At 39.2% G+C, this 144,179-nt stretch overlaps 8 protein-coding genes and 1 long non-coding RNA gene across 17 annotated transcripts; 2 read left to right on the top strand and 7 right to left on the bottom strand.

Annotated features, from left to right (window-relative positions):
• Positions 1 to 5,673: 5,673 nt before the first annotated feature.
• LOC104424392 (BAG family molecular chaperone regulator 1) lies at positions 5,674 to 8,878 on the top strand. 3 transcript variants are annotated; one of them, XM_010036795.3, is made up of 6 exons: positions 5,674 to 5,900; positions 6,586 to 6,664; positions 6,885 to 7,288; positions 7,452 to 7,708; positions 7,821 to 7,967; positions 8,104 to 8,878. In XM_010036795.3, the coding sequence occupies exons 3-6, from the start codon at positions 7,045 to 7,047 to the stop codon at positions 8,545 to 8,547; spliced, it is 1,092 nt and encodes a 363-aa protein (XP_010035097.1). In that variant the 5' UTR covers positions 5,674 to 5,900; positions 6,586 to 6,664; positions 6,885 to 7,044; the 3' UTR covers positions 8,548 to 8,878. The 3 variants fall into 3 exon arrangements, with proteins under 3 accessions (XP_010035097.1, XP_010035095.1, XP_010035096.1); XM_010036793.3 differs by lacking the exon at positions 6,586 to 6,664; XM_010036794.3 differs by lacking the exon at positions 5,674 to 5,900 and having other exon boundaries at positions 6,092 to 6,664.
• A 30,451-nt stretch (positions 8,879 to 39,329) lies between these two features.
• LOC104424390 (protein DETOXIFICATION 49) lies at positions 39,330 to 41,202 on the bottom strand. Its single transcript, XM_010036791.3, has one exon. The coding sequence runs from the start codon at positions 41,158 to 41,160 to the stop codon at positions 39,514 to 39,516; it is 1,647 nt and encodes a 548-aa protein (XP_010035093.2). The 5' UTR covers positions 41,161 to 41,202; the 3' UTR covers positions 39,330 to 39,513.
• Positions 41,203 to 45,671: 4,469 nt separating this feature from the next.
• LOC104424389 (serine/arginine-rich splicing factor RS40) lies at positions 45,672 to 49,847 on the bottom strand. Of its 4 annotated transcripts, none has more exons than XM_010036790.3 (6): positions 49,692 to 49,847; positions 48,600 to 48,745; positions 47,169 to 47,281; positions 46,803 to 47,038; positions 46,054 to 46,653; positions 45,672 to 45,966 (listed from the first exon to the last, which is right to left on the bottom strand). In XM_010036790.3, exons 2-6 carry the CDS (start codon positions 48,703 to 48,705, stop codon positions 45,942 to 45,944), a joined length of 1,080 nt encoding a protein of 359 aa, XP_010035092.1. In that variant the 5' UTR covers positions 48,706 to 48,745; positions 49,692 to 49,847; the 3' UTR covers positions 45,672 to 45,941. The 4 variants fall into 4 exon arrangements, with proteins under 4 accessions (XP_010035092.1, XP_018721046.1, XP_018721043.1 ...); XM_018865501.1 differs by having other exon boundaries at positions 47,169 to 47,812; positions 49,692 to 49,828; XM_018865498.2 differs by lacking the exon at positions 49,692 to 49,847 and adding an exon at positions 49,218 to 49,388.
• A 25,903-nt stretch (positions 49,848 to 75,750) lies between these two features.
• On the bottom strand, positions 75,751 to 81,450 carry LOC104426961 (putative two-component response regulator ARR13). The gene is made up of 9 exons (XM_018864744.2): positions 81,366 to 81,450; positions 80,233 to 80,385; positions 79,685 to 80,101; positions 79,502 to 79,578; positions 76,726 to 77,796; positions 76,444 to 76,596; positions 76,103 to 76,180; positions 75,909 to 76,001; positions 75,751 to 75,804 (listed from the first exon to the last, which is right to left on the bottom strand). Exons 1-9 carry the CDS (start codon positions 81,448 to 81,450, stop codon positions 75,751 to 75,753), a joined length of 2,181 nt encoding a protein of 726 aa, XP_018720289.2.
• Positions 81,451 to 96,754: 15,304 nt separating this feature from the next.
• LOC120289548 lies at positions 96,755 to 97,778 on the bottom strand. Its single transcript, XM_039304597.1, has 4 exons — positions 97,698 to 97,778; positions 97,426 to 97,558; positions 97,093 to 97,356; positions 96,755 to 97,011 (listed from the first exon to the last, which is right to left on the bottom strand). The coding sequence occupies exons 1-4, from the start codon at positions 97,776 to 97,778 to the stop codon at positions 96,755 to 96,757; spliced, it is 735 nt and encodes a 244-aa protein (XP_039160531.1).
• Positions 97,779 to 97,958: 180 nt separating this feature from the next.
• On the bottom strand, positions 97,959 to 98,546 carry LOC120289547. The gene has a single exon (XM_039304596.1). It carries the CDS (start codon positions 98,544 to 98,546, stop codon positions 97,959 to 97,961), a length of 588 nt encoding a protein of 195 aa, XP_039160530.1.
• Positions 98,547 to 104,250: 5,704 nt separating this feature from the next.
• On the bottom strand, positions 104,251 to 107,642 carry LOC104424388 (traB domain-containing protein). 3 transcript variants are annotated; one of them, XM_010036788.3, is made up of 7 exons: positions 107,151 to 107,642; positions 106,223 to 106,338; positions 106,044 to 106,132; positions 105,881 to 105,955; positions 105,617 to 105,724; positions 105,066 to 105,161; positions 104,251 to 104,757 (listed from the first exon to the last, which is right to left on the bottom strand). In XM_010036788.3, the coding sequence occupies exons 1-7, from the start codon at positions 107,633 to 107,635 to the stop codon at positions 104,491 to 104,493; spliced, it is 1,236 nt and encodes a 411-aa protein (XP_010035090.3). In that variant the 5' UTR covers positions 107,636 to 107,642; the 3' UTR covers positions 104,251 to 104,490. The 3 variants fall into 3 exon arrangements, with proteins under 3 accessions (XP_010035090.3, XP_039160279.1, XP_039160280.1); XM_039304345.1 differs by having other exon boundaries at positions 104,276 to 104,757; positions 106,223 to 106,351; positions 107,151 to 107,285; XM_039304346.1 differs by having other exon boundaries at positions 104,276 to 104,757; positions 106,223 to 106,360; positions 107,151 to 107,283.
• A 651-nt stretch (positions 107,643 to 108,293) lies between these two features.
• Positions 108,294 to 110,410, bottom strand: LOC104424387. 2 transcript variants are annotated; one of them, XR_721463.3, is made up of 3 exons: positions 110,161 to 110,410; positions 109,946 to 110,093; positions 108,294 to 108,508 (listed from the first exon to the last, which is right to left on the bottom strand). It is a non-coding gene; the product is annotated as an uncharacterized LOC104424387 (long non-coding RNA). The 2 variants fall into 2 exon arrangements; XR_005547937.1 differs by having other exon boundaries at positions 109,946 to 110,410.
• A 6,635-nt stretch (positions 110,411 to 117,045) lies between these two features.
• Positions 117,046 to 117,845, top strand: LOC104426958 (ethylene-responsive transcription factor ERF027). The gene has a single exon (XM_010040123.3). It carries the CDS (start codon positions 117,141 to 117,143, stop codon positions 117,663 to 117,665), a length of 525 nt encoding a protein of 174 aa, XP_010038425.1. The 5' UTR covers positions 117,046 to 117,140; the 3' UTR covers positions 117,666 to 117,845.
• Positions 117,846 to 144,179: the final 26,334 nt, after the last annotated feature.

Raw genomic sequence — 144,179 nt, 5'->3', positions numbered from 1 at the left:
ATCGATTTTGAGGTTGGTTTGGACATGTTCTTTCATGTAAGAAAATGATTTCTCCTCAATTTCCGTCATAATCGTAACTTTTTTTCTATGCTTCACAAATTAATGTATTGCACTGAAATTGAAAATGGTCAGTATCTTGCGCAGATGGTGATGATACGCAAGGAGTTTGTGATCCCTTTTGATGTGGTTAATTGCAAAAGCATGGCGAAGATCTATTAGAGGATGATCTCTTCGTGTGGAAATTTCATGTTCTGATATTTGGATAGTGTGGATCTAAGACTTCTGATTTTCAGTCAAATATAATCGATTTTCAATTTGTTGCCAAATGATTGTGGCTTTGTTTTAGACCAGACTGATAATCTGATCAATAAAAAAAAAGGGTGCTTACATAAAAGATGTATATTCTGTAAAATAGAGGAGGAAATCGACAAATAAAAAGGAAGAAATTTGCTGGGAAACTATTTAGAGGCTTGATGGGACTCTACACCATCCCCCAAGAATCTTTGAGTAGATGGCCTCAAGTCGAGGCCCTCTACAAAGGGTTGTAGGGACGGTTGAGCCGTCATTAATCCATGCTTTCATCGATGCTAGTAATCGATTGAGACTGCTTCTGTTTACTCATCACCTGTTCTGTGATATAGGTAAAAGTGCATATGTAAAACAGAGGGAGAGATTATAGTTTCATTTTTCTCCGCCGGCTATTCTTGTCGGGATCTATTTCATGATATCTCAATTTCTCAATGAAAAAAGGAAGAAGGATGGAACCCTGCCGTGACTATTTCAAGTCAATTGGATTTGTCATGTCAATTTTAGGTTTCTCGGCATAATTCTTGCATGAGCTTGATATCCTAATTTTCTGTTTGTGATGAGGGACAAGACGTCTTGATTGGATGTGGCTTTTGTGTGAGTAATTTACGCAGTCACTACATAAAGTTATCCGGATCATTTAGATGACCCGGTATCACTTTGTTGCTTGGCATTGGAACTGAAAGTTCTTAGTCTTATTAGTGCGGTCTCCTTCTCTACCTGTATTTTAATTATACAGGAGAAGGAAAGCCTCAAGTTGATGCCTGTGACCCCCTTCTGTCTGACATCATGTTCCAATGATGTGAAATGACTTGGAGAAGGTACGAGAGCGAGGGACAGGTGCAGTCGGAAGATGGGTAGGATCCGAGCATCGGCAAGGTTCGACTCGCGGTTGAACATCATTCTTTGTGTTGATTAGGTGCGGTATTAATGCCATGTACAAGCAGTCGACATGGTCCCTAGTCCAGGGACGGACCATTCATGACAGGTTTCTTTCCAATGTCGTCCGGGATGAGCTGTGCGAGAGTGCTGGGTCTTTGATTGGGAGAGATTTTAAAAGAGGGGAGAGCAGGATTTGACCTTTGAGAGAGAAAGGGAGAAGCCTGAGTTGGCAGGCAAATGCATCATCTTTTGTTCCTGTCCTAGAGGCCGGTGCTACTATCCAAAGGAGTGATCATTATGGAGAGACAACAGCTGTTGCCGTTGGCTACATGGGAATGAAAAGGACCATTTCTTTTCCCTGCAATTTCCAAAGTCCCTTCAATTGTGGACGACGATGAATTCTCAATGTGAAATTGTAGCTGGGGTCACATGAAGAACCTTTGTCGTGCCAAACAAACCGAGTCTTATCCTATCAATTTCCAATAAAAATCAAGCTACTCATGCAGGATCAGATAAATCGCGAATGATTTCTACCTTAAGAAAAACCCTTATCTAAGTCTTTTAGGAACAAATAGATAATCCTAACCACCAATCCCGTTCTTCACGTGAGCCCACTACTTTTTGCCCTACGCACGACATTGCGTGATAGAACCCGAAATGCCAAGAACGAAAGAAAGGACATTTACTCCTAGAGGCTGGAGGAAAACCCATTACATCTCTTATTCCTCAAAGGCCTAAGTAGAGAAATCTTAACTCAGAAACTTCTGGTGTTCCCCAAATAAGTCCTCATTGTCCATCAACTTCAGAGAAGTTCATCAGCTTGTGAAATAAGGGAAGGAAAAGGAAGAAGCTTGATGATGAAAAGCTGAGGAACGGGCAAGTGTAGCAGCAAAGGGACATGGATTTTCGGCAGAAGAAAGCATTGTCAGAGAGAGAGAGAGAGAGAGCAGGAGCAGTGAAGTGAAGAAGCTTCATAGAGGTTGGGGAGCGACCATCGCCCATTGGGTGGTCCATCCACGTCGCGAGCGAAGCAAAAACGCCCTCAGCTTTACTCCTGTTCAGTCTTACTGACTACGTCTGCAGCGTGCGGGACTTGAATGGTGTCGGTTCCGCTTCCTCCGTCGTCGGTTCCTTTGATGGACTCCCCCGTTCCTAACCAAAAAGTTCACGTTTCATCATGGCTCTCGCGGATTCCCCTCGCTTGAATAAATCACGTCAGTTCGCTGCTTGATCAATTCGCAAGGGAAGGGTCGTGAACACGCTGGTCTCCTCGCATCTTCATGATGAATCGTTAAGACTTTGATTTGGATGTACCACCGTCGGTCTTGAAGAAAAATTACTAAAAAAATTATTATCATGTCTTATGATTGCTAATTCAATTATAAACGTTTTAATACGACTAATTTAATTATTAGCCCTTTTGACAAGTTATTAATATAGTCATTTTGATCAATTTTGTTTGGAAATTATTGACATGGATGTGTTACCAAAAATTGCTTGTTGGCCACAATGACAAAAGTAGAGAAAAATTGTTAAAAAAAAAATAGATTTTTTCAATTGAAAAAATTATCCTCGTCAATCATATTACGTAGAATAGCTAATCAATATTTATGTCAACAGATTCCAGTCAAAATTGGCGAGAAAGACTACTAGCAAAGTATCAAAACGTGTGGGACTAAATTATTTGGATTGAAATGTTTAGGACTTTATTACCGTTCATATAATAAGTTAAAAGACTTTGTTTAAAGTAATTATCCCTCTGTCCAGGATGTTATTTTGTTTGATGATATCGCTATCAATCACTGTTGAGTGGAGGTCCCTTGTGGGATTTCTCGGTTTTGAATTAGCAAGTCTGCTTTTTGCATCGATGTCATTATTCGGGCCACATGACCGAAAATATACATTTATTTAATCGTCACTCGATCTAACTTTTTGGTCACAAAATTTGAACGCGAACGAGCATTCAAAAGAGGAAGCTGCAAAATCACAAAGTTTACTTGATGGTGGCCAGAATATTAGAGATTTCACTCACATCATAATTTAGGTAATGATGTCCATTTATTTTTGCTCGAAGTTCAAAATAGTCATTCCACGTTTCTCCTTTCTAAATTTGGTGTTTGTACTTTAAAAAAAAAAAAGTGCTACCGATCAATCCTTACAAAAAATTATTGATGGGTCCTTGACGTCGATTAAAAAATTGCTGAAATGGACTTATTTTTATAAAAGGGGCAGCATGGAGCATGTGGGTTTCTTCTTTTTTTTTCGCATTTCCAAATTGCTGTCTCTATCTCTATCAATACATCTAGAAACTCAAAATCTTCTCTTTTATTCTCAAAAATATCTTCGGACTTCAAAACCTCTAAGCTTAATTTCTTATATTCACGATCTCAATCTCATGGCCATGGTCGCCCAAGTTTCAAGCAAGCCACCATAATACGAGCGTCATTCTCTAAGATCATGTTCGCACTACTAGAAAAACACACCGGAAAAAATCCTAGAACTATTGCTACAATCTCGGCACATCAGCACAATCTTTGGCACAATAGCATGAATCAATTTCTTAGAAGTCGAGAGCGTCGGATGAAAGCACATAATACACTTAAAAATCTTCTTTTTAATTACATTAATCAATACGGACATCGAATTGGACAAAGAGGGGGCCGAATTCGATATCTGTTGTCCCCATAATTTTGACCATAAATACACGCACCTTTTCTTCCATATCTTTTGCGATGTCCACTGACTGGTCGGTCGGTTGTCCCTTCACGAAAATATGCCCTCCAATTTTTCCCATGTCTTTTTGCTTAAAATATAACGTATCCCAATGGAAAATAAAAGAAATAATTGATGATTCTTTTTTTTCTTCTTTTGAAAAAAAAGAGGTTCCAGAGAAGACATCGACGCTTTCGATTACTTTATTGCTTTTTCCCGGGTGGGTTGCACCGTCCCCATCGAGCTTACGTCCGCACGGGATCGCGCCCGCCACCCCCCGGGTTCCCACGTGCGACGACCCGCTGTACGGCGGAGAAGGCGCCACGTCGAGCGTTCCGGTCGCACGTACGAGGGAGTGTCGGTGGGCAATTGCTGTAATAATGGGTCTAAAGTTTGAAAAGGGTAGGAGGGGACGTCGGGGAAAGATCCGAAGGCCGATGTTCGCCACGTGGAAAATGCAAGCGTGACGTCATCGTGTCGTTAATTTTTTTTTTATTCACTGGGCTTCCGAAGGTCGTCTGATCGTGGTCCTCCGCCGTATTCATTGCTTCTCGTTTATTTATTTATTTATTTATTTTGAACTGCCAAACTCGGCCCTCATTAATTTGGCTTTCGGCAAAATTCGAGGTAGATTTTTAGCAAATTGGTAGCGTTCCTTTTGGGGCAAAAAAGAAGTCATTTTCCATTTAAAAATCTTTATTCTTCCTTGTGATAATCCTGGCCGCTTGATTTCCTCTTGAAATTGTATATATGACGCGGTCAAGGGAAATATATCTTCTTTTGTCGCGACCCAATTTTACAAAATTCATTATTTTGCCAGAAAGATGGACGACAAAAAGGTCTCATCACTCTTGACTAATTTACTTTTGTTTATCCGAGAAAAAGAAAATAGAAAAAACCATCGACCAGTCAAAAAACTTGCAACCAAACAAAATAACACCAATTGAAGCTCGATTTTCGGGCGGCAAAAGACCCAAGAGAGCAATGAAAAAAAGAAAGCCCCCAAAAGGGAGAGTGAACCGAGAATCGTTTTTCAGCAATTAAAGAAAGGAAGTGGGGGTAGCCGGTGACCGTTTTGTAATTTTGTTTAGATATGGAGGGTGCAGATGATTAATTTTCGCTTTGAAGCTAATGTCCAATTTGGGTAATTTTTGCCCGATTGATACCGAACATTTTCAATGGCGCTCCCTAGTCCAAAGTGGCTTTTCCCATTCCGTCCCCACTCGAGATTTGCTATTCCCGTCCACCCCCTCAATCATCCCCCATACGGGTCTTTCCGTACTTGGCGCCACCATTCCCCTCGGAAAGAAAAAAACACCAGTTCCACCCAATTCCCCCCTTGTTCAGCGTCCAAAAAATCGAACATAAATAACCTATCTCTGTAATTGAAAGAGAAGGAATGTCCGATTCGGGCTGCCTACCTTGTAAATTGTAGATCCACGTCAGACCCTTTTGACATTTTGTCTGTAGGGGTGGATGAGTCGAGCCGAAGCTCGAGTAAGACGATCCGGGATCGATCTTCCAAAAGACTAGAGAAGGGCATGATTGCATTTTAAGGTTGTTCGTTTCTTGGGCGGCTTGGTGGAGTGAGAGAGAGAGAGAGACAGAGAGAGGGAGGTTAGTGAAGGACAAAGAACCGTCACCGGCTAGAAAGGCTGGCTTACAAGCTTCCAAAGCTGATTTGGTGAGTGATGCCCGCCTCTCCAACTAACTGGCCACAAAAAAAAAAACAAGAAGAAGAAGAAATAAAAAGACATCACCATCTTTAATTCCTCCTATGAAATCAAACCCCGCGAGGAAACCTCCGCAAGACCGAAGGAGGAGGAGAAGACCCCCCCCCTCGAGCAGCCGACACCGGTTCGGTTCGGTCCGGTCCGGTCCGGCAGGCCGCCGCCCCCTCCTCCGAGCGTGCCCGCACGTGTCGGCCATCGAGCAGCCGAGCCCCGGTAGATCCCGAACCACCCGAACGCGATCTTTGCAAAGCTGCGCGCTTTGCTGAGGTAATGCAGAGATACCCCACACCAGCAAGTGGTTTCTACTTTCGTCCCGTTTCTACTTTTTTTTTTTAAATATTTTTTTCAAGTTTTCGTTTTTGGGGACCCTTTTTCGTTTTTTTTTTTTTTTACATTGGAAGACAGCAAAAGGAAGGAGGGTGGTGGTGGTGGTGGTGGAGGAGTTGTGGGGGGAAAAAGAATTGGGAGTAATCGAAGACTAAACAGAGGGTTTTGGCGGCTTCTGTGGCTGTTGCTTAATTTATTATTTTCGTCCTTCCTTGCTCTCTCTTTCTTTCCTTCTTTATATGCCTTTATGCGAACGAAGGTAATTAGTACATAATTACCGGACAGGTTGGTTTATATAAGATAAACCATGCGACCCGATTTAGCTGTCCACTCGTTTTTTCTTTGGCCCCCTTAAATTTTCCATTTTGCTGCTGCTCTCTCTATCTCTATCTCTACCTCTGTCTCTCTGTCTTTCTCTCTCTTCTTCCTCGAGTTTTCCAGACCAGAGAGAGACAGGGTGGGGAATATTATGGAGGGAGATTCTGTTGCTCCATCATTCGGGTTCCGCATCGGCTTTCCCGAATAGTTTCTCCGGCCGAGGAGCGTGGTGAAGGGTCGCCACTTGGGTTGCTTCTCCGCGCTGTAGTGTTTGTGTTTTCTTATTTTTTCCACGGAAAATTTTCAGCCTACTCTGTTCCGCTGTCTCCCTGTTGACTTGCGCTGAGATCCGGAGTTTCTCAGCTCCACAGGAGGTCAAGCTTGTGGTAAGCGCTCGGTCTCTTTTCGGCCTCTCCTCCGTAGTGTTCTTGAGGGAGGACAGACTTTCTTGGCGCCGATTCTTTTCTGGGGGGAACGCCATTGGTTCTGCAAAGAGAAAAGGAAAAAGTTTGAAGCTTTGTCTCAGAAAGGAATCTTTTTTTCTCTCTCTCTCTCTCTCTCTCTCTCTCTTCCCTCACCAATTCTTTTTTCTCCACGCGATGTTAGGCTTGCTTGATGCTGGAGTTTGGTAAAGCAGAGTGTGGCGACAAATGGGTCTGTGCAAATTTTGACTCGGGTCGTCGAATATCAGAGCTTGAGATCTGAGGCCCCCGTCCAATCCAACGTCTTTTCTTGGAGGTTTTTTCGAGTCTGGGAGCGAAGAAAGATGATGAGAACAAGGGCCAAAACGACGGGGCTGACGACCATGAACGGGAGCGCCGCCGGCGGTAATGCGAGCAGAGCTGGGGAGGCAGGGGAGGAGTGGGAGATGAGGCCCGGAGGAATGCTGGTCCAGAAGCGGAACGCGGGCTCGGATCACGGCTTGGCGCCGCCGCCACCGACGATCCGTGTTAGGGTTAAGCACGGGTCAACGTATCACGAGATGAGCATTAACTCGCAGGCCACATTCGGTAAGTGTTGAATTAAACTTTCCCACATTCTTGATTTCCTTCTACGTGTAGCTGGTAACGATTCCTTTGTTGGAGTCCCGCTTAGATGACTTTATAATTTGGATTCATTGAATTTGATGGTTGAATTGAAGAAGGGATTCAGTGTATGCGTTTTAAATTTCAGGGGAGTTGAAGAAAATGTTGACCGGGCCGACAGGGCTGCACCATCAAGATCAGAAACTGATATTCAAAGACAAAGAGAGGGACTCCAACGCGTTCCTCGACATCGTCGGCGTCAAGGACCGGTCCAAGATCGTGCTTGTCGAGGACCCGATCAGTCAGGAGAAGCGGATTCTCGAGATGCGACGGAATGCGAAGTTGGAGAAGGCGTCCAAGTCCATATCTGAGATCAGCTTGCAAGTCGATAGGCTCGCGGGCCGGGTAATGAACTGAAACAGTACAATTACTATTGCTATATGAATTAGTGCAGAAGAAAAGAGAAGGAAAGAAAATAAACAGTGGATTGATGTGGTTTGGGTTGAATTTGGTTTAGGTTTCGGCCATGGAATCGGTGATTTCTAGGGGAGGAAAGATGCCTGAAACGGAGTTGTTGACTTTAATTGAGCTGTTAATGAATCAGCTGCTCAAGTTGGATGGCATTATTGCTGATGGAGATGTGAAATTGCAGAGGAAAATGCAGGTAAATTGAATGCAATTAAATTGGAAAATAACTCAGCCAGCATACATATTGCAGTTTTGTCTGAATAGTGATTCATGACCTTCTCCAGTTTCTCCTTTTCTTTTTTAACTGTTGTAAATAACTGACTGAACTGTAGGTGAGGAGAGTTCAGAAATATGTGGAAACCCTAGACATGTTGAAGATCAAGAACTCCATGCAGACCAGCAATGGAGGGCAAGGCCAAGACCCCGAGGAGAACCGGCATGCCCACCCGAACGGGGCAAAAACGACCGTGTTTCAGCAGCAGCAGCAGCAGCATCATAACGGGCATTCCCATTCTCATTCCCAGCCTCAAGTGAACCGTCATCAACATCACAGCAACCACCATCAGAGCCAGAACAAGAAGCAAGGCGAAGAAGAAGAGGAGCAAGATCCGAGAAGAAGATCGACATCAGGGACAGTCGTGACCACGAAATGGGAGACGTTTGACGCCACCCCGCCATTGGTGCCAGCCCTCGCTTCGTCCACATCCACCGCCTCTCCGGTCGCCATTAATAACAACCCAGTCCAGCCAAGATTCAACTGGGAATTGTTCGAGTAAATTACTGAAGCATTTCAAAGAGAAAGAAGGAAGAAGATATTTTCTCTTTTTTTCTCTCTTTTCGAGTGTGGATCGCCATTCGTGGGTTTGTCTCGTCATTTGGTTTTTACATTCTTTCTTGTACTTAGATTTATTTCGACACCCCCTCCGAAAAGAAAAATTTCCTGAGGATTCCACTCACAAAGAAGTGTCAGCAAGAAAATAAATGGGAGGAGGGGGTGCTGTTATATACGACAGGGGCAGTGACCATGATCACCAATGTGTCATAAAGATTTCATCTCGTTTGTGTCATTGAATTCGATTACCCTTACATCTTGTATGGTTCTCTTGATCTTTTGGTAGCAAAGTAGCCAAACCGATCTTGTTCGTGGTGTTGGGGATGCTGTTTGCTTCAATGCTACCCTACCTCTCATTCATAGCCATAAATGTAGCCAAAAAATAAGCAAATTCTTCAGGTTCCTGAAGCTCCTGATGGAAGAAAGGTGTATAAAGTTCATGAACTCCCTCTCTCTCTCCCCTCTTGCTGGCAGCTCCTAATTTTCACCAATTTTAATTGAATCGCAAGTTAACTTAGGTGCTGGAGGAAAGACATGTTCTTGAGACGACAGAATAATTTTATTTTCTCTAGTGATGTGAATCACGCAATGATTGTATATATATAAAATCTTTTTCTACCCTCCAATCTCTCTCTCTCTCTCCCTCTCTCTCTCTACATTGGGTTCAGGCGAATCAATCATTAGGTGCGGACGTATGGATATGGAACTGGTGGGTGTTTATTGAAGTGGGAAAAATTAAAAATGAATATGTCGGTTATACCTTGCTTGCCGGTTGGGGTACAAACTGACAAAAGGAAGGCGGGGATAGTGATGAGCAAGATTTTCATCTTTTTTTTCTTTTGTCCCATGATCAAAGTTAACTAACCTACCCATCCAATCATAGAAAGGCAAGTATAATTAGATTGGAATAGGCGAATGTGCTATAAGGCTGACTTAGGCTGAGATTGGATTAAAGCTCAAACCCTATTTTCCTTTTTTACTTCCTTTTGGGACAAGATGCCGTGCTTGTGAATTTAATCCTACGCTCGCTCGACTTTTTTCCAATCAGATTAAAATTCAACCTTACTTACCCTTCCACCTGATTTGAAAAATGGGCATTCGCATATGCACAAGCTTTAACTATAACTTTATCAAGATATCATTTGGGTAATGGTGATGATACTTTAGCTTATAATAATTAATAGCAAACCTTCCATCCTCACCTTTAATGATCAAACCACACGTTTCGGCTAGAGATTGGACTAGAAAGCCAGGGAAAGGATCCTTTTTTCTTGCGTCTTTGCTTGATGGAGTGTTACCAAGCCACGCTCGTGATATCGATCGATGCTTCCTTTGTACCTTTTCCAATTAGGGAAGGTTTCAACCCTTTCCCTAAGCGTAAGTCATGATGAAATTGAATATAGGGTCGACACATGGAAGCTCCTCTCCTCGGCCCTCATCATTAGCCTCTGTAATGATGAAGACTGGAATGGGAAAAGACCGAACGCCATGGTGTTTTCTGTTTTTTAGCTTTTGCTTACCGAAGTGGCAAGAGTTATAGTCCTCTCGGAGAGATTCTTTTATCTGCTGTCCGAGGGCACTATACGGATCTCGATTCCTCTCATCTCATCTCCCATCGTCAAAAGTTAAGGTGTTAAAATTTGACGACACGTGAGATGCTAGAATTCCCAATAAATGTTTGAATTGGGGTGAACTCCGAATACTGGGAATGACCTCCGAACGATTGGAGTCGAGATCTTCATGGGGCAGTTGTCGATGCTCGTGAACCCGAACCTGGATGATGCATTCATGACCGAGATGAAGTTTAGGTGAAAGTGAAACTGAGCGGCGATGATTAACGAAATTTGAACATTTGGGTTGCCGTTGTGGGTGCAAAAGAAATTAAAACAGATAGCTGTGCTCCAATGGGTAAAGAGATTGGGTCCATGGATCAGACCTTCAGGATTTCGAATCAAATTTGGTGGATCAGTCAGCCCACGTATCGTCATCCTTCAGCCCTCGTTTCCACCTGAGCGTCGTACATGTAAAAATCCGCTTTCAGCGTTGGCTGGGAAATATGTCACGCACGCAGTATTTTGATGGGCGGGCCTGGATAACAAGTTAGCCTCGAGCCATGGGTCTGACTCGCCCATTCGGCCTGAGTATTGTTCGTGGCCTAGTGTAAGCTTGCAAGGCTTGTCTCACGTGCATGAGGACAGTGTTAAGACATGTTAGACAAGCGTTGCGTTTTTTTTTTTTTCTTTCTCAAAACTTAAACTTTTAGACGTGCGTTGTGGGCTTATTTCCTTAATGCTTAAACAATTAGGAGAAAAGATTAATGTGAAGAGAAGCGAGTTGGTGATGTTGAGCCATTGGAAAATGTTGCATAAAGTAAGCGATTGAATAATAAAATAGACATACAAAAAAATCAATCGGACATCAGATTTACATGATTTGATCATAGTGATCTACGTCCATAGGAAAGCAACGATGAATTCCATTATACATTAAGGGATACAACAAAAATTACACACTAGAGTAACTCAAACGCTCTCGGTATTTTCTAAATCACAATTACACTCAATAGCTCATGCAGTGTCTAGCCTCACAATTTATCGCAAAATAATCTCTCAATCTCACGAAAGAATTATACACAAATTCTTACCATAAGAATTTCTTGACTAGAACACAAAAATAATTGATTTAATTCAACGAAGAAAACCCACACCAAACACTACTCGCGAAACAACGCTTCTCTAACTTCAGGTCGACAATGGTGTTACAAGCCATATATAATGCTCCTATGTCCGTTGCATGAAGTAATGCATGATGCGGTCAAGGATTGCCACACATACTACACAAGGAAATCGAATCATAGTAGAGTTTGGTCAACAAAGTTCGAGATTGGACTTTTCAAATTTAACCTTTTATCTCCAGCATGTAGTAGATTTTCAAATATTTCCTTTATTGACCCATGTTTACCAAGTTCAAGAAATCCAACTCGAAGTCCACGTTGGACTTCCGGATTTAGCGGTTCTATTTCTAACTTCAAATCGTCAAAGGAATACCGTATTTGCTTGATTTCGAACATCCGCAAATATATTCAAATTTTGAATATTTACACTTTTACTTCAAGCTCAAACTGGAGGTATATTTTAACAATTTCCACCTTGGCTCAATATTTGAGCCAAGTCACAAATCACTTTCCTAAAATTTTGAACTATATTGTTGTTCTTCTATAGTCTCCAATGGGCTCAATTGCGATAGATACATTTTAAGTCCAAGCCGCGCTTGAACTTCCCATAATCGAGGACACCTCATTAGAACACCAACTCTACATGCACATTTAACTACTTTGTAAGAATTTTCCGACACAATCTTCTTTACCACAGATAAAGCAAAACCATGGTTGCATCCATATTTATCACAAGATCGAACACGTATAAGTTCTGTAGGTTTCACCTCGCTTCAAGCACCATTTGTGTTGATTACCACACTAGCACCCGCTACCTTCAAAGTTTCTGGTTGCAACTTCTCACTTCAAGCTAAACACTGGTAAAATCACTTCTAGAGTACTAGAGACTTGTCAAATATGACTTTTCTGCCGATAATATGTGAATTTAATTTCGAGCACTACAATTAATAACCCTACTCACCTTGCACATAACCTAGGAATATGAACTTTCTTATCAATTCATCAAGCTTACCATCACTAATTCGAACATAACATGGGCAACAAAATATTCTAAGAATAATAAAATAATTAGCAACATTACTTGACCACAATTTTTCTAAAGTCTGACATCCAATTGCAGTTGATGGGAGTATTCATTAGATAGCTAGCCGTATTAAGTGCATACGCTAGTTTCTCCTAGCCATACTAGCATTGGAGACCATTTTATGGACCATCTTAAGTAATGTTCTACTTATCAATTCTGCAAGATGTTGTGATTCATTGGTAGTAGTATAGTGTTTCACTATGCCTTCAAGTAGAATTCATTTAATAGCTTTGAGTAAAACTCCTTGTTATTGTCTATTCACACATGCTAGGTTATCTTACTAGTCTCCTTTTTTTTTTTTTTAATCAAAGTTTCAAATTGCCTGATTCTGACAGTAGTATCAAACTTGTACCTAAGCACAAACGCCCATGTTTTCATCAAATAATCATCAACAACTATTATCATATATTTAGCACTTTTTCTCGAAAGAAACCACGACAACTGACGAATATTCAAGTGAATTAACTTTGCAACTTTTGTAATTTCTTTGACAGTTGTACTAAGCTATACTTTCTCCCGTTGATTTAAATCATATCATCTGCATATATTCAATTCATTAGAAAAATAACCACATAATAGATTTATTTCACTTAAAACCTTCAAGTTTCTATCGCTAACGTGTCTCAAACACATATGCCATAATTCAAACTCTCGAATAGATATATGCGACGTCTTCGCAGTGAAATCTATCATTATCTGACCTTGAAGTTCATACAAGCCACCTTGATTATTTCCTTTCATTATCACCTAAGCACATCGAACAACTTTCAAAAGTCCACATTTTGAAAAATACCGACACTCAATTGAATCCAAAGCATTTAAGGAAATCAAGTTCTTCTTCAACTTTGGAATATGCCTCACTCCAATCAATGTCCTCACGATACCATCATACATTCTAATGCTAACATCACCATCACCTATAACATCACATTCAACATTGTTCTTCAAATTGCTACTATTCATACACTGATAAGTAATAAACCCATTTTTATTTGGTGTAGCATGACAAGAATAATTGAAATCCATGATCCATCCATCAAACATTGAATCATTAGTGACAGACAAGGCAAAATCAATGCTATCCAAATTACCAAAAGCTATAGTTGTGATATCTTCTACAGAATCAATTATAATTTATCTACCTTGCTCGTTCTTCAACTTAAGACAATTCATTTTAAAATGCCCCCTCTTACTATAGCTCCAATACATAGCATCATTAGTCCTAGACTGACTATTCATATTAATACTACTATTGCTAACATGTGTATTAGTTCTTCCTCTATTTTCACCTACTAAAGCAGTAGATACAAGTTTGCTGGTTCTTCATCTATTTTAACCTATTAAAGCAGTAAATACAAGTTCGTGAGATTTTCTTCTACAAATGTCTTCACTTAGAATTAAATCTCGAACTCTATCAAACATTAAACTTGTTGACTTAGAGGAATTACTAACGGCAACAATAGTAGTATTCCAACTATGAAGCAATGATGATAACATAATTAAAGCACGTACATCATATTCAAAGTCAATCTCAACTGAATTAAGTAACAATCATATTGAATTCATTGATATGATATGCAATCGATGCACTTTTGCTCATATTTAAGTTAAACAGATGTTGCATCAGATAGACCTTGTTGATCACAAAGGATTTTTTCGTACATATCTGACAGGGCTTTCATCAAATCAGTAGTGGTTTTCTCCTTCACGATGTTAAACGCAACGTTATGAGCCAGCATCAACCAAATAACACCTATAACTTGTCTATCCATCAATTTTTTGTCAACTTGCTTTATCGTCTTTAACTTCTCCCTAGATAGGGACAAGTGCAATTTCATCTGATAGAGATAATCTTCAATTTGTATCTTCCAGAAACCAAAATACTTTCCATCAAAACTATCAATTCTCACTTTTCCTTCTTTTGTCGCCATCAATTCACTTCAATTCAGCCAACTTTGGCTTTGATACCAATATTTGCATAAAGTGAGCAATCATACAATAAAATAGATATAATAAGAAAATAAATCAAATACTAGATTTACGTGGTTCGGTCATATTGACTAATATTCATGGGAAGAGTAACAACGAATTCAATTATAGATCAAGCGATACAATGGGGGATTACACACTCGACTCACTTTTCTTAATATTTTTCAAGTCCTAATTACATCCAATAACTCACATAGTGTTTAGCCTCACAATTTCTCGCAAAATGATTTCTCAATCTCATGAAAGAATTATACACAAATTCTTACCAAAAGGATTTCTCAACTAGAACACAAAAATAATTGATGTAGTTCAACGAAGAAAACCCATGCCAAGTACTTGCTTGAGAAACAACGCTTCAAGAACTTCACGTCAACAATGGGGCTCCTTAAAACAACACACAAGCCATATATTACGCTTCTATGTCCATTGCATGAAGGAATGCATGATGCAATCAAGGATAGCCACACGTACTGCACAAGGAAACTGAATCACAGTAGGATTCGATCAACAATGTCCAAGATTGGACTTTTCAAAATTAACCTTCATCTCTAGCATGCAGTAGATTTCGAAGTATTTCCTTTATTGATCCATGTTGACTAGAGTTGGTAAAATGTGTCATAAACCCATATTATAACCCATTTTTAGTTAAATGGGTCATATATGGGTCAAGTGAAAGTTAAATATAAGTTAGAAATGAGTTTGAGAAAGTAAAGCACAAAAAGAAATGAGTCTAAATGGGTTATTAGGAAATCCACTTTGAACTCATGGCATTCTTTAACTTTATAAAATGTTTTTTAATAAAAAATCGAAATTATAATTATTTTTCATATTTCAATTTTTTTTTTCTTTTTCCTTTTTCTTTCATTTTCTTCCTTCCTTAGATGACGGTCGACAACAAGCTAGGTGAGGCTCGAGCTCGCTGGCAGGTTGCTGACGACTGGCGAGGCTCAAGCCTCGCCGGATCTGGTGAGACTTGAGCTTAATGGCGTGGGGCAGGGCTCAATCTCGCCCAGATCTGGTGAGGCTCGGCCTCGCTGACGACCGGCGAGACTTGAGCTTGCCAGCGTCAAGCGGGGCCTTGACTGATTTGAGATCGAGCCTCACCCGATGCCGGCAAGCTCGATCTCGCCGTGGCCGATTGCCGGCCATTGTCATGGCCGGCGGCCGGCATAAGAAGAAGAAAAAAAAAAGAAAAATAATTTTTAAAAATAAAAATTATATTTTAAAAAATAAAAATAATTAAAAATTATATTTAAAAAAAAAAAATAAAAATAATTAAAAATTATATTTAAAAAAAATAAAAATTCGATTTAAAAAAATATATTTTATAAATAATTATAAAAAATTTTCATTAAATTTGTATTGAATAAAAATTGTTAAAAAATTTGTTTTGCATAAAAATGTTTTAACAATACTTTTTTTTTTAATAAAAAAATCATAAAAGTGAGCTTTTTAGGTTTAGTTAAAACTTTTTCATGTTATAGTTTTTAGTTATTCAATAGTATGTTTACTTCAAATAAGAGAAGCATGTGCATAGTCTACTTCTTTATAAATATTTCAATTTATAGGTTTTTTTTTTTTAACTTTCATTTTATTTTATTTACTATTTTTAATTTAATTTGAAGTTTTAATCCAATTAGTATATAGTAGAAGTGAGTTTTCCTAGAATATTAATAGGTTTTAGCAATATGGGTCGGGTCGGGTCGGGTTTGGGTTGGGTTGGGTTGGGTATGGATCACTTGATTTACATTACATGAATATGAGTCAAAATGAGTTAAATGAATCAAATATGGGTCGACCCATTTTTGACCCGATCCAAACCCGACCCAACCCACCCATTTGACGGATCAAATGTTGACTGAGTTCAAGAAATCCAACTCAAAGTCCACGTTGGACTTTCTAGATTTTGCGTTTTTATTCCGACTTCAAGTCATCAAAGGAAGTTATTGTATTTGCTTGATTTCGGATGTCCGCAAATATATTCAAATTCGAAATATTAAGACTTTCTCTTTCGGCTCAAACTCAATATATTTTTTTTAACAGGAAATGCCATTACGATCCGGTTTGAAGCTAGTTAATGGCCCACACTAACATTTTCCTCTACCCCTCCCCCTCACCCTCCCATTGGACCCGTTCAATGGGCGGGCTGCAGGTAGTCTCCTGGGTCTAAAAACCTTTACCCAAACCCGTTCGCGATTGAAAAGGAAACATCAATTGGCGGGTTGGTCGAAGCCGAAGAACAATAGAGCTTCCCTAGGTCCGTTCATTTCGTGCTTCGGACCTTGTTGGCTCAAGCAAAGCTCAGGTGGCCCCAACGGATGGCCGGGGTTCATGGTCGGGGCCTACCCCCGCCTTGAAAAAGAAAAAAAAAAAAGAAAAAAAAGAAAAAGAGAAACTCATGGTTCGTTTTGGTACAAAAGAGTATGCATTTTCCTTAAGGAGACCCGCTTACGGAAAACCCTTCAATTCATTCGGACAGTCACAACCTTCGGAGCCCAAAAAGCCCGACACGAACAAAGCCAAATGGGCCACGGTCATATCCCACCCCAAAAAGGAAAAGCAAGCTCCTGAAATTTTCCATGCATTCACCAAAGTCAAAAAGCCAAGAGAATTTCAGGCTAAGCACACGAATTCCTACTGCCCAAAATGTCTTCTTTCCTTCACTATTATATCGACTAAAGTCTGGGTTTTGAAGATCGCGAATCGTCCTCGCGAACGATGCAATTCGTTACTCACTTTCTTTGGGCATCCACGGATGGACCACCAGAGCACATTCCCGTTAAAATCGCGAAGTGCGAATCAGGTGGAGGTGCTCTTTGTAGACCGGTCAATCCAAGCAATTTGACGACGTACTCCTCGGTTTGGACCACCGAACTTGTCACTACAAAATCGCGCGCACGCGAGAAATAGCAGCAGTAGTTAAAACAAAGCGCTGGGGAAAGTGGCTTTCCGGACTGGCCCTTTTGGACCTTTTGGGGCACTTCGATCTTGGCGTTCGGTCAAATTCTAATTCAATGAAGCAGGTGTGTGTGGATTTCCACGACCGCATTTCGCACGCCGTGCAAAGTATGACCAGTTCCTCGTGCGAAGGGCTGGTCAATCCGGATGACCATGATCATCCCAAATTACAGTTTTGGTGAAGCTAGTTTGGGGAGTTCTATGTCATTCAATGTCGATTGTAGAGGCGAGGTCGGAAGGAAAATGATGGTACGCCCACCATCGTTATATGGTGGTGTCGGTATGGTGGCGGTGAGTCGGCGGCCGACTATGATTACGGCGTGTAGAAAGTTATGATCATCCCAAATTACAGTGTTGGTGAAGCTAATTTGGGGCTTGCTATGTCACTCAACAGCCAATTAATTATAGAGGCGACATTGAAAGGAAAATGGTGGTACCCCCACCAATGTTATGGTGGTGCCGTTGACATTGATCGATTGCGATGGTAGAGTCGTTATGGTGGTGGCGAGTCAGCCGTCAGTTATGACTACGGCATGTAGAAAGTTATATAGATCGACGTCATTTTCCAATGTAATTTATTTATTTATTTTTATATTAGGATATGATCATTCAATGTTCTCGCTAAATGAGAACCACACAAAGAGCTATATTAGATTTAATGTAGATGAAAAGATCTTCTATTAGGAAAATTATCCAAAAAGTCCTAGACTTATTACATGATGATCAACTTAATCCTGAACCTTTCAATTGTGTCAATTTTCCAAAATCTTTTTATAATTCACCAATTTAGTCAACTAGGTTAGTTTCAGTCGGAATTCACTAATGTGGCAGCCTAGTTTGCACTAGCTATTCTGCATGACACGATTAGTGCTGATGTAGACTATTTTCTGAAGTTTTTATTCTTTTTCTTTTTTTCCTATTACCCACGGTGAGCCTCAAGCGACGGCGACCCTCGTTGACTTCGAGTGAGAGTTGTTGTTGCCTAGATTGTGCTTGTTGTGTCACTAAGATGGCCGACGCTAATTAGATCGTCACGTCACGATTTCTGATTAAAATAAAGACTAAATTGGAAAACCATCAAAATGTTTAGGGCAAAATTTCCCCAATAAAAAGGTCCGAAACCGAATTGATTACCATACGCTAACTCGATCTTTTGCATGTGCCATTTTAGTGACGAATGGAAGCTAACGGGATCTCAGTCAAATGGATACAGTGTTGACTAAGATTGACTTGGGGAAGAACGACAGGGGATTTAAATCAAGTAGGCAAGTTGGCATGGAATGACGGTCCAGAGAGACCGCCCCAGATCTTCTCCCGTTCCGTGGGGTCTCCCGAAGAGGACACGATCCCCGCCAAGCCTCAGTCTCCCTCTCCCGCGGTTGCCCGGTCCGGGCCGAGCGGGGGGGGTTCGATCCGGTCCAGGTCTTTGTCGGCCTCGGGGGTGGCCGCCTCCTCCCTTGCTGCTACCTTTCCCGAAACCAACATCCCTCTTCTCGTTCTCCCTTGCCCCTGCTTTTTCCTTCCTCCTCCTCCTCCTTTTTTAATCTGTCCTTTGGGTTCTCGAGTGGTCCACCCACTGAGAACAGACCCCGATTACGCTCTCCCTCTTTTGTTGTTTTCGGGCTCGAATCTTTTTTTTTTTTTTTAAATCGGTAGTGACATTATGCTCTTCCCCTTGAGTATTCAGTTCCCATTTTATGATCTCCGGTCGTTGGCGTGCTCCTTACACTACACTTTCAGTGGCCTCGTCTCTTCCAGTTTGCGGAAGGACCAAACTCATTCCATTACATCGTGCTCGGCTTTGACAAATTATTCCTCATAACGCAGCGCCCGATGACTTTGCTAGTTGACTGTTCAATGCATTCCTTACCTATAAAGTTAAGGATAAAGTATTTCGATACATGACTAGTGTGGTGTGTCCAACCAATTGTATTGCTACATCTCTTTGTATGTGACATTTTTGTAGCGTCATGTGATACTGCCATGTGATTGACTGTGGCACGAAATGCATTCTTTTTTTTTTTTTTTTTTTTTTTTTTAAGGGTGCAAATCCACGCAAGCGGTATTCATTGTCCTGTAGAAAATTTTTCTTTTCTCTAAGCTTGCTGGACGATGGAGAGGGATTAATGATTTCAAATTGAGCTGGGAGCAAGATCATAAAATTTGTGTAAGTCATGTCTATACAATCATGAAAGGAGCGATCATTTGTCCACTTTGGAACTCCTCGACTGTTATAAGAAATGTTTGTATTACCTTATTCTCGTCTCATACCATAGTGTGGTCCATCTATAATTGATCTTGATTCATCAAACGAAGGAAGTAAGCTTTAGAGATAAATAATGTGTGTTTTAATAGATAATGTGGCATCGTCCGAAGGAGAGTGAAAGAGCCGCTGGACTCTCGCAGAGCACGCTCGATTGCAGTAATGATTATTTCATTATAGGCCTGTTATAGGTTGATTGCCTATTATAGTGTTTGCGATATAATTTTCATTACAGTTGTAGGAACTATTCCCCATATACGATATAGTGTTTATTCTCTCTCACTCACTCTATCAATTTTTGATTGTTAACTACATCCATAATGTATGTAAATTATTATTAAATATATTTATCGTATCTTGAAATATGTATGGGGCATCACACTCATTATTGGTTACATAAGTGATAATAATTATACTATGATTTTTTCTTAAATTTCTCCCTTATGTCATTCCTGAAACCAAACAAAATAATAAGTATTGCATTATTTAAACTAACAGCGAAATCGTTATTACAGCTCTATTGCGTTGCAACCTTGTTCCTTTATTGTAACTAAATGTCTTGTTGGTGTCATCGAAAAAGCGACTTTACATACACTTGAAAACACTTGATTCTTGCAATTGTAAATATATCGACTTCCACATAGGATCTATCGCGATACAAGATTAAATGCATCTATATATCTCTGAATTTCCCATGATGCGAGTTTGCTTGATGTACAGAGAATTTCATTGATTATTATTGGTCACACCTTTGCTTCTTGACAAAACAGCTATCTCATCTGAATGTCATTACTGTAACCATCTCAAATCCGTTATGAAATATTTGGTCGAGTCATAAACTTACGAGCCCATAAGAATTTATTAAGTCTCTTCATATGAGGTTGCAAATGCCTAAGGTGCAAGTTTGTCGGAGGTCTCTTGTTCTTTTCTTTTTCTTTTTCTTTGGTTTTTCGATGTGACCCGAAAATGTAAGCTCGTGAAAGGCCGATACGACTCATTTATCTGTCGATCGCCGCGCTTGGTGGGAATGTCGGTCATATCTTGGAGAGGCGTTGAACGTGGACTGAGAGATGGAGAGCACAAAGCAAATTGGAGACAACGACGGCGCCTGACAATGGAACATTCTGCTGCGGCGGGGGAGGTGGGTAGTGGTCGTTGTCGATGTGGAGGTTAATCTATATGCCTCAAAGTCTTAGTCAAAGTTGTGGTTGTTGACCAACACCCCCCCCCTACTCTCTTTCCACCTCCTCCTATATCATTTCTTTTACCTTTTCCTGTTCATTTTTCCAAGATAAAGTAAACGAATTTCGACCTCATGAATGATGTAATTCATCACATCCACTATTCAAATATTCAATAAATTATGCATTTATCTAATAACTTAAGGGTGCGTTAGGTTTAGCTTTCTCGAAGGGCTTTTAGTCAAATGCTGGCCTTAGGAAAGCTGAAAGTTCAATATTAATAAAAAAAGATTTGCTAAACACTCTTTACGCTAAAATAACTTTGCAAAGAATTTTTTACCAAATGCAACTTGCATTTCCCCAAAGTCCTTTAAGCTAAAGATATTTGCATTTCCCCAAGGCCCATTTCCAAAGCTAAACCAAAAGCAACCTAAGTTTTTAGAATAGTTGACGGTAGTCCTATCAAATTCTCACATATTATCGGAACTCAAGATCTTGAGTTCAAATTTTATTAAGGCCCATTTACCTTCTCAATTAAATTTTCATGCTTAATATTAGGCAAAAGACCAAACTAAGTATGAGGGGTAGTATTAGAATAATTAATAAATTACGTCTTCATCTAATAGTTTAAGCTTTTAGAACAATTAGCAATGGTCCCACAAAATCTTACATCCACTTTCATGCTCTTGGAAGGATATTTAAATTACCAAAAATAATCTTACACTAATGATATATTGTAGAATTACTTGATTATAATATAATGCACGGAAGTATAAAAATCACATCACGCCTCTTTCATATTGAATTTTTCCATCTACTAACGATACTATTCTCGAGCGAGTTTTACTTTAACCATTAGTTTCTTTCGAATTGTGCATTTCTATTAAACTTTTACTTATTTTTTACATGGAATGATCAAACTCCAACACATAAATCGATATGTCATCTAAATGGTATTCTGATTTTTTTTTTTAATAAATCAAGCATTGACTTTCATGAATCTTCCTCCATTTATGCCAGTGGCTAATCGCCAGCCATAGGCAATGGTTGGCCTTGTTTGGGTGAGAGTGAGTGTCAGCAAGTGCCCCTCTTGCCAAATTTGGCAAGGCCAATCCTAAAAAAGGCAAGGCTAGCCCTTGCCGCCCACTAGAAAAAAAAATAAAATAAAAGAAATGGAAAGAAAGACAATAAAGAAAGTAAAAAGACAAAGAAAAGAAGAAAATTTTATAAAAATTTTATAAAAATTTTAATTTTAATTTTTCAAAAATTATCCATGTCGGTGCCGATTATATTAATAGGACAGTTGATGTCCACATTAATGATTTCCTATCAAACTTAGCTGGATGAACTCTATTGAAAAATCATCAAAAGATTTAAGAAAAAAATTTGAAAGGTTTAGGATTGAATTTGCACAAATACAATAGGTTTAGAATTTTCTTGGTATTTTTTCCCTTAAAATGGCATATAGTAGTGTTTTTTTTTTTTAATTAATATCATAAAAACCCTAAATTGGTATACTTGCGATAAATTTACTTCTAAATAATTTTTGGGTTACCATAAACTTCAAGTTCATATACCCGTAATAAATTTATCCTAAATTAATATGAAATTTCACGTGAACTTACCATGTTAATTGAATTATTTTTAGGTGCTATTTGCTCCGTAATTTCATGATAAAATTTGATGGAATTTAGTAGTGGATAAATATGTCACGAGTGTATTAATTTGGAGTTTTTTGTGACCTAAAAATTAATTTATGATAAAATTATCACAAATATATAAATTTGAGACTTTTCGTAATATTAATTTTTTTTCTATTTGATATATATTTTGTCCGTGTGAACGGAATAATAGGGACGGCGCCTGATGTCTGTCCCATCTACCCCATTTACTAATAAAGTAAACCTCATTTCAGTCCTCAAAATCATATCAAAACCCATTACCGCCAAAATGTGCTGCGTCCTGCATGCACGCATGCACTGCTTAGCGCACGCAGAGTCCACAAAATCGGCTCTGCCCGGACGACAAAGAAGGCCAATCCGCTCTCGAGCTTCCTAGGGAGACAAAAGTAAGGATAAGATCACACATATCACGCGGCCTTTCTTCCGAGGGAGACAAAAGTAAAGATAAGATCGCACACATCACGCGACCTTTCCGAACTATTTTACCTCCAAGGTCGGCAGCACTCCCCCAGGTAGTGATATGTCTCCTTCGGAGGGTACTCTGTTTGCCTCGTCGGTGCGCTTGGTTCGTAGTTTTCCAACTCTTCTTCAACGTTTGACCCCGCGTGATTTGGCTTTTTGGGTCCTTAATGGGTTGATCTACATTCGTACACACAGATTTGAGTTAGCTTGCACCGATGGCAAAAAAGGGCGGTCAAACTTTTACTTTATTAATCCTTTCATTTAAATATTTGAGGTTATTACCTATCTTGAAACTAATGAGTTTTACTTCATATAATCAAGTGTTTCATGAGATTTGAGAGATTTACACATGGTTGGGGGTTATCTTGGATAGGTGGTCACTTGCCTTAAGCAACCTTGATAGGAGGTCGCCCAAAGTCGGGCAAACCTCCAAGTCGTGGCTGGCGCGGCTCGGGTAGTTGTTACTACCGTGCCAATCTGTTAGGATTCGGTGTACAAATACAACAGAATGAAGAGTAAATAAGAGAAAGAGAAGTCAAGACACAAGGTTTATTCTGGTTCACCCTAAAACTAGGGTTACATCCAATACAAGAGTCAACTATAATTAACACACCCTACCTTTTTGTTACATTTCTCAAATACAATATAAAGAGATTATATGTAGGCAGTAATAGCTATTCATGGCGCAAGTCCAAACGATCAATAAAGTACAAGCTTGAATTATAAAAGCTCTATGGCGACTAGGGGTGCTGTCCTTTAAACACTTGCTGCCGTGGTTCCTTTAGACTGCTGCCTACTCATTGGAAAGTGGGACCTCAGTGCTTTCCTATCGAAGGGTTAGTGTGAATCACACCCCAATACTATCAGTTACCTAAGGTTTAGTAGGTGAACGTGTGATTTCCCCAAGAGTATAGGGACATTACACAAGGGGATATAAGTGAATCTTGACCACTTAAGGCGTGCATGTTTTCACTTCTTTTTTCTATTTAAGAACAGATTTTTTGTTTTTGTTCAAAATCTGTTTTTTTTTTTTTGTTCCTTGAACAAAAAAAGAACAGAAATGAGAAACAAAAAAGAGTTGTTTTTTGTTGCAAAAACACTTTCGAATAAACACTTCTCTCTCTTCTATTTTCTTTTCTTTTCTTCTTCTTTTTTCTTTGGCCGGCGACGCTGTCAAGGGTTGGCGACCTTGCCGGAGCGTCGCCGGATCTGGGTGAGGCCAAGCTCGCCCAGCCAAGGTGTCACGCCCCGAACCTCGAGCGCGCCAACATCCCACCATGGTCATGCAAATGCGACATTCCCAGGTAGTGTCGCCGACCCCATTCATTTATTAATGCGCAAGCGGAACGTATTATAAAATCCCTGACAATAAAATATGGGATAGAAAAGCAGGAAGCAAAACCACAACATAACACTTCCATAATTCAACAGAATTACAAACAGAGGTCTACGGCCAAAAGTCTACAAAAGACCGGCTCTAAAAAAAAGAATTGTCCTACGACCTACAAGTCGGACACGTTCTCCAATCTTATGACTTCACCTCTGCAACTCCTCAAGGCCAACCAAAGCTATTTGGTTGCTCTGTCCACCAGGGACCTGAAATTTTAATCCCACAACCGGGATGAGATGATGTCTTAGCAAGTTCAACCCCCTAAACCCCTATTAGAAAGAAAATACGCCCAAGGGTGGCCTAGCCACATCACACGAGAACTTACCTCGCCTCAATTCCTTCCCCGCAGGTTAGCACAATTTGTATCACATAATCTCAGGTAGTAATAATAATTCAAACAATTGGAACGCCATCACTTTCATATAAATCACGATCGCATTTAGCACGCATTCCAATTATTATTCACTGCCACACAAGGGCATAGCCTACTCGCGGGTCGGCTATCTACTAACAATACGGCATTTCTAGAAGAATAAAGGTCCAGTCGGTCCCGCCACTACTGTGACTAAGCCACGTCATTCTATCGACGGCATTTCTAGAAGAATAAAGGTCCGGTCGGTCCCGCCACTCTTTGCGACCAAGCCACGTCATTCTATCGACAGCATTTCTAGAAGAATAAAGGTCCAGTTGGTCCCGCCACTACTGCGACCAAGCCACGTCATTCTATCGACGGCATTTCTAGAAGAATAAAGGTCCAGTCGGCCTAGCCACTACTGCGACCCGAGCCACGTCACTCTCTTGACGGCATTTCTAGCAGAATAAGGATCCAGTCGGCCTAGCCACTACTGCGACCCGAGCCTTTCAACTAGCACACGACAATTCGATACTGATCCCTGGATACTTTACATTTCACTCACATAATCCAATTTCAATGCCAAACTTGACACTTGGAATTTTCTAAATAAAATCCATACTTTTCACAATCCACACTCAATTTATAATATCCAATCATCAATTTCAAAATCTGACTACACAGCAGCGACCGGCACGAAATTCTGAGAATTTAGGGTCCTAACAAAATTTTCGGAATTTAATAATTAATTAAATTTATTCCGAAAATAATTAAATAATAATATTTTAATAATTTCGAATAATATAATATTATTAAATTATTAAAAAATTTCGAAATATTTAAATAAATCAAAAGTAAATTCATTTATGTCACATCACAGTTTATATTAATGTAACCACTCACTTAACCTTAAATTAAACACAATTTAAGTTAATCAAACACCTTAATATAATCTACACTTAATTAAATTAAACTAACCACCTAATAACACTTAACATAAACTAAGCACCCATAAAGCATCATTAACCCTCTAATCAAAGTTTAGTGAGTTAAACTCACCGGATTAGCGAGCCGAGCGGACCAAACGCGCCCTTAATCGATTGATGATTATTGATGTGAAATTACATCTAAAAAGAATTCCTGAAAATATGGTAGATAGGAGCACAATTCTTGTATCCCATGACTGTTATAAGAGATGAGTGGGGGGATTTAGGTGCGGTTGCAAAATCAAGCGACTGTCCAATCAGAGCGATATGGAGGTGGCTGCGTCATGCGTCCTTGACTTCAAATTAAAGACACTCTTTCCTTCTTTTTCATTTGTTATCCCTTTTTTGACTTTTGATCCAAACGTTACCATGGCTTATGGACTTTAACAATCTCTTTCACTTTAGAAAGCAGCGAAAAACAGAAGCGAAATACGACCTGGGTAAAAAGTGGCTCCTCTCGAAAGGAGAGAGGACTTAAAACCCTAGTTTGAATTGATCTCTCGTTGAATTGGTTAGGCAATTTCATTTTTAACTTGTTCTAAGAAGAACTACAATTCTCGTAACTATTAGTTCCTGATTATAATGGATGATTCCGATGGGTGTAGTGAGGATGGAGGCGTGAAATAGAAAGATTTTTTTTCCTTTTTGGCCCAAAAAAACGAAAGATTCAATTGTAGAGAGTGATGCCCTCATGCTAATTTACGTGAAAAACTCAAATCTGCGCCGGGATCAAACTTGAGAACTATAGATCTTACATCCCTATCCTTTTTAACATTGTTCCTATGTATTCATAGGATAAAATGTATATAGAGACGTATGTACCTATGTGTTGGGGGGTGAAGCCAAACTTTTTTATTAAGGTTTTCTTTTTTTGTTGGTCTTTTCCCTTCATTTTACTTTTAGGTTAAAAGCAACACCTCATATATCAGTTATTGATAGGGACTAGGTGCGAATTGTGGAGAAGAAAATAGAGAGAAGAAAAAAAGAGGTGATGACCAAAAGGAAGACAAACGTGAGTGTGTGCAGCAAAGTGAGAAGAAAAAGTGGGTTTTTCTTGATGAGTATTCTCCATTTCTTTGTGTCATAATCTTGAGAGAATATCATATTATATTATTACTTTCCTCGAATTTTAGTGGATTTAGATGGTGTCTTTATGCAGAGGCGAAGCCAAGTTTGGATGAACTTCGATAATAAATTCTTTTGGGTGTTCTTTCGATTATGTTCCTTTATTGTTATATTTTGTTTGCATGGATTGTTTGCTTGTATTATTTTCTGAAATTGTGGGCATTTTGACTTTAGTTAAGGCAAGGTGGATGTAACAAGTACTGTATAGCTTTTTCTTTTTAAAAAAGAAAAGGCAATCAATTAAAAGGCAGTGTTGCAAACTATGGGCGCGCATGATAACGCTTCTTGGCTGGGGAATAGTTACTTTTTTTTTTTTTCAAAAATAGTTCTTTTCTTTCCATTCCGAGGAACAATTTTTGAGTAAAAGAACGCGTTTGATAACTACACAAAATTTCTACTATTGGAATAGAAAAATAATAGAAATGCATTTGGTAACGCAACGGTTTCTTTTTTGTATTTATTCGTTTTTTATTCTTGCTCACAGATCACCGGCCCGGCGGGCGGCGGGCGGCGGCAGACGGTGGCCAACGACGGGCGGCAGTGGCTCTGGGTGATTGGAGGTGGCCGTGGCAAGAGAGGAATAAAAGAAAAAAAAATTGGCTTATTTCTAGAAATTATTCCCGGGAACAAGAAGCAATTTTTTTTGTTTCTCGTTTCTCGTTTCTACTCCAAATCTATTTCTGGGCTAACTTTCTATTCTGGGGAATAGAAAAACAACTTAGCGTTACCAAATGGATTTCTGTTCTTTTTGTTCCGGGGAACAAAAGAACAGAAATCCGGAGGAATAGAAACGTTCTCATGCGAAGCCTATAATGCCAGATAATATGTTGGCCGTAGTAATCTTTAGAAATCCTATTAACAAAGATTAGTCCGACAATTCCACGCATAGTTCTCCCTTAGATGGTCCCTTCACTTAGGGCCCGTTTGGTTTGGTTTTGGGGAAATACCCTTGAGAGAATGCAAATACCTTTGAAGTAAATGAGTTTTCCGAAATGTTACACCGTTTGGTAAAATTGTAATCTCAAATAACATTGAAATGTAACTTTAGCATAAGTACCATTTGGCAAAACTCACATTTGTAATGGGCTTTTGCTCTTTTTTTTTAGTTCTTTTTTTTATTAATTTGAAAATCAAATTCGGTAGCCGACGGCCAGCTAACCATCGGCCAACTGCCAGACGGCCAGATCTGGCCGCCTGAGGTCGCGACCTTAGGCAATGCCGTTGTTTGTCACAGAGGCCAAATCTGGCCTCCGAACCGCTAGATCTGGTGACCTGAGGTCGCAGAGGCCAAATTTGGCCACCGGTCGACCAGGTCTAGGGCGACTTGAGGTCACACGGACCTAGGCGATGTCACCTGGTTCACGTGTGCCAGGCAACGCCGCCTGAGGTCACGTATGCCTAGGCGACGTCGCTGGTTCGTGCGCCAAGTGACGCCGCTTGGGTCGGGGGTCACACCACCCTAGGTGGTGGTCACCGGGGACGCGTGATCCCTTGGTGGCGGTGACGGCTGCCGAAGAAGCCCAACTCTCAAGCGGGGAGGAAGAAAATGAACAGTAACTTGGTGAACAGAGAAATTGCATCTCCAAAATGCCAATGCTTAAAGCAGCTTCTCTCTAGCATTGGGCTTTCAACAATGGGAATGTTGATATTTGGCAAATAAGCTTTCAAAAATACTTGTCAAACGCAAAATATTTTCCCCAAGGGGCTTTGAGCCCCAAAGCCCATTGGGAAATCCAAACCAAACGGGGCCTTAGAAGTCGTTGAAGGTTTATTCTTCATTTGACTTTCTTGTTATGTTTTCGAATTGCCCAACTTGTTGAAGGAAATCAAAGTATCTCCACGAGTCAATTAAGAATAAGAGATGACCTAATAATCTGTAGCACGCCTAAAAGTTTCGCTATTAAAACTATAGTTTTGCTCCATCTGCATGACACCTTAAGATGTGTAGGAATTTAGTTTTGTTATTTAATGCGTTGACATTAGGATTTGGGGAATGCTTCTATATAATGATAAATTCAGCCTTTTTTTTTTCCCTGGTCGGAAGTTTCGGCTATATGTTAAGTTGCCGACTTTGATCGCTTCACTAGGCGACGTCTCGATCACCTTGAGTTAAATTATATATCAAGTTTAAAACCTAGATATCAAATAGGACTCGATGAAAGTCTTGCCCATATTTTGAATGTCTTTTGCCTGAGACTTTATCTCCGAGCAATTTATTCAAATCCATATTATGTAGGGTTTATCTTGGATTAAAGAAGAAAATCAAGGTTTCTAAGTTTGGGTTGGCAAGTCGTATCAGGACATATAGAAACGGCTTTAAACTCGGTTATTACACGCTAGAGCAAATAGTAGGATTGTCAAGGTTTTCTCTCTATAAGGTCTTTTGAGTAAGTGAGGCCTCTTGATCATGTGCAAATAATCTTGGTGAAGTCACCTTACCTCTTGGTTCATGGCATATATATACTTTGACTGAGCCATACCCCGACAGATTTCACTTAGTGATTTGTGCAACCCATCCATTTGAGATCGTCTTATTGATGGCGTGCGGCAACATGCCGTGGTTTTGGTGTAATTTAAGACTGGGAAACCTTGAATAGTTGAGCATTTATAACTTCTTAACTGCATGATTGATTAAGTTGATTATCTACCATTGACTCTTTTCATGGAAGAATGATTGATACTTGAACTGAATCACAAAAATCTCTTGTAAATTTTTTATTTTTATCGTTCCTAGTTGATTTCTTGGGGAATCGCTTCTTCTTTTGTGAGACTTAAATTGTAAGATTCGTTAGCTCCTCCATTTTCACATCTAGAATGTCAACCCCTAAATGGTTGAAGCTTTGGACCAATTATAGAAGAACACGAGAAGAGTTTATAGAATATCAAATTTGGCTACAAACGAAAGTCAAAATCATTCCGTTTCTCCAGATACTGTATATTCTTGATCTCACGTACTTGAATAGTTGATTGTTTCCCAGTCAGAAAGTATGGATTAAATAATGAAAGTAAATCGTGTACATATTCCTCAATCTGCACCTTAAAGAAAGACAAAAAACCAACCATTGGCGCCGAAACAAAAACGGCACTCATCTGTAATGGATGTTACGTGTCTAATATTCAAGTGTCGAGTGTCAACCCCAAAAAAGTCAACATTATAAAAACCGGTTTGACATTAGAAACTTATTTTTATGGGAAGACTTTTAATTTGTCAAACCCTTGGAGTGCATCATCAATCATGCTGATCTTATGCTGTTATATGTCCCTCTTCAACGTGGACTTTCGTATGATAAAATTAAGATTATATCTGCCAGCAAAACAGGCAACAAGAGAGAGAGAGAGAGAGAAATCTTTCTTTTCCCATCCTCGTATTCGTACGTGTACGTGGGTACTCGTATCGTTGTACACGTAAAGTCAACTGATACCGCAGCCAATCACTCTGACGAGACACCTCTCTCTATACCCAGGAAACAAGACCAAAACTCCCACCTGCTTTGCCCAGCGTTTACATGTTCTGGTGTTTACCTTTTCCTGCTCTAGAGGGTGCTCAACTGGTTATGAACACTGCCCGAAAGTGAGAGTCAATGCTCTTTTACAGTGCAAATGGTGTCGATTCCAAAATGATATGATTGTCCTTTTTAACCACTTTGGATCCCTATTATTGGAATATAATACGTGGAAACGACAGGATCTTGCAACTTACGTTAACGCGAAATCACCAGAGAAATAAACGAGAAAAATCAGGACACTAGAAATTTACATGGTTCAGTCCGAGTATCGGTACCTACGTCCACGGAGAGAGCCAACAGCAAATAATTCACTAAAATCGAAGAATCAGAGTTTACAATCGCTCAATCGCTCAAGTGTTTCCCGCACCTAAATTTAACCTAAAACCCAAAGTGTATAAATAACAACTCGCTTGGGTATAAACTCACGGCACAAAATTACCGCGCATTCAAAGCTCAAACGAAACGCTCTACGTACATCAAACAAGAACAGGTCTTCATGTACGTATCCTCTTCGTAGGGCTTCAGCATACGGCGCGGACGTGCGGCTCCTTGCTTCGTACATCTTCGGCGTGCGTCTTTTCTTGTAGGGTTCTTCAGCCGCGCATCTCACAAAAATACGTCTTCTGTTATATATATATGTGTGTGCCCAGGTCAAAAGTTTGACCTGGGCCCACCTACTTCAATTTCACGCGCAAGGACTTCTCGCCATAAGGAATTCTTCACGCGTCTTTCCTTTTTAAGATTCCACAAGCAGAAGACTTCGTCCGAATGAAGAAAGCCCATGACGTGGGCCCCACCGTGACCAACAAACGCAGGTAAAGAAAATTTCGTATCTTCCTTTATTTTGTAATCCTTCGGAGACCGACGAAATTTCTTCTTGGCTTGGGAAATCTTTATCGATAAATTCAATTTATCCAAAATCAAAATCGAGACATAATTTAACACCTATAACACAGTGGAAAATGACCAGACCAGTTAAAAATCTATAGTAAGATTGTTTAACGATAAACTTTTTAATTTTAATAATTTAATCATAAAACTTCAAGTAAAATTTCAATTCAGTTATTTTGGTCAATTTTTACTTGAAATCACTGCTGTAGCGGTGCAACCATCATTAACATAAAAGACCATGCCCAATCACTAATAAAGAAACATATATAGATATATGTATCTCGTGAACCTAACTAGGGCTGCTACTCACTGATTGCTTAGTGGGTAATACTCGATTGGATACCGAACAACAACTGATAAATCCTTGAAACTTTTGGTTCAGTGCAGCCCATGGAATTACTGTCTGTATCTTATCAAAAAGGAAAAAAGAAAAAAGAAAAAATGAATACACGGCGATTTGAAGTGTAATATTCTTATCTATGTGATGCGCATGATCACGAGAAATTGATAATACCCCCTGGAAAGTGAAAGGTTATACTTTCGATGCTTTGTAGAGCCGGATTATCCATCAAAACGTGCTCCATTCGTCCCCCACCGTGTTCTCCTTCGCCTTCCACTTTTTTGATGCAGAACGTTTGTGAAGCAAGTCGCATGCACATGGTATTACGTATGATTATATTAACCGACGGAAATCTTGCACTTGATTTGGAGTTTAATGGATATTAATCATTAAGTTGAGCGGGGACCGGACAATCTCTGTGATGATCAGCTCATCCTAAAGATGAGTGACAGGTGAATATTCTTCTCATTTTCGGGGTTAGGGAGAAAAAAGAAGGTCGGCCCCCCTTTTCTCTTCTTTTGATCAGGAGAGTTGCTCATGTGGCGGATGGGATTCATATGCTTTCTCTCGCTTCAATAGGCTCGCAACTTGTGACGACATCGGATAGTAGAAAGTGTTCTTTCTTTTGGGCAAGATCTTAAGATAAGGGCAAAGGATTTTCTACTTCTTAGGGTTGCACTAAATGGATTTTGTAATAGCAAAAGAAAGAAGTATGCATGTCAAATCTCACATGGTGTATGTTCAACCTTTATGATTCCTTGTCCTTTCGCTATGAGATTTATTGGACAAGGCCATCATACTCATCCTATGAGATCGACTCATTTTATATCGATTGAGTTAAATAATTACTTCGAACTGAGTAAAATAGTAAATCCATGATGACCATACTAGGAGAGTCGAGGATCAGCTCTGAAAAACTGGATGAAAATATCCAGTAATAGGGCTGTACAAACGAAGCCCACAAAGGATTGTTGTACGAGCCCCGGAATTTAGGGTTTTGTAGGAGTATGTATGTGGTAGCATCAATAACTAAATGTAATAATCGCTTGGCCTTTGTCTTTCAACAAATGCTACATTATCATGCTCCGGATCCAGGAATCTTTGATGCAGCATTCTTAATATCAATGCATCTTACATTAGCTTATTATCTTAAAAGTAGATCTGTAGATTCACTGTATATCTATCAACCTCGCTATTGTTATACTCTTTGAGAGCAATCAAGTTTTAGTGTTGATTTTGCTAATACTAACATAACTTCATCTTGTTAATAGATTGGAGTTTCTATGGTAGGAGAATCCGCTTATATTACAATCTTTAAAGGTTAAGACATGCAAATTAACTTTAGATGCTATTTGTGTGAAGTTTGGTTTATGCCGGTTATCCATATAGTAAGCAATAATATGTATTAAATGAGAGTCATTAAAAAAAAAACTCAACTATTTTGAGCTCCAATACTTAGAAGACACGTTTTATATCTGGCATAAGCATTAATTTTCATTAAGTTGGGTATGCGGGGAATATTCCACCTGAAGAATGTCAACGTGAACAGCGTCCAATTGTGGGCCAAAGCGTTGATAGAATCAAAGTGCACATCTTTCTGCCAAGTCATAGTATTGACTTTTTCATGGTCGGCGGTTGACTTTGGGTATAAAAATGGCCTGTCGAAAACTATCAACTCCTCTTGCCTATTTGGTAGCCATCTAAACAGTATATGATTTTGATTTTTCGTTCTCAGAGCAGTTTGGGAACAGTAATCATGTTTGGTAAAAGTTTTGTTCCCGGAACAAATTTTTTTTTTTTGTTTTTTTGTTTTTGTTTTCAAAAGTAGATTTGAAATATAATCAAGAATAATAATAAAAAAGTTGATTCTTATTCTCAAGAACAAATCTAAGAATCAAGCCCATATTCTCTTCTTCTTCATCTACTGCCATCGTCGTGTCCGCCATTCGACGCCCACTGCCACCTATTGCCAACAACTCGTTCGGCAAGCTTGCCAGAGGCAAGCCCAGCCATCGGCGAGACTTGGCCTCACCGGTGGCCAGGCGGGCCTCACGCTCGCCCAGCCCTAGCGAGAGCTGCCTGGCCACTAGCGAGGCTTGGCCGATGAAGGCTAGCCTCGCCGAGGGCCAACGACACTTTGGTGAGGTTGCCGGCCCTCGTTTGACCGATTGCCGGATCGGCGATTGGCCACTGAAGAATATGAGACAAAAATGAAAAAAAGAAAATAAAAAAAATAAAAAAGTAAAAAAAAATATTTAAAAATTAAAAGAAAATGATTTGGAGTAGAAATTTTGATCACAGTATCAAATGCAATTTTATTACAGAATCATAAATTTTGAACAGTTACCAAGCGGTTTAAAATGCTTATAAATTGTTCTCGGGAACAAAATAAAAAATAATAATTTATGATAGGAATATAATCGTTATCAAACGTGTCCTCAGCCATTGCTCTGACGAGTTTGAGGTGTCACATGTTGTGGTTCTCTATTTCTTCTCCATTTCTCTATTGCAGCTAAATGCATGCTCAGGGCACGAACTTCCTCTGTTCCTGTATTTTTGTAATCCTAATGCGGTGTACGTAGTACGGATACAGAACATGTGTACAGGAAAAGGATACAGGGCCACAAAGGAAGATGCAACGTGAAGAAAAGTGGCGTGGGGACCAAGCTCTGACTTTCTTTCTTTATTGATATCCTAATGTTCTGTCAAAAGGAAGGGCGCAAAGGAAAATAAAGGGGGGAAAAGTAAAAAAGGGTATTGGAGAACACGATGCGTAGAGATCATTCGACAGAGACCCGGTCCAGATGCCGGCTTCGAGATTGCGAAGAGGAACCATAGTTTTTATGGTTTATGAAGCCCAACCGACCGACACTAACCTCTTCCCTACTTTACGACACGACGTACGCTAAAGTTAATCCGGTTTCCACCGCGAAAGAGCAATGGACGATGGGGAGTTCACTTGTTTATCGTTTGTGGGGCGGGCTTTGTTTCTTTCCCAGGGTAAATCAGCTGATGCAGCAGCCGGGAATTCATTGTAAAAACAACAGAATCATCCGCACGACCACGTCTGTTGAACGTTGTTTCATACATGGCACGTCTCTTTCGTTCCACATGTTCCTTTTTGACTCGGCATATGCCCTATTTTTTCAGTGTCTCGCTAGCAAAATTTCCATTCCCTTCATCCCTTTTTCTCACCGTAACTACCCTAACTAGGATTTGGAGGTCAAATGATAGCTTTGAGATTAACCTTTCTTCGGTCAATCAATGTCGAATATTTTCTGGGGGGCATGCATCTAGGCATTTTTCTCAAAACACCAACTAAATCAAAAAGTCTAGTTCGATTTGTTGACAAGACATATATTCTTCGGCTTTTATATTGTGAAGCTCACTTGTTTTGAAAGTCTAAAAGGTGTCTCCATTAAGCTATATAAATCCTTCGTTAAATGCTTGTGCGTCACACACGGAATTATTCACACGTACACACAGCTTTTGCTTTTTATTTTTTATTTTTTTCGGTGCATTGCTCTCCCGTAAAGAATCCTAGTACAATTTTGCTGTTTCATCTAGCTATGTGTAGACAAAATACCAGGTGATATTACTCATGACTAGGTGTACGGAAGAAAAAGAATCTCCGTCTGCTAGCCTCGATTTTGGCGAAGGATCATTTCAGGAGGAGTGGTTCTTATCCGACACTTGATACTGGAGTGTCACGGGTAAGTTCAAATGATATGCACTTGGATAGTTTATGTCTAATTTCTGGGGCATCCCAAATGAAAATCTTTTAGTATGTCTATGTCTTTGCTAAGACATGTATATATTTTTTTTCCAATTTCTAGAATCTTGTTGAGTTAATATTCAATGCTGGTATTCATATTTTGTCTAGGTAATGCTAGTATTTGTCCATAGGAATAAAAGACTAATACTTCATTTATGTTCCTGAAAATAAATAATTTGAAAATATTTTCTTACAAATGATCGGTTGTATTACTTATAAAAATGAATAAACGAAAAAATATTTTCATCATTCATGAAAATATTTAGATATAAATTATTACCAATAATATATTTTTTTTATTGGCTAATTATTTCGACTTATACAAGTGATCATTTTTAGATTTTTTTTTTTTTAAATCATTCAGTTTCCATAAAACAAATGGGGCCTAAGTGTCTTTATATTTACCCATGTTTGGAGATTTGTTTGAAGTTACGTCTAAATAAATCCCCTATGAGGTCTCTTTTAGGTTAGTTCTAAAAAAAATTTTTTAGGTTTGATCTTATGCATTTGTAAAGAGTACAAAATGTGATTAATTTGTATCTTCAAGTGATGAGTTTTCGAAGTTATATTCATATAAATTTGTTAGAGTTTTAGTGTCTTCACTTGAGAAAATTAACAAGAGGGAGCCTAAGTCTAAATTCATTAGCATATTCCACTAGACTATTTTCACTCAAAAATTTAAACCAATGATATGAGCTAACTAGGATAATATGAAATATTTTCTTTTACCTCAGACTCTTACATGTAGACCTTAACAAATCTCCCCTCACATTTAAGTCACTAGCGTTAGGCCCTCACTCCCTTAATCAAGGTATCTTTGTAACGACTCGAGCTTCACTGTGTAATATTATCAGCTTTGGACACTAAATCCTCACTCCCTTAACCAAGGTATATTTGTAACGATCCAGGCTCCATTGTGTAATATTGTCCGTTTTAAATACTAAGTCCTCACTCCCTTAATCAAGGTATTTTTGTAATGACCCGGACTCCACTGTGTAATATTGTTCGCTTTAAACACTAAGTCCTCACGAACTTAAAACGTGTTACACAGATTTAGAGGGACGTGCCTTATAAACTAGCCCAGCCCAGGATTCTCCCCTAAGCAATATGGGACTAGAGAGGACTCCTTCCCCTTTCCTATCCGCGCACTGTCACTTGGACTGTCAAGCTCTCCACCCCTTAGGAGCACAACGTCCTCGCCGTGGCCCCACCTGTTTGCGCACCGTCACTTGGACTGTCAAGCTCTCCACCCCTTAGGAGCACAGCGTCCTCGCTGTGGCCTCACATGCGGTCGGGAGTCGGCTTTGATACTATTTGTAACGACCTAAGCCCTACTATGTAATATTGTCCGCTTTGGACACTAAATTCTTATAGCTTTAAAATGCGTTACACAGATTTAGAGAGACTGAAGCCTTATAAACTAGCCTAGGACTCTCCCCAAGCGATGTGGGACTAGAGAGGACCCCTTCCCCTTCCCCGCGCACGTCCGGGGACCGAGGCGCGGACGCACCGCCATCCCTCCTCTCCGCGCACGGTCGCTTGGGCTGTCACACTTACCTCACCGACATTATCTTAAATTAAGAATCTCCACCTTCACCTTGCCAAATTTGGCAAGTGTTGGGGAGGACAATACCTACTATTCAGCTTCCAACTCAATTGCCTTGGCCCGGCCAAGATTAACGGGAAGTTGGGAGACACCATTTGCCACGTTGATTAGGAAGGCACTTCCAAGATTTTCCTTTCATGAGATATTCACCAAACATGGATACAGATTGGGAGTAGCCCATTAATCAACCATATTGGCTTTGATATCACTTATTGGGCAAAAGAACGCTTCAAGTGTCATAACTTTGGCCAAAGGGACATTTAAGTGCCATAACTTACGAAAAGTACACTTAAGTGCCACATTCGAAGAAAAACGGATCACTTGAGTGCCACTTCGGCCAAAACACCAACGTGGCATTTTTCCGGCGAAGCATGCCCAAAATGACGCCGTTTTGCACGCTGACATGGCGAAATAATGCAAAAACGGCGTCGTTTTGGGCTGACGTAAAAAAAAAAAAAATTTAATTAATTAAATTTAGTTAAATATTAAAAAATAATAATTTTAAAATTAAATTTAGTTAAAATATTTTTAAAAAAATTTAAAACTTTAAAAAAAAAATTTAAAAAAAAAAAGTAAGAAAAAGGGAACGGGGGAGGCGGCCGAGAGCCCTCGGCCGCCATCGCCGCCGCCCCGATTTGGGGCGAGCGTCATAGCCCTTGCCCGGATCCCGAGGTCGGCGGCCCTCGTGAGGGCTCACGGCCCGAGCCCCCGGATCCGGTGGCGAGGGCTCACGAGCCCCCTCGCCCAAATCGGTGGCGCGGGCTCGCGAGCCCTCGACCCCGGGGTCGGCGACCCCGGCCGTGGGCTCGGTGACCTCCGACCCTCCCCCCCGCTGTTGCCGGCCCTTCCGGCGGTGGCGGGGCAGCGGCGTGGCGGCTAAGGGCTAATCCCCGGCCGCCTCCCCCGGTTGCCTTTTTTTATTATTATTATTATTATTATTATTATTATTATTATTATTATTATTATTATTATTTAAAATATTTTAACTAAATTTAATTTTAAAATTATTATTTTTTAATATTTTAACTAAATTTAATTTTAAATTAATTATTTATTTATTTCGTTAGCCCAAAACAACGCCGTTTTGGCCACGTCAGCATGCAAAACGGCGTCATTTTGGGCGCACTTCGCCGGAAAAATGCCACATCGGCATTTTGGCCGGATTGGCACTCAAGTGATCCATTTTACTCCGATTTTGGCACTTAAGTGTACCTTTCGTAAGTTATGGCACTGGCCAAAGTTGTGGCACTTAAGTGTCCCTTTGGCCAAAGTTGCACTTAAGTGCACTTGCCAAAGGGGTGAGGGGGCACGTCCCACTTATTGATTGGTTGTCGAAACCAAATACTTTTCAGATGAGGAAATTACTAAGATGGAGAAAAAATTCAAACCCATCAATGTGTCTATTTGAATTATCTTTATTCAAAAGTTTAGATTAATGAGTTATGAGACAACTAAAATATATTAACCACTTTACATTACTCGACATCTCCAATGCGGAACTTATTTCACCTAACACCCTTACACATTTACGTTAACATCTTCAACCATCACTAATCTTCTTGATCAAAATAGATTGGGCTTAAACTTATGTAAATTCTCTATAAAATATCTTTCCATTATTTCAATAATTGTGTACATGATTTTTTCATTAACATTGGCTATATTCTTGATAAAATGCATAATATTAGCAATTGAGTGATAGAAATATGGAAACTTTAACTAAATAGATTCCTTTTCTTTTGCCTTTTCCAAATCTTCGACAACATACACTCTGATTTTTTTTTTTTTTTAAAAATAAACAACTCTAACTTTTGCAATATATAAATGTTGATACAAAATTTCACATATAATTTTTTTCGTAATTTCTTAAAAGCTATATAATATTTTAAGAATTTGTGGGTGAACAAAAGAGTTGTGTTTTGCTTTTCATAAGTTAAAACAAATAGGTAGATTTTTTTTTTTGTTTAAAAAGTTAATCTACCGAGCCTTGTATATTACTACACTAAACTATAAGAAATGTTCAATTTTCCTCTACTACCTCTAATATCTGATTTTAACTACGCAAGAGATGGATGGAAGAAGGTACACTTGATTTAAGTACGAAATCAACTTACCAAATCCCCCCACAACCAGCAAAACTGAAAATCCCATCAAACCCCTGAAAGATCAAGGATATTATAGATCAGTTATTGGATACAATAGTGAAAATACGTTTCATTGATTTTGGTCATGTCATGCTTTGCTAACAAATGGCATTAAACAGAAAATTCCATATTGGAGACAACCATTGATGCCCCTTGCCGTAAACAACAGATAAAAGAAAAATATGAAGATTCACCGACAAAATTAACATATCGTGTAAGATAACAGGTATAGTATTCGAGCACTTAAATGTGCGAGTTGCATTCAAACCTCGGATGAAAACATCCGATATTAATTTTTTTTCAAATTAATTTGTGACATGTTAGCATTATTCAAGACAGAGAAGCTTTGCCTCTTTCCGTCCCCTCCTGTTCTCTCTTTTCCTCACTCAAAACTGCACATTTGAGAATGCAAGATTGACCCAGGAAATCCCCGGAAAAATGAGGAAAAAGGAAAAGGAAAATGAGGAAGCGTTGAGAACCTCAAAAGAAATTCTTTTCCCCCTCAAACGGGTGAGTCATCAACTTCCTTAAGTTCACCATCATTGTGCTTCATCTTGTTCTTCTTTATACCTTCTTCTTCCTCAACTTCATCACCACCATCATCTACAGCAACACAAGCCTTGGCCTTGGTTAGCTCTTGAGCTCTCATGGCCTGGTGTTCCCAGTCCGTACGCCTTAGCACCACCAACATAGTCGCCATGCACGATGCTTGTGCCGCCAAAAGCCCCAGCCACAAACCTCGGAAGTCCAAATGGCAATAGAATGCAAGCCCAACTGCTACCGGCATCCCGACCAGGTAGAAACACCCCAAGTTTATGTTAGCACCGATCTTGGGCCTTGCGCTTCCTCGCAGCACGCCGCAGCCAGTCGTCTGTGGACAGTTCCCAAGCTCGCACAGTCCAATGATTGGTAGCACCGTTAATGTCAATGCCGCAATTTCCCCATCCTCAGTGAACATCCTAGCCCAATGGTTCCTCACTGTCACAGCGAAGAGCAATGCCGAACAACCTAGGACAAAGCTGAGCCCAATCCCGACGGATGCTGCGAGCCGTGCCTTTGCAGGGCGGTTTGCGCCGAGCTCATTCCCGACCCTTGTTGATACGCTGAAGCTGAGTGACGACGGGAATATGTAGATGAACGCAGTTGTCTGTATCAGTATTCCCATTGATGCAACGGTTGCCCTAGGGTTAAGCAAAAGGCCGCAAAGCAGGATCATGATCTCGTACCACCACCACTCGAGGCACACTGAGATGCAGCTTGGGACGGCGAGGCTGAGGAGGGGCCTCCATTCCCTGAAGCACTCTAGTGAGTAGCCACCCCAGGTGTCCCTGTAGACGCCTGAGTAGATGATGTAGATCACCAGAGATGCCACGAGGTTGAAGTTGGTCCAGACGGCACTGAGTGCGACGCCTTTGATGCCGAGGCCAAGGTGTATGACAAGGAAGTAGTTGATAGGTATGTGGAGGAAAATGGAGATAGAGGCACAGAAGGTGAGGGGGAGGTTGATGGATTGGCTTCTCAGGTAGATCCTCAGTGGGTGAAGCAGAGATTGAGCCAAAAGGTCAGGGACGGAGTAGAGAAGATAGGACTGAGCTTGGACCGAGATGGACTCGTCCTGGCGGCAGAACAGCAGGATGGACTTCATGTTGAGCCAGAGGAGAGAGATTGGGATTGAGGTCAGGAGGAGCAAGAGGACGGTCCTTTGGAGGGTGATGCCCAAGACGGAAAGCCGCTTGGCACCAAAGGCCTGGCCGCAGATGGGCTCCATGCCCATTGCGAGGCCGGAGAGTACTGAGTAGCCAGTGATGTTTGCGAAGCCAATGGCAAGGGAGCCGCCGGCGAGGGTGAGTCCGCCGAGGCGGCCAAGGAAGAGCATCGAGATCATGCAGCGTGAGTAGAGGAGAAGGCCGGTGAGGATCATGGGGAGGGCTATGCGGCAGATGGACCTGGCCTCCTCGACGGCCTGCGCGAGTGGGAAACGGGTGCTGTTGGGTGGTTGCGGAGGAGCCGGTGAGGCTTTGAGGACCAGTGGAGTGTTCACTTCTTGGTCTGGAGTGTTCACTTCTTGGTCCTCCACCGAGAGAAGGTAAGATGATTTCTTGATGTTCTCGCATTTGCAGAGCAGAGGAGGACATGTTTGCTGACACATTATGCCGATTGCGTGGCTTATCGCAAGCTCTCGAAAAAGCTTCACAGAGAGAGAGTGAGAGAGAGAGAGAGAGAGAGAGAGGGATTGAGGAATTGATCCGGAGACGGGCATTTATAGGGGAGGCCTTGCTGTGGATTTTTAAAATATGCCCACGTACCTTTAGCGCGTGTCGCTTTTGTGACCGACTAAAGTAACCTAATCGTGCCTTCAACCAAGATTTGAAGCCTCATGCCTCTTCCTTATCTTCTCCTCCCCCAAATATAAGAGAGAGAAATTGATATGCCCATCCGTGATGCAGTAATTGCTCATAAACTGTTTTATAGTTAGATTGCGTGATCATACTAAATCGCCAACTGAATTTTAAATCTTAAATATTAATGAGCAAACCACGAATTATATATTTAAAATAAGCGATCCCGAGAATCATTCTAGTTGGATTGGGATATGCTCCGGCGATGAGAAGATCAGGTCTCAAAGACATGGCATCCGAAGACATGGTATGCGAAACAATTAGAAAGAGGGACCCCATATTAATATGGGAATGCAGCCGTCGGCAGCATGAGTAATGTTGTGAGCTTTAGAATAAAGAAAATCGAGGGGTGGGGACATAAATATGTGGAGGGGGTTTGTCTTGGGAGTGTCCTTGGGACACAGACAAGATTTGATTTTTTTCTTCTCCTTTTTTTACCCGTAAAACTCTTTTTAACCTCTGGGATGGAGACAAAAAAAGAAAATGCACAATCGGGCCCATCACGCATCCCTTCCCAAATGACAAAGAGATGATGGTTCGAAGCAATGAGTACGAACTAATGGATTTTCGCCACCCCCCCTCCTTGTCTTGTCGCCCTCTTTCGTGGCGGACGGCAGAAACGGGAGATCCTAAGAATGTTAGCGTTCTCCGTCGCTTTCCTCACTGTTCTTGGCATGATGTACACGTGCGGCGTACAGAGAAGGTGAATCCTCTTAAAACATTAGAGTAAAGGGTAGGTAAGATTAAGAATGTGTACTTTCAAGAAGTAAGCCTGGCGAGGACGTGTTTTGTTTGATCGCACCAGAGAGGTTATTCTAGAGTAATTGGCCAGCTTAATTAGCTCCAGGCTTCATCGAAGTCGGCACATCCTGATTTTCACGTACACGTGTAGAGTAGCTCGCATGTTGTAAAATTTTGTTAATCATTCAAATTTAGTGTAAGCGATGAAATGAACAAATACCATCCTTGATGAGCTCAGATTTTTGAAGCACTTAGCTAATAACCTTAATTCTAAAGTATATGAAGATCATAATTGGATTTGTAGTGCGGCATGCGCATAATCCTGGACTTCCTCATAGAGCTATTTGATTGCCAATCCATTGAGTCATGCGTGCGACTATTAAGCTAACTTTGATTCATGCTCGTTTGGGGACGCATGCTCCACGAGCTATATCTAGTTTCGTGCCTTGACCACCGTAACTATTGACGCAAGGGAAAAGCATCAATTATCCCGCAGAATCAGAGGCAATTTGTGCGGTTGGCTTACCCTTGTCAGCCATATGGGGGATGAATGGGCACCTCAAACGTCAACTCAAGAACCGAAAAAGGGCCAAAAAGCCAAAGAGAAGCCAATTCAGCAATTTGTTGGTGAATTTCCCACAAGAAAAAGCTTTGGTGACACTGTGAAGCACCTGGCGAGTGGACGGCTCCAGCGTTTCCACGCCGATCAAGATTTGTGAGTGGATTGGTCTGTCTTAGCTTTAGAGTTACACCCTTCAAAGTACGACCAAGAGCACACAGTTTAAAACACAGCCTTTTGACCTTAGTGCATGAAGACAACGTCCCTTATCTTTTGCCGTTCTATGAAACGTGCCCTTGGAACGTCCATGCAATGATGATTCTTTCCCCCATTCTATGTTCAAAGGAGATGCTTTGCTTTCACGCTCTTGAAACGTTCCGGTTCATGAAAGTGTGGAGATAAAGCCAAAAGACCCTCTGTCCTGGCTTGATCAGAATTGTCAGTCAGTGAGAACTCCCACTTTGAATCGATTTTGTCATGCTCTAGGATCGACCTTTCGGTACTCTGGATGGGAAGAAAACAAAGAACCTAACTTTCGGTGTACCCTTTCAACGCGTGTGTTGTGTGGAAAGCAGCCAAATTGACACCCCATCATGGTGATGACCAAGCTGTGCCAATCTTATTCTAAGGAAATCATATTAGAGGCGAAAAAATAAAGCCCAAGAAGACGGGGATTCCCTTAGGATGGTGAAAAGCCCAGATAATAAACCCTAATGTCAGTCCCGATGCTGAACCCTACACTGTATTATAATAGAATGGAACACCAACAAGAAATGAGTAAAAGTAATTTCCCTCTCGAGTCTCAACAACAATGTGTCCGGAAAGAAACAAAGAACTTGGTTGAAGGAAGCATCGCCACTTCTCGTAGCGACTTTTGCTGCCCTCAAAACAGTTGGATGCGGCTAATAGGAAATTTGATAGCTAGTATCCCTTTATTCTTTTTCTTCTCCTCCTCCTCCTCCTCTTTTGTTATCTTCTGGGGACAAGATTAGTGAAAAATGAGGAAAATGGCATTTTTTGAACGTTGGCACCATAAAGACCAATGCGTGCGATCGTCCAAGAGGAGAACCTAGGAACTCGTTGAGAATTGCAGTCCCGATGCAATAGGAACTCTTGTTTCAACCGCTAGTGGATTAGCTTCCAAACTCTAATCTCGTCTTCTAGTGTTGACAATGAGCAAACAGACACATCAGGATAAGCTTGATGACAGATTAGTCACCCATTGTTCTAGTAACTTCGAAACCCTCAGATGATTTAGAAGGATCCATATTCTATGCATAGTAGCGCCCTCTTCTTGTAGTCAGGATTTTGATTGAGAATCTTGATGTGCGTACATCATGGCATACGCCAAAGAATGCGTGATGTTATCTGGAACGGTTTCTTAAAGTCTCAGTCCAATTGCAATCAAGATGCAATCGAATCAGATAAATAGGTTTTGAGTCGTAGCAAGAAGCATCCAAACATTTCCTTTTCTTTTCCGCCTCGTCTCTAATTACAACCAAGTTTCGTCCAATCTCCTTTCTTCGGGGATTGAAAAGATTGTCCTCTTCGCCAAACTTACTATCTATTTTGTCTTGAGTGTTGGACGTAAGTGGAAAACTATAACAAAGTTTCGGTGGAGCCATACATTTTGCTTACGCACACAGGGCATGGTGCAACAGTGCATACAAGTTGGGATTATCTTCGTTTTCGATAATATCTAGTTGCAGGGATGGACGCATAAGCCTATATTAAATGATGAGATATTATAAAAGATTTATAGGGCAAGTTCTATTTATATGAAATTTCATATATACTATAAATTTGTTAAAAATTGCACCAGACTTCAAGTAGCTAAGGGGCATGCTCAAGCGGTGTCGCAAAAAAAAAGAAAAGAAAAAAAGAATAAGAAGTCCCCTTTGTTTTACCCCCAAGCGTATGCACATCTTGTATCGACAGAAATATAACATCTGTAAAAGAATTGGCATGTCGAGGCCGGATATACTTTGGTAGTAACTCCATTATTCAGGGGCATTTTTTCTAAACCCCACTTTTTTAGATCTCTTGCATTGATCTACGATTAGAAGTTCAGTTCTGAATACCTAAAGATTGGAGGGATTATCAAGGTTCAAACCAAGGCATCTGGCGTATGCATAGGTCAAAGAATGGAGGTTGGTGTAACCTAAAAGGATTCTTAAAAGTCTCAGTCCACGAACTACCAATATGGCGAGGCATCTCCTCCCAATCAATCGCATTCCGACTTTTTGTCTCTGGCTAAACCTCGTTCGCGATTCCTCGGTCGAGAGTTGTCTTCTTCGCCATTTGTTTCGCAGGCGCCAATCCAATTTGGTTCTAGCGAAATAGGAAAGCGTGGGTCCTTCGCAACTGCCAAACATTATAGGTACGTGATGGAAACTGCAACTATTTCCCAAATAGTTGCCGCGTCCATAGAAAAAACTATAATAAGACAACAAGAAGTCGATAATGCCGCTATAGATTGCGAAACAGCTCCTTTCGAGCAAATCCCGTGAGTCTAGAACACACATGTTACCCAACTCTCCCTAGTGAACTTCCCCACGAGACACAGAACTACATGATGGTGAAAATGTCCGTGCAGTCGAGGTGTGAAGCAGCGAAATGACTAATAGCTCCAGCTCCACCAATAAGTCACCAGCGATTGTTTGCACTCCACCAAGGGGCAAGAGAAAGAGGGCCGAAGAATTCACCAAGTTGAAATCTGTCATCAGCATTAGCATAAGAAAAACAAGGTGCTAAAGCGCCCAGGACAGTTTGGTATGCATAAGTCACAATAATGACCGGATCCTGCCGCTAGTTGCCCCTTGTCAAATAATTATGGTCAGATAAAAATCATGCACTGATCCTTCTGTAAAAATACCTGCTAAGTGCATTGCACCTCATAGCTGAGCAGAATGCACCCATGGATGCGTATGAGGGTCCACATGATTGGGTTAGATCCACTTGTTACGATAATGTGCCCTCCATGGCCATATCACATAAGAGAGATTCAATTCATCAGAATTTGAAAGCACTACTGAATCTTGATGAAATGAAAGGAACTTAGAACAGTCAAGGTCTATCCGCAATAGCTACTATGAAGATCATAATTGGATCCCACTAACACTTTAATCCAAAGCAGTCATCAAAGAAAGAACAAAATTAAAAACTTGAATGCTAATGAAAGACATTGATGTAACTAGGTAAAAGTTCCTTCTTCACTTGCCAGCACAAGCTTCAATCCTCCGCTGCAGGTGAATAGCTGGACGAGAAAAAATAAGGGAAAAATCAGGCATGCTTCGAGTTCATCAAAACTTCAGCAAAAACAAAAGTAGAAAATCCTACAGACCTGTGGCGCCCCCCTGATGCAGGACTTTCTACAGCAGCATCGCGAGCAACATCCCCGTTACCGTCTGGAAGGGGCTCACGACCATTTTCAGGGCTTTCCTCTCTCCTGCCGGGGCTCTTGTTGTGATCAGGACCGTTGTTAGGTCCCGTCGCTGGTTTTTCATATGGGCTGGGACTACGGTCACGGCCATTGCCTCGGCTGACCATCTGCCTTCTATATGGGCTTCGGCTGCGGCTGTGGCTGCGGCTGTGGCTGCGGCTGCGGCTGCGGCCGCCCCTGCCCCCAGAAAGAGATCTCTCCCTTCGACGAGGACTGCGGCTAGAACCTCGACCATAGTCTGGGCTTGCTCTCCGTGCCTGACGGTCAATGGGGCTAGATTCACGACCATAATTAGGACTTCGCCTTTCTCTTCGAGAAGGACTAGCACCTTGACCGTAATCAGGGCTGCCTCTCTCTCTTTTATAGGGACTAGGAGACCGCTTCCTATCATAACCTCTTTCAGGTGACCTACCACGACCTCTGTCCGGGCTGTACCCATCCTTCTTATCATCGTCATCTCGAGCAGCATATTCCACTGATATCACTCGATCCATCAGCTTGCTGCACATGATGAGAAGCAAACCAGTGAAGAAAGCGACAAAAAAGTCAATAATCTGAAACTGCTCAAACATTGAACAGGACTTTTCTCCTGAAAATGAATCCTACAGTTAGTCCAGCTCTACTGTGGAGAAGGGAAAACAAGAATGCACCTCATATTTGTAGCATCCAATGCTTTTGTAGCATCCTCTTGATACTCATACTGGACAAATGCAAAATTCCTTCTAATCCTAACACTGACGATCTTCCCATATGGCTCAAAATGCCTCTCCAGATCCCTAGTTCTGGTCTGATAAGTATCAAAGTTAATAACAAACAAGGTTTTTGAGGGTCTCGTGTTAGTTGAGGATCGCCTTGAACCACCAGGCTTTTTGACGCCACGCTCGTGCTGCATGATGAATCAAACAATCAGAACATATGCTTGACAAAACCATATGCAAAACTAACAATATTTGCCAAAATTGCCAGAGGGACAAAGGCCTAGAGATGCTTGCAACAATCAGCCATTCTGAAAATACCTTGGTCCATTCCACACGAAGCCTGCGTCCCTTTCGACCAAATTCTATTCGATCCAGTCCACGGATTGCATCCTCAGCATCTCTCTCATCGTCCATGTAGACAAAAGCGAATCCTATCAAACAAGATTAAGGAAATAAGAATTTGTTAATATAGGAGAAAGGTACACATAGTTAGATATCCCGTGTGATATCATCCTTGATATCGTCTGTCCATTACTTCCACCAGCAACGAAGGACCGCCCCCTCAAACCTATCCTGCTAACCTCTTTAATCTATAAACTAACTGACCAATAAATAAGTAACAGACCTTGTGAGATGGACTAAGTGATGTCAAGGAACAACAACGCAAATGTGGATGTCTCAAATGGGTCAATGTAAATGCGAGCCTTCACCATCTATTCAGCTCCTTCTGCAAGTGGAGTCGGCAATGTTTCGACCTTGAAACATGTCTGAAACTCAAGGCTGGAGGAATGTGATGACATGGTAAAAGCAATGGTATCTGAATAAAGTGTGGGATGGTAGTGCCATTTGCGGATCAGAGTATCTCTTCTTAATAACAAGAAGAGGAAGCTCATTCCCGGCATGAAACAGGATTCTGAAGAGCCATCCATTAGCCGAAGGTATATGATTATGCCAAGTTAATCCTGCGTCAAAGAAAATATTGAGTATGGGGGTTTACACCACATAAAATATTCTTTTTTCTCTGAACCCCCATCTAAAACTCAATCACGGAAGATTTCAGAAGGAGATGCACAAGTTGAGTCATCCAGTTAAACAGCTGCACGCTGGCACAGAAGAGAAGTCCTCTTGAGATGGTACTCTTGGCTCCAATGAATCACCTCCATGGTAGAGATCAAAGGCGCTGTTGTGAAATGCGTACTTGGTTCACAGAGGGAAATATGTTTCTGTACACAGCATTCACCCTGAACTATGCAGATGGGCCGAAGTGCTTCTTAGAGTAGAAGATAGCCCAGCGGCTTCGAATTAAGTTTGTCTCGACCAGTAATATCACCTCTTTAAGGTGTTAAACCCTTTCATGATGAACCTCTAAGATGACAATGTTACGTAAAAATTGTGAACAGAGTTTACCCAACTGCAAATTCAGGCTTAAATGATTCTACTTCTGCCTCCATGATTATCTCTCACCCCAGAGAAAGGAATGGATAAAGTTCCATGTAAAGGATTTCACCAATGTGATAAAGTAAATAAATCAACAGCATACAAGAGAATCTACCAAGCCAATTTAAATATGTATTGATAGATGATGACCTGATTGGAAATGCCATGCATTCACCACAGAAAACATTCAGGCTTGCCAGATTCATCAATTTCATTGAGTGACCAGAAAAAGTGGACAACCATAGAAACAACAAAAACGAGGAAAAATATTTGAAGTAGTAGTCATACATGCAGCGGAGACAAGGCACTTACCAGACTTCATATCCACCTTATCGACTTTCCCATATCTGCGGAAAAGTCTTTCCAATTCAGATGGTCTGGCATCGTACTCAAAATTCCCACAGAAGATAGGCCTCATTCTTCAAAGAGACAACTTTTAGCACAGCTCTGCAATTCGTCTATGCAACAGGAAGAAAAAAAAATCAGTAAGCTCATTAAAAAGAATTAAAGGGCACTTGCATGAACAATAAGCTAAGCTTGTGGAACTACCGAAAGCATGACTTTTTGTAATACATGCCCAGAAGCAATTTTCTAACGTCGGTCAGCTCTGACATTTAAAAAGTCTTATGCCTAGGTGAGGAAGAGGGAAAATTGATGTCCTTCCTTGATCCATTCGCAAAAACTGGAAAAACTCCTTGAACAGGACAGCTACACCAAGTCTCCAAAGAACTTCTGAAGATCGACCATGGAGAGGAAAACAAAGAGATACCCGACACTTTTTCAAACGAGAAACCCAGTGTATAAAGAAGCGAAACATAACAAGATAACCCAAGCTCCTCGAAAAAAAAAGATAAAAAGAAACGATCTTGGATGACCCAATTGAAAAACTAAATCGAACTTCTGGAATCAGATAGCTTGGAATCAGCTTACCGTAAATCCTAAAAGATAGATCGATATCACCACATCAACCATCTAATACGCCGGATTCCAATCCCATTCCATCATGAATCTCTACATCTAACATCGCCTCAGAGGTCAACCCAGGCACACATCTTACATCAACCTCTCATCGATTCCACCCAGCACACCCACCGCGGACCAACTAGGGACTCACATGCGCTCGAGGTCAACCTAGGCACACGCGCTAGAAACATCACCAAAATTCCACCGTTCAACTCAAAAGACCAGATCCAACAAACTACCGAGCAGATCGAGACCTATCCGGTCCGAAGCCGAGAGATCGAGGCACGATGAATCCAAACTGCGGCTCCAATCGACCTCGATCAGCTGGCGCCGGCCAGAACCCCCGCGACATCGCGGTCCCAGGAGAGCCGGGACGCGAGGGCCGGAGCTCGAATCGGCACCGGCGAAAGCAGAATCCCGGGGGGGGTTGATTTTCTGTACCTTGTGTTTCCGGCCTCGTCGAAGCGGCGGCGGCGGCGGCCGACGCGAGCTCTGCAACTTTCCCGAAACCCTAACGGAGCTCGCGAAGGAGGAGGGGGAGATATTTCCGAACGGTCTCGGAACGAAGACGGAACGTCGTCGCGCTGTAAGTATAATAAGCTGAGGGAGGGAATGACGTAGGGCGCTGGAGGAAGTCCCTGTATTTGCTTCTATTAGCGGATTAGCCCCTCCTTCATGTAATACTTTGCATTTTAACCCCTGTAGTTACGGGCGGAAGCGGCATAGGCTTCTTGTAGAATATATAATAAACGCGATTACTTAGGCTATGTTTGACAGTCATGATATAATTCGGAATTTCATATGATTTATCATATTCTACGTTTGGTACTTACTCAGGATATGATAAAGTCGGATATAAGGAGGAAATAGGCCGGATAAAATTATCTCATGGAGAAAATGGGATAAAAGTGGATAAGATTTATAATGTCCATAATAGGAAAGTTATTTTTATCAGATAACAAACTTATTAAATTAACAAAATTAAAATTATATTTTAATATAAATAATATTTGAATTCTAATTTAAGAAATTTAAAATTAAAGATAAAAATTATTTTTAATTTAATCTTATTTTAATTTTATATATTCAACTTTAATTATATCTTATAATAAACATTCAATCCATAAATTATATATTTGAGGCATTTTTGTATTTTAGGTATGTTAGTACAATTTACTACTTGATAAAATTTGATTAAAGAATGATGAAAGGGGAAAATAGAAATAATAAAGAAAATAATTTAAAAAAGGGGAAAAATAAATTAAGGAATAGTGTCATGTGATATTTTTACCATATATGTTTATGAGCATTTAAGTTCATTTACAATGATATGATATTTATATAAAAAAATATACATGATATGATATAAATATATTCGACTTTAATACTTGTGATTCACCAAATAGTAGATAAGATATAAAAAAATTTCAGGATTTTATATTCTATCCTATCCAATTCTATCCTACTTAGAAATCCAAACGACCAAACGTAGCCTTAAGGTCTAATTAGTAACATGTCAAATGGTGCTATACTATTATGTTATTTCTCGAAATAAAAAGAAAATAGAAATCTATTTGATAATTTTTTTTAGCTCCCGAAAATAAAATTCCCATTAAAAAAAATCTACGGAATATCGAAATATAACATTGAAAGAATTCAAAGTCAATGGCTCTTAAAAATCTAAGATCTAACAATAATCAAGGGATGGATAAAATGGGGATATGACGTTGAAAAATATTATATTACAGTAACATCTATTTGTTTCATAGAAAATATTTTTTGAAAATACATTTTCCAACGTTTGGTTCACTTATGAATATAAGTCAATAAAAAATGTTTTCCTATCGAAACTTGAAGAACGTGATTTCATTTTTGAAGGAATCGAAAAGCCTTTTCCAAAAGTATGATTAAATGTCAGTGCTTGGACCCAAAACCCCAACGTTAGTTCTCGAGTCCCAGCAATTAGGACCAAGTCTCTCATGATCATGACCGAGAGGGGCTTGAGCTTGGGCCTGGGCCCAAGCCACTGCCAAGCTCAAACCCTAGTGCTTGTACTAGAGGCCGTAGCACATGAGCATAAAATCTCAAATTGGTATACTAGTTAACTGTCACGTGTAATTTAATTTAATAATTTGACAGTAAAATTTAACGAAAATTAACAGAGGGTAAATTTGTCACAAGTATGCCGGTTTTTGGTAAATTTATCAAAGGTATACCAGTTTTGGGTTTTTGGTGGTCAAAAGCATAGTTTATGGGTAAATTTGCCACGGGTGTACCGGTTTGTGATTTTTCAGGGTATTAATCCTAATAATAAAAAGAACCTAGAATGAATTTACCCTAAAAACATTAATCCAATATTTGTTAATATCATTTATTGTTTCAATTAGACAAATTCAACTACATTCCATTGTAATAATCTATAAAATTTGGAGGAAAAAAAAAGCAATCCACATTTTGCTATTTAATTTAATATATAATAATAAGCACATCCATAAAAACGAATTATTAGCAAAAAAATGACGACCCAATCTAAGGTCTTATCTCTTCCTAACAACTAGCGATGAGTATAGACTCATTTGGGTCTTTCCTTTCCAACATAATTAAACCCTCAAGAGGGCATCGATTTTTAAAATCCATGACACTAGTATGACTCTAAACATGTTCCAATAGCGTTCCACAAAGTTAAATGCACAAAAGATTAATAAAGTTCAATAAGGAAAGGACTCGACTTTCATTAAATAAACAAGAAAAGAATGAAGAATCATGACACAGAAAAGACTGAAAATCCAGGTGCTTGTCACTTGCTTGTTCAAAATTTTTTACCAGAAATATATCAACTACGAGTGATACTATGACCCATATCATTCATTAAAAAAGAAAAATAAAGACTCAAGTTTACTCTATGCTATAGTAAATGGTAAAGTTATGGAAAATTAGTCATAGTGAAAATTTGTTAATGAAGCATAATTTCATTGTACTTAAAGAAACACGATTTTGGACACTTAATTGAGAAAGAAAGGAAAAAGGGAGTCAAGATTTCAATATTGTAACAAATTCATTTTAGCAACTCGTCGTCCCAAAGTAGATCTCACGACTTCCATAGACCCTAAAAAAAAAAAAAAACCTTCGTCGTTCGCAAAGGGTATTATTGTTATGCCCCGAACCCCGAGCGCGCGAACATCCCATTATGGTCATGCAAATGTGTGACGTTCCCAGAACATGTCGTCGACCCATTCATTTTATTACGCATGCGGAAACGAAACAAATCATCTGACAATAATTAACTTGGGATAGAAAAGCACGCAATCAATCACAACCAAACACTTACATAAGCCAACGGAGTTTACAAACAAAGATCTACAACTAAAAGTCTACAAAATGCCAGCTTATAAATTGGGACTATCCCATGACCTACAAGTCGAACACGATCTCCAATCCTCCAACTTCACCTCTGTAACTCCACAAGGCTAACCATAACGAACTGGCCACTCCGTCCACTAGGGACCTGAAAATATAAGCCCACAACGGGGTGAGACATTGTCTCAGTAAATTCACCCCCTAAACCCCTATTAAAAAGAAAATACACTCAAGGATAGCCTAACCACACCATCACAAACAATGAGACTTACTTTTGTCTCAATTCCTTCCTGCAGGTTAACATAATTCATATTACTCAAACATATACAGTAATATAATTCAAACAACCGGAACACCAATATTTTTACATAACTAACAACCATAGGAGTCATGATTATAAGACTAAATCGTTATGACACGTCCCATACCGTGTCATACAATTCCGCTCCATAATCTGACACATCAAATCATTCAACATACGTTCCAATTGTTATTCACTGTCACACAAGAGCATAGCCTACTCGCAGTTCAGCTATCTACTGGCATTTAGCCAGGCACCGTCTCCCCACCTTGGAGCACGGCTTCGTCACAACGTGGACGGCGTTCCCGAAGGAGCATAGCCTAGAATCAACTGCAACCCGAGCTCGTTGTACGGGGCATCCCATATAGGAGCAAGTTCAGCTCAACAGCCCAGGACAATTTCCTCTTAATTATCACACAATAAAATCATACCCAGCTCAGGACACTTTGCATTTTACTCAATGCTTCCATTTAAAATAATGATCCCGGCCTCTTTTCTTCATATTAAAAATATTTCAGAAATTAATCACATGTGTGGGGGCATGTTAATTTCGAACTGGAGAGACTAATTTCTTACTTTTTCAAACCCCACCATTTAATAAAATCCTTAAAATCCAATTTTGGTATCAAAACCCGACACTTGGGATTTTATGAATAAAATACACATTTTTCACAATCAACACTCAATTTGCAATATCCACTTATTAAATTCATAATCTGAATACATAGCAGTGATCAATGTGAAAATTCTGAGAATTTAGGGTCTTGAAATAATTTTTAGAATTTAATAAATAATTAAATTTATTCCGAAAATTAATTAAATAATAATATTTTAATAATTTTAAATAATATAAAATATTATTAAATAATTAAATAATTTCGAAATATTTATTTATTCAAAAATAATTAATTAAAGCCAAATCACCATTATACTAACATAAACATCAATTTAGCTTTAATTAAACATACACTAAACTAATCACACCCCTTAATCTAATCTACACTTAAATAAATTCATCTACCAACCTAAACTCACTTAACTTAAACTAAGCACACATAAAGCATCTTAACTCTCTAAAAAGGTTTATGAGGGGAATCGCTTTCCGACGAGTCCACGGCGAAGACAACGGCGAGGTGAGCGACAACTCTCCACGGGGCGACACTAAACAAAAATCAGAAGGCACCCAAAATGGGCCTTGAAGATTGAAACTTGCTGGAACTTCTAGCTGCTGTTCAAGGTCGAATGGAGGTGCACCAATCGCTGGTTGGGCACGAAGCCAGTGGAGATGGACGGTGGCAACTTAGGCAGGTGACTGGTGGTGGCTCACGGTGGCCAGGGGGGGACCTCCGGCGGCCTTGGTGACAACAAGCAACGGTTGGACAATGGCTTGGACGGTTGGGGACACGCGGAACAGCAGCGCGAGCTAGTTAGGAGCGTGGGCGAAGGAGAAGCGGCACCGGCGATGAGCTAGTCTCGGTTGGCTTGCGGTGGCTCTCCGGCGAGTTGGACAACCACCATGACGGCTCAGGTGACGGCGAAGAGGCTAAGATGTGGCCTGGACAAATGGATGACGATGTTGGACGGAGGGTGAAGGTGGAGCAGCAAGGACTTACGGCTAGAGTAGCTCGTGCGAGTGAGCGCGCTTCGGCGAGCAACGACGGCCTCAGCTGCCCCGGGGATCGAACGGCGGTGGCACGACTTCGATGGCGTCAAGGGAACTTCAGAGAACGGCGAGACCACATGGAACTGGTAGCTTAGCGGGTGGAGTAACGTGTGCGCGGACAAACAGAGCGGCGAGCACGAACGAGCGGCAACGGCGAAGGAGCAGCCATCGGTAGGCGTGCGAGCGGCTGGATGAAGGATCTTCGATCGCTGGTCTTCAGCTCAGCTTTTCCTCTCTCCTCTCCAACTCCCAAGGAAGAAGATGGAGATTGAAGTAAAATTCCCACTTTTTTTTTAGAGCAAAGGAGCACCTACACTTGTCCAAATCTCCTCCACTTTAGCCCCACCATGACCTCACATGAGGTCACCTTCCACTCACATCAAGCTTCCATAACAAACTTCCAATGGGTCCAATTTAGCTCCTCCACCATGGCATACAAATTTTGCAAAGTTGTACATCAAATTCTTCAATTTCATTCAATCCACTTCCAATTGAGCCAAATTGAAGTTCTTAAAATTAATTCAATGTCACAACATTTTAATTCACATCTTTACTTGACCGTAGAACTATCTTAAGTCCCAAAAGTACGACCAAAAGCGAGCTTACTAATTTTTCAAACCATATTAAACATACTTTGATTATTTTGCCGAGAAACTCGGTTTGTATGAAAAATCTTTCGAAAATGAGTTAATGTTCCTAAAATGATTTGTGATACAACATGACTTCCAATTTTTGAATTGGGTTTCAATTTCACGGTTAATTTCACTCTGGCACAATATTACTGTGTCATAATCTACTGGGTAGCTTTTAGGAAATTTAGTGTATTTGACATGTGGTTGATCATTTTCAAGCCACAATGTACATCTTCGATACATTGGCGACTCTCGGTTGTTGTGGTAATCTCAATGTTTTCAATACTAACACAGGGTACCAAAACGACAGAAAAATTAGTCTAGTGCCGATCGACAAGAATTGTGTGATTCGGTGGAATCACTCACACTTGATCACACGCTTTTGTCGAGTCAAGTTATCTTCGGTCTCTAATCGATTTTTAACTGTGCCGTAATGATCATTGTAGATTAGCTCGGTCGAAAGGTCGCTTCTTGGTCGAATTCTTGAGTCTGATGCATCAGAATCCCTTAACGGCTTCACCTGATAGACTAATCTTCTCGTAAGTGGCCAACTCAGAGAAAAAAACTACACACGTGCAGATGAAATGCCCGACTCAATCTATTGAAAACAAAATTGGAAAATCGGGATATCATAATTATCTATTTGTTGCCAGGATTAGCATAGTTTTCAAAGACCTAAATATACTTTGTCAACTAACTTGGTTTACTCATCATATAATAGCATCCAATCCTCTTTTTCCTCTCATCAAGCACTTTTAATCAGGATTAGTAACCTCACATCCACAACTACTCACTTTTAATAAAGATTACAACCAATAACATAGAATCTACTACTTATTTGGAAAATGAAGATTACTTTATTTTCTCAGCCATGAAGAAACAACCAAAAAGACAATCACCGGACTCATAAGATAATAAGGCACACAAAGTTGCAAACAATCACAGCGACCGCAACTTTAGATAACGATCTCAAAACATCAATTGAAGTTTAAAACCAATACAATGAGGTTCCAACAGATCTAACCACGACAAAACATAGACCAGAACTTCACTACCAATTACGAAACTCAACCTAAATCCCCTTTTTTTCCCCGAACGAGCCCTAGGGTTTGCAAAACAAATCCCAAATTGAATTACAAAAAGACCAAAGATACCAAATCGAAAAAGAAAGTAGAATAATGCAATTGGCTAACCTGAAATGAGCAAAACGAAACGAATAGTGAGGCGAAGAGGCGAAGATGGGGTCAGGGTGATGCCTACAAGAGGTGGAGGTGGAGTTAGGGTGAGTTAGGGTTTGGGGCGGAGGTGGCTACATCAGCTAGTGGGGCGAGCTGTGGAGGTAGCGGAGCGACATCGACAAGAGGAGTAACGCTAGCGATAGGAGGGGCATTCGATCGTCACGGAAAGGCCAAGAAGTGAGAAACTAAGAGTGAGATAATTTTTCTTCTTTCCCTTTATTGTTTTTGTTATTTTTATTTTATATATATATTTATATTTTGACACTCAAATATTGAATTTTTTTAAAAATTAAGCCCGTACATATTGAAATTTCGGATTCACGTGTCAGAGCATGTCAGGAACAGTTGATCACATGTCAGATTTTTTGACACTCGTGACAGCGTATCAAACACATAACAGAGTGTTGGACATGATATGAAAGTTCATAGAGAGTGTTAGTACTTTTTAGCCCATGTTGTGGGGAGTCAAATGTTGGTAGTTTGTTTGTGAAACAAATTGAGAGGTGCTTTGTCCTATATCGAAAGGATATAAGTGCGCACGTGGACAAGAGTTGACACTAATCAACGATCATTATTTTTATTTAATTAAATTCAGATTTATTTTTATAAAAATTAATCATAGCATCCTATTGAAACAATAAATCTATTCATAAAGAAGTTACGGTTATATTTTATATGTATTTATTTGATTCTAAATTTTATTATTTCTATCAACGGTTATCTTAAAGTTCGCACAATTATTAGAAGGTTATGTCTGTTTGGATATAACTTCTTCTTTTTTTGCTCTAAATTGTTGAACCTGTTCAATTATAATTTTCCTCTTTCAATTTCGTTTTCTTTCAAAAGAAAATATAGATATTGTTTCCAATTGTTTCCCTTAAGAAATCCAAGAGAAATACTAGAATTGCGATATAATATTTTCAATTGAAACTGTGTTGTATCTTGTATGAAAATTGTCAATAACTATTGGCAATGCCATGGGGCAAATAATTCCTTAAAGAAAGTGATATTACTTCTTAAAGCCTAACTTCATTATTTTACCCAACCGTTCATCATATTTTATAACAATTTTAAGGAATTATTTGTGCAACAATGGAGTTAGATTAAAGAGCGCTCTTAAGATTAGAGCGTTTGAACAACTACTTACCCAAGGACAACGACCTAACGCATGTCTAGTCGATTGTGTTGTTCATCTCTACCATTTTGTTGCAAATCTTCTTCACCTTTAAGACCTACTTTTAATCGATGGTCTCCCATTTGCTATAGTGCTTCATGCGTACCATGAATTAAGGAAGAGAAGGTTATTCATGCGGTTTGCTCAAAAATAGTTTTTTCTTAAAGTTTTGCTATTAATAAATGTATGTCTTCATTCCTCTTATTGTGAAAAATCATAAAGATAAAAAATATTGGTTTTTGAATTTTCCCCATAAAGAATGTGGAAGGTGTGATGGGAAACGGGGTGAAAAACGGAGAAAATTGGTACAAAGGTGCGAAAGGGGAGGAAGCACATGAATTCACACATTCACACACGCCAAAGGGCTTGGCACGTGGGATCCACATGCTTGTGGTGCAATTGCTAGCGCATGCATAGTAGTGAAGGCACCGTGCTTACTGCCCTTCTTGTAATTACGGTTCTGCCCCTCCATATATTATTTTATTTCTGCTCCTTTCTCTATTGTATAATTACAATTTTGCCCTTGGATGTTAAATTTATGGTTCTGCCACTTTGGAATTATGATTTCATTGATTTGCCCTTACATATTAATTTACAATTTTGCCCTTTCATGCAATTTGGTAAATTGAATACTACCTTGGGTATTAAAGTTAAAAAAAATCAAATATAGCAAGGGTTATTCTTTGAGTTAATGTAATTACATTGAAAAAATGTTAAATAAATTTTAACACCTTGGTTTCAAGAAATAAGTACTCCATTTGATTCCGATATTATATTAAATAACAATATTAGTTATGTTTTTTTGTTTTATAAACAAAGTAAGGGATTGTTAGTAGTTTGTTTTACAAACAAACTAATAGGTGCCTTCTTTCATATCAAAAGGATATGAGTGTGCACATGAGCGAAATTTAGCACTAAACAACAATAATTCTTTTTATTTATTAAAAATCATATTTATTTTTATAAAAATTAATCATAGTATTTTGTTAAAACGGTGCGATTGTTCATAACTAAGTTACAATTTATTTTTTATTTTTTACTTATTTAATTTCAAATTTTATTATTTCTAGAAACAGTTATCTCAAACTTTGTAATTGTTCAGATATAATTTCTTAATCCTTGAAAGGTTGTATTTGTTCGGATATAACATTTTATTTTTTTGCTATTAATTGTTGAACATGTCTGCTCAATTATAATCTTCTTCTTTCAATTTCATTTGTTTTTTAAAAGAAAATACAGCCATTGTTTCCCTTAGAGAAATACTAAAATTGCTATCTACTATTCTCAATCAAAACTTTATTATATCATGTAAGAAATTTGCCAGTGCTAATTGGCAACACTATGGAGCAAATAATTCATTAAAAAGTGAATCACGCCTCAAAGTCTAACTTCATTGTTCTACCCAATTGTTTGCCATATTTTCCCAACACTGGGTTAGTTTGAGCCTCGTCGAACTTGACAAGCATTCCGACACCATGAGTGATGGAATCGAACCCAAATAAACCGAAGTGAATATATGTGATTGCTTCATTTGTATAAAGTTGCTTTGTGTGATTTTTATTCTGTTGTTGATGTGATGAATAAAGCAAATTACGCAATATAAATTATGTCGATTTTGTTATGAAATACATGAATGATTATTCATTATATTCATCTTATCTAATGTACTTATTATGATACATTTGTATCATACATTCTAAGTACATTTCCCTATATAATGAGCGTTCATCTCCCTATCCAATACATGTATCATTCGATACATTGATATTAATGATAAGTACATTCTTGTTTTCCTATAAATAGGAGCTTAGTTTTTGTTGTATATATAACAGTCATACACTAAAAATAAAATTTTCTTCTCTGACTTTCTCTATGATCTCTAGTATATGATTTTCTCTACTCAATCTCTCTATTTTCTTAATTATATATTTGCAATGCAATATTTAACAACACGTTATCAGCATGAAGATCTAATGACTGAGTAAGTAATTTTTGCAATGTATGTATTCTTTTTATTAAATCTTTTTCTATCAATTTTTCATTTTTATTGACCCGAAACCAAATTTCAAATCTAAAAGTATCTTTCTACTCTTGAAGTGGCAGTGCATATTTGGAAATCCTTTTAATTAATTTAAGGATTTATTTTTGTAAGGATTATGACAAATATTGAAAAGCCCAAATTCCACATTCTGGAAGTGAGTGGAAATAATTATTTATCTTGGTGCCTTGACATGGAAATGCACCTCCAAGAGCAAGGTCTCACTAATGCAATTACAGAGGATGGAACCTCAAATGCAAAAGATAAAGCAAATGTGCTTATTTTTATTTGTCGTCATTTGCATAAGAGCTTGCAGATACAATATTTATCTGTTCGAGACCCTCAAATCTTGTGGAGAAGGTTGAAGGATATGTATGATCATACCAAAACTGTTATCCTCCCTCAAGCACAATATGACTGGCAAAATCTCATACTGCAAGATTTTAAATCAGTGTTTGACTATAATTATGCTTTATTTGATATTGTTTCTTGGCTTGAGTTATGCGGTATCAAACTCGCTGATGCGGAATTGTTAGAGAAAACTTTCTCCACCTTCTATGTTTCGAATATTATATTGCAATGACAATATCGGTAGCGTTAATTTGTCACATACTCTGAATTAATTTCTATGATTTTTACTGCTAAGCAAACTAATGAATTATTGCTAAAAAATCATGATCTTAGACCTGCTGACTCAAAAGCATTGCTTGAAACACATGCTAACTTTGAGAAAAACACTTGTCATTTTAAGGGCTATAAGTGCAGGCAAGAACATAATCCTAAAAGGGATTGTAGTAAATTTAATTGCCCTAGGAAATCTAACTTTGGCTTGAATCATGACAAAGAAAAGAAGCCAAAGAAGGTTATTAATGAAAGTATTTTTCATTGTTGTGACATGATTGGGCACTGGTCACGTACTTGTCGTACGCCAAAACATTTTGTTGATCTATTTGAAAAATACAAGCAAGCGTGGTGAATCTCATGCCATTGAAATCAATCCTACTACCATAACAACTGTTGAGGCCAACAATATCTCCGTTGATGGGACTCTTCTTGTTCCTGAAGTAACAAATGCATCTCTAGATGTCTCTAATTTCTTTGAGAACCTTTGATTACTTTGATAAGTCATCATATTGGTGGATGATAATTTGAACTTCAAGTTCAATGATAATAATTTCTTTTTTAATTGTTTTGCTTTAAATGTATTACTTTTTATTGTTCTTTTATATGATTACAAAATGATTATGAACCTTATATAATATTTATTTTGAAATTTTATTTGATTCTATAACTAATATGTAAATTTTATGATATTTGACACATGAAGTTGTCAACATAAATGCAAATGGAAAATACTGATAAAAAGGAAGATGTTTGTTTGTTTAATAGTGCAATAATACATACTATATTTCGTAGTATGCTTTTTCTCAAGTATGACATTGTGTAAGGCACAAATCCATACAATATCAGGTCCTCTTCCGATTATTGATAGTTTTGGGAATGCCACAATTTTTGGCAAATGGCACCATCCTGCATATTGAGAATACGTTTCTAAACATTAGATCATAAATGAATCTGCTTAGTTTCAAAGATGATGAGCAAGATACGGAATATATTGGCATTTCTTCTTATAAAATGGGCCTGAAGACCATCCATGAGAAGTTTCTATGGGTTTGTATTGTGTCATGATTAAAACTGTTGAAATCTACACCACCACATCTTGGAGATTGGTAGTTCTTGATCAGTTTGGACTGTGGCATGATCGCCTTGGTGTGACAGTTTGATTTTCTACTTTTGTTTTCAACTAAATAAATCGGGCTTTTTATTGACGTATCTATAGTATTATTCTCTAAGCCGATTACTTAAAAGATAACTAGACTAGTTGGGGAAGCCATTAAAGGATTTTAATGTAACAATCTTGAGAATTCGATCAGGAATCGACTGTTCGACCGTGTTAGTCTGTAAGGGTCATTGCGACACAGTCGAAAATCTATCAGAGACCGGAAATAGGTCGATGTGACTGAGGTATGTAATTAGGCATGGGTGGTTCCATCTAATTACAAAGTCCTCGTCTATCGGCACTAAATTGATTTTTCTGTCGTTTTGGTACCCTGTGCTCGTATATGAAACCTTGAGGTTTTCACGATAACCGATGATAGTCAATGAGTCGAAGCTGTACATTGTGCCTTGAAAATAATCGGTCACGGGTCAATTGCACTGAAAATTCCCAAAAACTACATAATAGTTTAGGTTGTGCTGAAACCACGTCTGATTGAATTTAACTACGAAATTTATTCCGATTTCATAAATTAAGAACTTTAAGCTGTCACAATTAATTTTAGGAATATTGTTACATCTTTCCAAGAATTATTGACGACGGGAATTATTAGTGAAAATTTCCAAATGCAACAAATTAAAGGATCGGAAGAAATGCCTTATTTTAAATAGACTTTTGGTTTTTTTATTGTGGAACCCTTAGAGAGAGAAATTATAGGGATTTAAATGAGAATTTATCCTTATTAGCTAAGTTGTGAAATGGTAAAATGGAAAAAAAAAAGGGGGAGCTTCTAGAAAAAAGGCAAATTCGTATAAATGCTCAACACCATGGATTTCTTCAACATTTGAGTTTCATTTGGAGTTGAATAGGTGTGTTTAAGGGTGGTGGACCTCATGAGAGTGACATGGACCATTTTCCATGGAAAAATGACCATGTGACTTGGAATTTGTGGTGAGGGGCCCCATGGATTTCTTTTCTTTTCCTCCTCTCTTCCTATCCGTGCAATCTTCCCATTGCAACCATGCAACACTTCCCTCTATCTTTCCTTTATTTTCCTCTTTCATTTCTTTCTTTTCCCTTAGCCGAAAAGCCCTTGTCTCCTTCCTCATTAAGCTGCAATCCTCTGTTTTGTCTTCCTCCTAGCCGACCAGCTCAAAACAGCAGTAAGAAAACAGAGAAGTCCCCTGTTTCGGTGCTGCCAAAGATGGAGCAGCAACCATCCTTGACCCGAACCGCCCTTCATGTTCCACTTCTCTCTGTCTTGAGATTCATTTGAGGACCAAACCCCCTAGCCAGTAAGCCAACAGCTCACTCGAACAGGCGCCGCTCCAATTTCTCTATACTGAAAATTCTGCAGCTCTATCCGTTGGTGTCGTAGCCACACCTCAACACACCCCTCCTCTGTTGCAACCCAACTTCACCACCGAAGGACCCAAAACCTTCCCATGTGTTGCTGTTCAGCCGCTGGCAAGTGAGCTAGCGTCGCCGTGTCATAGCCGCGCCCTTGCGGTTGCGAGTCTTTCATCACTCGGCTTCCACCAATCGAGAGCTAGCCCTCTCTGCCGTGAGCCGAAGGCTTCCCAGCCCTATTCCAAGCTAACTGAAGCTACTCCGGCGTCCCTAGAGGTTGCAGCTTCGCTGCTGTCACTCAATCAACAAGTGCATCCTTGGTTTTTCTTAGTTAGGTGAATTGTTTTCCTAAGATTTGATTAGGGGTTGTGTACCTTTGTTTAAGAATTTAAATAAGTTAAAAAAAAATTTAGATGATGTTATATATAGTTTAGTGTTCGTTTAGAAAGGCTAGATTAGCCATGGAAGAGTTTAGTTGTAGTTTAAATAGCAAGTTAGTACTTTAGAAGATAGTTTAGCCAAAGACAGGGGCTGTTCTCCAGAACTGATTTTTGACACTTACAGTTTGCTATTTTTGTAGACTGAGATATGTTGCGATTTCGAAGTGATTTCCTTCTGAAGAAATATTTTAGACATCTTCAATCATAACATATATTTTTCTCAGGAATTTTGGGAATTTAAAAGAAAAATATTTTAGCTCCGTTATCTTTAAACAGAAAGTCAGACTATACTGGAAGTCCTGACATGTTGGGATTCTAAGGGCTTTTACTAATCCTTAGGGTTCGAATTTCTAAATGGTTTCTTCACAAAAGTTATTTTTTTTTATATCTCTTCTAGTTTAACATACTCGAATTTCAAATCAAACGGACTTGTTTTGGACCCTAAACTAAGCTGATTTCGAAAAATAGACCTTCTAGAAATGGACTCAATTTTGGTGCTGGATTGAATGAATTACTCGACTGAATTCAGAAGGATCTGGGTCTCAATGTCTTCATGAAAAATGTCCATTAAGATGTCTTTTAGAACATACTCAAGTTTAAAAAAATTTCGAACTCATTTGACTTGGTTTCTGATTTTAAACTCGGAAGTGCGCAAATGGACAATTCTACCAATTCCGGTCAGTAGTAAGTTGTAACTGTTCTCAAGGTGTTTATTGCTGGAAATTTACTTAATTGATGTTATGAATGAAATATGTAATTCATCATTGAATTGTGGTATTTGGTGAATGCATATATCACATAAGAATCCGTCATGAGCCTTTGGGGCCGGATAATGCTCTTTTGGGAATGCCCAAAGTCAACGGATGTCGGTCACAGTGGAAGTTGGACCGATGCTCCTAATCGAAATGCCGTCTAGATGTGGATGTTGCCGTACTTGATGGTGCGAGACAATGCCCAATCATACCGGAAGACTGCTATATGTTGTTTTGGTTGGGGCCAATGTATTAAAATCATTTAAGACGTATGAATGATTGAAAGGGAGAGACCTAATTAGGAGATGTAATTGTGTGGTACGGTATGAGACATGTTATAATAATTTAGTCTGGTAATTGGGGGCTCGTATAATTGTTTTGATATTTATATCCTTACATATGCACATGTTAAATTGTTCATATGATATGTGATCTCGATATTGTTATGTACGATTTGATTTACACTAACATGTAGAAAAATACGAGTCTTAAGGGAGTTTTGGGAAATGTGATTAAATTGCATGTAGAGTGTACTCTTCTTTTAATTGAGATTTAGGGGAGGAACTCGCAGAGATGTGATCTCACCTTATAATGGGCTAAAATTTTCAGGTCCCTAGATGGAGGGTGAATAGGTAAGGAGTAGAGGACTACACACAATGGAGTATAGATGCCTTAGTAACTTCTACCAGATATTGACGGGTCTATCGTCTGATTTGGATAATGGGTGACAACTCACCCTAATCTATCGAAGAGTCTAGTAGGGTCGTAGGTAATGTCATGCCCTGAACCTTGAGCGCACGAACATCCCACCATGGTTATGCAAATTTGCGACGTTCTTAGGATGCGTCGCCGACCCATTCATTTTATATGCACATGCAAAAACATATTATAAAACCCCGGACAATAAAATACGGGATAGAAAAATAGGAAACAATTTCACAACCAATCACTTATATAAACCAACGTAGTTTACAAACATAAATCTACAATCAAAAGTCTACAAAAGGTTGACTTATAAAAATAGACCATCCTACGACCTACAAATCAAACATGATCTCCAATCCTTAAACTTCACCTCTGTAACTCTACAATGCAAACCATAACGAACTGGCGCTTCGTCCACTAGGGACCTGAAAATGTAAGCCCACAATGGGGTGAGACATTATCTTAGCAAGTTCGCCCCCTAAACCCCTATTAGAAAGAAAATACACCAAATGGTGGTCTAGTCACACCATCACAAACAATGAGACTTACTTTAGCCTCAATTCTTTCCTATAGGTTAACACAGTTCATATTACTCAAGCATATATAATAATAAAATTCAAACAACCGGAACGCCAATATTTTTACATAACTAACAACCATATGAGTCCTGATTATAAGACTAAATCGTTATGACATGTCTCATACCATGCCACACAATTCCACCCCATAATCCAACACATCAAATCATTCAGCATGCGTTCCAATTGTTATTCACTGCCACACAAGGGCTATCTACTAGCATTTAGCCAGGCATCGTCTCCTTACCTTGGAGCATGGCTTCATCACTACGTATACGGCGTTCCTGAAGAAGCATAGGCCCAGAATCAACAACGACCCAAGCCCGTTGTAAGGGGCATCAAACTCACAGCTTAGGACAATTTCCTTTTAATTAACACACAACAAATTAATACTCGGCCTATGGCACTTTGCATTTCACTCAATGCTTCCATTTAAAATAGTGATCCCGGCCTTTTTTTCTTCATATTAAAAATTTCCAAGAAATTATTCACGTGTGTGGGGACACGTTAATTTCAAACCAGAAAGCTAATATCTTACTTTTTTCAAACCCCACAATTTAATAAAATCCTTAAAATCCAATTTTAGTATCAAAACTCGACACCTAAGATTTTCTGAATAAAATACATATTTTTCACAATTAACACTCAATTTGCAATATCCACTCATCAAATTCATAATCTGAATACATAGTAGCGATCAACGCGAAATTTTGAGAATTTAAGGTCCTGAAATAATTTTCGAAATTTAATAAATAATTAAATAATTTTTTAATAATTTTATATAATATAAAATATTATTAAATAATTAAATAATTCGAAATATTTATTTATTCAAAAATAATCAATTAAAGCTAAATCACCATTATACTAACATAAACATCAATTTAGCTTTAATTAAACATACACTAAACTAATCACACTCCTTAATCTAATCTATACTTAAATAAATCAATCTACCAACCTAAACTCACTTAACTTAAACTAAGCACACCTAAAGTATCATTAACCCTCTAATCAAGGTTTAGTGAGCTAAACTCATCGGAATTGCTTTTCGATGAGTCCACGGCGAGGCGATCGACAAACCTCCATGGGGCGACACCAAAAGAGGACCGGAAGGCACCTGAAATGAGCCTTGAAGTTTTGGATCTAGTTTGGAATTCCGGCTGCTGTCCAAGCTCGGTCGGAGGTGTTCCGATCATCAGTTGGGCGTGGGACTGGCGAAAACGGGCAACGGTAGCTTGGGCGGTGATTGGTGGTGGCTCACAGCGGCGTTGGTGACGGCGAGCAGCTGCTGGGATGCCGGATGAAGGCTTGGTCGGAGGATGAAGGTGGAGCAGTAGCAGACATAGGCTAGCTTCAGCTGGCTTGCAATGGCTCTCCGGTGAGTTGGAAGACCACCACGTTGGTGATGGAGGCTGCGATAGTGGCTGGCGACCAAGGGCAGTGACGGATGAGGCTCCTAGACGGCGGGACAGAGGCGAAATGGTAGGAGCTCGCGGTTGGGATGACTCGCACAAATGAGCGCGCTATGGCGACCTCGACTGCTCCGGGGACCGAACGGTGGCGAGCTGGCTTCGACGGCAGTTGACAAGGTTGGATGACGGCCTGGACGAGTAGATGACGAAGGACAACGGCCAGGGACGTTGCTACAGAGGAGGAGAGGTGGGCTCGAGCTCCGCGCGCGCGGACGAACTTTGCGGCGAGTGCGCACGAGCGGCAATGGCGACGGCTCTGGCGACCAGCGAGCTGGCAGCCGAGTGGGCGAAGGGGGCGTTAGGCTTGATGGTCTGGTCGCACTTCCTCTCTCTCTCCTCCAAATTTCAAAAACAAAACCCAAGAAAGAAGATGATGGTGATGGGTGAAGGGAAAACCCCACTTTTTAAGGGCCAATGGGCTCTTGCCACTTGTCTAATTCTTCTCCACTTTGGCCCCACCATGACATCACATGATGTCACACTCCACTCACACCAAGCTTCCACAACAATCTTCCAATGGGTCCAATTTCTTCCTCCGCCGTGGCATATGAATTTTTAAACTTTGTACATCACATTCTTTCAATTCTCTTCTAATTGAATCAAATTGAAGTCCATAAATTAATTCAATTTCACCACACTTCAATTCACATTTTTACTTGACCATAGAATCATCTTGAATTCCAAAAATACAACCAAAAGCAAACCAACCAATTTTCCCGAACCAAATTAACCATACTTTGATTATTTTGTCAAGAAACTCGGTTTGTATGAAAAATCTTCTGAAGATAAGTCAATATTCTTAAAATGATTTGTGACACAACATGACTTCCAATTTCTGAATTCGCTTTCAATTTTCATGATTAATTTCACTCTGGTACGATACTAGCGCGTCTTGATCTATTGGGTAACTTTTAGAAATTTTTATGCATTTGACTTGTGGTCCACAATGTGCATTTTTGACACATTGATGACTTTCGGTTGTCGTGATAATTTCAAGATTTCAAATACAGACACATGGTACCCAAACAACAAAAAAGTCGATCCAGTGCCGATCGACAAGAATTGTACGATCTGGTGGAATCACCCACACTTGATCACATACCTCTATCGAGTCGACCTATCTCCGGTCTTTAATCGATTTTTAACTGTGCCGTAATGACCCTTGCAGATTACCTTAGTCGAAAGGTCGCTTTCTGATCAAATTCTCGAGTTTGATGTATTAGAATCTCTTAACGGCTTCAACTGATAGACTAGTTTTCACATGAGTGGTCGACTTAGAGAAAAGAACTATATGCGTGCTGACAAAATGCCTGCCTCAATTTATTGAAAATAGAATTGGAAAATCGAATGTCACAATGTGGCATCCAAAATTTTAGACAACCCTTGGATAGGCGACAGTCACCGAACTGTGGCTTTGTTTTTATTTTACATGCATTAATTTGTATTTGTTCATTCGGATTAATATTTTAATTTTATCTTTTGAACCAAAAGGATGGAATTCGGTCTTGCGTAAGAATTATACATGCTGAAATTAGACCTTTAAGGATGTTGGATGGCACGCGAGAATTTGGAGTGTATATATATACTTGTATATAAAGCAATTTAATTTTAGGATATTAAATTAAATTCGGTAGAAATAAAATGCTTAATAAAAAAAGAGAATTTTGGGCCTTATTTTAAGGACTCTTGGGCCCAAGATTTCGGGCCTAAGCAAGCCCAAAGACCCCCCATGGGTGTCAACCGGATCAAGAAGGGGAGGGGGGAGTGCATGTCCTCCAACACTTGTCTTCAATTTTGCCTCCACTTGTCCTTTCCCATTTACCACTTGTCCATTACATCTCCATTCAATTAATTTCCTACATGCAAAATAGAGTTAATTTGTTAATCAAAGACCAAAAAAAAAGGGGGAGGGGAATTTCGGAAGTGAGAGAGGAGAGAGAGACCGAGAGAATTTTGAGAGTGAACCAAGCAAGGAGAGGAGGAGAGTTTAGCATGAGTGTGGATAGCAAGGGAGGAGAAGGAAGGATCACCTCCCGCCGTGTGTGTGCGTTGCCGCCATCGACGCCGTTCAAGCCTGCCGTCGTTGAGCCGCGCACTCCTTGCCGTCTCACCACACGCCGTTGAACCGTAGGACATCAAGGCAAGTGGAAGTTCACCTATCTATGCCTTTGCATGTTAGAATTGTCTGTGGAATGTTAGTAGATGTGAGGAAGTGTAGAAATTAGAGCTGCATGTTACACTAGATGAAGTTAGAGCTTGAAGCAAAGCAGAAATAGTGCATGTATTGGATTTCGAATTTTTAGAAGGGAAATTAAGATCTAAAGATCTGACTATGATGGATTTTTGGGAAGTAAAGAGGGTATATTGCAATGTAGTATGCTGGTATATACTTGCTTGTGGGTGTTGGAGGTTGAAATCCATGGAATATGAGCAAATTTCCCTTTGGCTAGTAAGCTGTTTTGCAAGGGACAGAACAACCATTGGTGCTTCCTCGATTTTTCTGTAATTATCTAGCCACAATTCGACTTTGATTCCTTGATGAAAGTTTTAGGGCACATCCTCATGAACAACATATCAAAAATTCAGAATAAAAGAATAAGGGATGACCATCGAAATGATTTTTCTATGAAAACACCAAATCTGGTGATTTTACAGAATGATAGTTAGGAAAAATCGAGATTTTTACCCTCGGTACGTAAGGAATCTGACTTGGTGTTCTTCATGAAATTTGTCCTATAGATAAATATATTTCGAATTGCTATGTGATATGATGATGCTGATGGTGGAACCTTGTGATTGATAAAAGGTCCATGAGATATCTTGTTTGATGTATGAAGGTGCTTTTGTGAATTAAAATGCTAATTGTTACCATTGAACCCTCGGGTTAATGATGCCCCGGGAGTCGGGAGGTCCAAAGGATCGAAAGAGTTGATGCCTTGTGGATGCTCAGTGGCCCTAAGAGGCTAAATGCTGGAGGTATGCGTTAGGAGCTTCGGGATGCCCGGTTGTATGCTTGTCGGTATGTAAACCCGAATGACCGAGCAACCATCCTCATGGTGAGCTTCGGAGGTTTTCCTTGTGATGCCAGGTGGGGTACGAGATGCTTAGAGGCGTAATATGCTCTGGATGCCCGGTGGCCTTAGTGGCTGAATGCCGGAGGCTTTCGCGATGCTAGAGTGGATGCGAATGCCTGGAGGGACATAAACATTGGTCCTCTGGGGAATGAAATCTTTTGAAGGCTAAATAAATGATATGTGATCTGATTATGTAGCATATGATTCTTATAGAATTGCAATTGCTTTAATATTGAAGAATTCCATGATATTGATATTCATTTATCCCTTGATTTCTTGCTTTGTCTATCTTGTATGAAATTTGATACTGATTGTCATGCTCGACATAGCTTGTTGAATCTTTTGTTGCTGAGTGGTTGTACTCACCCCGTTTTGGGACTAACATTTCAGATTGAGAGATGCCTCTGTTACCTGTCACACGTGGCACATTTTATGGCATCTCGGTTGATGTTGAGTGCTCGTGTTCAGAGCACATCTATGTCGGTGTGCGAGGGTTGGTGTTCGTCCGCGTTCGAGTCCTAGTTATGTATCATGTGGGTCTACCTGAAGGCCCCGTGGTGCAGGAGTTCCTGTCCATGCATGTTTGCCGTGACGGGATTATGATGGGGATGCTGCCGCCACTGCCAGCCGATGGACCGGGCTGGATGTGATTGACCTCGGGTGATGAGTAACTGATGGAGCTTTTTTTTTTGGACTGCCAGCACTATCCGATGGATTGAAGTTTATGGCTGTTGTAGAGTTGGGCACTTTTGGTTATAGCCGAGTTTTAGAAAAGCCTTGGCCTTTTGTTGTACCAACTCATGTTGTCCATCAAGTTATGTAAATAAAAGTGCTCAGTTTATCTTATGAAAATGTCTTGTAAGTGTGCATCATTTCGAAATGAATGGGTTGGGGAGATGTGAAATTGCTTCGGCTATACCTCTTACGTTGCATCGGGACCGTTAAAAGTAAATAACAAACTCTCAGGACTTATAGACCTTCAAGTCAAGGTATCAGAGTGGAAAGCACACTGTGGCGACCCTATTGGATTGGGGTACCACACACAGGTAGAGACTTGGCCCATAAACGAGGAGCTTGGAGCGTAGATAACCTAGAAGATCTTCATTTTGAAATACACCATATCGTGTTAGACTCTTCTGTATATAAATGTTACTGTAAAAATATGTGTGGTTTGTGAAAATATAAACTTATGTTTGCTTTCCCATTTTTGTGTTGTTTGGAGTTTATGATGCCTTTGCATGCTTGATAAAATGAATAGGTCGGCAACAGTTCCTGAGATGTTGCAAAATTGTATCGACCACAAAGGGATATGCATGCACTCGGAGTTCGGGACGTGACACTTGGTCACCTTGGCGCTTCAATGATGCGTAGAATAATTCAAAATACAAAAAGGCACTCTTTAAAATATATAAAGGTATTGTTGTCCAAAAATTATAATTGTGAGGCCTGCTCACAAGGAAAACTCATTATCAAATCTTCTATAACAAAGGTTAATCTTGAATTCCCTTTATTCTTGCAAAGAATTTAGAGTGATGTTTGTGGACCAATATAACCACCAAGTGGACCATTTAGATATTTTATGGTACTGGTGGATGCATCCTATAGATGGTCCCATGTTTGCCTATTATCTACTCGCAATGTCACCTTTGCACGTTTATTTGCGCAGATTATAAAGTTTTGGGCACAATTCCCTGATTATCCAATTAAGAGCATAATGATGGATAATGTTGGTGAATTTACATCAAAGAGTTTTGATACGTATTGTGCTTTACTTGGAATTGAGGTTGAGCACCCGGTTGCATATATTCATACTCAAAATGGATTGGCAAAATTCTTGATTAAACTTATCCAAATAATTGTCCGCACTCTATTATTGAGAACGAATCTCAACGATACAGCATGGGGTCATGCAGTTTTGCATGCGGTAACCTTAATAAGATTATGCCCCATTGCTAGTCTTTTACAATCTCCCATTCAAATAGTCTTTGGTTAAGAACCAGATATTTCACATTTACGCACATTTGGTTGTGCAATACAAGTGCTTGTAGCACCGCCAAAATGAATGAAAATAGGTCCCTAATGTCGTTTAGGCATTTATGTTGGGTTTAATTCACCGTCTATTATTAGGTTCTTCAAACCAATTACCGGTGATCTTTTTTACTGCAAGATTTGCAGATTGTCATTTCGATGAGACTAAGTTTCCATCAATTGGGATACTTATAACTTCCATGACTGCAAAACAAAAACCAGTTAAGGTTTTCTTCTGGAATGAGAAAAATTTATCTCAATTAGACCCAAAGATTCCTGAATGTGAAAACGAGGTGTAGCGCATAATTCATTTACAGGCTATTGCCAATAGACTTCTTGATGTATTTAATTATGCTACTAAGGTAACGAAATCTCATATTTCAGCTGTAAATGTTCTAGCTAGGATAACTGTTCTTGAAAAATATGCTAAAATGGATCAAAATCCCCCACCCTTGAAGCATGGTAGACCGATATGATCAAAAGATACTGTTCCTTGAAAACGAAGGGGAAAGAATCAGGAATCCGCTCCAGAAGAGCTTGGCGTTGTGCTTGCTCCCAAAGAGCTTATTGCGCCTAAAGAGGCGCAAATCCATGAAAGGAACACCAACCTCGAGAATACTAAGAATTCCATTATATATTGTAATGCGATTTGGGATCGAAATAAAATCATCATTGATGATGTTTTTGCATTCTCAATTGCTCATAAAATTATGGATGATGGTTGTGAGCCGCAATCTATTATTAAATGCCATTAAAGGCAAGATTGACATAAGTGGGAGGGAGCAATTAAGGTTGAATTAGCTTCCCTAACTAAATGAGAGGTTTTTAGACTTGTAACTCATATCCTCGATAATGTAAAGCCCGTTGGATATAAATGGATATTTTTCCATAAATGAAATGAGAAAAATGAGGTTGTCAAGTATAAAGCTTGACTTGTTGCCTAATGATTCTCCCAAAGACCTGTGATTGATTATAATGAGACATATTCACCTGTGATGGATATGATTACATTTCGTTTTCTCATTAGTCTAGTAATTTCTGAAAAATTAGAAATGCGTCTTATGGACATTGTGACGGCATATTTATATGGTTCATTAGACTCATATATTTATATGAAAATTCCCGAGGGATTCAAAATGCCTGAAGTATGCACTCCCGTAATTTATTATCAATAAAATTGCAAAGATTTTTGTACGGGTTAAAGCAATTCGATCACATGTGGTATCAATGCATAAGTGAGTACTTAATTAAGGAAATGTACAATAATGATCCTATCTGCCCATGCGTGTTTATTAAGAAATCAGAAACCGGATTTGCTATGTAGCAATTCATGTTGACGATATAAATTTAATCGGAACTCTAGAAGAGTTAGCTAAAATTGCTGAGTATTTGAAAATGGAGTTTGAAGTTAAAGATTTAGGTAAAACCAAACTTTGTCTTGATTTAGAGCTTGTGCATAAAGCAAATGGAATAATTGTCCATCAATCAGCGTACGTTGAAAGATTACTTAAACGCTTCAACATGGACAAAGCTCACCCATTAAGCACCCCTATGGTTGTAAGGTCTCTAGATCCCCAAAAGGACCCATTTCGTCCTAGAGAATATGATGAAGAGATACTTGATCCTGAAGTACCATATCCCAATGCAATTGGGGCTTTGATGTACTTGGTACAATGTCGAGACCAAATATTGCTTTTGCGTTAAATTTATTGGCACGTTTTAGTTCTAAGCCAACTCGAGATACTGGAATGGAGTTAAACATATTTTATGTTATCTTCAAGGAACCATAGATTTAGGATTATATTATTCCAAGAATTCCACTAACTCTAATTTAGTTGGATATTCTAATGCTAGATATAGATCTAATCCACATAAGGCTCGCTCTCAAATTGGGTATTTATTTTGTTATAACGGCACCGCTATTTCTTGGCAATCTATGAAGCAATCGCTAGTAGCTACATCTTCTAACCACTCTTAAATTATTTCTTGATATGAAGCTGAAGAAGAGTGTGTTTGGTTAAGATTCGTTATAACGCATATTTATAATTCTTGTTATTTAATACCAGTTACAAATTCTCCCACTGTAATTTATGAAGATAATGCTGCTTGTGTTGCACAAGTTAGGAGAAGATATATCAAAGGTGATAGGACCAAGTATATTTCGCCGAAATTTTTCTATACTCATGAACTTTAAGAAAGTCGACAAATTGATGTTAAACATATTCGATCCATAAATAATCTTGCAGATCTTTTTACCAAATCATTGTCAATATCAACTTTTGAGAAATTAGTATATGGCATTGGTATACGACGAGTTCACAAGATGCAAGATTGATTAACCCCAGTAATGGCTATGTGGCTCAATTGAGGGGGATATATTATAAACTATGCATTGCATTCTTTTTTCTTTCTGTTCGGTTTTTTCCCATAGGGTTTTTTCAGCTTAAATTTTTTAATGAGGCAATTAATGCATCCATAAAAGAGAAAGATCATAAAATTTGTGCTCTACACTTTTTTTCCCTTTTGTCCAGTTTTTGTCCCACTGGGTTTTTCCGGCTTAAGGTTTTTAATGAGACAATATCATTCGATGCACATTCGTAATGAATACAATGAATATTCAAGGGAGAGTTTTATGAAATACATGAATGAATGAAATACATGAATGAATATTCATTATATTCATATTATCTAATGTACTTATTATAGTACATTTGTATCATACATTTTAAATACATCTCCATATACAATGAACGTCCATCTCCCTATCCAATACATATATTGTTCGATTCATTGATATTAATGATAAGTATATTCTTATTTTCCTATAAATAGGAGCTTAGTTTTTGTTATATATATAACAGTCATACACTTAAAATAAATTTCTCTCCTTTGACTTTCTCTACGATCTTTGGTGTATGATTTTCTCTACTCAATCTCTCTATTCTCTCTATTATATATTTGCAACACAATATTTTACAACAGATTTATATTTTTTCTTTGGGAGAACACACAAATGAGTCCAATTTGTCATGTGGGTGATAAACCGAATAATCGAAGGTTGGTAAAATCGTTAATCTGAAATTATGCATGTGCAAGTTTCAGGATAAAATAGAGCACTGATCACATCCTTGGACCGACCCTAGAAACATTGATTTCACCTTTTGAAGTATAAGACCCAGATAACTTAAAATTTGAGCCTTGTTGATTCTGCCGGTTCGAGCCTTGAACCAAAGCTCTAGTAGTTTTGAAGTATTGTAACCTTTAAATTTTGGAAAATTTACTTTATAAGAACAAAATTCCTCATGATGTTAACTTTACAAATAGTTATGATAATAAAAATGATAACAATAACAAAGACGGCATTATCATTGTTATCATCATCATCATTATTGCCTGGCGAAAATGATATATTGCGAAAGTTCTAATAATACATGCATAAACGTAGGTAATAGCTCTACAAAAAAGTTATAGGTATTCTACCATCATTTAGATAATCGCATAAATTGCCTCACAATTTTTGCCAAATGCATGAGTTGTTCGTAGCCACAGTACCTGTAAAAGATGCGTTGCCAAACATGTGCTTTGATACAACACAGCACGGTATAACCACGACACAGCCATAGAACTACTCCAGCTGCACTAAACAGTGTCTAATAACAAAGTAAAATTAGAATGGAGCTCAGGATTAAACTGAACTCTTCCAACTCACACCGAGCTGCGAAATATGCTTTTTCAACCATCTTCTTGCAAGAAACGAAAAGAGGTCTTACACCAAACATGTACTTAATCTCCAAATACAAAACCAGGTCATTCTAATGTCAGAAGTAACAGGATTGTCCCAATTCAAATGACAGAAATAGAAAGAAGCAAGTCCATAGCCATATGTATGGAGATCTGAACTTGGAGCTCTTCATTCTCTTAGAGAAAGGGGCTACCAGTAAGCAAGGCGTCCACGAAATCCTCATCCCATATCTGCAAACAACCAAGACCTTATGTTAATCTCACCGACAAGCTCAAAAGAGATATCAAATTCAACAGTATATGCTTGTATATATATGCAGAAGAAAAGGTTGTACATTAGGATAGGATTCCTCATCAGCAAACAGATCATTCGTTGAAGTAGTTGGCTCCAGGAGAGGTATAGCGCGGTTCTCGTTGTTCCCTTGTTGCTGAATATGCATGCACACACCACATATTAAGAGAGGTGAGTATTCAGTTTTAGACAAATAGACATAAGCGTATGTCCCTGTGTTCATGAAGATTGACTCACCAGATTGGAGCTTTCATTGGAGGGTAGAGGTAGCCTGTTTTCTGGGGCCTCGTTGCTGTGGCCATCGAGCTGAATATCCTTAAAAATGGAAAAAAGAAAAAGAAAAAAAGATTACTGACCAATGATTACTTGAAGAAAAGGCTGATGGTCATAAGCATAAACAGGCAAGAAGCTGCATTAACTAGCTGTTTATTACTCTGAATCGAATTTCACATCCGATGGCAGCAAGGAAAACATAAAACAAGGTGATTGCTCAGCAGTTGAAACCTATTACACTTGCAGAAATTTAATTTTTAACTAAAAACTGTAAATTTCAAAGAAGAAATGGTGCTCAAACATGCCTGGCCAGAGCCCTGTTCAAACCAGAAAGCGAAATCCTCGAGTTGATGATCCAAATCAGAAATTTCAAACATCTCAAGTTCGTTGCTGGGACCATTCATGTCGGTACCAGGTGAGGAACTAATGACTCCCTGATGTGGTAATCCTTCCTGACCCTGTTAGGATGCCAAGTTGACACGTTGCTCAAAAATTCCGTAATCAGAATGTTTCATACAAATAAAAGTACACGGGGGAGCAAACTGAGCTTAACCAATGAAAAGGATGCAATAAGCAATTCTTCGTACCTTGTTAGCCAGTTGGTTGAAAACGAGGTCAAAAAGATCACCATCTCCATGATTTTGCTGATCCAGACTATTCACAACTAAGGGAGCATTTGCCATCACATCCTGTTCATAAGCATTTCTTGGCTCAATCATTGCAACAGTTGGTTGTGTTATAGGTGCCGGTGAAAAGAGAGGACTCTCTGACTCATTAGCAGCAGGGAAACCAAGCGGAGGCAATGGCTCACTGATGTTAAATCCAAAGGGAGGCTCTTGCTCTTCTTGAACAATGTAAGGCCCTGTTGAGCTTCCTTCCCTAAAATTTGATGAGGAATTCACAAAATTATCATAGCCAATGGGAGATATGAACCCCTTATTACTATCAAGCATATTTCCAGCACCTCCAGTCATTTGAGTGCCCCAGAAATTGGTATTGGTGGGGTTTGAATTGACAGAAGGGTAATGAGCAATGTTGCTCAAGCAAGGCATGAAAGTTCCTGAACTTGAAGAATGATTCTGTGGAGGGTGCACTTGCCTCGGATTTGTAAGGTCTGATGTGACATTTGTAGGGCCTAAAGATGGAATTTGTGAGTTCCTTGGTCCTCCAGTGTTGGGCAAGATCGCTTGCACATTTGAGGCATAGGTTCGATAAGGATTGTTATTGACACTGGAGTTAGCGAACATTGGATCATTTGGGATGGAAAGACCTCCAGTGTTGGGCCGAATCACTTGCAAACTCGAAGCATTTGTTTGATAAGGGTTGTTGTAGACACTGGAACTACCAATCACTGGATACGTAAAGATGGAAAGGCCAACACCTGAAGCGTCTTGAGGAGAAAATCGTACCGGTGCAGCACTGTAGTTGTGGTCATTTAGTACCTGGGTACTCACACGGGGCCTTATTTCAGGAAGGAGTGGCTGGGGATGCCTGTTTGGAAAACTGTTAGGAGGCATTTGTTGCTGGACATCATTCCTGGCCGATGAATGCGGGTGTAATGTCGGGCTTGAACTTGGGGCTTCTCTATGAGGGTCCCTTGCTCTTGGTGGTGCGACATTGTCTACAACTGCAACTTTCTTCAGGAATATGCGATACTTCTGCAAGTTTTGTCAGATAACAGAAGTACCGTGAGAATTCTTTTCAACAATTAAGAGGCCTTGAATATGAGAAAAAAAATAACACGCAGCTGAGATATAAATATAAATGTGAACTAGATAGAGACTCCTTCACTCCATTTCTTTTTCACGTTCTTAGTTATCTATGTAATGCTGGGGAATGCCCCTAAGCTCCTTTTTGTCATCTTATAAATGATGCTTACATTTTTTTTTAAAAAAAGCTGATGATTAGCAGAAGGAATTGGTAATGGATATGTATGTGCATATGTACATTTATGATTGTACCTACTTCTCTTGCATTCATGCGTAGATAGCTCGCATGGATGACAGGGAACGAAAGGAAAGTAAACAGAAATTTTCTGGTGAACTAAAGGCAATAAAGATAAGAGCTGCTGAAGAACTCATTCATATGGAAGTCTGTCAGGTGTGAAGTTCCATATTTGTCCTGGAAATAACCTAAAAAAAAAAAAATTGAAGGACATTGTATGGTAACACTATAAGTACGTACTAAAACTCATCCTGTTATTTTCATTCCTTTTCGTGTTTCCTTGTATATTCCAAACATTTTATGAGATTTCCAAAGCAGACTATATATATGTGAACTGGATATCACTACATGCTCTGGAGGAAATTTATTAATATCAATTATCGTATGAGAAAAATTCTAAACTCTTAGATAATTATCATATTATGTATAATCCCCCTATGCAACAATTGGGAAAGAAAGTGCTAGTCTGAAAGCCTTCCAAACCCTCTTCTCTCCATATATTGTAAAGCTTCTGAAGAAAATTAGTCAATAATTATCTAAGAGTTTAAAATTTTTCTCATACAATAATTGATATTTATGAATTTCCTATCCAGAGCAGATGGTCAAATCTAGTTCATGTATATATTATCAACCACTAAATATTCTTGAAAGCAAGATTGGAAACTATTTTATTTAGATTTTGGTACTTATATGTCCAAAGTTGTAGATTGTGAATACTTGACAAACAAGGAAAGAAATAAGATATAGACCATTAGAATTACACACTCATACTTTGTACACATGCGGCAAATAGTGTTCAAGCAGCAATGGATTCAAATTTTTAATTTTTAGTAACTATCAATGTACTGTTGGTTCAATTTTTCCTCTTCAAGACAAATTGAAATGGACCTTATTAACACTCTATGTCCCTGGTCACTTTTTCAGAGATGAAAATTCGTGCATCATCACATGAACCTGCGCATACGATCACTCATATATAAATACATGCACGTGTGTCATGAAGCTTCTAAGAGCCAGCGAACAAGTGGCGAACAGAATTGATCGTTGATTATTAATAGTTTAACTCATACGACAGAAGGAATGGATCCATACTCTCTACTTGAAAAATAAAAATAAAAATCAGTGAATACATAAAGAAGCTAGCATGTGGAGTACGTACATACCTCTTCTCTTGGTTCATAACTTGCAGTGAAAAGCTATGCTCATACTTTAGTTCATGTCAAACTAGCTAATCATGCATAAACATCGCATCTCAAGCTATTTATTTTTAAAACCCTAAACCGCTGCACAGAAATGGTAATGTATACAATATTCCAGCCCAAATGATTCATAATTCGTGCTCCAATCAACCTCGAAGGATATATCTACTCATAAGGAAAAGAAAATAAAAGAAAATGAAACAGTTAGACCAGTGCGAACCTGCAAATGGCTGGCTATGTTCTCTCTAGTCAATCCAGGGACGTTCATGAACTCAAGAATCCTTTTGGGAACAGCTTCTGCAATATCAGAAGACAACATTCAGAAAATGGTTCATACAACCTCAAGAGACATGTAGATTGGCAGCTCTCAAATGGGGCAAGGCAAGTTTGGAGGTTTTCTTACTGTCAAGTCCTATGTAGTTGATGGCATGCAAAAACAGATCGTGCAGCCCAGTTGTCCAAACCACCTTTGTTTTTCTTGGAGGGATCAAGGAGTAATCGATCCCTTCATCATTTTCATCCTTCTCTTCCCTGCTCCTTTTCTTCCCATTTGGCTCCTGTGAAGAGCCTTCCTTTTCCAAATTCAAGGGTTGCACGGGAATATTGACATCTTCATGTATGATTCTCTCACACACTGGTGCACTAGTTGAGTCGCTCGCAGCTTCTTCCTCAATGAGAACTGCTTTCCCCTTTTTTCTCGCAATGCAATATTGCCAAACATTTTTCAGATCATCTGGCCTCAACGGTTTCACAATGTAGAAGGCAGCTCCTCCCTCTAAACTCTCTAGTATAATTGTTTGTCGATCGTCACCTGACATGACTGTATGAAGAAAATGGATTGAAAGGATAATCTCTTAGAGTTCACTCAAGCACTTCTAAAACAAATACTGCGCTGTAAGTTTATAAACTATACAAATCAAATTGACTGAAGTTCGAGAATTTTGGACTCACTGATCACTGGCAGTTTGAATTCTTCTCGGACATGCCTTTGTAGCTCGAGACCATTCATGTCGGGCATGTGATAATCAGTCATGACAAGGTCAAAGGAACATTTTCTTGCTTGAAGAATGGATAAAGCATGCAGAGGGTGTTTGGAGGTCACAACTGAAATCCATAACATTGCAGAGCCATCATTAGACAGAGCAATCCTTAGAAAAATCAATGCCCCCGAGGTTGAAGCCTTGTTTTCTCCTTTAAAGTACCCTTTTTCTATATGTATGTATGTGACTAGTGCTCTCGTCGAGGGAAGGTAAATAATTAAATATTTATTTTAGCGATCTTTATTTTTTTTTAATAAAAAAACAACTTTTCGACGCAGACCTCATGAAATCTTCGATTAATGTACTTCATTCAGCTAGATCAATACCAAACCACGAAAAGTCTGTATCTTGATCAAGGATCTACAATTCTAATGTTCTTTTTTTTTTTTTTTTTTAAGAGATAGATATAAGCAAATAATGCATAAAGAACATGCGCGATAATTCTGAAAATTCGGCTTTGCGATCATATCATGAAGGGGTGACTTCTTTTTTTTTTTTTTTTTTTATCGCAAATGTTGATGCAGACCGCATGAAAACTTCGATCAACAGATCCATTAACTAGATCAATCTTGAAGACATGGAAAATGAGTATCTTGATCAACAATCTAAAATTCTCGCATTTTATAATTAATTTTAGGGATAAAAAATCAGAAAACAACCCATAAAAGCTTGTGTGTTAATTTTAAAAACACTTAAAAATTTTAGATGTAAGCAAAAGCAAATTTTTACCCAAAAAATATTTATCAGACGCTAAAATAGACTCAAAATTCCAAGGGTGTCAGATTGTTTCTAGTTTGGAAAAGAAAGATACATGTTTGTCATTTCTCCCAAACACAAAAGTTTTTCTTTTCCCCTAAGAAAACAAAGAAAAAGAAAAAGAGAGATCTTGCTTGGTCAAACGAAAATGGAAATCGTCTCTCTTGCTTCAGCCGAAACGAAGGAGGTAAAGGTGGCCTGATCATGAGTCACCCATTTGAAATCAAACAACATTCAACACGATCTCAACACACATGACTAAAAAGCAACGTTCGTTGGTCATTTCACCTTGATAGTTCCACCCTCTAAGAATCGCAGTAACGATGGCGAGCGTAGCAGAGCAATCATCGACGAGTAAGATGCTAAAATTCATGGTTGAGGTTTGCGTCATTGAGGATTGGTCTCCTGTATCTGTTTCAAGCCAGTAATCTGAAAGAAAAAACCAGCTCTGCAAGGGTATAGAGAACTAGATGGCTCTTTTTATATGGAGTGTAGCGAAGGAAGGCGATACATTGGTCACGAGAGCCTTCTTTTATGGTGCCCGTTTCAACGAGTCTGTGGGTGTTTTGCGGATGGATTAGTGGGGATTGGTCTAATCAAAGGATAGGATACCCTTTATCATCTAGTGAGAATGAGAGAGAGAGAGAGAGAGAGAGAGAGAGAGGATTAAACTCACCTAGAAGAAAAATGGCATGCGTGTTTGTTAAATTCCTCAGGCCTGTAATGTAAAAAAATCCAGAATATATTCAGCATTTAATGCTAACGAGCTTAAGGAGTTCTTTACATGGCATTCTTCATGAAGCAGATATGTCTCATTTTGATTCTCCTGCCCAAGTATCTATCGCCATTTTAGATATCAGCACCTAGGAACAACACATTTTTAGATACATGTGGCGCGATTTAATTGTCGGTAGATACGGGTTGCCGAAGTAGTTGAAATCATTCCAATTTCAGGCTTAGATGATGGATACATCTTTTTTGCATAGATTTATTAGCAAATCGGGAACTTTTAGGATTGGGAATCTTTGTAACGGCTCCTGTGACATGGTGGTCGATAAAGGAATGCTCAATCTACGGTATCCCGGTTTCAGCGGGTTAAGCTTCGAGAAATTAACTCTTTGGACATTATAGTAAAGTTTTGTGCATAGCTTTTCGAATTTTGGGACTTCCTCTTTTTATTATTCCATTTATAACTCGCGACATAGTATTTTTATTCCCCAAACTTACTTCATTACATTACATTCACGTTCTGTATTTTCTATGTAATTTCTGACTTATATATGAAATATAACACATACCCGCATTCTTCCTAAGTTCTTTTTTACCAAGCTTTTATGTCAATATATAACATTTTTTGACATTATCCACAATGATTTTGATCAAATTCGACATCTATCTAGTACCTTCCACTTTAAAAAATAGTTCGACCAATGCAAAAGTTCTAAAAAAAAAACCACTCGTCATTTCAAATTTCATAGGCTTAAGCTTCTAATAAACGAAATGTGAATTTTTACTTAGCCGATCGTGTTTGGAGAAAAAGTTCTCATTATTACATTGCTTGTACATGACACACCGAATATTAGTTATAGTCATTGAAATTTCACGACATGAGACATGTATAAGAGAGTGCAAATTGGTACCGGGGGACTTTGACAATAATAGCAAGAATGCTATGCAAAAGTCAAATAAGAGAGTGCAAAATGCTCTCTCTTTCAAAATTACTCGGATTACACAGTAAAAGGCAGCACATTAAAATTGTAAAATTTAATTAATCGATTACTTAACTAGTGCTCTTACAACTATTTTTTTTAAAGAAAATCCTATCGAGAATTTCCAAAATTTCCTTGTTTAATTATTTAACACGTCCAGAGACTCGCTTCCATAAAATACAAAAAAGAGAAAAAGCTGGAAAAAGCCTGGACTAATTTGGGGCTGCCAAATGGTAAGCATGCGGCCATGCATGGGCATGAAGAAAGAGTTGACCCTGAAACGAGGAAAAAAGCAAAATTTGTAGCAAATATGGATTTATTGCATGTCATAATTACGTTTATGTGCATTTAATTGAAGATCTTCTATCGTTCACCGACTATTAATTTCATCATAGTGAACTTTGTTAGTTTATGAATTCACTCCATAAAAAAATTGGCATATAAACATTGTGTTTGTCTTAGAAAATATTTTTCTCATTTTTTGGCATTTAAATTATTTAAAAAATGAGTCAATGAAAATATTTTCCGGATCAACAAAAAAAGTTTTTCTACCAAAATTTAAATTCAGGAAAATGATTTCTGACATATCTAAAAAATATGACTAGTTATTGATGCTTGGATAAAAAACTTTGCGCTTAGGCATAACAATGCCAACGCTTGTTTTGGCAGCAGGGTTAATTGCATCAAGGTTGAGCAAAAGACCCTAATGCCTACGACTATGTCGGCACCTCAGGCCACGCCTGAGACCTGGGCCTTCGCTCTTAAATCCATCAAGGTTGGGCCGAGGACTTGAGAGCGGAGCTGAGCATGGGTTGGGTGCCCTTGGACCTAGCTTTGAGCTTTGTTGGCCCAAGTTGGGCATCAAGGAGCTGAGCACAAGCATCAAATTCGTAGGCTTGGTTTCGGTGCACCCAAGACCAATGCCTTTGCTTGTGCCCAAGAGTTAGGGATTCGGGCTTAAGACTTCTGTGCCCATGCTGGATTCCTTGCCTATTCATACACAAGTCATTGACGCTTGAATAGTAAATGTCTATTTACAAAAATCTGATTTCCTTACAAACAATGTAAAAACATTTTGTAGTTCATTTTTAGATCTTAGCCAAGTACTAGAAAATATTGTTATTTTATATTTTTCAAAATTGTCACATTTTCCATGAAATAATAGCCTAAAAATGTAACTAATCGCTTTCTCTTCAAATAATTGAGCTTCTATGCCCGTGTCCTTGCCTTAAAAAAATATAGATTAATACCATAAAAACCCAAAACTGGTCATATGTGACAAATTTTCTTCAAATTAATTTTTTGATCTCGTACATGTGCGACAAATGTAGCAATTTAGATAGATCCATTGATGAAACAAATGTAAAAATTTAGAGCTTCTAGTGGTCAAAAAATTAGTTCGGAGTGAATTTATCACAAATATACTAGTTTGGGGTTTTTTATAATTAAAAAATTAGTTCGAAATAAATTTTTCATAAGTGTACAAGTTTAAATTTTTTCATGATATAAATCCTAAAAATATTGCCGTCTCCTTGGTATTTGAGTAATAACATGAGTAAGAGCAAATTGTACGTTATAACCACCGGTAGCGAATTCTAATTTTTTATTTATTTATTTGATAGGTGTAATAAGATGACAAACTTGTGTACTTTTGAATGTTAGGATATTTACTGACAAAAAAAAAATGTTAGGATATTTATATCTTGTACCTTTTTTAATTTGAAAAACAAAAGCCTCATGTCATTAATTGTTATTACATTAAATATACTTGTCGCAAAGTCAACTTTACTAATCAATGTATTAGTTAGAACCAAATGATAAAACAAATCCGATTCGCCTCAAGTTTCAACTTCGAAGCTTCAGTGAACGATCGACTTAATACTGCCTATCAAACAAAAAAACAAATAAAAACTCCACTTTAATAGTGAACTCTCAGTTGGCGATTATTGTTCGTTAGGATTAGTTATTTTCCTGATAAAGATCAGCGATATTTGGGTGGATTAGAAAATGAAGTCGACGTTTACGGCCTTTGTAAAAATTTGTGGTGGAAGGTCAAATAAGATGTTGGGTGCGAGCTGTGCAACGGCTAGATGGTCCCTTTCAACAAATAATTATGTTGGATCTCAATCAATGTCAATGAAGACCATTGCCAGTTGTATGGATCGATAATCACATTTGGGATAGGGGATGAGGTCTTCGACGACATGGCGCTTCCACAAGACTGTTCGTTGGGCTCACGAATGACCGTGTCCATTTGGCAGTGCTGAAGAGCTTACTAGTGCTGCTAGTTAGTGATGGAACTAAAAAGTCAATTGAACAATGTGTGTTTTGTGGGAGCTATAATGGAATAAGGCGTACTCGGGTTTTATGGACCATGTTGCACATCTTATATCTCGGTGAAGGAGTGCTTCTTATATCGGCGTACCAACATGAGCTGATTTCGCGGAATCCGTGTGTGGGACTGACCCGACTCTTTTGGAAATTTTGGATATATGATATAGTGACGTGGTAGAAAGTCCGGCTAAAATTAGTAGTTGCTTTATTATCGTAGGCAAGAAGATGATGTTCATACCAAATCGTTAAAGAAGAATAAAACCATGGTACTTCTATTACCTTGTGTATTCATCTGTTTGAGATGTTTATGCATTGAGCCTGCTGACATCGTTTGTTTCTTCTTTGACTGTTAATGTAATGCTTGAAGTGTTAGGATATAAGCGTGAGTGAATTATGTTAAAGAAGTTTCATATCGGAGAATTGATGTACTGTAAAGGAATTAATATATCCTAATTAACCAATAACTCATTGGTTTTAGTTTTTGAGTAAATGTGGGTCCAACTAAATATATTGACAAGCTCGAATTTGGACTTCATCTTTTAGATCTCCCTAGGCAAAAGGTATTGGTTTTTGCTACATGCTCCCACCAAATGGTATTAGAGCCCATGGTTGCTGGCCTATAAGTATTCAACTTTAGATAAGTTGATACAAAAAGATACCGAAACTAAGGAAGCTCACACATGAGGAGGAGATTATTAGGATATATGTGTGAGTGAGTTGTATTAGATAAATCTCATATCGGATAATTGATGTGGTGTAAAGTAGTTAATATATCATAATTAACCTATAACTTATTGGCTTAAGTTTTTGAGTGAATGCTGGCTCAATTAGATATGTTGACGGGCTCGAAGTTGCGCTCCCTCTTAGAGATCTCCCCAGGCAAAAGGTAACAAGGATTCTATTATTATTATGCGCTCTCAACATAAAATAGACATTTTGCTTTGGTTCACTTCCATTAGTGGCAAGAATCACATTTCATGCTTTCTTCAAGGGCCATCTAGACAAGCAGATGACCCATTTCTAGTTGTAGTAATTGTCATATAAAGTTATTATACTTCCATATAGAAAGTTAAAAGCCAAGTCTCTACTATTTGAGAAAATAATTCTCGTAAATTAAAACATTGTATTGAAGATTTACTCCTTCATTGTTCCTATAAGCATGAAACCCTTGAGGATGATAGTTCTTACCGTATTCAGCCCTTTTCAATGACACTTACTAAGTTCTCTAATCACTTCCTCAGACAATAAATGGATAAATGCATCAAAAATCTTAAAACATATCATGAAAGTAATTAAGTCCTAAATCTCTCAAAAAATGCAATTCAATTCTAAAACTTGTCATGAAAATATAATTGTGTTCTAAAATTTTCAAAAAGTACAATCAAATTCTAAAATTTGTTAAATTGATTCAATCAAGTTTTCTATTAACTGCACGTTTGTGATAAGTTTTATAACCTCCAATACATTTATCCCAATAATAAATCCACCCCTTCATCTTTGGCTGATTGTAAATGCTAATAACGATATGTTTCATTAGAGCTTTCATGTATCAATTGATTAAGTACGATGTATTTGCAAGCCAAAACCGCAAAAATGCCTTAATGAATTACCTATTTGAATTGCATGGAGCTTCCATGTCGTTTTATCCCCCGAATAACTAGTATTCCTCCCGTAGCTAATGGGGAAGGCTTACAGGCTTGTAAAACATTGGAAGATTGAAACCAAGGCATTGTAGCAGAAGTTGTGACCATACCAACACAATTTTATCTCACGCCCATCAGGCCCACCATTCCATCATTTGGCATGGATTTTGGAGATATGCATTCAGCGAACAACACGAGAAAACTTATTTGAACTTAGACTCATACACGCTGTAATTAAATTCTTGAAATGCCTTGCCACCTAGTGAGGATGATGTCGGTTTCTCGATATGGAGGATGTCCATGTGGTCCTATGGTATTGAGCTCAATGAACGGCGTAATGAGTAGGATGTTGTTAGGATATTATACAATGGTGATATTTATGGAAGAGGCTTGGGTGAACCAGAAGTCAAAGGTTATTCACTGAAATCCATCCGTCGCTTTTCAAGTGAAGTGCATAGTTAATACTCTCCATATTTGGTCCACGACAGTCGAAGAATTTCAATTGCTTTCGTTAACCATTGCTTTACGCATGATATGCACAAAAATTCAGTCCTAAACTTTTTATAATTATGTAAATTCAATCATAAACCTTTTTTTAGCTAATTCATTGCTTAATATTTTGTAATTGTATCAATTCAGTCAATTAAGCCAAAATGTGCTAAACTTAATTATAATTTTTTCAATTCAGTCATAAACCTTTTTTTGGCCAGTTCAGTCCAGCTAAATTTGGCCAAGTGGCGCTAACACGTATGCCAACTGGCAGTGGGCATCCAATCAATACTAACGTGGTAACTTTTAAAATAATATATTTTTTTTCTTTCAGATTTTTATTAATTTTTCTTTTTATTTTTCTTTCTTTCTTCTTATTTTGGCCTGTCGCAGGACTAGCTAGCGGCTATAGCTAGTGAGGTTCACCTCATAGGTCACCAGCTAGACCTCGCCGATGTGGGCAAGACCTTACCGGTCATAGGCTGCGTTTGGTTCAGCATTTGCAATGGGCTTTGAGTCCAATGCAAATGCTGAAAGCCCAAAGCTATTTTGGGAAAATGCAGTTGTGTTTGGTAAAAAAAATTTGCAAATGGACTTTGAGTTGGATGTGTGTTTGGTAAAAAAAACTTTCGCAAGGGGCTTTGATGGGTATTATTTTTCTTTTCTTTTTTTTTTTTTTTGAAAATTTAGTTAAACCCTTCGCCGGCCGGCGAAGGGTTGCGGCCGCCGGCAGCCATCGGGCCGAGGTCGCCCGAGGTCGGGTGACCTCCGGCGAGGGTCGCGCGACCCCCGAGGGGCCCAGAGGTCGCCCGACCTCGGGCGACCGTGGTCCTCGATCCGGGGTCGCACGACCCGGCGACCGCCGCTTGGGTCTCGCGGTCGCAGGCGGCCCTCGCCGTCGCGCGAGGGTCACGAGACCCGTGCGAGGGCCGCCCGGGTCGCGCGGCCCCGGGTCGAGCAACCCTCGGGCGACCTCCGGCGGCCCTCGCCCGGGTCGCGCGACCTCGCCGAGGGTTGCCCGAGGTCGGGCGACCCGTGGCGGCCCTCGCCGGGTTGCGCGACCCTCGCCGGCGGCCGTCGCCCTTCGCCGGTCCGGCGAAAGGCTACTCCTTTTACATTTAAAAAATAAATAAATAAAAGGGTAATAACGGAAATATGAAAAATCAATGAGGGTAATTTAGGAAGAAAAAAAATATTTTCAGCATTTCCAAGGACTCCACTTTCATTTGAAAGCTCCTTGAGGAGGTTGCCAAACACCCCGTCTTTTTTGGAAGGGGCTTTGGGAGCTAGATGAGCTTTCTAAATGCCCATCCAAACGCACCCATAGCCTTTGGCCAATCGGTGATCGACCATAAGAAGAGGAAAAGAGAAAATTAAAAATAAAATAAAATAAAATAAAATAAAATATTATTAAAAAATTGCGACATCAATGTTGGCTAGACAATCGGTGTTGGCTAGCATCTGCGTCAGTATCGTCCAGTTAAATTTGGTTAGATGGATTGAATTGAGAATTATAAAAAAGTTTAATATTGGATTGGCACAAATATAAAAAGTTTAGTATTGAATTGACCAAAAAAAAAATATTTAGGACTAAATTGAAAAAAAAATTGTAATAGGTTGAGAACTGTTTTGGTAATTTTCCCTTTCCATGAATTAAGTTCTATTTTCTATTTAGTTATAATGCATTTTTTTAGCGTTTTACCCGATGATGCTAGTTAGTGAAAATTAGATCATACTCCTGCTTCTCTCTATTCAAATTTCTCGGATCAATGGTTGGTGATCCAGCAATCAACACCTACAGGCTACATTAGGGTTAATGAGCTTCTTCCTCGAGTGTGTTGACACATAAATCTTTGTTTGCAGATCCATTATACACTTCAAGAAAATTTTTCGAGAATTTAAATTCGATCCTTGACAAAAATAAAGGGGTCACTTTACTAACCCTGCATCCTGTTTTCTCACTCAATTCTTTATACAGATAGAAAACATAGGCATTTTGATTTATACACGCCTACAATCCATTTCACAAAGGCTTCTAATGCATTTCCTGGAGATTAGGGATTGAAATCGCCAATAACGAGGTAATTCAACCCTTAATTGAAAACGTTGTCACTCCATCATCTTGCATTTATTTATTTCATTAGGTCTCTTTTACATTTAGTAATTGTACACATCGTAAGATTAGAATCTTAGGTCCAACGTTGGTAATTTTGATCTTTAGATGTGCTGGAGCTCACAGACTTATCAAATCCACCCCCAGACCAATCACGGTCTCGGTAATTTTGATTCACTTTCTCCTGCTTGGTTGAAGGCCTAAACAAACTCAAAAAATTGCAAACTTTTTATCGCAACGAGTGTCTTCAAGTCTAGTATCCAAAGGTACATAGCTCGTGTACTATTTCCTAGAGAAGCCTCCAGAAATTGCATTTTTTTCAAGAAGGTGTCAACACTAATCCTCTCTTTTGGGAGTTGAAAGCATTCAACTCTCATAAGACTTACTCTTCATCCAATTGGAATCAACCTCGGTTTTGAAGCTTTTTTGCCTTGATTAACCTTACTCCATTAATGATGAGGTGCCTCCCTCGCAAGATAGTTCCCGTCATTTTCAAGAGATTACCAGTAAAACCCCTCATGAAATTCAAAAACAGTGACTTTGTGGCCATACACTTGAAGCACTCCACTCAGCACAGATTGATATGTCATTTTAATGGATTGATACTTTCCTCGCCATCAAATAAGCTCTTTATATTCATATAAAATCTCTTACACCGGCTTCTTAGTCGGAAATCAAAGTTCGAAGATCATTAGCCCTACGAGCAATTATCGTCTTGTGGGTTTGTGTAAGTTGATCTATGTTGTTGTTGATGCCCATGTTGATAATATTCTAGGGAATTTATTCACTAGAAAGTATAAGACAGTTTTGAGTTCGTCCTTGGATCATCAATTTGTTGACATGTACGCTATGCATGTAGGATTTGGATATAGTGACAGGATTAATCACTATAAGTTTGCTGGAATTACTTATTTTGCTAAACGTGGTATGATTTAATTTTCAGAAAATACAAATTGCCAAAATGGTTGAAATCATTTTAAATTTCTGTAAAAGATGATGGATTTTTTTTTTTTTTTATCCATGGATTCATTAGCAAACTGGGAACTTTTGGGATTGCGGATCTTTATAACGGTACCCATCATATGGTGATTGCTAAGAAATGCTCAATAAACCCAATTTCAATTTTGGCGGGTTAAGCTTCAAGAAATAATTAAACCTTTGAACATTATGGTAAAGTTTAGCATAAAGGTCTTTAAATTTTGGGACACCCTCTTTTGATTGTTTTATCAACTACTCGCAGCATTGAATTTTTGTTCCCCAAACTTACTTCATCACTTTACATTCATGTTATGCGTTTTCTTTGTAATGCCTAACTTATATTAAGAAATATAATGTGGTACCTGCATTTTTTCAAAATTCTTTTCTACCAAATTGTAGTCTAAGATATAAATTTATTGACATTCTATATCTACAATGATTTTTATCAAATTTGAGGTCTAGCTAGTGCATTCCACTTCTAATAATACTTCTACCTATGCAAAGGGTCTCAAAGAAAATCACTCATCATAATTAATTCCGTAGCCTTAAATATTTTAGTAAACAACATTTGAATTTTTATTCAACCGATAGTTATTGAAGAAAAAATTCTCAAAAGCGCTGCTATATTGCTTAGACAAGACCAGCAAAATTTCACCCGACATGAGTCACGTGATAATTACGTGCACTTGTATTAAAAAAAAAAAAAAAAAAGACACCTCTTTACCAATAGTGTGGGCCTAATTGAAATCCAAGAATCATCATATGAGTTCTCTAATCCTAACTCATATTTATAGTGGGAATAATATTTTTTCAAAAGATTTAGGGTATTGATGAATCGACAACTGAATAATATACATCAAACATATTGCTTCGATTATTTTTGCTCAGTTGATAAGTAATGGGAACTTTGCCAAAAATAATGAGAGTATAAGGGGAAAATACAATAAGAGAGAGTGCAAAATGTTCTATTTTTCAAAATTTCTTGGATTACACATAACACAATTGTCATGCCCTGAACCCCGAGTGCGCAAACAACCCGCCATGGTCGTGCAAATGCGACATTCCCATGTAGTGTCACCGACCCCATTCATTTATTATGCGCATGCGGAACGTGTTATAAAACCCCAGATAAAGAAATACGGGATAGAAAAGCAGGAAATCAACTTGTTCATAAACAAACATACTTTCATAGATATTCATGTCAAAGTTTACATGTACCAAAAATGGTCAGCCTACAAAAAAGGATCAACCCACCAAAAAGAAGGAATAGTCTTATGACTACTAGTCGGACTCGTTCGTCGATCCTACTTCAAACTGATGAACCTCCAAAGAAGATGGGTCCTCCACTCTACCATCAGGTGCGTTAGTTACGCCCCCACCTAGAATGGCTTCCATCACAGCAGGGGGAATATCAAAGCTATCAAGAGGACCAATCCTAAAACCATTGGGCCCAAAACGAAACCATGCCCTATATCTATGAGGTACCCTGACAAGCTCGGCCTCTTGGATCTAGACTGTGCTCCTAATCAGCTCATCGATCCAATGACTATCAGGATTGGGAAAACTTTGCACCTGCTCCATAATCTACACGGGAATACCATATCGCTCCAGGGGTTCCGCCATCTACAATCCTGTAATATTTTTCCCACGATGGGGTGAGACATTGTCTCAACAAGTTCACCCCCCTAAACCCCTATTACAAAGAACATATGCCATAAGGGCCACCTAAGCACAAACAGGCGTCGGAGAGCTTACCTTGGCCTTAGTTTCCTTCCTGCAAGTCAGTTTAATCAATAAATACTAACAATCACATCAACAAATAATTCAATTACTCTGATCGACTCATCAATTAATCGATTCAGTCTATTACATGTCATCGAGATCATCACATGGTCATTTTGACTATTCATTCTAGACTCTCAAACACAACCTTATAGGCAAGTCTAAAATTTAGTGATGATCACGGCCTCACTCGGCAAAATAGATGTAATGGCATCACGGCCCCACTCGGCAAATTTATTATCAGTGGAATCACGGCCCCACTTGGCACGACCTTTAATAGGTGGTAGATCACGGCCCGATGGGCACGATTGATTTCAAATTCGATGGTAAATCTCGGCCTTATTGGCACGGCCATACATCGGCGGTTTTCTAAGTCCACTCACAACCTTTCCCGATCATTTTCCCATAAAATACTGACACTTGGGATTTTCTAAATAAAATCCATATTTTCACAATCAACACTCAATTTGCAATATACACTCATCAAATTCATAATCTGAATATACGCAGCGATCGGCGCGAAATTCGAGAATTAAAGGTCCCCACAAAATTTTCGAAATTTAATAAATAATTAAATTTATTCCGAAAATTAATTAAATAATATTATTTTAATAATTTAAATAATATATTTATTATTTAATTTTCAAATAATTTCGAAATATTCTAATTAAATCAAAATTCGTTCATTTAAGTCAACTCACCATTAAACTAATATAAACAAAAATTTGGCCTTAGTTAAACCTACTTTAACTTAACCATACTCTTAATCTAATTTACATTTAAATAAACTAAACTAACCACATAAGCTTAATTAACTTAAGCTAAGCACACCTAAAGCATAACTAACCATCTAATCGAGGTTTAGTGAGCTAAACTCACTAGAATCGCTTTCTAATGAGTCCCCGACCAAGACAACGGCAAGGTGGTCAGAAAACCTCCTTGGGGCGACACCAAAAGAGGATCGGAAGGCGCCTAAAACGGGCCTCGAAGACCCGGGCTTGAGCTAGAACTCTGGTGGCTGACCTTGGCCGAACGGAGGGTGCTCAGCGGCCAGTTGTGCGCAGGATCAGCGGAGACGGGCGGCGGCAGCTCGGGCAACGACTGGAGGTGACTCTGGCGATCTTGGCTGGCTCCGACGGTGGTTGGCAAACAACGAGCAGTGGCTGGTGACTCCGGACGACAACGCTAGGCGGATGACGGAGCTGGACACGCGAGTAATGAGGAGCGACGGTCGGGGCAAAGGAGAAGTGGCAGCGGCGATGGGCTGACTTCGATGATGGCTCCGGCAGCCTTGGTGATGGTGACAATAGCTGGACGACGAAGGATGACGGTGCTAAAGGCTCGAGCGGAGATGGCGTGCGATGGTTGGTCGGCGAGCAAGCGTGCGGGCGACGAGCGAATGACAGCAATGGCGACGACACCAGCAACGAACGGGCGAGCGATGAAGGGGGCAGTTGGGGCTACTGCTTCGGATCGGAACTTCTCCCTCTCTCCCTTTTCAAATCAAAAAGAAATCCCAAGGAAGAAGATGGAGTTGATTGGCGGAAATGATGTCCCACCCTTTTTTAGAGTCAATATCCACCATCCACTTGTCAAGATCTTAGATACTTTAGCCCCAACCACCATGACATCATCTTCCACTATCTCAAACTCCAACAACCTTATTCCAATAGGTGTAAATTCATTTTCCGCCGTAGCATGAATTCTCTAAAATCTTGTACAACAGTTTTCATCCAATCCACTTCCAATTGAGCCAAATTGAAGTCCATAAATTAATCCAATGTTCTTAATAAGATTTGTGACACAACATGACTTCTAATTTCTGAATTCAATCTTAATTTATTGAAAATAAAATTGGAAAATCGGGATGTCACAATTCTTCCCCTCTTTTAAAAATTTTGTTCTCGAAATTTAAGCCATTACAAATCTTAAGCAAAAAGGTGAGGGTACAATTGTCTCATCGAATCTTTAGTTTCCCAAGTTGCTCCTTCAGTGTCGTGGTGTTGTCAAACCACTTTGACCAATGGGATGGTCTTGGTGCACATAATCTGCTCCTTGCGATCCATGATCTGAACCGGGCTTTCAACGTACAACACCCTGTCATCCACGTCTAATTCTTCAAAATTTAAAATGTGTGTTGGGTTAGGTTTATACTTCCTTAACATCGAGACGTGAAAGACGTCATGCACTTGTGTCAACCTCGACAGCAGTGTAAGACGATATGCTAGAGTCTTTATTCTTTCCAAATCTCAAAGGGACCTACATACCTTGGACTCAGCTTCCCCTTTCTGACAAAGCGAGAAGTACCTCTCATCGATGACACTTTCAGAAAGACGTGGTCACCCACTTGGAACTCTAATGGCCTCCGACGCTTATCTGCATAACTCTTTTGGCAGCTCTGAGTGGTCTTTAATCTATTTATGATAATTGCAACTGCCTCTACTGACTGCTGAACCAACTCTGGACCGGTGATCTTTCTTTTCCCAACTTCATCCCAACACACTAGCGTTCTGCACGCTTTGCCATACAATGCTTCAAAAGGAGCCATCTTAATACTTTGCTGGTAGCTATTATTGTAGACAAACTCAACCAGATGAAGTTGTTCCTCCCAGCTTCCTTTGAAGTCCAAAACGCAAGCTTGCAGCATGTCTTCGAGGGTTTGAATTGTCCTCTCAAACTGACCACTAGTCTGCGGATGATAGGTCGTACTGTACTGCAGTTTTGTTCCTAAAGTGGATTGCAAGCTTTTCCAAAAAGCGGCGGTGAACCTCGGGTCTCTATCTGAAGTAATTGTGACCGGCACCTCATGCATACGAACCACCTGATGCACATACAGATTTGCGAGTCTATCCAAACTCAGGGCCCTTTGAACTACGATGAAGTGAGCCGACTTTGTCAATCTGTCAACTACTAACCAAATCGAATCATTTCCTCTCTGGCTCATCGGTAGTCTAGTCACGAAGTCCATCGTGATATACTCCCATTTCCATTTTGGGATCTCTAGAGGTTACAAAAGTCTTCCCGGTTTGCAATGTTGATTCTTCACCTGCTGACACATCAAACACCTAGCGACATGCTTGGCAATGTCCGCCTTCATACCAGACCACCAATAGTGTTGACGCAAATTTCGATACCTCTCGGTACTACCAGGATGAATGTTGTAATTGTTATGATGCGCTTCTGATAAAATCTCCTCTCTAAGCTCCACATCGTCAAGTACAACCAATCGCCCTCGGAACCTCAATGTTCCATTGCCAGATCTGAAAGTCGGCTTTCCTTTTCTTTGAATTCTCTTGTAGGATTTTCTGAACATCTGGATATGTCTGTTGAAGCGTTCTGATTCTGACCTGCACATTCGGCTCAATTCTGAGGGTGGCCATAAGATTCGAAAGGTGGCCTACCTCAAATTTGAAACCCAAATCTCGTGCTCTCTCGAGTAGACTCCATTCATTGAGTACCATCTGCGCAACTGAAGACTTCCTACTCAGTGCATCAGCGACCTTGTTCGCCTTTCCGGGGTGATACCAAATCTCACAATCATAGTCCTTTAGGATTTTCATCCATCGACGTTGTCTCATATTCAACTCCTTCTGAGATGATAAGTACTTGAGACTTTGATGGTTGGTGAAAATATGAAATCTTTCTCCACACAGATAATGCCTCCAAATCTTCAGGGCAAAGATGATTGCTGCGAGTTCTAAGTCATGCATTAGATAATTTAACTCGCAAGGTCTCAGTTGATAGGACGCATATGCAACAACCCTACCATGCTACATTAACACGCAACCCAGTCCTTTAAATGACACATCACTGTAGATCTCAAACCCTCTTGGACCAAATGGAATAATAAGCACAGGTGCAGTAGTTAGCTTCTACTTAAGCTCTTGGAAACTACTCTCACACTTATCTGACCACACAAACTTTTCTTCCTTCTTCAGAAGTCTTGTCAACGGCGATGCTAACACTAAAAACCTTTTTTACAAACTGTCTGTAATACCCTGCTAAACCCAGAAAACTTATGATCTTTGTCACTGTAGTTGGTCTTGGCCAGTTAATCACTGCTTCAATCTTAGCTGAGTCCACTAAGATTCCTTCTCCGGAGATGACGTGACCTAGGAAAGCCACACGAGTTAGCCAAAACTCGCACTTACTAAACTTGGCGTACAACTCGTGATCTCTCAAAGTCTGAAGCACTATCCTTAAGTGCCTTTCATGATCCTCAGTACTCCTTGAGTATACCAGGATGTCGTCAATGAAAACGATTATGAACTGATCCAAATACTCTCTGAACACACGATTCATCAGTTCCATGAAAGCAGCTGGGGCGTTCGTCAACCCAAACGGCATCACAGTAAACTCATAATGGCCGTATCGTGTGCGAAACACCAACTTTGGTATGTCTTCCTTCCTGATCCTTAGCTAATGATACCCTGTCCTCAAATCGATCTTAGAAAATATCAATGCTCCCTGAAGCTGATCAAACAAGTCATCGATCATCGGCAATGGATACTTGTTATTGATCGTCGCCTGATTGAGTTGACGATAGTTGATGCACAAGCGCAAAGAACCATCCTTCTTTTTCACGAACATAACTAGTGCTCCCCAAGGTGATGCACTGGGACAGATAAATCATTTATCCAACAACTCTTGCATCTGCACTTTTAGTTCCCTAAGTTCTGACAAGGCCATCCGGTAAGGAGCTTTAGAGATTGACTCAGTCCCAGGAGCTAACTCAATCACGAACTCTATATCTCTCTCTGGCGGCAACCTTGGTAATTCTTTCGGAAACATGTTTGGGAACTCTTGGACCACTGCGATGTCTTCTATATTCAACTCCTCTGCTATCGTGTCCACGACAGTCGCTAGGTAACCTTGGTAACCCTTGCCTAGCAAGCGAGTTGCCTCGAGCGACGAGATTAAGGAAATCGATGATCCTCCTCGACTCCCAATAAACTCGAAGCTCTCACCCACTAACAGGTTAAACTGAATTGCCTTGCGATAATAGTCCAGCTTAGCTCGTTGGTGGGTGAGCCAGTCTATGCCAATTATCACATCAAAATCATACATGGCTAGAACTATCAAGTCTATCCTCCCCTCTCGTTCACCAATCACTAACTTGCAACCAAGACAACCCACTGTAGCTAATACCTTATCCTTCAACGGTGTAGATATGCTAATCACGGACTCCAACAACTTAGGAATTAATTCTACTAACTTAACATATTTTTCAGCTATAAATGAATGAGTAGCTCTAGGATCAAATAAAGCATAAGCAGGTTGGTTGTTCAGTAAGACCATACCTGTGATCACATTAGGCACATCCTCCACTTGTCCTCTGGTGATCGCATACGTCCTTCCCTGAGTTGGAGGTTGGTTCAATCCACCCCGCGGCATGATCTGCAGCGCGATTCCTCTGTTCTGACTCAACGGTGGCTGCAGCAGCAACTAACGTTGTCCCATCTGTCTCCTAGGATAATTCCTAGCTATGTGACCTAGCTGGCCACTCATAACAGGCACTCGCCCTATAGGAACACGGGGCTGAACCATGTCATCTTCCACATGAATGACATACTCCATTAAAGCTTGACAACAACTTTTCTATCCCACCCTTCTTGTTGGGTGGAACAGGATACCTTCCCATAGACATCGGCATCTTCTCAAACTAATTACCTTATTTGTTTACATTAAACCGCGACCCAGATGCGGTAGCTCTCTCATTCTGGTCTTTCTCAATTAGATGGGCCCGTTTATAAAGGTCTTTGTACTCCTTCAGATCTAGCGGCACCAACGAGCTCTTCACATCCGGTCGGAGCCCGTCTCTAAACCTTCGAGCTCAGTCTGACAGTCTCTGGACTAGATTAGGGGCATACTGCGACAGTTCAGCAAACTTCGCTTCGTACTGATCGACCGACATCGTACCTTGGCGAAGGCGCTGAAACTCAATCATCTTCACCTCTCTAGAGTACTTCTCATTGAAGACCTCAAGAAAGACATTCCACTCTGGAACTACATCTCCAAGGAACACTATCCCTTTAGTAGTCTTCCACCAAGTACCTACGATCCCTCTCAACTGATAGGCTACTAGGACAACCTTCTCTGCCTTGGTGCACATTAATAAATTGAAGGCATTCTCTAACCCTTGAATCCATAGTGCTATAGCTTCGGGATCTCCTGCTCTTGTGAACGTCGGTGGATTCAATCTCAGAAATTGCTTCATTAGCTTATGCCTAGGCCTCCCAACGACCACGTTCCCAGGTGGAACTTCAACATGTGCTACCTCAGGTTTGACAACTAGTGTAGCGGCAGGGGTGGCAGCAGCAGCATTGGCGACATTAGCGGCATTAGTAGCAGAAGCGGTAGCGGCGGCTGAAGTGGCGGCCTGCTGATCCATTCTGTCACCCATCAACTCAAGCATTCTCATGATTCCAGCAAACCTTGGATCCTTAGGGGCTACTACCCCAGCATCAACTAGAGGCGATGTTGTAGCACTCGCGTTGGCCTTAGCCTGCGCTCTACCTAGGGCGCCTCAGGCACTAGCCCTCAATGGCGGCCCACCCCAAAACACGGGGCCCACTGCTCTCTTTCTAACAGCTCTCAACACCCAGTCTCTCATGCTACAAGCTCGGTATAGATACTTGTCATCACATAGAATCTGAGTGACCATACCAACAAACTATCAAATAGTTATCAACCACATGCATCAGCATATTAAAAGTCTTTCCTACCAACTATCTCATGACTCCCTCGCACCTTATCACTCCATACATAGACCATGCTCTGATACCACTTAAACGGGGTTATCACGCCCCGAACCCCGAGTGCGCAAACAACCTGCCATGGTTGTGAAAATGCGACATTCCCAGGTAGTGTCGCTGACCCTATTAATTTATTATGCACATGCAAAACGTGTTATAAAACCCCAGACAAAGAAATACGAGATAGAAAAGCAGGAAACCAACTTGTTCATAAACAAACATACTTTCATAAATATTCATGTCAGAGTTTACATACACCAAAAATAGGCTAGAGTTTGTATGTGTCAGCCTACAAAAAGGGATCAGCCCACCAAAAAGAAGGAACAGTCCTATGACTACTAGTCGGATTCATTCGTTGATCCCACTTCAGACTGATCAATCTCTAGAGACAATAGGTCCTCCACTCCACCATTGGGTGCATCAGCTACAACCTCACCTAGAATGGCTTCCATCACGGCAGGTGGAATATCAAAGTTATTAAGAGGACCAATCCTAAAACCATTGGGCCCAAAACAGAACCATGCCCTATATCTATGAGGTACCCTGACAAGCTCGGCCTCCTGGATCCAGACTGTACTCCTAATAAGCTCATAGATCCAATGACTATCAGGATTAGGAAAACTTTGCACCTACTCCATAATCTGCACGGGAATATTATATCGCTCCAGGGGTTTCGCCATCTACGGTCCTGTAATATTTTTCCCACAACGGAGTGAGACATTGTCTCAGCAAGTTCACCCCCCTTAAACCCCTATTAGAAAGAAAATACGCCATAAGAGCCACCTAAGCACAAACAAGTGGTAGAGAGCTTACCTTGGCCTTAGTTTCCTTCCTGCAAGTCGGTTTAATCAATAAACACTAACAACCACATCAACAAATAATTCAATTACTCGGATCAACTCAGCGATCAATCAACTCAGTCGATTACATGTCATCGAGGTCATCACACAGTCATTCTAACTATTCATTACAGACTCTCAAACACGACCTTATAGGCAAGTCTAAAATTTAGTGGTGATTATGGCCCTACTCGGCAAATAGATTTAGTGGCATTATGGCCCCACTTGGCAAAATAGATTTAGTGGTCTCACTCGGCAAATTTATGATAAGTGGAATCACGGCCCCACTCGGCACGAGGTGGTAGATCACGGCCTGATGGGCACAATCGATTTCAAATTCGGTGGTAAATCTCGGCCTTATTGGCACAGCCATACATCGGCAGTTTTCTAAGTCCACTCACAACCTTTCCCGGTCATTTTCCCATAAAATACTGACACTTGGGATTTTCTAAATAAAATCCATATTTTTCACAATCAACACTCAATTTGCAATATACACTCATCAAATTCATAATTTGAATACACAACAGTGATCAGGGCGAAATTATGAGAATTAAGGGTTCGGACAAAATTTTCGGAATTTAATAAATAATTAAATTTATTCCGAAAATTAATTCAATAATATTATTTTAATAATTAAATAATATATTTATTATTTAATTTTCAAATAATTTCGAAATATTCTAATTAAATCAAAATTCGTTCATTTAAGTCAACTCACCATTAAACTAATATAAACAACAATTTGGCCTTAAATAAACCTACTTTAACTTAATCATTCTCTTAATCTAATTTACATTTAAATAAACTAAACTAACCACCTAAGCTTAATTAACTTAAGCTAAGCACACCTAAAGTATAATTAACCATCTAATTGAGGTTTAGTGAGCTAAACTCACCGGAATCGCTTTTCGATGAGTACCTGGTGAAGACAACGGCGAGGTGGTCGGAAAAATTCCTCGGGGCGACGCCAAAAGAGGATTGGAAATGCCTAAAATAGGCCTCGAAGACCCGGGCTTGAGCTGGAACTTTGACAATTGACCTTGGCCGAATGGAGGGTGCTTGATGGCTGATTGTGCGCGGGACCGGTGGAGACAAGTGGTCGCAGCTTGGGCAACGACTAGCAGTGGCTCTAGCGATCTTGGTTGGCTCCGACGATGGCTGGCGAACAGTGAGTAGCGGCTAGTGACTCCGGACGACAACACTAGGCAGATGACAGAGCTGGACACGAGAGCAACGAGGAGCGACAATCGCGGGCGAAGGAGAAGCGGCAGTGGCGACGAGCTGACTTTGATGGTGGCTCCAGCAGTCTTGGCGATGACAATAGTAGCTGGACGACAAAGGACGATGGTGCTAAAGGCTCGGGTGGAGACAGCTGGCCGGCGAGCAAGTGCACGGGTGACGCACACGAACCACAACGATGGTGGCGACACCGGCAATGAACGGGCGAGTGATGAAGGGGGCAATCAGGGTTGCTGGTTTCGATCGCAACTTCTCCCTCTCTCCCTTTTCAAATCAAAAGGAAACCCCAAGGAATAATATGGAGTTGATTGGTGGAAGTGATGTTCCACCTTTTTTTAGAGCCAATATCCACCCTCCACTTGTCAAGATCTTAGACACTTTGGCCCCAACCACCATGACATCACATGAGGTCATCTTCCACTATCTCAAACTCTCACAACCTTATTCTAATATGTTCAATTTCATTTTCCGCCGTGACATGAATTCTCTAAAATCTTGTACAACACTTTTCATTCAATCCACTTCCAATTGAGCCAAATTGAAGTCTATAAATTAATCCAATGTTTTTAATAAGATTTGTGACACAACAAGACTTCCAATTTCCGAATTCAGTCTCAATTTATTGAAAATAGAATTGGAAAATCGAGATGTCACAACAATAATAGATGGTGCATGAAAATTTGTAAAGTCTAATTAATTTATTACTTAATAAGTATTTTTAGAGCAATTCTTTGAAAGAAAATTCTGTCGAAATAAAATTTCCTTCTTTATTATTTAACATGTATTGAGACTCATTGTGATAAAATCAACGAAAACAAAAAAACGAAAAAAAAAAAAAAGGTTCACGTGCATTGAGGGGGTGAGGCCTGGACTAACTTGAGGCTATCACTTGGGATGCACATGGTAACGCTTTTTGGTTGGGGACCAGTTTCTTTTCAGAAATAGTTCTTTTTTATTTATATTCTGAGGAACAATTTGTAAGTAAAATAAGGTGTTTGGTAACTACACAAATTTATATTCTTGAAATAAAAAAAAAAGAATAGAAATGTGTTTAGTAACTACACAAGATTTTGTATTTTTTGTATTTATTTGTTTTTTTATTCTTGCTCACGGATTGTCAACTGCCACCCACTGCTCGTCGCCGCCCGTTGCCGCCACCGCACCACCGTCGGCGGTCGTGCGTCCAGTCGGTGGTGGTCAGCGGTTGGCGGTCAGCGGCGGTCAGCGATCAACGGTCGTCAGTGAGCGGCCGACGGTGGCTCCAGGCAGTTGGAGGTGGCCGTGGCAAGAGAGAGGAACAAAAGAAAAATAAAAAAGAAAATTGGCTTATTTTTAGAAATTGTTTATGGGAACAAAAAATTACTTTTTTTTGTTTCTGACATCTATTCCAAATCTATTCCCGGGAACAAAAAAAAATAAAGAAATTGCTCCCAGGAACAAAAGTTTTACTAAACAGATGGGAACAAAATAATAGAAATTGGGAGAAACAGAAACGTTACCATGCAGACCCTTGGTAAGCATGCCCCGTGCATGGGCATGAAGAAAGAGTTGACCCTAATAGGAGGAAGAAAGCAAAATTGGTTTTAAATTTAAATTCACTAAGGCAAGGGTCGTCACCTACTTAGATGAGGCCGCCCTCACCTAGGTGAGGTGACCCTTGTCCTATCCAAACATGGCCACTCTTGATGGCTACAAGGAGGGCCTGCCTTGGCTACATAGACCATGGCTAGTGAGGGCAGTGACCTTTGCTAGCAGCCGGCAAGAGGTTGCAAGCCTTCACCTAGCGACTATGTAGCACGGACACTCTCCGAAAGCCTTCGTGTTATGTTCGACACTCCGACATGTGTCCAACACGTTCCGATACGTCCCGACACGTGGTCAACAAGTATCGAAAAATCAGACACATGGTCAACTCTCTCCGACACGCTTCGACACGCGATTCCGACACGCACATGGTCAATTTTAAAAATTTATAATACTTGAGAGGTCAAAATATAAATATACACAAAAGAAGTAATAAAATTGCTATAAATACACGCACAGGGTCAAATTTTTTGTTTTTCAGTTTTGTATTTTTAGAATTGTTTTATTTTTTAAAAAAGTCTTTTACTATGAAAGAAGTAATAAAAAAATGCTATATATGATAAATAAATAAATTTAAAAATATCATTTCAGCATTTTTCTTTAAACAATGTTTTTTTCCACTAAGTTTTGTGTATTATTGTAACAAATTAAAATAATGAATGATATTATTTAATATTTTTCATGTAAATTAATTCTAGGCTATTTTATATATAAAAATATATTTAATATATAACATGTCAGAACGTGTTAAAATTCTATATTTTTTAGAAATGACGTGTCGGCGTATCGTGTCGTGTCGTGTCGCGTGTCGCGTGTCCGTGTCGATGCTACATAGCCTAGCGATAACTATCGCCAACTACAACAAAGAAAAAAATTAAAAATTAAAATTGCAAAAATTGTTCACATTGGCGATTTACAACCAAAATTGATTGAATTGACTTAATTGATAAAATATTTAGAAATAAATTAATCTAATTAAAAGATTTAAAATTGAATTAGTACTGATACAAGTGGTTTATTACTTTTTTTTATACTTTCCACAAAAAATTTGTACATTAAGAATGCAACCAATTTCTCTTCAGGTAATTGAATCCCAACGGTTGTGCCCTTTAGATTACAAATAAGTTGCTTTCTCCACAGTATTTTAAGCAATAATTTTGGCCAAATGTGTAATGTTGTCCATGAACTTTCAATTTTTTCAATTTGGTCCCTCATATTTAGCCCAATCTAAATGTCTAATATATATTCAATTTAATCCCTAAACTTAAATAAAAAAAGTAATGTTGTCATTTTTTTAATTTAAGTTAGCAATATATGTTCATTTGGCTTCCAATCCAGTACATTTTATTGGTGAATAAACGTCATTCATATCCCTAAAAAAATAAAAATAAACGTCATACATAAATTATTCAAGTAAGATATTCAATCCAACTTAGAATATAATGATAATAATTATCCATGTTATTTATTGAAATGAATTATTATATCCTAATTTGAAATGAATATCTTACATGGATAATTTACGTGTAAACATCATAATTCCGTTAACTTAAATTAATGGAAAGACAACATTAAATATTTTCATATAATCTAGGAGACTAAATTGGACATTTAAACAAAATTTCAAAATTCACATTAAACAAATTAAAAGTTCATGATCAACATTTTACATTTAGCAAGAGTTTACGAACCACATTCAATAAAATAAACATTCAAGAATGATCTTGCACTTTAGGTTGAAATTCAGAAACCATTTGTGTAAATATCCATTGAGTTTTCACGAGACTCTAATCCAACAACTATTGCTTGTTTCCTTTTGAAGCCACATATACAGGTACAAATAACTGGAAATTACAAAACTTCCAAAAAAAAAAAAAGTTCCCAAATATATTGACCTATTGTCTTCAATTTAAAGAGGTCGATTATCTAATCCTTTGATCTAGTTTTATACTGCACTTTTGACCCATTCATACAATGCCCATAGCAGAATCCCCAACAGAGTGTCTCTAATCAAGCTCCTCGTGAGATCTTCCACCCAACCGCCGGTTTTGTTGCCCCCGGCCTTATTCCCTGCAACATCACGGAATCGCAAGTTCCCTTGGTCCGAGATAAGCGCATACACGACCCCGTTCATGTGGCCCTTCCCGATCACTCCCACCACCCTCTTGCAGTTGTTCACGGCCTTGCTCCGCTTTAGGGACCATGCGAGATACTGTGATCGCATACAACGTTGATTGAGCAGAGCTACATATGTAAGAATTTTCTCCATATATGAACACAAACAGATAAAGGCAAATGTCTAATTAGTAATGCTTTGCTGCCGTATATGTGGTGGACGGAAAGCACTACAAACATTGGATGAGTAATCTTGCTCACAACTTAAGCAATCCTGCGATGACGACTCTAATAGAATAGTTCTGCACTTCCCTTTATGTACACGTGAACTGTAATACATGATCTGCTGCACGGAAGCTGAAAGATGTTGGAGAAGGGTAGCGGTTCAGCTGACAGTGTACTCACCGTGTCTCGTTCATGTATGAGAGGCTGCAGAAGCGCTGGATAAGAAAAACTAAGTTGCTTGTACAACTCAAATGTGCTATCCCCTGTGTTTGATTCCTGCAGCAAAACCAGGAATTTGCTTTAGAAACTACTAGTTGTTTACTGTTGGATGTTCTAGAAACTCAATCATCATCCTGGGAGGATGTGAATCATGAAGTATGAGCATAAAAGGAAGAATGATGTGATTCGTGAAGAAGCATGTTGCTCCACATTTATCTGGTAGACAAATCAGACAAATCAGACTTACAAAATTGCCCACAGCTAGATGATTCTGTGCAAGAAATGGTTTTCCGTATATAAGCTTCTGCCCTAGATGAGGACTTCAGAGACAGAGTATCACATAGAAAACATCAACCAGAAAAATTTACTCCCAATTTAGGTTCAAGGAAACAATGCGGAAGAATCTCATGAAGTGATTCTGATCTTACATCAATGTTTTATTGCATAGAATATTACAGCTAATTTCTCATGATACAATGCAAATCAACCAAAAGCTGATAGGGATAGAGCACCTGAAGATTACTCCCTGATGCATCTGATTGGGATGCTATTCCACGAAAAACAGAGACCACCAGGCTTATTTTCTGATCCCACTTCAAACTACTCCACGCTCTCTCAAGCTGAACAACGAAACATCATAAATGAATTCTTCTGTCAGTCAACTATCGCAGGACCTTAATCATCCTGTCCCAAATCTAATGATTAGGACGAAGAGAAGCTGAATGTTCAGAAGCTTTCTTCATACATTATGAGACCAGATGTTCGAGCATACATACTGTTATTTCAATTGGCCGATCCCCCAAAACAATTTGAGCACCGATTTCTTCAGATACCTTCCGAGCAGCTCGGAACTGCAGGCAAGAAAACAATTGCAAGTTGAGAGAATGTCATAGGAGTTTAGAGGAGTCGATTGCTGAAATCATAATTTCAGGTCACTACCTCATCTCCGAATGGGCGGTTGACATCTGAGGAGATTTTTGAAGAGAAAATTGCCAAGAGTAGACGTAATGCTAGGGCTGTCTGACCACCTGTCATGAAACCAGATAAAGATCATCTAATTGAGCTTTATTTTCCAAGTGCAGATCAGAACTAACAAGTAACAAGAAGCTAGAGCTTACCCAAGTTTATGCTACGACCAACGGCACCAAAAAACCCGGTACCACTCAGGGAAAACATGCTGGACTGTAATTGTTGACTAGGATCTCCTTCACTAGATGTGTACATGATCCCAGCTCTGAAAACAAGCTCTGCAACGACTGGAGTTCAGATATGGATAGGACATCAAACTTTTTGGTGCTTATGAGATCTCGAAGTGCCAGTTTCAGTCAGAACTCAGATGTTAAAATATGGAAAATTACTCTCCTTTCGAAAACCCAACATGGAGGAGCAAAATGCAAAAAGAAAGGAGCACGTTGTTGACCTGTAACTGTGATTTAACATCATGAGAGTATTAATTTTCGAAACGCCCAATGCCTCTGTGCAATTTGGGGCGACAAATTGGAAACCATGCATGCTAAACTCTTGCAGCATCAGTCGATCAAAATTTTCAACCTTTCAATGATAGCCAAACATGCCAGCAAAATCGACCAGTTACTTTCATTATGTCCCATATCTAACCAACTATGGGCGACTTATATCTGCACTCGACTAAGATTTCTAACTTAATCCCCAATTCGTCTCATTAGCTCGATTCATTTATAAGTGGCTGCACAATACTTGGTAAATCAACTCCTGCTTTCATCAGGATTTCTGGTCTAACCCCAGCCTGCCAATATTTCCCAGACAATCAAAACAGAATGTTGAATATGTACACTGCATTCTATCATCTAAGAAGCTTACGCATCTAAGAAACGTGTCAAGAATATATATCAAGCATGTTCATAGTATAACTATTCTGGGTTAAACAAAAACGCAGTGAATCAACTCCTGTGTGCTTCCACTACACTCGCAATAAATTATTAATATGAGTACTGAACCAGCTCGGTAATCACATTCAACGCGACAGCACAAAAAGGAAGAATGCCAACAAAAGAGGTGGAAACGTGCCTGCTCCTGCAGAGCTCGACCACGACGTTGTCGGGCCTCACGGCCCTGACGACCCGCGCCACGTCGTCGGCGGACCGCCGCGAGATGTGGGTGGTGCCCACCAGCCATATCTCCTCCGGCTCCACGAACTCCGACCTCCAAGCCGGGATCGGGCCGAACTGCCCCTTCCGGACCAGCACGAGGGTCGCGTCACCCGCCAAGTCCAGCAGCTCGGGGTGCGACGAGGCGATGGAGGCCCTGGACTCCTCCAGAACCTCTCGCCGGAAGTCGAAACCGGGCGGTGGCGGTCTGACGGAGGCCCTGAAGGGTCCGATGGTTCTGGGTGTGTGCAGAGCTGGGCGAGGCGTGAAAACAGGGAAGGTTGATCCGAGGATGGTGTCCATGGATGCTAGGAAGGATTTGCTTCCACACCCCACGGATGGAGAGAGAAAGAGAGAGAGAAGCCTCGTGGTTGTGGTGCTTCCAAGGCTTCTTATCATCCGCATAGGTCGCCTACGTATGCAAGGCAAATCAGAAAAATGCTGGATATTCTAAAACCACATGTTACTGTATTCATATCGACAGAGCTCATCCAAGAGAGGGCCCACTCCTTTAACACTTCATAGTACCTCTTATTCCTATACATCTTGATGTTGTATATATGAAAGTATTTAAATTGTCCATGTCCTAATCGAGTTTGGTGGGAAGAGGATTTTTTTATATTATAGAAAATTTCAAATAAATACATAAAGTGCCGTCATTTTCCCAAATAAGAATTTCAAATGAATCTTATTTCAAATAATGGTATAAAGTGGTATTGTTTTTTTTTTTTTAAATAAAGGTCTGACTTTCGGACTAATTAAAAACATTTTCGCCATTTATCTTTTTTTATTTTCCTTTTCTTCTTTCTTTTTTTCTTTTTTCTCATTCTTCAATCTTCTTCCCCAGTGGCCATTCGACTATTAGTGATCTTAGAAAGGGCTAGGCGTGGGACAACCTTACTTGAGTGAGGTGAGCCTTGCTGTCATGCCCCGAACCTCAAGCGCGCCAACATCCCACCATGGTCATGCAAATGCGACATTCCTAGGTAGTGTCGCCGACCCCATTCATTTATTATTGCGCAAGCGAAACGTATTATAAAACCCCTGACAATGAAATACGGGATAGAAAAGCAAGAAGCAAATCCACAACATAACACATTCATAATTCAACGGAGTTACAAACGAAGGCCTACAGCCAAAAGCCTATAAAAGACTAGCTCTTAAAAAGGAATTGTCCTATGACCTACAAGTCGGACACGTTCTCCAATCCTTATGACTTCACATCTGCAACTCCTCAAGGTCAACCAAAGCTATCTAGCCGCTCCGTCCACCAAGGATCTGAAATTTTAATCCCCAAACCGGGATGAGACAATGTCTTAGCAAGTTTAACCCCCTAAACCCCTATTAGAAGAAAATACACCCAAGGGTGGCCTAGCCACACAACATAGAGGACTTACCTCGCCTTGGTTCCTTCCTGCAGGTTAGCACAGTTCATATCATTCAATTATATGTAGTAATAAGAACTTAAACAATCGGAACGCATTCACTTTCATATAACCAACAACCGCAGGGGTCCTGATTATAAGACTAAATCGTTATGACACGTCCCATTTCATGCCACACAATTCCGTCCCATAATCCGACACATCAACAACACTCAACATGCATTCCAATTGATATTCACTACCACACAAGGGCATAGCCTACTCGCAGTTCGGCTATTTACTGGTATATAGCCAGGCATCGCCTCCCCCTATAGAACGCGGCTTCGTCAGTACATCGACGGCATTCCTGAAGGAGCATGGGCCCAGAATCTACTGCGACCCGCATCCATTGTAAATGGCATCCCATATAGGGGCAAGTTCGGCTCAATAGCCCAAGATGATCTCCTCTTAATTATCACACAAAAATTCATATTCAATCCCAGGATACTTTGCATTTCACTCAATGCTTCCACTTAAAATAGTGATCCCGTCCATTTTTCTTCATATTAAAAATATTCCAGAAATTACTCACGTGTGTGGGACATGCTAATTTCGAATCAAAAAGCCAATATCTCACTTTTTCAAACCCCACTATTTAATATAATCATTAAAATCCAATTTTTGCATCAAAACCTGACACTTGGGTTTTTATGAATAAAATCCCTATTTACCACAATCAACACTCAATTTGCCACATCCATTCATCAAACTCAAATTTTAAATACACAGCGACGATCAGCACGGAATTATGAGAAAATAAGGTCTCGACGAAATTTTCGGAATTTAATAAATAACTAAATTTATTCCAAAAATTAATTAAATAATAATATTCATATTTTTCACAATCCACCCTCAATTTATAATATCCAACCATCCATTTCAAAATCCGAATACACAGCAGCGATCGACTCAAAATTTTGAGCAAATAAGGTCCCAACAAAATTTTCGAAATTTAATAAGTAATTAAATTTATTCTGAAAATTAATTAAATAATAATATTTTAATAATTCCGAATAATTATATATTATTAAATTATTTAATAATTTCGAGATATTTAAATAAATCAAAAGTAAATCCATTTATGTCAAATCAAGGCTTATTCTAAATAAACCTACTTACTCTTAATTAAGCACACTTTAAATTAAAACACCACCTTAATCTAATCTACTCTTAAATAACCTAAACTAACAACCTAATAATACTTAACATAAACTAAACCTCCCTAAGCATAATTAACTCTCTAAGTAAACATAATTAACTCTCTAAGCGAGGTTTAGTGAGCTAAATTTACCGGATTAGCGAGCCGAGCGGATCAAAACGATGGGGACGCCGAGGGGAACAACTTTCCTCGAAGCGGGCCAAGCATTCGGGGTTGGGAAGATGGCCAAAACGGGCCAAACACCCGCTGCCATACCCATTTCTGCAGCTGCTGTCCGTGGCTGAAAAAAGAAAAGATAAGCTCGGTTTGAGGCGAGGATGGGTTGGGGGAAAGTGGAGGAGTCGAACCGGACTAAGGCGGGACCCGAACGGTGGCCGGAGGGGGCTGAACCGCGGCCCGAGCTGGCCGAACAACCGCTTGGAAGTGAAGACGGTGGCGGAGAGGCGAGGTGGACGACGGCGAGCGGACGTGCGGCTGCGCGCGCGAACGGCGGTGACAACGACGGCACTGGCGGCGAACGGCCAGCGGCGAAGGAGGCGAACGAAGGCCGGCGTCGGGCAAGCTCAATCGGTCGGTTTCTCCACTCTCTCTCTCCTATTTTCAAAATCCAACAAAGTCCCATGATTCAAGGAAGAAGATGAAGTGAAAGCCCACCTTTTCAAGATCCAATCTCCACCCTCCACTTGTCAAGATCCTAGCCGCACAAGCCCCACCATGACATCACTTGATGATGTCACAATCCACTATCTCCAATCTCTCCCACAACAATATTCAATATATGCAATTTATTTTTCCGCCGAGGCATAAAATCTTGTACAACAAATTCTTCAATTCCACTTGATTATCTTCCAATTGAATCAAATTGAAGTCCATAAAATTAATCCAATGTCACCACACTTCAATTCACATCTTCACTTGTCCATAGAACCAACTTAAGTCCAAAAAGCACGACTAAGGGCGGCCTACTAATTTCTCGAGCCAAATTAGCTATTCTCTGATTTAATTGCTGAAAAATTCTGATTTCATGAAAAATCTTCCGGAGATGAGTCGATATTCTTAAAATAATTTGTGACACACCCAGATTTCCAATTTCTGAATTCGATCTCAATTCACGGTTAATTTCACTCTAGCACGATATTAGCGCGTCATAATCTACCGGGTAGCTTTTAGAAATTTTCATGCATTTGACCTGTGGTCGATCAATTCAAGCCACAATGTATATCTTTGACACATTGGTAACTCTCGGTTATCGAGATAATCTCAAGGTTTCAAACACGGATACAGGGTACCCAAACGACAGAAAAGCCGGTCCATTACTGATCGACAAGAATTGTGCGATTTGGTAGAATCACCCACACTCGATCACATGCCTCTGCTGAGTCGACCTATCTCCGGTTTGTAATCGATTTTTAACTGTGCCGTAATGACCCTTGCAGATTAACTCAGTCAAAATGTCGTTTCCTAGTCAAATTCTCGAGTCTGATGCATTAGAATTTCTTAACGGTTTCACCTGATAGACTAGTTATCCTATGAGTGATCAGTTCAGGGAAAAGAACTATATGCATGCTAACGAAATGTCCGTCTTAATTTATTGAAAAATAGAATTGGAAAATCGGGATGTCACACTTGCCCTTGGTGAAGCTACCCTTGCCAACCCCGGATAAGCCCAACTTTGGCCAGATCTGGCGAGGGTGGCCTCGCCCATAGTTGGGGTGAGGCCACCCTTGATTTAATTAAAAAATACTTCAAAACACATCTCTAATTGGGAATGTCTATGTTTGTTTGCTAGTTGGAAGATTAATTGAAGGAAGTTTCCTCCTACTAGCGAATGAAGGGAAACATGACCAAGTTATACTATTTTGAAAAAATACAAAAAAGAAAGAATAAAAAAACATATTTCCCATGTCACACCATGACCGCTTACATATCTATACCTTTTTACAAATACCAAATACATACAAGAATCCCCGTCCGCCCAATTGAGGTTCTCGTTCAACTTTATCTCTTTCCTTGAGCTCAAGGTCACACTATTAGTGGCAATAGCATGATGCTAGATTTGGTCTTAAACACATCGGATCTGACATTCCAAACTTGAATCCAAATTAAGAAGAGGGGTCTAGCCATAGCACAAAGGAACATAATGATACGTGAAATTTAACAAAAGGGATGGATGCACATGCCAAGTAAATTGGGGTGAAATCTAACTATAATACCTTGCTCGCGGGAAGAAAGGGCAATGATTTACTACTTAAACTTGTCCAAGATTTTGACAAAGAAAAAAAAAAGAACAAGTCCACAATCAATTTTTATCCAAAAACTCAATCAACTAATATCAAATTAATCCCAATAGCTAAAGATATTGAGAGACAATTTGGAGAACAAATTTAACGAACAAAATTGATCAGTTTGTGGATCTTGATCTCATGAACAACATATAAAATTTCATCCAATTCCGACAAAGTCTAACCATCGAAACTTCTCTCTCTCTCTCAATCAATCAAAAGCATTCTGCCCTAAATATAGAAGATGATGAGTTGGGCCCTAATAAAGACAAGATGAGCCCAACAAGAAAATCCAACCCAAAAATAAATTTAATTATTAAATGGAAGGAAATCACGTATACATCACGTATACATACACATCGTGACCTCCTCGAAGCAAGTTGGACCACCTAAGTCTTAAACTTAGCTCGGGCTCTCACAAACTTAAATTTAGCTTGGGCTCTTCCAAACTCATACCAATTTGCGACTTAAGTTCAAGTTTTTATTTATTTATTTAAATAATGGACTTCTAAGTCTTAAACTTAGTTTGGACTCTCTCAAACTCATATTAATTTGCGACTTAAGTTCAAGTTTTTTTTTTTAATGAATTTTATCTAGGAATTGCCACTAATCAATTTACAGTAGACCGATTAGACACTTAGAATTATTTTACTCTTACGAACCAGAGACTTTGGATACAGGGATTTGGTTACACCAAACTTCTATAATGCCATTTTGGTACCATTCGTACTCAATCATTATTAAACACTCAATAAATCAAATAAATTGCATCAAAATAATTAAACACACAAAGCAAGCAATTTTTAACTAATTGACATGCACATAATATTTTTATATTTTTTAATTAAAATTCGTAATAAAAAAACTAATTAAACCATCTAAAATGAATAATTTTCTAATATGCTTTAGGGTTGATTTGACTTAAACCTCTCCTAGAAAACTATTTTTATTTTAAGAAAATAGATTATTAAAATGTTCAAACATTATCTAAGACCTTATCTATATTAAAAAAAAAAATTAGAACAAATCCTTATCTATTTCAAAAATTATTCGTGCAATCTAAAAAGCAATCCTAATTTTTCAAATCAATATATTTCGATGCAAGATTTTTTTTTTTAAAAATGTATTCTAAGTCAAGCAATTATCAGATAATTATTATATCTAAACCAATCAAGATATTCATCAAATAAAGCATTAAAACAATTAAAAAGATAATCTGTCATTAACGATTATTTTAACCCTAAACAAAAAGTTTAAAATAATTAAAAATTTGATCTAAAATCTTATAAATCAAATTAATAATTATAATAATTTAATAATCAAAATATTATTAAAATGCTCCAAAAATTAATATAATTAAAAAATAATCTGACGTCTTACGAATCAAATTAATAATTACAGAAATTTTTAGGCAAAACCTATAGATAATACCTAAAATATTCATAAAATGAACATCACATCCAACGTTCCAATTTGAGCAATAATAAAAAAAAACTATCTTGACTCTTTTAAAAAAGAAAAAACTGGACCGGCGCGCGGGATTTGCGACCCACGATTTGCGCCGGAGTCGGGGACGGTGGCGCAGTTCTGCTGGTGTACGTGGCTGCAGAGGTGCAGACGTCGCTGGTGGCGGGCGGAGGGCCGCACAGCGACCAGCAAAGTACGGGCGGAGGCGCTACGACCGGCGGGCGGAGGTGTTGCTCGGTTGCAGCGGCGGTGGCGGGCGAGCAGGAGGTCGCGGGTGAGGCGCGGCGACGCGGAGCAGAGGCGCTGCAAGGTTGACGGGCGGCGCTCGGGCAGAGGTGCAGGCGCGGCAGCGGAGGAGCGCGGACGTGCAGTGGTGAGCTCGCGGCGTCTGGCGGAGCAAAGGTCGAGGTCTTGGCTTGGTGTCGTCTGGGCAGCAGGTCCTCTTGGTCGTTTGGCTGGCTGGAGCAGAGGGGTCGGTCGGTAGCAGTAGAGGCGAGCGGCGCTCAGGCAAGGGGGCGTCTGCAGCGACGGAGGCGAGCGGACTGAGGTGACGCGGTGGTGCTGGTTCGAGCGGACGCGCAGGCGGAGGCGGAGCAGCAGGGGGGCGCGGTCGTGCGGTGGTGAGCGGCGCGGAGGCAGCGCGGGCTGCTGGTGCTGGGTCGTGGGCGCTGCAGGCGTGGTCGTCGGGGAGCAGAGGCGTGGAGGTGCTGCTGTCGGTTCGCCGGAAGGAGGCGCGGTGACTAGCAGAGCTTCGGCGCGGCGGCGGGCGAGCGTCGTTGGCGCTCGGGCGGAGGGTGGCGCTGCTGTGGTGCGACGAAGGCAGCAGAGGCGACGGCGGACACGGCGACGAGCGAGCGGGCGAAGGCGTTGGGGACGATGGGCGGACCAGCAGGCGTCGGCGACGGGGCTGGCTGCAGGACGCGGGCGGCACAGGAGCAGCAGCGGCCGGCGAGGCGGAGGCGCGGCTGCAAGCGTCGGCGACGGGGCCGGCGTGGGTGCTCGCGGACGGAGGCCGGCTGGGAGCGAGGATGCCCGCGCGAAGAAGAAGACGCGTTTGATTTTTTTTTTTTTTTTTTGTTTTTTTTCTCTCTCACCTGTCCACTCTCTCACGTCACTTCTCTGCTGTACTTTCTGCCCTCTGCCCTCTATTTTCTGTCCTTGACTTCGTACAGAGGAGATGGAAGTTTTTTTTTTTTTTTTACTCGGGATTCCCGAACAACCGACAACCAACAACCGACAGCTAGCGAGATAAACTCGGGACGAACTAAGCAATCACCACAAACCCGTCGCGAGTGAGTCACGCAATGGGACGCAAGGCTTTGAACCCCTCCCCATCGGTGGGGGAGAAAGTGCGAAACCATTGCAGCCACCATGGGCAGTGGTGAAGATAGAAGCTTTTTTTTTTTTTTTTTTTTTTTGGTGATTTAGGGAATCCCGTACAGCCGATAGCCGGTGATTAAATCCCAGGGACAACATGGAGAAACCACCACCATTGCCACTGGGTAAATAACCAAGTAACTTCAACCAGCTCCTTGCGGAGTAAGGGTTTCGAACCTCTCCCCTTTAGGCGAAAGGATCACATAGGCCTACCCAATGGAGTTACTACGGCCGATGGTGGAGATGGAAGCTCCTTTTCCTCTCTTCTTTTCTCACTTTTTTCTCTCTCGCATGATTTCTTCCTTAATTTTTTTTTGTCATGAAGTATTTTTTGAATTCTCCTCCTTTCATTTGTGCGGGCTAACCCCCTTTTATATGCAACGAAATTGAGCCCCTATATGAAGCAAAATTTCCTTCTTTTCGATTGCATCTCGTGCGATCAAGATGTAATCTTCACGATTTTATTTCATTTTCTTTCATTTGTTCACACCCATCGACGATTGAAGAATCTGATATTTTTTTATTATGTCTAAAATACATATTTCCCGAAGATTAACACCAAATATATATCCCGTCTGAAATATTCTATTGAAACCTTTCAATTTTTTGCGAAATATACCTCTCAATATATATCATTTGAATATATAAAAATATTTATTGAATATATTAAATCGTTATTCATTATTAGAACAAAATGCGCCTAAAATTATATGTTGTGCAATTTTTTTTTAGGGGTTAAAATTAATTCATAATTTTTATGCAATAAATCAATGATTGGGTTGTCAAAATTTATGTGTCAACAATACATATATGTATATAAACTCCATAATCTGTAATTTAATATATTTGAACATATTTAGATTAATTCAAAACCGTATGTGGTAGTCGTTTATGACATGCAATCTGGAACGTGCCTAAAGAGGCAAGTCTTTAGAATTTTGTTGTGTAAAAGCGTTTAAAACCATATAGGAGATAGACAGGACGGGGAGCACTAAAAGTTCGGCGCTATCTATTCAACAAACTAGCCCAGGAAGCATTCGGAGCTAAAACCTAGACTACTGACTTATCGGTCTGCCGACAGTGCCGGGATTAGAACAAAAGGACACGCCTCATTAGGCACGAGGAATCCGGCGACTCATGCATCGCCAAATTCTGATCTGCCGCTCTCTTTTGACTCCCAGAAAAAGATGGGTGAAGCCCACCCGAAACTTCCACCTCTCGTATTCTCAGGCTGCAATAATTACTACGGCTCGAAGTAAGACATGTGTGGCTCTCTACCGTACTTCCACGCGCAAATTAATTTCGCGTTTGGACCACTCGCTCGAATCGAAGCTTAGATTACTTCCGCTGAGCTCGCCTCGTTTATACAATCTGAAATCTTTGAGTATGTTGCTAACGAGTGTTTATCGTATTTGGTTTCGCTGTCTATTATGTGAAAATGCCCATCTTTGTCCATGAAGCGTAGTTTCTTGACGTGATGTCGCCAAGTTGTTGGAATGAATATAAGTAAGTTTGGTTGATTCAGAGGTTAAATAATCTGTGGCAGATTTTACTAGGGGTAGATTGACATTTTCATCCGAACATATACTCCTCTGCACTTCTACACTTCGGTTAATTGGAGTATCCGCATCCATTTCGCCAGCGAATCTGCAATAATATAATATATTCTGATATAATTTCATGTAAATAAAAGAAACATTAGATATTGAACTGAGCAATACGAAATGAGGAAATCATTATGTCTTTCCAACAATAGAAGTACAAATTTTTTACATCCGATTCCTACTTGATTGATGCAATCACTTGACGATTCAAGATAACACAGTATAATCACACATGAAACAACATGTCGATGTAATACAAACGGTACGCCTTTTGATTAGGCCCCTCCGAGTCCCCTAATTCGCCCTATCTTAAAATTTTTAATAATGTTATCTTGTTGTTAGTAGCTAACATCATACCTACCACCCTAAGCCTAAGGAGCAACTCGTTCATATCATATATCGTTCGTGTTTAACACCTTCATGTATGTCCATGTGCTTGTGTTTGTATTAGATAAATGGGTGATCAGCCTTCTACTCTATGACCAAACCAACCAAACACTTCTACGCTATAATACTCTTTTTCCACCACCTCACCCTCTCGAATGCGCTCTCCCCACGCCGGAACATTCCCCACGCGCCTCCCCCGCAGCCACTACCATGGATCAGCACTCCCTGCTGGCCGATGCTTCCAGGTCGCCTGCTTGTCATCCGCCGGTCTCCAGGAGACACCCTGAGTACCGCGGGATCCGGTCTCGGGGACGGAAATGGGTGTCCGAGATACGAGAGCCGCGGAAAGCCACACGCATTTGGCTTGGCACTTACCCCACCCCGGAGATGGCTGCGGCCGCCTATGACGTTGCTGCCCTTGCTCTGAAAGGTCCTGGCGCCCTCCTGAACTTTCCAAGTTCGGTCCTTACATATCCTATTCCGCCTTCCACGTCGCCATCCGACATACGCGCTACCGCATCGAGAGCAGCGACTGCGAGGCTCCTGAGGTGGGATCTCGGCATCGACTCAAACGAGCACACGGCAGCCTCGGGGCAAGAATTCATCGACGAGGACGCCATTTTGAATATGCCGAACCTGTTAGCTGACATGGCGGAGGGGATGCTCTTGAGCCCGCCACGGCCGGAGGAATCACAGGAGTACTCCGATGCAGAAGGCTTGTGGAACTATCTTTGACAAGAACAAAGTCATCCATGCAGTTACTCTAGAACTAGGAAAGCTGCACTGCTGTGGTGGAGTGAATTTTGGAAAATATGCCAATAGCATTTCATCGACGTGACGTGGACTTTCCTGGTTTGTCGCTCTTTCAAAGCGTGGAATTTTATCAGCAGCTAATTGGTTCTTTCCATTTATGTGTCCGATGCAAGATTTGTTAAAGTTTGTTCCAACGACTTTCTGATGTTTTCTTTTCTCAGCAATCACATCGCATTGATTCCCCGTCTTTCGCTAATGTGTGTGAACTTGTAATACGGGCTTTGTTTTTTAGAAACCTTTGAATTATTGCGTGGTACTACGTTTGGCAACGCAACACAGGATTAGGGATCATCGGTTCCCAGTTCGGTCTGATTCCACCTTAGAATTGAGAACCGGACCGGGAGCACCGGTTCCCAAAATTGCGAACCATGGACCAAACCATCGGTTCTGATCCGGTCCGGTCCGGTCCAACAAAATCAGCTCTATTTTTTTTGCACTAAAGATTGACCGCACTCCGGACCGATCAATCAAATTCGATTCTTGAGCGATTCAACAAAACTAATCACACATGGTTTCATGTGCAAAATATTCAAACTTTATTTGTGTGATTCACATACTTTATGTGTTTCACACTTAACTTTAACCATGAAGGCCATGAACAATTTGGCAAAAAGTTGTACTTGGTTTAGATTTTATAGACAATCTTTCTTCTACTCTTTAAATGTTTAGTCAATGTGGAACTTTTGGAGGCTTGAAGTGCCTTGTGGGTCTCTTGAAGCCTTAGTCCTACATCGAGTAGAAGATGAAACTAACAATGAGATTTTTTCTATAAATAAAAGAGTAACAAAAATGGTTTTAATGGTCTCTTGGCCACATAAGAGGTTTCTACCTCAAATTGCAATTTTGGTTGCAATAAGTTATCATGTTTATATATTTTATTAATTCTATGTATATAAATTATATAAAAAAATTTGGTTCGGTCCAGTCGGTTTGGTTCCCACCTTGGAACCGAGAACCAGACCGACCGGCCACCGGTTCCAAGATTAGGAACCGAGAACTGGACCGCCAATCGTGGGAACCGCCTCAGTCCGGTTCAATCGGTTCCCGGTTCGGGCGGTTCCCGTTGTACATCCCTACGCAGGATTACTGTTGACGCATAAATTTTGGCGATCCAGTCATTTATCTATTGCATAGAAAATTATGGGTTAATTTTATCCTTAAAAAATATTAATTGCATAGCATATAAATTTAGGTGTATTTGCATTTATCTATTGGACTAGTGGCAGATGGATTCGAATTAGTAGTTTTGAGCTTTAACTTGGCAAGCCGGAATAAGCCCACGGAGCGAGCAAATTGGCCCGAGCCCGTTCTTTTTAAATGATAAAAAATTATCTAAATGAAGATTTGATATGATATTACGGTGGATTTTTAGAATTTAAGAAAATCGCATTGCAATCTTATTTTTAGCAATAGGCGATAAAATCAGTGGAGAATATTTAGGAGATGAGGAAAATAAAAGGATTTTGTGATCGGGAGGTTATAGATAATCTTCGTGAGATGAAATATTCAAAAAAAGATTGCATTTGTTTTGCCTATAAAAGGGTGTATGGAGGTTGATCGAGGGGGGGCCTTCTCTTGGAAAAAAAAAAAACTCTTTGGGGGCCTTCTCTTCGTTTGAGAAAAGAGAACACAAAAAGTCCAAAAGTGAAGGAAAGTGAGAGAGAAAAATTCTTCTAGGTTTTCCTTATGCTCGCTTTGAAGTCAAAGGAGGTGCAAAAAGTAGAGAGAGAAGATGTGAGAGACAGGTGAGAGTGATGGAGAGAGAGAGAAAAGAAAAACAAAAAAAGAAAATAGCTACTATTTGTCTTCTCCAGAGCTTCTCCCGCCGCCGTTGCCTAGGTTGCACGGACACTCTCCGAGACCCTTGGTATCATGTCCGACACGCTCCGACACGTGGTCAACTGCCTTCGACATGCTTCAACACGCGAGTCGGAAATTCTGACACGTGACTCTGACACGCACGGGGTTATTTTTACAAATTTCCAAAACTTTTGGGGTCTAAATATAAATATATGAAAAATAAAATAATAAAAGCTAAAAAAAATTTCCAATATTTATTTGAAGATGTTGGGGTGCTTGAAATTGCAAATTTTTCACTTGATGAGCTATAGATGAGTCTGTTTTGTTTTTTGTTTTTTTTAGAAGAAGTTGATAATGTGAATGAATGACTTTTTACTATATTTGATGATGGAATGTTGATTTTTTTTTCCTATTGTTAAATTTTAAATTTAATAATGGAACATGGATTACTTGTTTTTTCCTCCAAGTTTTATGGATTATTACAATGAAATGTAATTGAATTTGTAAAATTAAAACAATGGATGATATTAACAAATGTAGGATTAATTTTTTTAGTATAGATTAATTCTAGGCTTTTTTTATTATTTAGTTATTTATGCATTTATATATAAAAATATTTATTTAATATATAACGTGTCAAAACATGTCGAATTTCTCTATTTTTGAGAAATGACGTATCGGCGTGTCGTGTCACGGACCTTTCATAGTGCATATTGTGGTATTTGCTAAATAATAAAATCCCTTTCTGCTCCCATTTCTCCGGGACGGCTCGGCGAAGACTCTTATTGAATCATCGTAGCCACTTCTTTCATCGGTATAACCAAAGAGAGATCTATGCATAGCGAAGTTGAGCCGCTCCCTCTGACTTCAGCCGTGTCGCGTGTCCGTGTTCGTGCAACCTAGGCTGCTGCTAATCACCTCCGTGCCGCAGCACTCGATCCTACGCCGAACCGCCGCTCGTTCCCTCGCGACTTGCAGCACCCATGAGCCTCCCTTGCCGCATGAAGCCTGCCGTCATTACCGTCAGCCACCGTCACTTCAAGCACCCCTCCGCGACGCCCGGGCCATTCAGCCACTTTGTCCTGCTACGCCTTTTCCACGAGTTGTCCCTTGCTGCTATGACCTACACTTCCAGTGCTGCTCTTGCTCCGCTTGACCTGCAACCCGTTCGCCGTCGCCGCTCTCGCCTGCACTTGCGTGCCTCAGCCTCTCCTCGGTGCCTTCCAACCTCTGCTTGACGACCGCTGTTGTCCCGATCTCACCACTTGGGTGTCCGACGCCGGTAGATTTGAGCCTGCCTCTGTACGCAACCCAGTGACCTTTGCGTCTCTGTCCACAACATTGCAGATCCTAAGTCCCCTCTGCTGATGCCAACCTGTAGTGCCAGGAGCCTTGACACCCTCGCTCCGTTGGTCCCTGCTGCCTGAACGCTGCCCCTGTCTTGCCTGAATCATGATCCACTGCTTGTGTTGTTGGTCCGCGCGCCTCTAAGCAATGCCGGCACCCGTGCTGCTTCAACCAGTGTCCTTGCTCGCTGCTCCACTTGCCACCAGAGCCCTCACGCTGGAGATCCGACGACCGCGACCGGCGATCGGCGACTGACGGTGACCAGCCACCGCACGAGCACAAGCCTTGCTCGGGAAGGAAAAAAAGGAAAAAACAAAAAAAGAGAAAATTAAATTAGGGTTGTTGATGTGAATTCTGATTTAACAACGCAAATGCTTTCGTTGTCCTGAAGTTAGTTTTGCAATTTATTCATTACTTTTCATCTGGGTGTTAAATTGATGATTTGCGCACTCGTATGATTACCTCACATGTTAGGGAAATAGATTTAAAATTAATTTAAGCTGCTTGCAAAACATTTTTTTAAAATAAAAGAGAAAGGTACCGAAAGGGCATTAGAGAAATCTAGCGTAACCAAGTTCCCAAACTCACAATCTCTGGTTCGTAAGAGTAAAGTAAATCTCCAATTACTTTATTTTGGTTTCTAATCGACCCACAAAAAATAGATTAGTCGCGACTCCTAATTGAAAATCAATTGCATATTAAGAACTTGAACCTAAAGTTGCGAATTGGTATGAGCTTGGGAGAACCCGAACTAAGTTAGACTTAGTAGTCCATTAACCTAATTTTAGGTGATGCACTCGAAATTTAGGTCACGACAGCTACCAATAAACCTAAGAGCAAGCAACTTCAATATACTACATCTTCTTTTATAACTACTCTTTTTTGTGGTTTTCCTACGTTTGGATCATCTTGTTTAACTAATTAAACTAGCAGATCAGGATAATCCCTCATAAGTCCCATTATAAGAGGGAAAATACCAAAATAGGAAGAGGTAAATATCGGGATAACTCAAGAGTAGTTATTTCGGATGATATATCGGTAGAATTTAACACTCTAAATAGATAAAAAGAGACCCATCAACTTACATAAAGTTCGGAATAATAATTTTCTGGAGCATGATATTGTACATCTTGCTACATTAATGAAACTAAGAAAATCAAGATTGATGGTAAATTTTTAGAGAAACTCTTGACCATCTTAGGTAAAAAAGATGATAGTTTTTGGCCAATGTAATTGAGAAAGCATCCGGTACTCTTCTCTAAGGCAAAAGATGGTCGGACATGGTTTGCTCAATTTGACGGACTCCACGCTCTAAAAGGTGGGTGGACGAGAGTAAGTATTGTGTTCAATTATTTCTTCTTCTTCAGTAAAAAAAAAAAAAAAAAAAAGAACATTCAGATTCTGCAATGTATCTTTAGCAGTGTTATCGGCTTAGTTTACACGAATATGGAGCTAGGCAATGCCTGATCAGCTCATTGAGGAGTATGCAAATTAATTAAATCCGGGATCATATATTTGGAAGGAAGAACTTCCGTGAACAGCAAGAAGGATCGAAATTGTTTTATCTGATCCCAAAAAAGAAAAAGTTAGAAAAAATCAAATGCTTGCATAATGAGAGGGATCTTTGACCATTTAAGGGCAAGGCCAAGGATATTATTATGTCACCGTGGAATTATGTAATTATTAACACATTGAAAAAAATTCTTGGGCTCATGGCCATGCTACATATGATGTTTCACGTGGTCTGCCTATGATAGGCCGACTTTCAAATACATCCACTTAGAGATAGCAAACATCAAATGCACACGATCAAATGTCACCAAGAAAGAGACAAAGTGCCTAATTGGTTCTACTCTTCCCCCTTTTTATATTGGTAAAAGTTTGATGATTTCTTCTAGTTAATTGGATGATGGGGTTCAAGGATGCTTGGAATATCTTATTGCAATTGCCATTTCTACTAATAAAATTAAAATAAAATAAAATAAAATAATGGAGCCTATAGTTTTCGTTTGGCACAATTTTAACCATATTGTAACTATGTTGTGCTGTGATTATATTGCCAAATGCCATAATGTGCTTGTTTGGCAATACATATTTTAAATTTAGAAATAAGTACATTGAAAATTCTAAAACTTTTAAAAAGTGCAATCAAATCATAAAATTTGTTAAATTGGTTCAATCAAATCCTTTTACTAACTTCATCCGTCTAGACTAAGGGAAAATGGTGAGGGAGTTAATAGAAAGATTTGATTGCGCAAATTTAACAAGTTTTGTGATATGATTGCATTTTTTGAAAGTTTTAGGACTCAATTGCATTTTTATGATAAATTTTAGAACTTTCAGTACACTTATTCCTTAAATTTAGAACACCTCATAACTGGGCAAGATTGTTTTCTCATACGAGATTGTTTAATAGCTATAGTGTTAAGATTTATCCCAAACACGTTTAACGGTAGAACAACTCCATTCCATACATATGATGTTGACACATAAATTTTGGTGATCCAATTATTTATTGCATAGAAAATTCAAGATTAATTTTTAACCCCTAAAAAAAAACTAGAATTAAATTGTGTAGCATTTTTTATTATTATTATTGCATTGGACTGGCAAGAGATGGGTTTGAATTGATGGTTCTAAGGTTTAATTTGATGAGTTGGGCTAAGCCCATGAAGAGAGAGAATTAGCCCAAGCCCGTTATTTTCTTATGACCGAAAATTAACTTATGAGGAATGACGATTTAATATTTTTAATAATATGATGGTGGATTTTTCGTATATTTGTGCAATCTATTCATATATTCTCAATAAAGACAGGCACGAGAAGGAGATATTGCAAGCTCATGTTCGCAAGATTTGGAATCGGGAAAATTCTATACGGTCAAGAACTTTTGGCAATATTCGGTCAATTTTTGGGTTGTTGGATGATCCAATGGAAAAGAATTTTTTGCTGATCCTGTGAATGTAAACATGCGGCAACCGATTCTCTTGTTTGTAGGAAAGAAAAAGAAATAAAGGAAAGAAAAGGATGCGGATGGGTTACAATTTTTGCGATGATTAGTTGCTGATCCGACGACGCTGAGCCGCTGCCTCTAGCTCCACGTCCCCTATTGCTGCTGCTCACCACCCCATCGTCGTCCGTACTGCCGTGTCTAGTACCAGAGCTATATTGCCTTTCGCCACTGCTGCTCACCACCCCCATCGTCGTCCGTACTGCCGTGTCTAGTACCAGAGCTATATTGCCTTTCGCCACTGCTGCTCACTCGACTGAACCGCGAGCTACCAACGACACCGCCCCTGCTGTCCAGACGAACCAGACCACCAACAGATACCTTTATCAACGACCTCAGCCTCAATTACTTGATGTTCAGATTGTGCCATCGATTTTCTTTGCTTCGCGGGCTGAATTGTGCGCCAGTGAACACCACATCATCGGGGCCACACCCCTCAAAAGGACATTGAGAAAGCCAAGAAATTTCTCCTTTCCCTGGGGTTTGGCCTTCACGTTCAGTTTGTCCTATTCAGTGGGTTTGATGCCACAAAGTTCCATCCAAATAATAGTCCAACGCTTCAAGCACCCTTGCATTAGCAAAGTCAACATCTCTATGGGTCCCTGTTGCTGCACAAGACCACCTCCTTGACCAACGTTCAGATATTTTGGCGAATTCCCAATTCCGGATTAACGCACGAGCGATGCAATAGTGGCGGTCCAGCAAGCTCTCAATCAAAAACCAACATAATCTCGATTTTTATTTGCAGGTTTTTGCTGAGTCATCATGACTAAACCACGTATGCTCGTGTCCTGACAACGAGATCACTGCCGCTCACCACCGACTTGCCACTGTTGCTGTTCACTATTGAGGAACTGATTGCAATCCTGGTCCAATTGCACATAGTTCAAATTTGAAAGCCAATATTTAGATTAGGTAAAAATTTAGTCTAATTCGATTTTCAAATATTCCGTTGCCTTATTTAAAATATCTTGAAGCACATTATCGAAGTTCATGATATATAATCCTATTCGTAATCTCGAGTAGCCTCTTAAATTGGGAAATCTTCTTAATTTCATAATATGCATATGATTGACAGTCTAATTTTAAGCTCGAAATATGACTTGCAATCGTACGAAAAAAATCGTCAATTTGATCTCACGCTCGAGATACGATTCGCAATTTTTGTTAAAATTGGCAAATCCGATCTCATACGCAAGATATGATCTGTCAATTTACTATATGGATATCAATCATATCTTGCCTGATTTAATGTCATGTTGTTTAAATTGATTTTGTTTCCGCAAAAGAAAAGAAAACCAAAAAATATATATTTGAGTTAGATTAGCTTTATGTTAGAATATTGCTTGTTTTAGGGTTATTTTGCATGTTTAGAATAAGAAATTTATTTATTCGAATTTTGGAAATAAAAATCCCAAAAAAAATTAATTTAGGATGTTAGTTTTTCCTTTCATTAATTTAAATTGCATGTTTAATTATTGAGTAATTTTAATTTCGAAACTTAATTAAAAATAAAAGAAAACATAAAAATTATCATGCACAATTCATGTAGAATTAGGTCATCCATTGCATGTCATCTAAATGTGTAAATGTTAGAATAGTTGCATTAATCTTTTCCTATCACTAGATTAGGTCATTTAATAAATGTCGAGTGACATATAGTTCGCATGTTAAGGTTGCATGTTGCATGTCATTTTAGTTAAAATAAATTTGTACATCATTGCATTGCATTGCACGTAATTTCTAGGCTTCATTTAAATAAAAGAAAATATTGAAAAAAATTGAGTGATTGCGTGTTTATTAGAAATTATATCTAGACTGTTAATGTGAATTATAATCTAACATTGTAGATGTTTTCGTTGTTATGAGGTAAGTCCCATAATTTATTTAGTGCTTTATTTGGGTGTTAAATTGGTGGTTTGCGCACCCGCATTATCACTTCACATGTTAGGGAAGTAAATTAAAATTAATTCAAGCTGCTTACAAAATATTTTTTTTTCGAAATAAAAGAGAAAGGTACCGAAAGGACGTTAGAGAAATCTAGCGTAATCAAGTCCCCGAACTCACAATTTCTGATTCGCAGGAGTAAAGTAAATATCTCGTTACTTTACTTGAATTTCTAATTGACCCACAAAAAATAAACTAGTGGCAATTTCTAATTGAAAAATCATTTGCATATTAAGATTTTGAATCTAAGTCGTGAATTGATATGGGTTTAGGAGAGTCCAAGCTAATTTTAGATTTAATAATTCATTAGCCAAATCCTAAGTGATTCACCCGAGGTTAGGTCGCAACATATGACTACCAATTTATAAAGGCCATACAAAAAAGGTCAAAACAACTTATTTTCGCTATTGAAGTAGTATTTCATTCCTAAACAATTAATGTGCCAGACATGGCAATTCTAAATCATTATAGCAATTCACACATCACTTAACAGACATCTAATGCAATCTCAGCTTATTGCCAAAACACATCAAAACACTTTAGTTGAAGCCATTCGTGGTAAAATTGAAACCACATGTTTTATCCACTCGTGTGAAAGCGAAAGGCTTTCATCTGCCTCCGCGAAAAACAAAAGTAAACACACGTTAGAATGCCAGACAAAAGAACCCCCTATCAAACATCGACATGGTTCCCGCGCGAGGGGCGAATGCAACATAGAAAGTCCACTGTACCATGAAACGATCGTTCTTGTTGACCGTGGGCCCGAACGATGTGACTGGAGTCACTGGACCAAGAATTGATGCAACTAAGTCATGATGACCCCAAGTTCTGATTCTCCAAAAGGAGGGATGGAGGGGTGGGAAATTATGGGGAGGAGGGCTATAATTATATGACAGGATATGCTAAATAAGATGCATTAAGCGGCGGAGCATAAATCTTAGAGACATGATAGATTGAATCTGCTGTGGGGAACTCCACTTTGGGAGGGGCAAGTCGTGAACATGATGTACGAAATCCTTAGAGATAACATAACATATTGAAGGGACATCTCCAGTGTTTCCGCGGTTTTGGAGGATTCAAGAGCATGTGCATGCTTGTTGCGACCTAATTTCGGGTGCACTACCTAGGGGTTGGTTAATGAATTACTAAGCTTAAACTTAACTTGGGCTCTCCCAAACTCATATTAATTCGCGATTTAAGTTCAAGTTCTTAACATACAAATGCTTATTCAATTAGAAGTCACTATTAATTAGTTTAGGGTATTGATTAGATACTTAAGTAAAATAATGAGATAATTATTTTACTTTTACGAACTAGAGATTTTGAGTGCGGGGACTTTATTACATTAGATTTATCTAATGCTCTTTCAATATCATTCTTTTCATTAAAAAATGTTTATTAGGTAGCTTGAGTTCATTTTATTACTCCCTAACATATGAGGTGATTATGTGAGTATGTAATCCACCAATTTAACACTCAATAAAATGATAAATAAATTGCAAGACTTACTTCATAGCAACGAAATCATCTACAACATTAGCTTAGAATTTACATTAATAGTCCTAAATATGATTTCTAATCAGCACGTAGCGACTCAATCTTTTAAGATTTTTTCTTATTTAATGAAACCTAATCTATGTGCAATGCAATGCAATGATGTATAAAAATGTATCTATGCTAACGTGAAATGCAATGTGCAACCTAATATGCAAACTATATGTCATGCGACGTTACTTACATGACCTAATCTAATGACGGACAAATATTAATGCAACTATCCTAATATGTGACATGTTTAAATGATCCTAATCATCCAATGATTGACCTAATTTTAGGTGACACATGTATGATATTGCTTATTTTTTTCTTTTTTAAGTGAAATTCGAAATTTAAATTACCTAATAATTAAACATGCAATTTCAATTAAGGAAATCTAACATCTTAAAGCAATTTTTTTTTGTATTTTTTATTAAAAAATTCGGAACAAATAAATAACCTAATCTAAACATGCAATCTAGCATAAAACAAGCAATATTCTAGCAAGAATCGAATCTAATTCAAAGATATATTTTTTTGAGTTTTCTTCTTTTGAGGAAAGCAATCAAACAATGGATAGATTTTTAATTAAATAATGTAATGTAAAATCTTATATTATCTATCTCAATAAGAACACGGAATAAACTGACGATTGTATCCAAGTGGTTATGGATATTGATGAAGGCTTATATGTTCAAAGTTGGAAACAAAAAAATCAACGATCGTATCCAAATGATCATTGGTAGGATGGAAGATTTTTCGTACCCCGAGCATCGTATCTCATGATTAGAGATCAGATGGGCATCCAGGTACGTTGTTAAATTAGGAAAGTTTCCTATCTTGGGGGTATCTTAGGATTTTGTGGATATTATATTATCTAAGTAAATATCTAACAAAATATTATATATCATAAAATTTCAAAATATATCTAACTACTCAAATAAGGCAGTAAAATATTTGCAAATATACTAGAGGTGTCACGCCTCGAACCTCAAGCACACGAATATTCCACCATGGTCATGCAAATGTGCGACGTTCCCAGGACATGTCTCTGACCCATTCATTTTATTATGCATGCGGAAGTGAAACAAATCTCCTGACAACAATTAACTTGGAATAGAAAAGCAAGCAATCAATCACAACCAAACACTTACATAAGCCAACGAAGTTTACAAACAGAGGTCTACAACCAAAAGTCTACAAAAGGCCAGCTTATAAAAAGGGACCGTCCCATGACTTACAAGCCGAACACGATCTCCAATCTTTCAACTTCACCTCTGTAACTCCACAAGGCCAACTATAATGAATTGGCTGCTCCGTCTACTAGGGACCTGAAAATGTAAGCCCACAACGGGGTGAGACATTGTCTCAACAAGTTCACCCCATAAACCCCTATTATAAAGAAAATACACCCAAGGATGACCTAGCCACACCATCACAAACAATGAGACTTCCCTTTGCCTCAATTCCTTCATGCAAGTTAGCACAGTTCATAATACTCAAGCATATACAGTAATAGAATTCAAACAACCGGAACGCCAATATTTTCACATAACCTACAACCATAGGAGTCTTAATTATAAGACTAAATCATTATGACTGTTGCGATTGGGCGAGCGGTTGAACAAAATATAGACGGAAGAAGAAAAATAAATCGGATACCAGATTTACATGATTCAGTCGTAAAGACCTACGTCCACGGGGAGAGCAGTAGCGAATTTCACTATAGATCAAGCGATACAAGGAGACTCGAGTCACTCAAACACTTTCTTGGTGTTTCCCAAGCCCCAATTACACCCAATACACCAATCTATCTTGGATGTAAATCATGAATAAACTTTGTAGCACGAACAACACGAAAACCCAAAGCCAAGCACCCAGCACCTATGAATGTCTCTCACGAACAGAACACTCACAGCACTCAGAGTAAAAACGACGCTTCAATGTGTGGCTTTCCTTCCTCTCGGCGGCATGCAGCTTCTATGTGACTCATATGTTCAGCAGCCCAAAAAAAAGGAGAAAAGCTAAATAACCTACGCCTTTGTCTCCGCTTTTATACGTGCATGTGTGTGCCCAAGGTCAAAGAATTGACCTTGGGCCCCACCACTTTCCGTTCACGTGCGGAGTCTTCACTCCAAAAAAAGAATTCAGCAGCGCAAGAAAAGAAACAGGAGACCTGGCCCACTTTTGTTTTATACGCGTGCATCTTCACGCCGGTGATTCCTTATTCGTTTCGGATTCCTTTCTCTCGGTTCTTTGCGGAGAAGCTTCACGCGACTTTCCTTTTCTATTTCATTTTTATATTTCCTTCGTGAGTCTACCGAATTTCGCGTTTTAGCAAATGTTCAAACTCGAGTCATATTTAACAATGACACGTCTTATATATATATATATATATATATATATATATATATATATATATATATATATTTTTTTTTTTTTTTTGGCTGGAGGAACCGACTTGCAGCCGACAGCCGCGCCGTAAACCCCCAGGTGACACTTAAGCAGGATGACCCACCACCCATAAGTCACACTTAATACACCTAGCGCCTCCCCTGGGTTTTGAACCCTTCACCTCTTCGTTGAGGATCAGTAGAGTCTTAGCCAGTGGAGCCACTGCGGCTAGTGGTATGACACGTCTTATATTGTGCTACACAATTTCGCCCTATAATCCAACACATGAAATCATTCAGCATGTGTTCCAATTGTTATTCACTGTCATACAAGAGCATAACCTACTCACAGTTCTGCTATCTACTTGCATTTAGCCAAGCATTGTCTCCTCATCTTGGAGCACGGATTCATCACTATGTCGAAGATGTTCCCGAAGGAGCATAGGCCCAGAATCAACTGCGACTCAAGCCCGTTGTAAGGGGCATCCCACATAGGGGCAAGCCCGGCTCAATAGCTCCAGACAATTTCCTCTTAATTATCACATAATAAAATCATATCTGGCTCAGGACACTTTGCATTTCACTCAATGCTTCCATTTAAAATAGTGATCTCGACCTCTTTTCTTCATATTAAAAATATTCCAGAAATTAATCACGCGTGTGGGGACACGTTAATTTCAAACTAGAAAAACTAATTTCTCACTTTCTCAAACCTCACTATTTAATATAATCCTTGAAACCCAATTTTGGTATCAAAACCTGACACTTGGGATTTTATGAATAAAATCCATATTTTTCCCAAACCACACTCAATTTATAATATCAAACCATCAATTTCAAAATCTGAATACACAGTAGTGATCAGTGCGGAATTCTGAGAATTTAGGGTCCTGAAATAATTTTCGGAATTCAATAAATAATTAAATTTATTCCGAAAATTAATTAAATAATAATATTTTAATAATTTTAAATAATTTTAAATATTATTAAGTAATTAAATAATTTTAAAATATTTATTTATTCAAAAATAATCAATTAAAGCTAAATCACCATTATACTAACATAAACATCAATTTAGCCTTAATTAAATATACATAAACTAATCACACCCCTTAATCTAATCTACACTTAAATAAATCCATCTACCAATCTAAACTCACTTAACTTAAACTAAGCACACCTAAATCATCATTAACCATTTAATCAAGGTTTAGTGAGCTAAACTCACTAGAATCGCTTTCCGATGAGTCTCTGGCAAAGCTAACGGGGAGGCGGTCGACAAACCTCCACGGGGCGGCACCAAAAGAGGATTGGAAAGCACCCAAAATGGGCCTTGAAGATTCCTCGACTTTGCTAGTTCACGGCTGCTGTTCATGGTCGGACGAAGGGGCGCCGGTCGCTGGTCGAGCACGGAAATGGTGGAGATAGGCAGTGGCAGCAGCTCAAGCGGTGGGGATAGCGGCTTCGGCGGGTCTTTGCTGGCTCCAACGGTAGTTGGCGACCAAGGATGGAGGCGGATGACGAAGCTGGACGCGCAAGGAGGAGGAGAGGCGAGCTCGAACAGCGCGCGCGCGGACGAAGAAGGAGCGGCATTGATGATGAGCTCCAGTGACGGCAACGTCAAGCAAGCGAAGGGGGCAACCAGGCAGTTGGTTTGCACGATCCTTCTCCCTCCTCCCAATTTCAAGAAGAAAACCAATGAAGAAGATGATGTTGATGGGTGAAGAGAAAACCCTACTTTTTGAGAGCCAATGGGCTCTTGACACTTGTCCAAATCTCTTCCACTTTGGCCCCACCATGACCTCACATGAGGTCATCTTCCACTCACACTAAGCTTCCACAATAATCCTTCGATGGGTCCAATTGCTTCCTCCACTATGGCATACGAATTCAAAATCTTGTACATCACATTCTTTCAATTCTCTTCTAATTGAACCAAATTGAAGTCCATAAATTAATCCAATGTCACCACACTTCAATTCACATTTTTCCTTGACCATAAAACCATCTTAGATCCCAAAAGTACGACCAAAAGCGGGCCTACAAATTTCCCGAATCAAATTAACCATACTTTGATTTTCCGCCGAAAAACTTGGTTTGTATGAAAAATCTTCCGAAGATAAGTCAATGTTTCTAAAATGATTTGTGAGATAACAGGACTTCCAATTTTTGAATTCGCTTTCAATTTTCACGGTTAATCTCACTCTGGCACGATATTAGCATGTTCTGATCTACCGGGTACCTTTTAGAAATTTGGGATAAGTGTTGTAGAAATCTTAAAACTTGTCATGAAAATGCATTTGAGTCCTAAAACTTAGAAAAAGTGCAATTAAGTCTTAAAACTTGTCAAAATATTTCAATTGAGTCCTAAAATCGACGCCGTTAGCTTTTTCCGTTAAAAATGCTAATGTGGCATTTTAAATAATTTTTATTTTCTGCATGGATTTTTAATTTTTTTGTTCATTTAAAAAAAATAGATTTATTCATCTTATCTTATTGTCACCAAAAACTAAAAAAGAAAAAAGAAAATTTATTTTTAAAAATTGTTTAAAAAAAATTCAGCAGCTCCTCTCCCCCGCCGTCAGTCGCTGCTACCGCCGCCCATCGCCGGAGGGGCCAGCAACAGTCGCCAGCCCTAGGTGGGGGTGGCCGGCCCTCGCCCGGCTAGGGCGAGGCCTTGCCAACCCTAGGCGAGTGTCGACGACCGTCGCCCGCCCTATGCGAGGCTTGGTCAGCCCTTGCTCGGGGCCGGCGAGGCTCGCCGGATTTGGGCGAGCCTCGCCGAGATTTGGGGAGCCTCATCGGCCCCAAGCGAGGGCCGACCAGGCCTTGCCCAAGGCCGACAACGACTCACCCAGGGCGGGCAACGGCCGCCGGCCCTCACGGGGTCGGCGGATCGTTGCCGGCCCCTCCCGATGGCGGCGGCGGCAGCGGCGGGAGAGAGGAGCCGCTGATTTTTTTTTTAATAATTTTTTTTTAACTTTTCTTTTTAGTTTTTGGTGAAAATAAAATAAAATAAAATAATCTAATTGTTTAGTTTTTAAATCTATTTTTTTTAAAATGAATAAAATTTAATTTAAAAAATCCACCTGGAAAATAAAAAAATAATTTAAAATGCCACGTTAACATTTTTAATGTAGAAAAGGCTAATGGCGTCGGTTTTAGGACTTGTTTAGCACTTGATTGAAACATTTTGACAAGTTTTAGAACTTATTTGCACTTTTTGCAAGTTTTATTACTCAAATGCATTTTCGTGACAAGTTTTAGAACTTCTGCAGCACTTATCCCTAGAAATTTTCATGCAGTTGACTTGTGTTAATCAATTCAAGTTATAATGTACATCTTTGATACATTGGCGACTCTCGGTTGTTGTGGTAATCTCAAAGTTTCAAATACGGACACAGGGTACCCAAACGATAGATAAGCCGGTCCAATGCCGATCAACAAGAATTGTGCGATCTAGTGGAATCACCCACACTTGATCACATGCCTCTGTCGAGTTGACCTATCTCCGATCTCTAATCAATTTTTAACTGTGCCGTAATGATCATTGCAGATTAACTCGGTCGAAAGGTCGCTTCCTAGTCAAATTCTCGAGTCTGATGCATTAGAATTTCTTAACGGCTTTACCTGATAGATTAGTTTTCACATGAGTGGTTGACTCAAGGAAAAGAATTATATGCATGCCGTCGAAATGCCCGTCTCAATTTATTGAAAATAGAATTGGAAAATCGGAATGTCACAAGAGATGTGTACCTTACCTAATTTGAGGATTTTATTTCCAAATTTGCTTGCAACGCAGTGGGATCGGAATTGTGACCTGTTCCTTGACGGTGAATCGCGACGAATGGTGGCGAGCAACAGCAACACGTTAGTGGGTGTTGGTGGCGCGGCGGTTCACGGTCAAGGAGGACTCATTGATTGCTTATACACCGTGAGTGGGGGAGTTGACGGCTCGATGTGACACAATCACACGATGGTCAAGGACGGCAAGTGTTATAGATGAAGCCAAATACTTTTAGGGGCTTTTTTTTGTCTTTTCTATTAGATTTGTTTTTAGGTTAAAAGCTACACCTTTATATTAGCGATGGCAAGACGCTAGCTGGCAAGATGCTAGCCGTCAAGACACTACAAAAGAAAATAGAGAGGCAAGAAAAAGAAAGAAGAAAAAAAAATGAGTTTTTTCCTTTATGAGGGTTCTTAATCTCTTTGTGCCATAATCTTAAGAGAAGATTATCGTTGTATTCCAACTTTTTTCGAAGTCTAGTGGATTCGTAGAGTGCCTCTGCGTGGAGACATAGCCCAAGTTTGGGTGAACTTTGTTAACAAATTTTCTGGTGTGTTCTTTTAATTCTGTTATTTTATTATTATATTCTGCTTGGTGAATTGTTTGTGAGCTTTATTTTTCTAGAATCAACGTGCGATTTTGTAAAAATTGATATCAGAACGTGGGTTGGCTAATCGAGAACATCGAGGGTTTTTTGGTGACGTTCGATTGAAAAAAATCAGAATCGATAAGTTTGATGGGCAGGATTTCAAATGGTGGAAACTATAAATCGAGGATAATTTTTATCAAAAAGATCTCTATGCACCACTTAAGGGTTGGAAATCTGAGATGGCGGAAGTCGATCCAACTGCAAAAGCCGGATGAAAAATTCTTGATCGAAAGGCATGAGGTGCGATTTGTCTAGGGTTGACGAAAAAGACAAGGTACCACATCGCAGAAGCAAAAATTGCAAAAGAAGCCATGTATATTCTAATGAATATTTATGCGAAGCTGTCCACATCAAATTAGGTCATGGGTCAATTGGAATCTGCAGGCATAAATTTAGATATGAAGCTTTAAGCTTTATTATTTTTATGTTCTCTTCGAGAAATCTACAATACTGCAGTGCAGGGAGTTTCGAGCACCATGAAGGATGATTTAACTATTGATGATGTTGTGAATAGTATCATGGATGAAGAGATGCGAAGGAAAGTCTCAGGTGGAGATAATTTTTCGGCATCTACATCTTTAACGTCACTCAAAGTGGAGAACCATAGAAGAAGTAAAAGTAGAGGAAAATTCAGCGAGCATGACAGATCACAATCAAGGGGTAAGAGACAAGTTTCAAAAGATGATTGTTGGTTTTGTCATCAAATCGGACACCGGAGGTTTCAGTGTGAAGCCTATAAAAAGAAGTAGCGAGATGAGAATCAAGAAACTAATGTGGTTAGCGATGAATTTTTTCTAGATAATTTGTGTTTATCTGCAGGGTTTGACTTCATGATAGATAAATGGTTTATTGATTTCGGTGCTTCTTTTCATTGCACCTCGCAGAGAGACATATTTGATGATTATGCCAGTGGAAATTTCGGATGAGTGGTTGTGAAAAACGGCCACATGTGTCCTATTGTTGGGAAATGAACTGTGATTGTGAACATCTTAGATGGAGGAAGTCTAGTTTTCGTGAAACTAGGCATATTTCGGAATTAAAAAAAAAAATATGATTTCAATTAGTAAACTTGACCAAGAAGATTTGGTAATAACCTTTAGATGCGGAGAGTAGAAGATAACCTCAAGGGCAAGAGTAGTAGCAAAGGAAAAGCATACATGTACACTTTACCTTCTCCAAAGAGATAATATCAGTGATATGGTTACAACTACAATGGTTATAGGTAATTTGTCTACTCTTTGGCATTATCGTTTGAGACATCTTGGTGAAAATGGTATAAAGTAGTTACACTCAAAAAAATTACTTCCGGGGTTGCAAAAAGTTGAATTAGATTCTTGTAAGAGTTGCATTTATGGAAAATGGAATGTTGTTAGTTTTCAATTGAATGGGCGACAAAATAAAGACCAGAAGCTAGAGTTTGTTCATACTGATGTATGGGGACTTGCTCAAGAACTCTTTTATGGCGGTAAGAGATATTTTGTCACTTTCATTGATGATGTGATAAGGAAAACTTGGGTCTATGCTCTTAGAGAAAAATTAGAAGTATTTGGGATGTTTAGAATGTGGAAAAACATTGTTCTCTTGAGGAGTTATAGGAATAGTTTTTAACTCGTGTATGCCTTCTTGACTCAAATATTCTATAAATTCATTATTCATGTATTAGAACGCGCGAGATGCATAAGGCTACACGCAGGTCTCCTACTACACTTATGGGCTGCCACATTTGATGCAGTTGTTTATCTTATCAATAGAAGTCTATCTAATGCATTGGATTGAGAAATACCACAAGAACGGTGATCAAGTAAAAAGATTAATTATTCACATCTAAAGGTGTTTAGTTGTGTTTCATATGCTTTGATTGCCAGGGAGGATAGGAAAAAACTTGATGCTAAGTCCCAAAAATGCGTCTTTATTGGATGCGATGGCGACGGGTATGGCTATAGGCTTTTGGATTATGAGAATAACAAAGTCATCTGCAGTCGAAATGTGGTATTCCATGAAGAAAAGATGTACAATGATCGTCAAATAGAGCATGAGAAGGTAGTAGAACCAGAATATATTGAATTAGACACAATGCCCATGAAGATGTTTCCAGTAGATCAAAGTGCACTTGAAATAGAGGTTCAAGATGAGCCTATTATCAGTGAGGAGGTAGTTCAAGAGGAACGCAGTGATTCGGAACAAACTAACGACCCTGAAGTACTTGTTTTGAGGAGGTCTACACATATGAGAAAGCCAAAGGTAATTTTTGATTCATCAGCTAATACTGTTCCGAGCCATGTCCTATATACAGATTCAGAAGAACCGACGACTTACGATGAGGCAAAGAAAGACATGTCTCACTTGCAGTGGGAGTGTGCTATGAAAGATGAGATGAGCTCATCATTTCAAAACGAAACTTGGGAGTTGACCAAGTTGCCCACATGTAAAAAGACTTTGTTAAACAAATGGGTGTACATGATTAAGAATGAAGTGGATGGTAGTATTAGATACAAGGCGAGACTTGTAGTCAAGGGCTTTTCTAAAAAAGAAGGGATCGACCACTCTAAGATATTTTTACCCGTAGTGAAAATGACATCAATTAAAGTTTTGTTCAGTATAGTTACAGTGGAAGATCTTTACCTTGAGCGTTTAGACGTAAAAACAACGTTTTTATACAGTGACTTAGATGAAGAACTATACATGGCACAACCTAAGGGTTTTGAAATCAAAAGTAAGGAGCACATGATATGTCACTTGAAGAAAAGCTTAGGGCGTGCATGGTTGTGTTCTTTTTTCCTGTTTATAAACAAAAATTTTATTTTTGTGTTCCCGAGAACAAAAAAACAACAGAAATGTATTTGTTTGCGTTTTTATTCAAAATCTTTTTTTTTTGTTCTCGGAACAAAATTGGAACGGAAATAAGAAACAAAAAAAGTTTTTTTTTTATTCCATAAACAATTTTGAAGAACAAATTCTCTCTCCTTTCTTTTCTTCTTTTTTTTCTTTGGCCGGTGACCTCGCCGGAGCATCGCCAGCCCCCGGCGACGCTCAGCCTCACCTTGGCTAGGCGAGCTTGAGCTCGCCCAGATCCGGCGAGGCCAAGCTCACCCAGCCACTGGCGAGGCTTGGTGTCGCCTGGTGGTGGCCCGGCGAGGCCAAGCTCGCCCAGCCAAAGCGAGGCGCCGGATAAGCTCGCCCGGCCACCGGCAAGGCTTGGCGTCGCTCGGCGGTGGCCCAGCGAGGCCAAGCTCGCCCAGCCAAGGCGAGGCCGAGCCTCGCCCGTGCCGGCGACGCTTGGCCTCACCCAACCACGGCTAGGCTCGGCCTCACCGGGGGTTGGCGAGCCTTGCCATGGCGGGTGAGGTTGCCGGCCCCCATTGGCTAGTCGCCGGCCTCGGCATGGCCGGCGACCGGCTAAAAGAAGAAAAAAAGAAAGAAAAAAAGAAAAAAGAAAATAAAAATATTAAAAAAAAACAAAAAAAGAATATAAATTTACCAAATATGTTTCTATTCATTTTTATTTATTTCACAACAAGTTTACCAAACGCGTCTTTTCGGTCAAAATTGTTCCCCGGAACAAAAATAGTTTTTTTCTATTTCTGTTCCCCGAAACAATTTTTGAATAGAAACACAAACAAACGCACCATTATATGACTTGAAAAGCTTCGAAACAATAGTACCTAAAATTTGATTGTTTCATGAAAGAAAAAGGATTTGCACACTGTGAGTCTGATCACTTTGTGTTTATTTTCGAAAGTATGACGATGGTGACATTATGTATCTCTCTTTATATGGGGATGACATGTTGTTAGCTAGTTCTAATATGAAAAGTGAAAGGGCTAGTGAAAACACCTAGAGGAGGATGAATATGTGTTAAAAGAATTTTTTGCAAGACTTAAGTAAATTACCTTTAGAAGATAATAGACTGAAGAAGTAATTAGTTATAAATAGATATATGAAGCTACGAATTAAAGTAAGGAGTTCAGGGAAAGATAATATAAACACAAAGTTTATAGTGGTTCGGCTTAAATCAAGCCTACATCCACTATCCCGCACTGATAGCCTATTGGCTGGACTTCACTATGAATTAAAAGAGATTTTACAGTATCACGTCCTTGACTTTACGGTGTAAAAATTTTACTACACTCTTCCAAAGTCTCACAAGTGTTTGCTCTCTCTTTTGAGTACAAATTAAGCTCGATAATTGAAATAGCAAAGAACTAGGAAGTTTCAGACTTTGAAATTTTTCTTTCACACACACACACGAACAACTTGAGAGTCTTGCTTATATACTCCTCCATGCCTCTATAACCATTGGCACTTTCCAAAGGAGTTCTTCCAATCTACCCGTTGAACAGAATCAATCAATGAGATCTTGAGTCGTTTTACGAATGTGATAAAAGTCCATCAATCATGCTCGCCCATACAATTATGATCGCCCATACAATCAAGATCTTGGTTTCCATAAGTAGAATATTTCAAGTATACTTCGCATTTCAAGAGATCTGATTATCCGAATTGATTATAATAAGAATAATTGAGCATAAGATGCTATATCCAACCATAACATCTTCCAAAAACCATACGAGCCGAATCCTTGAAGATAAATTCGCATCTGGATAAGTCTTCACTCGTCAGTCTGAAATTTATTAGTGAGATCAGACTTTGAGATTAAAGTCTAGGGTCTTCAAACTTTGACAGTAGCGTCTGGAGTTCTTTAGACTATAACACTTAAGTCTGCAAGTCTTCAGACTAGACTTTAGGAAAGGTTTTGTCAGCTTCAAAACAATTAAGGAGTGTTCTCTAACAAAAAGAATCGTAGAAGTGAAGAAGATGTTATCATCACAATTTGCTATGAAAGACTTGGGAGAGGCCAAGAATGTTTTAGGCATGAGGGACAGGAAAAATAAGAAATTATGGTTGTCGCAGGAAGACTATGTGAAGAAGGTGTTTAAGAGATTTAACATGGACAAGACAAAACCGATTACAACTCCTTTAGCGAGTTACTTCAAACTTTCCAAGGGTATGTGTCTAAACATTTAGGCTTTGAAAGATGAGATGACGGTAGTTTTATATGCATCAGTAATGGAGAGTTTGATGTATGCCATGGTGAGCACGAGACTAGACATTGTACGGGCAATGAGAGTTATGAGTCGATATATGCAGAACCCAGGCAGAGAGCATTGGAATGCAGTGAAATGGATATTGAGATATCTAGCAGGTACTTCTAACTACTCACTTTGTTATGGTGGTAAATCTTTAGAATTACAGGGTTATGTAGATATAGATCATTCGAGTGATCAAGATAGTAGTAAGAGTACCACTGGATATGTTTTTACAGTTATAAGTACATCAGTGAGTTGGGTATCTCAACTACAAAAAGTAGTGGCTTTATTGACGACAAAGGCAGAATACGTGGTGATCACAGAAGCTTCTAGGGAATTCATATGGTTACAAGATTACATGGAAAAGCTACATCGAAAAAAGCCAGTCGGTACACTATGGGGTGATAGTCAAAGTGCAGTGCATTTAGCAAATAATGCAACTTATCACTCAAGGACTAAATATATCAAGAAGCGTTATCACTTTATCAGATCAGCATTAAAAGATAATGAGTTAAAGTTACAGAAGATTGATTGCTCAAAGAATCCAGCAGACATGTTGATCAAAGTAGTAGACAAAGAGAAACATATTTTATGTACTACTACTATTGGTATTACTCCATGTTGATTGATGAAAGTATCGCAGAGGCACAAGTTTTTCAAATACTAGTTTTTTAAGAAGATGGATGCAAAGTTGCTTGGTGCTTGAGTATATTTGTTTTCAAGTAGGAGATTGTTATAGATGAAACAAAATTCTTTTAGGGGCTTTTTTGTCTTTTTTTATATTAAATTTGCTTTTAGGTTAAAAGTTACACCTTTATATTAGCGATGGTAAGATGCTAGCCATCAAAAGGCTGAAAAAGAAAATAGAGAGGCAAGAAAAAGATAGAAGAAAAAAGTGAGTTTTTTTTTTCTTTATAAGGGTTCTTAATTTCTTTGTGCCCTGATTTTGAGAGATCATCGTTGTATTTCAACTTTTTTCAAAATCTAATGGATTCACAGAGTGCTTCTACACGAAGATGTAGCCCAGATTTTGGTGAACTTTGTTAACAAATTTTCTGGCGTTATTTTTCTGGAGTCGACGTGTGGTTTCATAACAACAAGGACAACCGGTTGTCTCGCAATGGATCATGAGCGGCTCGTAAGAGTTGCAACTTAGCATGTAGGACTCCACGGTTGGTGATTTCGGCACAATTGTTTTTGGTAGTTGGAAGCTACTGGTTGTTGAAAAGTCGTGTAATTGTCTAAGAAATTTCACCTGTGATGGCAATAAATCACCGCGAAAGTTGTTGAACAAACGTTGAAGGCAGCGTCGAGATCGAATTGCAATTTGACTTGAGAAAACTTGCAGCAAGAATGATTCAGGTGGGGCTAAAGCAATGACATGGCAAGGACAATCTCTGACTCGTTGGGAAATTGGTGAGTGCTCGTGCTTCGTTGGTCGTTAGGTCTGGGTCTTCGGAATAAGGGAGCTTGATGGCAAAAGGTGCACAATGGCATGAGGAAAAGCCATGATGTGAAGACCTCGTGCAATTGCCAGAGGAACTTCATGATTTTCCCTTTTCTCTCTTCTGGCAAAACGTGAATCTCTCTTTGTGTCTCTATATTATGTGCTCCGAGAAAAAATTAGCCAACACCCTTTTGAAATAGCTAGTATGAGTACCTAGAGGGGGGGTGAATAGGTATATAAAAAAAATTTCTCGAAGCTTGCACGATATTTAAACAATTTGAGAATTTGCAACAGTTAAAAATTCAATCGCAAGACCGAGTAAGGGAAAGAGAGAATTGAACACTCGTTTATAGTGGTTCGGCTTGATTCAAGCCTACGTCCACTCTTTCGCACCGACAGCCGATTGGCTGGATTCCACTATGATCAAAGAGTTGTTACAGTGTTGATCTTCCTTGATTTCTAGGTGTAGATGATCTACCACACTCGCTCAAGGCGTTACCAAGTATAAACACTCTCTGTGTACAATTTCGCTCAGTCTCGACTAACAATCAAGGATCTTCAGACTCTGGAATTTTTCTATCGATCACACACTTAAAACAACTAGAACATCTTCCTTTTATACTCCTTCATGCCATCATAGCCGTTGGCACTTACCAAAGGAATTCCTCCAATCTACCCGTTGGACGGAATCAATCAAGAAGATCATCCGAGCTATTTAAGGAATCTGATGATAGCCCATCAATCCTGTTCGCCCATACAATCAGGATCTCGGTTTCCAAGAATAGAATAATCCAAGATTATTTCGTCGACCATCGGATCTTCAATTGATCTTAGATAAGAATTAAAGAATCCGAAATGATTATCCAACCAAAGAATCTATTCCAGAGGATAAAATCAAATCCTCAACCATAAACCTCGACTTTGGATTTCCTTCAACACCGGATTAGAAAGGCATCGGTGAGAATAATTTTGAGTCTTGAGTCTTGAGTCTTGAGTCTTGAGATAACAAAGTCTTGAGACTATAAATTCTTGAGACTTTAACTATCGATATCCAGACTTGGGACCGATAGAAATGTTTTGTCAGCTTCAAAATATTTTGGAAAGATTTCTCCAACACCTTTGACTCAAGCGTACACTTAAGTGCTAGAAGAAGGATACTTAAGTGCCATAACTTCGGAAAGAACATTTAAGTGCTAGTTTCGAAGTAAAGTAGAACACCTAAGTGCCACTCCGGCCAAAATCCGGCCAAATGGCTTATGTGGCAATTTTCCGGCGAGTTGGGTGCAAAACGGCATCGTTTTGCACGCTAACGTGGCGAGAAAATGCAAAAACGACGTCGTTTTGTGTCTGATGTGTAAATAATTAATATAAAAATTAATTTAATTAAATTTAAACTTAATGTTATTTAAAATATTCTAAAAATTAAAAAACTTAAAAAATTAAAAACTTAAAATTTTAAAAAAATTAGAAAACTTAAAATTTTAAAAATTAAAATTGAAAAAAACTTAAAATTAAAAAAATTAAAATTAAAAAACTTAAAAATTAAAAAACTTAAATTTAAAAAGCTTAAAATTTAAAAAACTTAAAATTTAAAAAACTTAATTTAAAATTTTTAAAAACTTCCATATTTAAATTTTAAGTTTTTTTAAATTTTAAGTTTTGTTAATTTTAAGTTTTTTAAATGTTAATTTTTTTAATTTTAATATTTTAAGTTTTAGTTTTATTTAAATTTTAAGTTTTTTTTTTAAATTTTAAATTTTAAGTTTTTTAAATTTTAAGTTTTTTTTTTAAATGTTAATTTTTTTTAAATTTTAAGTTTTTTAAATTTTAATTTTTTTCAATTTAAGTTTTTAAATTTTAAGTTTTTTAAATTTTAGAATATTTTAAATAAAATTAATTTTAAATTAAATTGAATTAATTTTTATATTAATTATTTACACATCAAACCCAAAACGACGTTGTTTTTGCATTTTCTCACCACGTTAGCGTGCAAAACGATGCCGTTTCGCACCCAACTCGCCGGAAAATTGCCACGTCAGCCATTTGGCCGGATTTTGGCCGGAGTGGTATTTAAGTGTTTCACTTTACTCCGAAACTTGCACTTAAGTGTACCTTTCTGAAGTTATGACACTTAAGTGTCCCTCCGTGCCAAGTTATAACACTTAAGCTGTTCTTCTACCGTCCCAATTATATATTCTTTTTTCTGCACATTATCTTGACATATTTTATTTCCTTTTCTATTTGGCAGTGATATTCAGTCAATATTCATATTAGACTAAATCTTTTAATGACCAAAGCGCACATGAATGGCCTCTTCATATGCAATCGGTGGCCAAATATATGTCACTCTCTCTTTATATTTTTTGGTCAAATAGCCCACTAGGCACAGATAAAATGAGGATTATGTTGATTGTTTCCCTCTCTGCCATGTGACCGAAAGATTTTAAGATATTGTTTTTTTTTTTCAAATTTGCCTTGATCTCAACATCCATAGACTTGGCCAAAAATTTTCCACACCGCGGGCTTAGTCTAATCTCATTAGGTTAAAGTTCAAAATCATCAATTCAAATCCATCTGTCACCGGTCTAATGCATAATGCAATACGATTAATATTTTTGTTTAGAGGCTAAAGTTCGGTCCCTAATTTTTTATGCAATAAATAAATAATTAGGTTGTCAAAATTTAGGTCATTCCTTTCATTTTACTCAACCGATAATTCTGCCTTGATTCTGGCGTAAGAAACATGGTGGTGCAAGATAGAAAAGCATATCAAGTTTGGAGGCCGGAGTTCGTCCAAATAGTTTCTGTTTTTTCAATGATAGAAAGACTAACCTTGTTGTCTTTACCAAAAAAAAAAAAAAAAAAACCTTGTTGCTATTTGGGCTGTTTCTGGAGCAAGACTCGCGTCCTATCATATTTTGACTTATTGTTTATCTTTCCAAGTGAACGAGGATGACCCAATTAAAAAAAGAAAAAAAAAAGAAAAAAAGAAAAGGAGGCCCAGATGTTTTTCAATCAAGATAAGGAGTTCTGCAATTTAAGTAAACACTGAAATGTCATAGAATGGCAAAAGAACGCTTCAAATGCCATAACTTTACTCAAAGGGACATTTAAGTGCCATAACTTACGAAAGGTACACTTAAGTGCCACATTCGAAGAAAAACAGATCACTTAAGTGTCACTCCGGCCAAAAGGCTGACGTGGCATTTTTCCGATGAATTTCCAGCGAAGTGAACCCAAAACGACGTCGTTTTGCACGCCGACGTGGCCAAATAATGTAAAAACGACGTCGCTTTGGGTTGATGTGGTAAAAAAATGATATAAAATTAAATAAATTAAATTTAAAATTAGATTTAGTAAAAAATATTAAAAAATAATATTTTAAAATTAAATGTAGCTAAAATATTAAAAAATAATAATTTAAATAAAATAA

Source organism: Eucalyptus grandis, chromosome 11 (genome assembly GCF_016545825.1).
Source record: "Eucalyptus grandis isolate ANBG69807.140 chromosome 11, ASM1654582v1, whole genome shotgun sequence".
Lineage (NCBI taxonomy): Eukaryota > Viridiplantae > Streptophyta > Magnoliopsida > Myrtales > Myrtaceae > Eucalyptus > Eucalyptus grandis.
Note: the sequence above shows the minus strand (reverse complement) of the source record. Positions and strands in the feature narration are given on the sequence as shown.

What these genes read in the sequence shown, in the direction of transcription:
- LOC104424392 (XM_010036793.3), top strand. Translation starts at nt 7,045, where the DNA reads ATGATGAGAACAAGGGCCAAAACGACGGGGCTGACGACCATGAACGGG. An exon ending in TCGATAGGCTCGCGGGCCGG is followed by an intron (nt 7,709 to 7,820) that starts GTAATGAACTGA and finishes AATTTGGTTTAG; the next exon opens with GTTTCGGCCATGGAATCGGT. An exon ending in AATTGCAGAGGAAAATGCAG is followed by an intron (nt 7,968 to 8,103) that starts GTAAATTGAATG and finishes ACTGAACTGTAG; the next exon opens with GTGAGGAGAGTTCAGAAATA.
- LOC104424390 (XM_010036791.3), bottom strand. Translation starts at nt 41,160, where the DNA reads ATGTGTCAGCAAACATGTCCTCCTCTGCTCTGCAAATGCGAGAACATC.
- LOC104424389 (XM_010036790.3), bottom strand. Translation starts at nt 48,705, where the DNA reads ATGAGGCCTATCTTCTGTGGGAATTTTGAGTACGATGCCAGACCATCT. An exon ending in TAAGGTGGATATGAAGTCTG is followed by an intron (nt 47,282 to 48,599) that starts GTAAGTGCCTTG and finishes CTTGTTTGATAG; the next exon opens with GATTCGCTTTTGTCTACATG. An exon ending in GCATCAGGGGGGCGCCACAG is followed by an intron (nt 45,967 to 46,053) that starts GTCTGTAGGATT and finishes TTTCTCGTCCAG; the next exon opens with CTATTCACCTGCAGCGGAGG.
- LOC104426961 (XM_018864744.2), bottom strand. Translation starts at nt 81,450, where the DNA reads ATGAATTTTAGCATCTTACTCGTCGATGATTGCTCTGCTACGCTCGCC. An exon ending in CAACTACATAGGACTTGACA is followed by an intron (nt 79,579 to 79,684) that starts GTAAGAAAACCT and finishes CTGATATTGCAG; the next exon opens with AAGCTGTTCCCAAAAGGATT. An exon ending in CCAATGAAAGCTCCAATCTG is followed by an intron (nt 76,002 to 76,102) that starts GTGAGTCAATCT and finishes ATGCATATTCAG; the next exon opens with CAACAAGGGAACAACGAGAA.
- LOC120289548 (XM_039304597.1), bottom strand. Translation starts at nt 97,778, where the DNA reads ATGCCGATGTCTATGGGAAGGTATCCTGTTCCACCCAACAAGAAGGGT. An exon ending in TGTTGTCAAGCTTTAATGGA is followed by an intron (nt 97,559 to 97,697) that starts GTATGTCATTCA and finishes TTGCTGCTGCAG; the next exon opens with CCACCGTTGAGTCAGAACAG. An exon ending in TCAGTTTAACCTGTTAGTGG is followed by an intron (nt 97,012 to 97,092) that starts GTGAGAGCTTCG and finishes CTCGCTTGCTAG; the next exon opens with GCAAGGGTTACCAAGGTTAC.
- LOC120289547 (XM_039304596.1), bottom strand. Translation starts at nt 98,546, where the DNA reads ATGAGAATGCTTGAGTTGATGGGTGACAGAATGGATCAGCAGGCCGCC.
- LOC104424388 (XM_010036788.3), bottom strand. Translation starts at nt 107,635, where the DNA reads ATGCGGATGATAAGAAGCCTTGGAAGCACCACAACCACGAGGCTTCTC. An exon ending in GTCGAGCTCTGCAGGAGCAG is followed by an intron (nt 106,339 to 107,150) that starts GCACGTTTCCAC and finishes GCTTGTTTTCAG; the next exon opens with AGCTGGGATCATGTACACAT. An exon ending in CATCAGGGAGTAATCTTCAG is followed by an intron (nt 105,162 to 105,616) that starts GTGCTCTATCCC and finishes GTTTTGCTGCAG; the next exon opens with GAATCAAACACAGGGGATAG.
- LOC104426958 (XM_010040123.3), top strand. Translation starts at nt 117,141, where the DNA reads ATGGATCAGCACTCCCTGCTGGCCGATGCTTCCAGGTCGCCTGCTTGT.